At 40.9% G+C, this 144179-nt stretch overlaps 1 protein-coding gene across 3 annotated transcripts; it reads left to right on the forward strand.

Annotated features, from left to right (window-relative positions):
• Positions 1–18038: 18038 nt before the first annotated feature.
• On the forward strand, positions 18039–112574 carry LOC108935194 (adhesion G protein-coupled receptor L2-like). 3 transcript variants are annotated; one of them, XM_029250215.1, is made up of 22 exons: positions 18039–18270; positions 40598–40783; positions 63484–63697; positions 70151–70260; positions 76906–77706; positions 85915–86208; positions 86654–86757; positions 87792–87977; positions 89149–89187; positions 92579–92762; positions 95028–95150; positions 95272–95477; positions 96706–96879; positions 97274–97483; positions 98134–98354; positions 98686–98752; positions 101506–101597; positions 104185–104353; positions 104741–104869; positions 105293–105389; positions 107581–107709; positions 110753–112574. In XM_029250215.1, exons 2-22 carry the CDS (start codon positions 40708–40710, stop codon positions 111499–111501), a joined length of 4374 nt encoding a protein of 1457 aa, XP_029106048.1. In that variant the 5' UTR covers positions 18039–18270; positions 40598–40707; the 3' UTR covers positions 111502–112574. The 3 variants fall into 3 exon arrangements, with proteins under 3 accessions (XP_029106048.1, XP_018609115.1, XP_018609117.1); XM_018753599.2 differs by lacking the exon at positions 107581–107709; XM_018753601.2 differs by lacking the exons at positions 89149–89187; positions 107581–107709.
• The last annotated feature ends 31605 nt before the right edge of the window (positions 112575–144179 follow it).

Here is a 144179-nt window from a genome sequence, read left to right on the forward strand (position 1 = left end):
ACATAAATAGCTCTGGTTACACTTTCGTAAGTTTCTCAGCTGCCTGTCATTGAAGATACAAGTTGTGGCATTTTGAGGAGAAATTCCGGATGCGTAGTTACAGCCGCTTACTTTCTTTTCCCAGTGGCCTACTGGTGGCAAGATTGTGTGTACATAAGATTTGTTCTTTGAGAATTGGAACATTGATGGCATTGAGTGATGCCAGCTTTTCAGAAATGAATCTTCTGAGAGAAGCCATACATAAAAACCTTTTTAAATAAATAAGTAAGCAAATAAATACTTAAAATTAACTTGCACTCTCACAATCTTGAATTCCCTGCAAAGTAATATAAAAGTTATCAAGGACACCTGCATAACCCCCAGTACTGTTTACTCTACCTTATAAAATTCATCCTTTAGTTTGATGGCCAAAAGAGATACTAGTGTACTGCAATGTCAAAACTTCTCTTTCACATTTTTACATGGTCATTTTTAAGGTTTTTCTGTTTAGCTACAGATAACTTTAAAATGTACTTATCTGTAACTCTTTTCTATTTATGTTGGTGAAGCATTTAATTTTAAAAACATGCCTTTATGTCTTTAGGAGGTTCTTTCAAATCGTAACCATAATAAATGCATTGTTTGGTTGAAAATTGCAAACAGATTTACCCATTTATTAAAAACCATTCATCACAAACCGGAAAAGGAAGGATGCAAGCCACACACACTAGCATCTCTTTGTAGTGTCTATGAAGGGACCATTATTCGTCCAGTCGCAATGAAAAATTAGAAACAGACAGAACCATATATGTATCATACTGACCGGGTTAATTGAATCAAATCTGAATATTGGTGTTCTTTTTAGTGCAGCATTAGCTGGGAGGAAATAGTCCGAAGACAGTCCCGACATAAAGTTGTTTGCAGTAGAGCAACAGATATTGTCCACTGTAATGTCACTGTGCTTGTTAGTGAACATGAACTGTAAAATACTGTGAGAAACTTGAAATTCTGCCCTGTTCTCACTCTTCTGCCAGAGACTGACATTTACTGACCATAGGAACTATGGACCAAAATGCGGTCGCTAAAATGTCTCAGAACAAATAATACTCAGCCATCGAAACCTATGGCTGTTATTGTGACCTCCTCCAGAGGATAATAGTAAATGATGTCAAAGACAGACAGTAATTTTTTATGAAATACCGTATGAAAGAATTAAATACAATGTCAAGTACTTTTTTTCCAGTAGGTACTAAAAATATATAGTGCATTGTGTTACGTTGTATTGTCAGTGACCCTCTTGCAGAATAAAGGAAGAATGATGAAAGGGAGATGAAGACTATGAGAAGATCATGAAAACTGTGATGGTGACATATTAAGAATGGCAGTATTTTCCTGCAGACTACTTGTAAGTGGCATATTGGCCAAACTAGGTTGTATGTGCAGAACACTTACTCCTTGATGTATGCGTTGACAAGAGAGAATCGATATAGCTGACAAAAAAACTTCAATTACATTTCTTGGTGGAAAACATCTGGACCAAGCACATGTAAACCCAAAGTGTTTTTGCAGACACTTTTCTTATGTGGATAAATTCATACATAAACTATTCATTTGAATTATGCACTATTTTGCACTATCACCAGTATTTCAGAATTAGTTATTTTCTTTGAATAGCCACATTTAAGAGTAGGACACAGAATACTGTAGTGAACTCAACAGTTCCTCTGGCATATGGATTATATGTATTTAGTGTGTTTCTGTCACGTGACAATGCAAATCTGACATAAACAGTAATGTCTTCCTTTGATTCTCAAATGTATTTTAAAATAATTTCATCCACTTGTGCTGCAATATAAAATTAAAATTTTAATGGGCTACATGTTCTTATTATGCTAAATATTCATAACGTTTCAAACTTAAAGACCTTGAAAATAATAGCATGGTCCTTGAAAAAGTCCTGGAAAGCGATTGAATTTCATTTAACAAAAGCCTGTTTTAATCCTGGTAACTGGAATAAAAAAATAAAAAAATAATATTTAAAAAAAATCACTCAGTACAATAGCCATACACCACAAGAACATCTTCAGAAAGCTGAATAATTGCAAAGGACTGAAATAAGAGACATAAATGTGCATGAATGAGAACTGAGAGAAAGTGAAGGAATCAATAGCACAAGGACGACCTCCATTTGGTAGAACATCAGGCCTGTCTGTTACATTATTATTATTATTATTATTATTATTATTATTATTGTGTTGTGTCACCAACACGCTCGTGCAACTGGACTTTTGTTATTCTGCTGTATGTCTTACTGGAGCCGTTGAGGTTAAATACCTCACTCAGAGGACTTGCTGTACACCGGGCTATTTGGGAGCAAAACCACTCCACTCCCTGCTCTTCCTAGCAGCAAAAAAAGGGCTGCAATCTGAACGATTTCATACTGGTAGCAAATTTCGCGCACAGTGGCTGACGTCTCAGCATCCTTCGCCGTTTGTCGGGTGATCAGCCGGCCCGTTTACTCCAGTGTAATTTCCATGCTTGCAGCCGCTCTGTCCGTAATGCCTCCTTGCTTGACCTTTCGATTTTGACAGATCCCCTGTCTCGTTTCGCTATAATACAAAACCGCCTTGAGTGTGCAGTTTTTTTTCTCAGTATTTTTAAGCGAATGCCCACTCATGCATGGCAATCCCCTTACCCCTGCCAGAGTGAGCATCCGGTGCCGTCCCTGTGTCGTATCATTTGTGTCATGATACAAGTGACAGTGTTGACTAAGGGTAACATCCTTCACAAGACTGGAAATGAGAAAGTGAGAAACCAGATCTTGCTCTGGGTAGTGCTCCTTAAAGTAGATTGTTGTCAGTGCCAAATCAATTCATAGGATACAATGTATCAAATATGGAAAGCGTACATATTCTTCATTACTGTTTCCTACATAATAGTATTAAACCAAAGCACATTCACAGAGTTTCGTGTCTATGTCGCTTTCTGTGTTTTGTTTCTCTGTTCTCCACATCGCTGTTGTCTTTTTTCTTTTCTTTGACAGCAGTAAAATACTGTTATGCGAACACTTGTTTTATGCATTGTGCATTAAAATTCCTATTACAGAAAGCGTTACAAAACACAAAATGGTTTTCATTGACATGAAAATGACATGAAATGCATCACATAGTCAAACCCCTATGGGGTCATGGCATTCCAGATTAAATATTAAATTACATGTTTTTAGTTGTAGGCGTCCATACACCACATTGGATGTGGGCCTTTTAGAAAACAAGAACTTTGCATGGGGCACCTTTAACTGAATAAAAGCAGAAAATCAGGGCCAGGCAGGAGTGGAGATAAGACATAATGAACAGCAGATTCTGCCCACTGAATAAGGTATTATACAGGCTGCTTTTCCTACAGTTAACCAGCTTCATATGTGGCCAGGGCAGCCATCAGGAGTGAAGACAAGTTTGGGTCAGTAGCCCAGAAGAAGCCTCATGCGGCTGAACTGCACTGGAGGGACAATTGGGCTGGGGGTGGGACTCTTCGTTAATAGTTCCCCTAATTCAATATGCAGTATGCGCTCAATGCATGGCTGAAACATAAGGTCTTAAACATAAAGTGAATTTCTTGTCATATTTTTATTGCTTTTATTATCTAAAAGGTTGTTGGTTTTGTCATTCTGCTGAAGCAAAGCTACCTATGTGAAGATTATCGTGCCAAATGATGGCAAATGTTTTCCATTTCGAGAGGATCCTTCAGATTTTTCCTTAAACACCCGATTTCTACAAATCATTTACTTTGACAAATAATTGAAAAGTAAATTTTTTTCCTAATTGTGTGGGGTTTGCCTGCATGGGAGGAATGGGCAGATGGCCTTGGGCACCATAAGTTTCTTTCTTCTTCTGTGACTACGTCCTTCTCCTTTGTTCCCCTCAGAATGTTTGGCACACTTCTTTTAATCGTGCATTATTGTCATTATTACTCATGTCGCTTTTTGCATGTCTCTGTGTTTTTGGCAGTATTTTTGTTAGGCACTTTGAAGCAACCTGTTCAGAGATTACGGTTCAGACTCAATTGAATTTTATTGAATGATCTGTATGCATTTAAATAACTGTCATAATGACGTATTGCACTTATCGAAGAAGTTGGTATTCTAATTTGAGGTTTCCTTATGCCACTTGGGGATGCAGACTTTTAAAATACAGCCTTGACTAGTGATCAGTATTTGAACTAATATGCACGGTTTATACTAAGTCTCAATGGGACTCTGTGTTTTTACAATCACAGTGCTTTAAACTCACTATAAAAATAACTACAGGAGTACATACCCATGGTGACACTTAATTAAATTTGCATATAACACAGCACTCATTCATTTCTTAAATGATAAAGAAACTGAACAAGGTCCTGAGCTATATGAGTGTTAATTGCTATAATTAGTGTCTTGACTCAGAAATATTAAAAACAATGGAACTGTTAAAAAATCACCCGTGCCCCCATCTCATGTTAATAAAGTATAGTACGCAGTTTCATGGGAATGTAAATGTACTGCTGTATGATTATAATGAATATGCATAATGCAGTCTTTAGACATAATATTTAAAGAGGTCTGTAAATTGCATTGTCCACTCACTTGTTTCAGTTATAGAGAAACAGATGAGAAAAGGTCGATAGCACTGATTCTCAATAGACATCTTCATCTGACCTGCTTGCTTTTCATTTGAAACATCTCCATGGCTGACTTTTAACCTTAACCCAATAACACACAAAGACAACGGTAAACTTTCAACTAGTGTGGAAGTTACTGAAATCATGGGTATCATTTGTATTTGAAATAGCAGATCGCACAGAAATGATAAACCTCTCGTCTAGTTTATTATCTCTGTCCCTCTGATTGTTTGAAGCCACCTTGCTGTTGAGTTTGATGTTTATGGTCTAGCAGATTATGGCCCTGTTATTGCTGACAGGTTCATGAAGTGGACAATGGGATAAGCAGTGATAAGCACGTGGCCGAACATCAGGTGACGAGTGGTTATGGATTTGGATTTGTGATTGGAAGTTTGCAAGTTTCTGAAGGGTTACTTGTTTGACTTTACAAAATATCCAGCTATAAATGTTGCCATAAATTTCTTGAATGCTGCAACTGAAATGTGACTGTGGTATGTGACATGGCACCAATGGGAGGGACAGGATGGTCAAAACACACAAGTACATGAGAGGGTTGTTAGTAATTCTCTATTTAACCTTCTTTGCGCATAGTAGGAGCTGTCTGGAGATGAGATCCAAAGTACTGCTCATTCCGGACTTCTAACCCGGGCACGCCATCATCTAGTTCTTCCTCACTCCCTGAAGGACCTATACCCTCAAGTTCCTTCCTAAGTGTTTCTTCACTAACCCCACCAAAAAAAGTTCACATTCCCCTGTCTTGTCTTATTCACCGACCATAGGAAAATGCTATAGTGACATCTTCAAGGCTAGCACTGGTGCCTCTCGTCTCCTGAGCTGTGGATTTGGACATGAGTTCTAATCTAGTTCAGTTGGTGTGGAGTTTTTATGTTATCCCCATGTTAGTGTGGGTTTCCTCCCACCATCCAAACAAATGTGCTTGAAGTTGATTGGTCACTCCAAATTATCCTTGGTGTGTGAATGTGTGAGAGTTTGCGTTACCTTACTGTGCTGTACAAATGAGAAGAAACTCGTAAGTAGCTTTGTGTAGTTCATCTAGCATTGTAGGACACCTTGGAGAAAACCATTTACAAATTAGGAACAATAGTTAGTAGATTTAAATTCACACATTTATTCATTTAGCAGACACTTCTGACTAGCTGTTAATAATTTAAAATTTTTCATAGTTTGTCCTGTAGAAAGGATTTAAGGAGGTTAAACAGTTGAGTTCAGGCTGCAGAGTTTGTTGTGGCCTGGGATTTCATTGGCTGAGAACTCCAACTTTTGCTGAAAGTTGAAGATTGACCAATGTGCCGGGAAGACAGCATCTCACCTTAAGTGGGATTTTTTTCCCGTGCAATCCTCACAAAAATTGAGGCCCGAGATGTCGAGCTGGAGAACTGAACACCTTTGAGATTCATATCATCCAGTCATGCCACGTTCCCTGTCAGACGACCCTGGTGTCAGCAGGTGAGAGATGAACCTTTCACCTTCCAACGTTGCACATGGCAGGTGCTGATATGAAACTGTTTGAAAATAATCTCGTTTTGCAGCTCCATGATCTGGAAGGAATCTCAGAAAGAAAAGTTTCCAGTTTTTCTCTTTGGCACCAATAAGCAGACATACTGTTGTGTTTTTAAGTCATGCTTAGTAGCTTACTGAGTAAAGACTATTTATGTTCACTCTTTAAGTGCATTATTTTACAGACAAAGCACATCGGTTTCTCTTTACTTTTATGTCATTTTAATATTTGAAAGGTCTGCAATGCTAGAATCTCACTGGTTGAATTTCTCGTTTTGTTTTGGACATAACTAGCAGATTTCTTGTGATTCTCATGCTACTTTGAGCCATTCAGCATTATTTATGGAAAAATGTATTGGAAGACAGTATTGTGCCTAACAGAGGGTGTTTAAAATACACAGTTTTGAGATCAGATTCTTTTAATTTCCAAGTTCCTTTAATTTTCTTTGTCATATGTTTTCAAAGAAAGTCAAGCCACAATTCCAGTTTGAAAAATTTGGCAGTTGTGAGTTATTTGCAGAGATTTTTCTTTATTTCTGTATGTATTAGAAAACATTTTCCAACTTTTGTTCTATGATTTTTGCCAAGTTGTCGTGGGATTTTGGAGAACAAGAACACAGTTGTCACAAGTGTCAAAGTTCCAGTACACTTTCTTTTGGCAGTTTAGCCTGATATATTTTTAGTCATGACAGAAATGACAGGTCTATCATGTACACAAAATTAATTATAATGATAAAAGTATATTAATCTTTCATCCTCTCTATTAAAAGCTTTATATATACAGGTGGATTCCACTTCTGTCTCAAGTATTTTAGAGTCCCTATATATGTATATCCATGTATATACTGCACTGTCACATAACGTATCAGGACAGAGTCTGAATATTGCAAATTTAAGTCTCAAGACAAGTACTTTGGGGAAGGTGCTTAAGCAGCATTAAACCATTAACACATCCAGCTCTAATCATGGGTAAAATTGTACGTTGTTTTTAATAAATGTCAGATCTATCTATCTATCTATCTATCTATCTATCTATCTATCTATCTATCTATCGCATGCCCTCTGAAACTGAACAATAGCAAACCCATCTCATTTTAATTCTGTAACTGTAACTGAGAGTGGTGGGACTTTCTCTGGTTACTGTTATGGTTATTATGCATTCATACAGGGAATTTATTCTGAACTTACTATTATTATCATATTCTGTTTGATAAAATATGGACTTCTTTCCCAGTTATGAAAATTGTGGAAGGGCAGGTATTTCATTTAGGCACATATAACATTTGTGGCAGATATAACATTTCATCCACTGGGAGTATTATTTTAGTGGTGAAGTATTGCATTTATGGATAGTTGTTACTTTTGTGGTTTGCACAGCTTCGCGTATGGTCTGTGCACAACAATTCCTTTTCTTTCACAAAATGTGCTTTATTTACTTTAAAAACTGTTGTAAACGATGCCTGTCAGCTTTGAGTACTGTAGCTGTATAAAAGTGGAATAACACTTAGTCTGTGAAGGAAAGGCTCCATCGTGTAACACGTCTGTAAGTTCCAACATTTATGTAATGACATGTGAAAGTGCACTAAAACCAAGCTGTTCCATGTTTACTTTTCGAGAATGTTATTTTATTTCGCTTTTATGGAATCAGATGGACAAAGCAAAGAAAAGGGGAAATAAAAAGTCAACAAATCTGTAACCGAAGTTTGTCATGTGGTGTGCGTATTGGAGGGGCAGCAGAAAAGGACATTTCTTCAGTTACTTCTTGTGCACTTCAGTATTCATAGGTGGGGAAAAAAAGAAGGAAAAGGCTTTTGTATTTTTTTGCTAAGAAAATCTTTTATTTGTTATATCCATTCTTTTGTGTTGGTAACCATGAACTGTAAATCAATTTACTTAAAGTCAGAGTGGCAAAGCTGTACTCAGCAGCCCAGTCAGCTGTCCCCATAATCCAATATTCCCTATTGCTGTTGTCATGGTACTTTTAATGCCCAAGCAGCGGGGATCACTTTTGTGGGGAAAATCATCATCTTTTTCATTTTAGGCTCAAAACCATTTAGAGGCTGCTCACTCGATGTCTATCTGAGTTTACGTGGAATAACCAGTAGACGGTATTATTAAGCTGTATTTAAATGAGCTTTGTTATACGTACTAACAGTGGAAAAAGTATTCAAAAAGCTCTAAAAGGACAGTTAATCAAAAGCTGAATTATGAAAGTTATCATTTTCAACATGGATAGTACAATAACAGAACACTTTATTGCCCATAAAATTTGTGTTAAATGGTCTTTAGTGCATTGCTTTACACAACATAAGAATAAAAAAATTAATACGTTCATAGCTTGAGATCTCATGCGTGTCTTTGTTGGACTATGCCTCATAATGTTTAACCTTTTATTCATTTTGTAATTTACAGTAATCCATTTCATTAGTCTTACAATTATAGCCATGCTATTATAAACATCAGGGCATGCTATAAATATCAGAATAGCAGCAAAGATGTATTTTCTTTTATTTCTGAATCTCTTTTGTTGCTATAACAGGTCCACAAGTAAGTCAATGTAACGGCACAAAGTGGTACCGCTTAAGTGACTCGGGAAAGCATCCCTTTGTAAAGCTGTGCTGAGCTGTGAGGATATGCAGGTTCATGTGCAGTGATGACCTGGGTCTCATGACTTGTGTACCGCAGCAGATCCATTGTTTTAGCTTAAGAAGCCCTGCTTCCAGCAGACTGCCGTCAACAAGGTTGGGGTTCTACTGCGAAAGCAGCACAGAGGGCTGAAAATGCTTTCTTTTATTTCCAGAGGGAGCTTAATTAATGGCATAACATCACACACACACATTTTCAGAACCGCTTGTCCCACACGGGGTCATGGGGAACCGGAGCCTACCCGGTAACACAGGGCATAAGGCCGGAGGGGGAGGGGACACACCGAGGACGGGACGCCAGCCCATCGCAAGGCACCCCAAGCGGGACTCGAACCCCAGATTCACCAGAGAGCAGGACTGTGATCCAACCCACTGCGCCACTGCACCCCCTTGGTGTAACATCACACCCACATTTGTTGGTCTTACATTATAGAAATTGAACCATAAGAATTTGTCCAAATAAAAAACATATAGGTTAACAGGTCTTTGGAAATAAACACCAAGGCCTGCTTTACATAAAACTCAAATGTAGTGGATTGTTGGAACATTAAATTTCATCAATAGATATCATTAGACAGCTGCTTATTCCTCATTTTTTTCAACTGAAAGAAGTTTGGATTTAGAAACAACAATTTTGAGTGAATAATTAATAACAGTCACTGGTTAAGAGGTGGGGTGGGGTGTGGTGGCACAGTGGGTTTGGCCTGTACCTGCTCTCTGGCAGGTCTAGAGTTCAAGTCCTGCTTGGGGTGCCTTGCGACAGACTGGCGTCCCATCCTGGGTGTCCCCTCCCACTCCAGCCCTGCACCCTGTGTTGCCGGGTTAGGCTCCAGCTCGCCGCAACCCTGCTGAGGACAAGCGGTTTCAGACAGTGTGTGTGAGTCACTGGTTAAATTGTTATTTTCGCCAGTAAAAGCTTTGGAAAGTGTTTGACATTTAAGGACTAATGGTGACTAAGGGTTAAAATGTAAATCTCTGAAATTCATTTGCTCACTGAAAGACCCTTTGTATTTACCTTTGCAACAGACATGTTTAGGAATAGAAATGTCTACATGCTTTACCAGCATTTTGATCAGAAGCTATGAACACACAGTTGCTGCAGTATAAATTAAGTCTTAGACTTTAATACTAGAGGAAGACATTCAAAAGCATAAATATAGTCCATGGTTAGGCAATTACAATTCATCTGCCAAATCACCATTTTCTTTTGTGACTCACACAGAACTGCCATTTTTGCATATAATAAAGCTCGGTGATCATTCTAAACTCTTTGGTTTCCTAAAAATAAGACATGTTTCAAAGTCTGTGCTGCTGCATCCTACATAGCAGAATGAGTTATCTTTCCTATATAAATGTGATTTGCCCATACAACTTCTCAACTAAGTTGTATCACTGGAAAAACCCTAGAAACTAGTTCACAGTGGTTCGAATTTTCATCCTCTGTGGGGGGTCAACTTTATACCTAATCTTTCCAATGCTTATCAGAACCCCCGTTGACGATGAAAATTACAAGCATGGCAAGGGGTCTTTTTCCTGGGTTTGAATGATACACCCATAATAGGATGTAGTACAGGCAAATTATATTTATACAGGAAATATTAAACATTTTGTTACATTGAAACAAAGGAAATCGATTTTCAGCGACAATCCACAATAAACAAAAATTTTAACCACGATCAAGTGCTTTCAAGCACCAAAATGTTCATAGCTTTGCTTTAATCTGTTTTTTTATTATTATTTGTTAGCTTCATTTTTACAAATTGGTTAATTCATTTTGTATTTTCACCAATGTCAGTGCTTTTCCACTGCAGACTAGTTTTATACAGGCACCCCACCAAGAATGTCAGAATATGAAAATATGGCAGAATATAAAATAACGTTTGGCTCCCTGAACTCCTGTCTCTCTGCAGAAATTTGCTTGTTTTAATTATCCGAGTCAAGATTTGGGTTTTATGATCCATACAATATTGCACACTTTTCATGTTTAGTTGTCTAAAAATCTGGTTTAGCTGGGCATCCAATACCAAATCTGATTGGTCGTTAAGAGGTGGGGGGGAGAAGAGGATAATTAGAAAAAAAACCAAGTGTTAGCAATATGAAAACAAAATAGTTCAAGGCTCAGATATGCCTTCAGCACGTCTTTATTTATTGGCATGCAGTCCATGATGGTGGCATGATTTAAAAGAGAAGTTTTCAACTTATACTACTTATATTTATTACACACACACACATTTTCTGAACCGCTTGTCCCATACGGGGTCGCAGGGAACCGGAGCCTAACCCGGCAACACAGGGCGTAAGGCCGGAGGGGGAGGGGACGCACCCAGGACGGGACGCCAGTCCGTCGTAAGGCACCCCAAGCGGGACTCGAACCCCAGACCCACCGGAGAGCAGGATCCGGTCCAACCCACTGCGCCACCACACCCCCTTCTTATATTTATTACTTTTACTCAAAACTACAGACTGAGACTTGGGTATGCGATCGGTGTCCTAGGCATGTCTAACTTACACACTTCAGTCTTGTTCATATTCGGTCAGATATCGTTAATGCTTCCACGTTCCGCTACTGTTTTTCAGACATTTAGAGGACCCAAAGTTTTCCGAAGCTTTCCCACCATCAGTTCAAATAATTTAAACTGTCTGTGCATAAAGACAAATAATATATCTTTAAAAGCTTGAAATGTGTGGCAACATCATTACTAACTATGACATCAAACGGCTAACACGTTACTGTGTTTCGTCAGAATAAGGACTTGTAGATATATAGTATTTCAGTTTTTTTTTAAATCAAGCAACTCAGTTTCCCAAGTAACTCAGCCAGACAACTGGCTATAAAAAAAAGGAAAAAATGACAGCTGAATATGACTAATGTGGAGTGAAAAGGAACAACGAAATACAATTTGGGAAATTTTGGAACGAAAATATACCCAATGGACAACAACCTTCTTTTGTGAAACCTCACCTTTGAAGCAGAGGGCATGAACACATCATTCTTGCTATCCATTCTTGCTGCTTTTCACTTCCTAAAATTATTAAGAATGATTGCCGCATACCTCTTGAAGAACTGGGACAAAAGAACCATTTACTCCACTGGCCCCTGAGAACAAAAATGCCTGTTCTCTTCTGCTGTTGTATTCATCTGTGATGCTCATTGCCAAGATGTACATGTCTAATCAGCCAAACTATCATATTGAATTGGAAAGATTTCTTTCACATTCGTTTGGCCTGCAAAATAGTCCCACGGATAACATTGTTTGTGCCATGTAATTTTCCCAAAATATGTTTACTTGGAAACTGAGTTTATCTGTCTGTGCAGCAGTAAAACTTGTCTTTGATTTGGAGATCAGTAAGCCAGAGGCTAAACACTATAAAAAAAAAGACATATATGTGTAATTCTGTATATAATATTCAACATTAAAACACGCCATGCAAGATTTCTTACAAGGTTTCTTTAGAAGTGTTCAAATGCAAAATATTTCTAGCTAGGTACTACTACTGGTCTGTAGACTTATTGTTCTTCTTCTTCTTCTTATTATTATTATTATTATTTTTTTATTATTATTTATTTATTTATTTTTTTTAAATAAATACTTGCTGTGTTTGAGGTGGAATTTATACTGGGTACAACTCATGGGAACGAGAAGTATAGTTGGGTAAGTGTGTCTTTCCAGTCACTGATTATCAAATCCTTAGCGCTGCGGAGAACACAGCCAGGCCTAACAATGATTATAAAAAAAGAACTGTTCCAAATTAATAATTCAAGGTTGTCAGTTTCTGCTATCATGCAATTTTGATTTTAGTCCTGTTCTTGTTCTCAAAAATGAATAACCTCTTCCCTTAACAGAGAAGATCACAAGGGGATTACACCGGTGTTACAGCTGTGTCACAGTCTCCTTGTTTAGATAAAGAAACACGTCTGTCGTGTTTGTCCGTACACGGTCGTCCGCGCTTGAAATTCAGCCCGCTGTTTGGTAAACCCTGTTATTCCAGTCCTGTTTGTGACCGTTCACTTGAGGCTCAGCGCCGCATGACCTGCCCGCACGCACAAGGAGAGCGTGCACCTAAATCTCGACATGACACGAGCGCGCAGAAAAAAAGGCTACAGCTGTCCCAAGAGGTCGCTGTCCATATGACCTCTGACCTCTCCAGGTATTCCCACTGTGTAACTTCTTTGTGTCCTTCCTCTGCCAATCTAGCCACACAGTGTGTGTCACACATAAGATCTTTGTGCTGTCCATCAATGTCCCTGATAGCTACCGGTTACCCCGATGCAATCCTCAGAAAACACGAGGGAAAAGAGAGGTAACCGGAGACTACTGGTAAATAATATTATTATTATTATTATTATCTGAAAAATATTGTTAAAAAAAATCAAAACACTGTCGACGATAAGAGGGGGTAATGGAGTCGAATAGGCATCCCGTTCAATCCTATAAAATCAATTACCTCCCAGCCTGAGGCCTCCCCTCGACAAGATCTGGCCGCCTCGCTCCCCTTCTTCTCGATGGTTTTGACTCCTCTCCCGGTCTCGCTGTACTGAAACAGGCTCCCAGACCTCTGAAGGACAGCAGAATCATTCTGACATTTAGATGCAAACTAAACATGCACTCATCAAGGCCAAGAGAGTAGTAACGAAGACATGCGCCTACATTGCTTTTTACGAGTGCTGTGTTCAACAGTAAATGTCAGCACTGCTCTGCAGGTTCTGATGGGGAATTGTTTGCGCTGGTTTCATATGCCTTTCACTGTTAAATGTTCACATATTAATTATAACGGCAATGTCGTATCTACATTTCATTAGGGATTATTAAGGTCTTTATGAGCTTTCACACCGTTACGTAAAATTAAAAGTTGCATAACTATCACAACTGTGGCCAAACAAATAACAAATATATCAGCTAAAGTTAGGTAAACGATGATTAATATAATTTAAAAAAAAAAAAAAAAAAAAAAAAAAAAAACATTGTAGCTGCATATCTTAAGGATTTGTTTAAAAAAGAAACAAATGGAAATAATGACAGATAGCTTATTCTGTTATGGCTGAGCTAAAGCATTTGCACTTTTGATTGTTTCAGAATTTTCATCAAGCAATTCATTTAAAAAAGGATAGTGTAAGAGTGGAAATTCAGAAAGTTCACTGAAATTGCTCGCTAAATAATAGCGTTATTTATTTTTGACAGTATAGTAAATGTAATTGTATGCAGCACTGGACATTTAAGCAAAAAAATAGGTTAATTAGAACACAATGGAAAGGTGATTTAAAAACAGAAAATTCCTGGGTAATAATTTTAACTAGCCTTGTTTACAAGCTCAACATTGTAAGATGTCTTTAGTACATGTAGCAGATATCAGTTAAATACATTTTAAAAATGATAATAAAATAAAAAGTTTGTCATTGCGGGGAAAATAAGTAAGAAATAAATTACAAGAGACCTGATATTATATGCTTTGCTTTTCTTTAACTCCGCATAACATCCATGCTGTAGTCACCTTTGAATATTGTGCTTCTCATGTGTTTACAAGTTGTCTGAGTTGTCAAACCCTGCTAAGAGTGGCCTCATTAGTTTCAGTTGGAAGTGCCCTCAGAGCAACAGCTCAATAAAGTAAACTGTTTTGCCCTTGCCCTTATTCACCTCTTTACCAATTAAATGTAAATAATATAAAGTGTACTTACTAATATATGGCTTTTTTTTTTTCTTTACTTATTACGATACGTCTAAACTATGCGCCTTACTTCTGAACTTAGCAGCTGGCTATTACAGCGTTGTTAAAAACAAAGGATTCCTTCAGGTAGCACACAAGATCATTATTTTGCTTTAACAGCAGCTTAAAGGTTGTGGGTTGTTGATTTATATTCGTTTTAATGCATTTGTTAGCAAAACTGTTTCTATTTTGTACAGGTGGAAACAGAAATACTGAATTTTAATACAATATATGTCTCAGATGTTAGAAGACAAAAACACAGACAGCATTTTTCAAAGGAAATGGTAAGTGTGAACATTACAGAACCACTGTGATTTAAAAAAAAAAAAAAAAAAAAAATCATTAAACCTGATTATAGGCTCCCAGTATCACTGGGATTTTATTTTAAGAATAGAATAGTAATTTAAAAGTCCACTTTGATAATTATTGGAAGACCGTTAGTGTTTGTAAATAGAAATTACTGATTAAAAAATAGTGTGATATGATGATTTATAAACCACTTCCGGGCACAGTGCATTGTTATAAAATAGTGCACTAAAAAACCCGCTTAACATACAAAATTTACCAGAAATCACAATTCAAGATGATGAGGTGTGATACATGGTGAGAAGTCACAATTTTTTTACTCACTCGGTGTTTACTAGGAGGAGGCAAGGTATGACGCAGGTTCACGAAACATCTCAATATTGCTATCAGCGGCACACAACTCCACGGTTGACCAGCGAGATTTATAGGTCTCTTTGGGTAATTGTCACCTAATTAAACAACTAATTGATTGTACTGGGTAATTAACAACTGAAGTGTATATAAACCAGACACCTTGGAGCCCTCCAGGAAGAAAGCTGCACACCCCTGATCTGCATAACAATGCCGAGAGTGCTCTCCTCCCGGAGAGGAGTGAGAATGTCCAAAGCTGCGCCGAGGCAACGGGCGGATCAGTATTCTGCCCATGCAGAGCTGCTTCGGGCCAATCCGACAGCCGTAAGCCCATCTTGTGGAGGGCACAGGTAGTAAAGGGGAAAAGAGAACTGCCAGAGTCTGTGGTCTGTTAAAATATACATGCAAAATATGTCCACTGTGTGAAATATGTAAATGTAAATGGATCCCAACTGCGTTAACAGGGTGCTCAAACCTCGATTCAGCAAAGTTGCTACCTGAAAGAAATCTCCCCCATGTACATGTATTTCAATCTGCTGCCAGAAACGATAACTCGATGCAACACAAAAATCTTCAAGTTATCAAAAAGAAACAAGACACAACTGTCACAGGACAACTTCCACGTATTTAGATAATGGGTGAAGAGCACAATGACCTAGTTGACTGGGGAAAAAAAAAAAAAAAAATCAGTTAAATCTCTGTTTTTAGATGAAAACAAACCAACTAAAGAGCGGCGTGACCTTAAATACAGATTTGTGTGTATTTAAACCGAAACACTAAAACAGAGGAGAATCCCTGCACAGAGCAGTCATTAAGTTGTTGCTTTCCTCATTTCACTGGATGCATTAACAAAATGCATTTGCCATGTCCATAAAGGGTTCAGTATTTAGAAGAAAAAAAACTGTAGAATTAAAACAACGTTGCAGCATTGCTTTTTGTTGATGTGTTATAGTGCAAAGTCAACCTCTTTCTAATAATGGCAGGAGTAGCAAATTTTAAAAATGCCACATGTCCGTTTAGAAATAATGAAATTAAACAAGTAAATAAACTGATTTTTTTTTTTTCAATTTTGGTGACACTTCCAAAAACATTTAAAGCTCAGTATCTGTGTTAATAATAATACTCTACAATACCTACTCAAGACTGTATCACATAATATGAAAACATTATACACTTGGCACTTCCATATTATGTTTTTCACTCATTGCACATCATGTCTTGATACATAACCTAATACAGTTTTCATGTAAACTCAGACTGCTGAATTAATGTAATATTAGTGTATCTTACAGTTGTGGGGCAACCGAGCCCCATATGCTCAAATTTGGCTTGTCAAGCCTCATTGAGTATTTTAATGTTGTCAAATAAGGAAAATGCTAATTTGAACATTTCAGGGTCATTTTCACAAGTTATAAATACACACACACGCATATGATAAAACTTTTCCATTATTAAACCCAAGTTACATTAAATCACCACAGAAGTTATTCATATTTGAAGGGAAAATGTCAGCCATTGGTGGCCATTTTGGCATCTGTTTTCTCTTAATGTGTAGAAAGGCAGCTCTAGTTTTATGCTAAATAAGGCATCTCAGTTATTTCCCAGTCTTCTCACTTTCACCTGGAGAAGTTAAATCAAATTCACATCCCCTTTTGCAGTCCTCAGTCACATTTCATTGAAGCCAGATGCACACCAGCCAACTTACCTGACAAGGCTTTATTATGGCATATAATAATAATAATAATAATAATAATAATAATAATAATAATAATAACTTAGTTAATGCTTGTGATTTTGTAGCTCGGCATTTTATGCACAGAAGAAAATAGTCACTGTTCCCATTTGTGTTGTGTTTCATTGTTCCCCTTTGCAGTGATTACTCTTGTGTGGATGCACTTCCACTGTGCTTCCTGCCGTGTCTCTGTGCACTGAAGATAAATGAAGATTCCTACCTGGTGAAGACACTCATCTGCCTGTGTCTGTCTGTCTGTCTGTCTGTCTGTCTGTCTGTCTGTCTGTCAGTGCCCAGCTGCTCTATCCAGGCTTTGCTTTCCTCCCACTTTTATTTATTAAGTGAAACTGGGGGCAACCACCCCACCCCACCCCACCCCCCTTTTTTTTTCTCACTCTTGCGCTGGTGAAATAATGGGCCCTCAGTCATTGGCGGAGCACGCGGGACTGCCCACTGTGAAAAGCAAGGGGACTCAACTTTCAAATCCCCAAAAGCAAGGCGTGCAGCCCAGCACAAATGACCCACTGCACGTCCACTTTGCATTCGTGCTCAGTCTCCCTTGGCAAGGCACCGCGCGCGCCGAAAAAGCGCCCCTGACTGATTGTACGTGTGCGCGGCAGCGTGTTTTCGGTGGGGTGGGTGCAGGCGCTGGGAGCTCACTGCTCCCGATCCGTGCGCTGCCGGCCGATCCGTGCCGCGTTTTGGCGCTAGCCCGTTCAAAGGCGCCTCGAGCGGAGGCAGCGAGCGCACAACTCACGGCGCTGCCTCGGCTGGACGGGATCCGCCGTGTCCGAGTGCTGCTCCTGACCGCGCGGGCAGGACCCTGTGCAGGCGGAGACGCTGCGCGGCCGCGTCGGAGACTTCGCCCACCTGCTCCGAGACCACCGGTGGAGACGCGCGTTCGTCTCCTCGCGCGTCCATCCCGTCCCTGTGCCTCCGTGCCGTGACTCGCGTCCTCTCCGCTCTCCTTTGCTTGGACCCGTGGTGGACGATGGGGGATGCGCGAGTGGGTCGCCACTAACGAAGCAGGAGGACTGTCGGCTACTTTCGACCGAGCAGCGCGCTCCCACCCTCCTTCCCCCACCCCCAGCTCTCCCCCCCCCCACCCCCTCCCGCCCTCGGGCCATGGAGAAGTGCGTCTGGTCCGCGGCGCGCGCAGCATCAGCTGCCCGGTAGAGGAGCGCGAGCGCAAGTCTCACACAGCGGGGAGCACGTACTGAACGGGTTCGCGCGCCGCCTTTGTGTCGTCCCCCCTCACCCCTGCAGCCGCTCGCTAAGCCGCGGAGCACTTTGCCGTCGCGAGCTCGCGCGGGCTCCCTCCGCGTGCACTCATTGTGTGACTGAATCAGACACTCCACGGGTCCCTTTTTCCTCAAACAGGTACGTACCCGCGCGGGAGCATCAGCGCCCGGCGCGCCTCGAGCCGCCTGCGTGCCTTCGAACTCCGCATCGCTTTGCTTTCTCTCTCTTATCCTGTCCTCTTGAGTGTTTTTAAATCACTTCTCAACTGAAAGAAAGTCGGGTAACTTGCGTAAAAGTGTTTTATTTCTTACAAACTTGAAATTGTTTTTGTAGTTTTCATTTGTGCAGAGAACAGTTACTCGGGTTTATTTATTATATTCAGGAGCGTTTAAGGATGCCAAATGAAATAACTGCAGGTGGTATTAAAATGAACGGTGTTTTCGAGAATTCGGCCCATTAATGACTGGTGGTGGTGGTACTATAAATAGTGGAGGGACAGTTTAACCGAAACGGGCAGATGTGACTTTGTGTGTGAGGATGTTGGATGAATGTGACCCGTATGGGTGTCACTCATAAAGCGCGCACACACATGATCCATAACACGGTCCGTTTGGATAAACTCTGCGTGTGTGTCGCTGAGACGTGAAAGGGGACAGTGGGCGTGTGTGTGTGTCAGTGCCTGTTTGAATTTGTGCTCATTGGTGTGTGTTTGAAGTAGAAAGTTTCTCATCCAGAAAAACTCGAAGTGAGAGCGGCAGAGAGCGCGTTCCTAAATGAAGGGAGCATGATGCGAATTTTCACGAAGAATATATAAACTTAAGAATGAGGGACGAGCTTAGTTGGGTTTCGCTTAAAGAACTGGGAGCTTTTTTTTTTTTTAATGTGGAAATGTGAGAAAAGAGAAAAACTGACATGCCGTCGCCGGGTCTCGAGCCGTTCGTTGGCCGTTGGAATTGGACCATACACCGGCGCCGCGCGTGCATTATTTAGAGGCGTGCGTGTCCTCGCGGCGGCCATATGCCGAGTCTCCGGAGAGACGCAGAGAGAGAGAGAGGCAGGGGGTGCGCGATGTCGACTGGCTGCGCGACTTGAGTGGCACGACGCCCGACGCGGAGAGGCAGCGCGCGCTTCCTTCGCGCCTCTTCCACGAAGTCCGCCGCGAGGGACTCGCAAATAGCCGATAGGAGCCGCGGTCCGCTGAGGCAGCGACGCCTCAGAACCAGAACCCTGCTGCTTCTTTTTGAGCACGAACTCTTTGCCCGACGAAAAAGTCGGACTCATGTCTGCTTGTCCGCCCTCCCTGGTTTCTGTTCGACCATAGCTATTTTCAGAGCTGCGTCGTCGCCTGCGTCGTCGTCGTACGTCCACAATTCTTCCCTCATCTTTAATTATTGAGGGCTTAATTCGGAGCTGCATGATTTTGTTGAGAGAAGCAGTTTACGTTTCAAGTCAAAATCGCAGTAAAAAGAAAGATCCTAAATCCAGATGGCTTCATTTGAAATCCCTTTGATTTGAAAGTAAATGAGTAGTGAAAAGAATCTGACCTTTTAATATTTGTACAAAAAAAGTTGTGCACTGGCCAGTGCCTTGTTGTTGTCGTGTCCCGTGGTTAATGCACCCAAGCAGCACTTTTGCATGCTATTAAACATGATGGATCATTTGTGAAGCGAGAAACCACAGCGGGTACCAAGCTGTAAATTAGGTCACAATAGTAATATTTTTGATAATGCAAAGGAAAAGATCTCGCTTAGCCATCTTAGGTGGCCTTCGAACCGGCGGTAGAGCCCATCCGGAGCGAAGGCAAAGCGGAGAGGCGGCCACGGCATCGCAATCCGCAACAGGGCCCGGTGCGGCCCTCTGAGGCACGCAGCATCCGTGACCGAGTGCCGTCCCCTCACCGCTCCGCCGGTGTGTTCGAACGCGCTTGCACTTCGCTTCCTCCTGAGAAACACGAAATCTTGCTGGGAGCAAATTATAGTAGCAAGTGCGAGATGTTGGTGCGCCTAGGAAGCATGCGGGATCGTGTCTGGTGTTTTAATGCCCTTATTTAGCTCAACCAGATAAAACCGTCAGTAAATCCAAATTTTAGGAGGACTGCGCAGGCGGCACAAACCGTTTTCGAATTTCGTTGCCATGTGTTGCCTTGTACTCTGTGCATCCCTGAGGAAAAAAACGGTGTTTCGAGCACCTCGCTATTTCACATCTCGTGGCATTCAGATTTTCCAAATTTTAAAATTGCATATGTTTTTTTTCCAGCCCCAAACATAGAAAACAACACGATGAGGCAACACTTGGTTCGCCATTGAGGGGAAGCGTTTATGAGATGCTTTCGCAAAATTACACAGTAACATTTGATATATTTCTGTACCATTAGAAATAACATCCTTGTTGATTTATTTTCATTTTGTGGTAAACAGAAAATATTTTGTACTGCGCTTGCTGTCTGTGGAGGTGGGGGGGGGAGGAATTCAGCCTGGAAAATGACAAGAACTCCGTTGTTTGATTTCCTCGGCCACTCCGTGATTCCTTCCTTTTGTTCTGCCTTCCTTAAAACGAGGTGCCATCTCACATAATTCCACACAAATTATTTGAATTAATGCAAGTGAATTCTTGCCGTTTGAAGGGAACCATTAGCATATCAAAGTAGTTGGAGTTCTATAGAGAACTTCGGGCCCAGCCTCCATTTGTTTTGCTGACGAAAGGCCTGGTATATGAAGTGGTTAAAAAAAAAGGGCAGTGGGGGTGGGGTGGCGAGCCTCTGGACTGAATACTCGCATTTTTCCTCAACTTCTGTATTAAAACATGAGGTCTCTCATTAACTACATTAGCATAATTAATTTTCAGAAATGGTCTCAGAGAGCCTATTAGGACAAAGAGCGGAATTCTTGGCCTCTCGGTTGGCGTCTGAGGAATTGGTAACTAATTCCCTCAGAACGTGCTAGTTGCCGGTCGGACTTTGATAGCCTGGGTGGTGAGCCTTAGCATACACATCTCCTCTTCCAGACTGTCATCATGTCGTGATGGAGAATACCAAGTACTTCTTGTTGTGGCAGTTGCGCCATTTTCATTTACAAAGCAGGTTTACCATATGGGGGATTAAGGGCGCTTATCTTTGAGTCTGCTGCATCTATCTGAGATGACTCTTGCTTTTTGGTATTTCTGCTCTTAAACTGAAACAAGTTCTCGTTATTACGGCCGTATACAGCAGAACGAAAAAATAGCGAAAAGACACACCGTTGGTGTACCAGTTGTGGTTGTTTATCTGCAAGAAAGAAGACTGTCGGCCTGTCTTTTAATTTCCACCCACGGATCATTAGTGCAATCCCAGCAAGTGTGGATTTGCGGACCTTGCTGATAAAATGATTTTAATACTCCAGCAGAAGACAGATGGCTGTCAGGGTCAATTTAGTTCTTTTGATGATGTGCATTCGAAATATTTTGAGGACACAAATGATTTTTTTTTTTTTTAAATTTATTCATTTTTTTTAGATTTGGAATTAAATCTTCTACTTTTTCCTTAGTCTTTACAATAAAAATTAGTTTTGATTTTTAAAAAAAATGATAAAATGACATGTTTGAAATAATGTGAAATTGTTTAAAATTGGGGGAAAAAAACACTTGGACACTATACTCTAGATATTTAAAAAGGGAAAGGTTGAAGCAAAGGATTAGTTGCATTAGATTTTTACATTCATTGATATTATGTACAGGCTTATAGTTTCTCTCAAACATAAGGGGCTCCCAGACACAGGGGAGGCGTTCAGGAACTTACATTTATCATTGTCCTCGCTTGCTCTCGTGCGGGTGTTAATTGCCATTATTACGCATTTAGGTGGCTTGCGGTTGACATTTGTTCGCCAGCTTATTGTAAACAAGCAAGTTGAATGGAATCAGTGTTCCGATGCAGTTGAGTCTGAATACTTGGAGAGAGACACAAGGAGTGTGAAGATAGCTACAGCACTCAGTCATGGTAGTGTGACTGGACCGGTTTGCACATCCCAAAAAAAAAAAAAATAACGGAAAAGGGAAGGCACAATACTGGTAATGACAGGGTGTTTAGGGATTGGCACAGTTAAATAAATTGCTAATATAGTTTCTATGTCCGAATGATGTAGTCACATATTTTCATGTCCTGTCTTGTAAGGAGCCTCACTGTGCCCATTGCTGCCAAAGGGAACAAAGGGAACAAACACAGCCATTAACATTATTGTGGAAAACTTAATGCACTGGCCTAATAATCCTAAAATGGACCAGTGAGAGAACTATCGGTGTTTGAAAAACATTGGGTGACCTGTGGTTTTTTTTTTTTTTTTTTTTTCTCTGAGTCAAATAATGAAACACTGCTACTTGCACAAGGCATTTGATAATAGGGAGATGCCCCTTACTGGATGGATAAATTAAACACCGTTTTTAAAATTCACTGAACTTAATTATTAGTGACATTAATTGACCGCATCATTTCTCAGTGGCTCTGATGAAAGCAAGCTAATTTCAGGTTTTTAAGATAATTTTTTTTAATAACAAAATTGTATGTAATAAAATTACCTGAATTTATGTTAATCCGGAATAGAACTGAGCAAGGCCATAATGTTAACAATTACTATTGCAGTCTATCTTCTGTTTTAATTTTATCAATATTAAATTCTTGTCATTCAATAATGTAAAAGTACATGTATGTGGCACGCAATCAGAAATCCAGAAAAAAATTTGTAGTGCTCTCCTATGATTTTCATCAAGTATTCTCATTACCTCCTGTATCAAATTAGTCCTTTAAGTTTAATATTTAATATAACATACATTTTGCTGTGTTAAATTAATAAAACACATTGAGTTTAGACTGGACTTTGAAAAAAATTTTTTTAGTTGTAGGAGCCAAGAAATGGAATGATCTGTATTGTTTTTCTAGTTATTTTTATAAATGTTAATACTTTAGATGCGTTTTATTAGGATTTTTTAAAGAAAACAATAATTGCAAGACTGTTGATTCATAGAATAGAAAATGGTCAAATCTTTCACAGTTCAGTCACAGCTTGTGAGCATACACTGGATGTTAAAATGGAAATTAAAACCTTTTTAGTCTTCAAGACCTCCACCTTAACAGTTACACAATAGCACCCCCTGTATTTCCACTTTTTTTGAAAATTTCCATATTTTGAGGCCTGGTATCAGAATTTTTCAATTAAATTTTCTTCCCTCTAAAAATAAGTACCTCCATTAATCTAGTGGTGCCCTTTGGCTTAATGTAGTAAAATTGCACTGTATTCCTGTCTTTTTTGTGTTACTGAAAGTTTTAAAACGTCATGCATTTTGCACAAATACTAGCTGTAGCCAAACTCGTGTGTATGTATTTTTCTTTAATATGCTCTTCTTAATATGTAATGATACAGGTAAAAAAAAAAAAAAAGAAAAGAAAAAAAGCTACTTTTTTTCTGTTCCTGCAGACATGTTCACACATCTCTGTTCACTGGTCGTGAGAAAGGGACATGACTTATCGGCTTATCTGAGGCTGTGGTTGGGGAAAATACTTTATTTCAGTGTCGCAGAAGTGAGCCTTTGAGGCAAGTCTTAAAATAAACACGAGTTATTGCATGCCAGCCTTAGCCGCGGAGGGCTGGGATGGTGGGGGGGCCGGAGATGGCTGGCTGGGAATGTAGATCCGTATGCAGGAGGAATGCCATGTCGCGGCTGTACACCGGCAAAGCGCGGCTCGTCTCGCTGTACCGTTACCGCTTTAACAAGACAGGCCTTAAATTTAGCAACAATGCAAGGAGATGTCCTGCCAGAATTTGCCCTCGAAAAGCACCACTGTCCTTGACTGAAAACACTGAAACCACAGGCAAGTAAAAACAATTTAACCTTTGCAAATGGTTAAATGAAATAGTCACGGAGTAAGAAAAAAAAAAACCAAAATTCACAAAAAGACTCTCAAATTATTAATGCTTTGTGATAAAGTCAACAAAACAGATTGGAAATTATGCACAAGAAACATGAAAGTTTAAAATTCTCAAGCTGCAGAATTTTGGGATCAAAGGAAAGAAGTGAAATACACTTTTTTTTTTTTTATCCTTTATAGCAGATTTTACAGTGGTTAGTTAGTCTTTGATGGATTTAGCCATATTGCACGGTTTAGATTACACAAACAGGTGATTCATATTATATTACTTTTCAGGAAGGTACTCTGCAAGTAACGTGTAGTTCCGTCTTCTGCTCACTGATGGCGGGACACTGGATGTTGTTCTTGTGGAACATTTTGGATTCAAAAAGCACTTGGAGCGAATAACTGCCTTATATCGAAGGAAAACAATGGTAATCTTGTTCCTTATTACGGCTTGTCTGGGCACAATGCCTCCTATGTGGTTTCCCATTTCGAATACATTTCTTTGTGCACAGCACAGATACGTTTTTTCCTGTTTCCAAAGTGTCAGGGTTGGATTCACTACTTTGAAACAGGTAACCTAGTTCCGGGAAAGCATGTTAAAATAATATGAGGAATTTAACATTAGAATGTAGGGTACACTACATTTCAGTAAGGTCAGCGGGACATGTGGGGTTTAGGCAAAAGAGACTCATTTCCTGGGTCCTAACTAAACTTGATTTTCATGTTTTCATTCAGGACTGATAGTAAGACTGACAAACACTTTCTGTCATCTTTTTAATTACTTATAATGGGGAACACATTCTTTCTGTAAACCAGCCATTATTTTCTGATGGTCATTAAGGCAATGAGTTATGTGCTTTAAAAAAAGTGCAGCGTTTTAATTGCATGAGCATCGCTTTCAAGGGTATCTACTGAAGGTATTTTCAGTTATAATGGCTATTGAAATCTCAGATTTTTCTTTTGATATCCCTGTGGTTAGTTCTCATTTGCAGTGGTGTAGATGCACAGATTTGCGTATGAAATTGCTCGTTCGATGCGAAACTGAAAATGAATGGCATCTTTTGTTTTAGAACCACGCATTTTTTATTTTAGTTGTCAGTGAACAGTTTGAATTTACCACAAGTTTGTTTTGTTTTGAAATGTATGCATTTTATGGCATTTCATGTAGTATATTTCAAGCTAATTGGTACATCAGTGTACAAAATATTACCACCGGGGACAATGTTTATAGAAAACAATATTTTTGTACTGTTGTAAGAAGCATGGCTGTGAAATGCATAAAAATCCTGCGGAGTGCTGTAGCAGTACGGTTATTAAACACCACACAACTTGCATTAAAGCAAGAAGTGGTCCGCATCTCAAGCACAACTGTGTATCAGAGCATTTTAGCTTGATCAGTGAAAACACAGTTAAAAAAGAATAAAAAAAAGCTTGTATAAACTAGGGAATAGTACAAAATGCACCATAAGTAAAGCCATTTAACAACACACCATGCAAATTGTGTTGAAAGAAGAGGCCTTCTGTAGGTCAGGAGCAATATTGTAAATTCTTGAGAACAACATCAGAGACACAGTGTACTTTTGGGTAAATTTAGACCTAATAAGCCTAGACAGCTTCTGAATTTATTCCTCTTCAAGGAAGGACCCTAGTGCAAGGTAGCAGTAGCAGGGGGAAAAAAATCTTGGCAGGGATAAATCTCTGGAGGAGGTGTGCTGTAAGGGAGAATCCATGCGTCTTGGACCGGTGGCCAATCCAGGAGTTTCGGTCGGCTGCAGCAAGGACCACCACGTAGGTGGCAACATGTGGTCAGGGGGAGCGAAACGGGAAAGCGTTCGAAATTAGCCGCACAGCACGGCTTTTATTACACTGTCGTGGGGGTGCAGCCGAGTGCAAACTTCATGTTTAGCAATATGCTGTTTCATTCATAGGAATTAGTCATTGGAGAGAGACTGACATGAAACTCCCTGGCTGCGAGCCGCTTTCACAAGACCCCTGGGCGCTCGGATACTCCGAAGGCAGCTGGATATACGACTCCTCGTCTGCTTTACGTCTTTGGCTCCGCATGGGGTAACTGGAGCTCAAGTATGCCTGACACTTTGAGGGGCGTGCCGTTTAAGGAAAACATGGGGAAATGCTTTAAGCGCTCACGTGATTTTCGAAGCCGTCCTCTCACAGAAGCGGACCCGCATTCGGTACCGCAATGTGGCTCTTCCGCTTGGAGAAGAGGGTCGCTCGCAGGCTTGATCATATGTCGATTGGTGTGGGTGCAGGGGGCACGGGGAGCGGGTACATAGGGGAGACCCCCCCCCCCCACTTCTAGAGCCCTGTTTCTCCTCCCCGCTGCTGAGAACGTGTTAAATTATCGCCCTTCCGAAAAAATTCTGACCAGCTAGAATATTAATGCGATCGTAATATTGTTTTTCTCCAGAAACCTGAGAAACGAAGCCTACGCCCATGCATGTCTGCATGTAGGACAACGGCATAATGTTCCTGCTGTAGCCTTTCCTTATCAGAATTACGTTCCAGTCCATAGGCAGGGCTGTGTGCAGCTGGCTTCTGGTCACGTTATAAATAACGATTGTTTGTAGGAAAGCTGTTAGTCCAAGCTATTAAGCCAGCAATTTCACACGCACTGCTCCACTAAATATGCAGTTGCCTAAATGGGAAAACTTTAGGCGGTGTGTGAAGCCATCAATTGTAGGAACCTGTAAAATGCAGCGTTTGACACACATCTGGGGAATTGTGGGAAATCCAGCGGGTAGGACAAAGATGTATTCATGCAGGCATTCCTGCAGACCAACGTGATGAATTGGTGCATCTGTGAGTTTCATCTCGAACACCATGGCAGCCAGTGAGACAGCAGCTAATGTCGCTGCACCTGCTGTTGTCTCCGGGAGAGCTTCCCCTTCCTCTCCTCGGTGGAACCGAGTATCGCTTTGCTGTTCCTCGCACGCCAGCAGCCACGGGCCGCGCTCGGGTCATGCCGACAGCTCGAACGCTTTCCGCTGGAAATTGCTGGGAAAAATGTCACTCCGAACAGACATTAGAGCCGGATCTCTGCCCTTGGCTAAACATCCTTGCCCTCAAACTTAGCCTCGGTGCAAAGCCGGGCTGTACGAGGCAACACCGGACAAAACCGACAATCACGGCCGTAAAACACATTAAGAACGGCGGTCGGTGCACGATGAGCGTGAAGGTTTTGCGTGCATTGATTGTAGAATTAATGCCGTCTGTCAGAACGTGATCTCAAACTCGTTAGGCGTGATAAATTCTGCTTTAAAAAAACTGTCATTCAAGAGAGTGACTCGCAGGGTTGTCGTGGTAAAATAGATTAAGAACAAACAACAAGCTGTAAACAAAAGGGTAGTTACGGAATCAGCAGTAACGCAAAAGCAAATAAGCGTCAAGTTGTTAAACAATGCTATAAAAACACCGAAGCGCAATGGCGAATGTGCTGTGGTTGCACACAGGTATAATGCAAGTCCAATAAATCAATTTCCACATGAGCAAAATATCCTGCAGTTATAAAGATTGGCAAAGAGTACAGCTTGTATGGAAGAAAGCACCCAAGTCTGGCAGGACAGCATACCGTTTAAAGGCCAGGTCACATTTAAACTCGCCAGACAAAGGTTTACCAAACAAGCGCTATCGGCCTTGAGAAAATGTACAGTAGAGCAGGTGACCGGTGAGTGTTTTTACACAGGAGGCTGGTGACCGTAAATGGGCACTTGGCACTTGGCACTTGTCTGTTTTTCGAATTTTAGTGTTCTTTTTTCCTCTAAAAGACACGCATCCAAATAAAGATGCAGTTCCTTCAAGCTTAGAGAAGTATGGAATGAGAGAGAAGCATATTCTAGTGTACTTAGCAATAAATTGTTATCACATCCTGTACCTGGGGGTGCAACAAGATGGCAGTCTTTAGAAATGATGACAGTCTTGGCTTTTGATGCTGGCCACACTGAGAAAAGAGAAATATATAATTTTGGCCTTCTGAAAATGGGTCAGTGCAGGATGTTTTGAAGGGATGTCTAAGTGTACAAATCATTTAGTCTGATACATGAGCGCTTGGGGCACTTGTCTGTTCTGTTTATGAAATTATATTTATTTGTTGCGCTATTTTCACAAATGCATAGAGGAAAGTTTTGATTTTCATGGTGGTCTGTGGGAGAAGAAAAAGGTTTATTGTAAGCAAGAGTATATTTCTGAGAATAATAAAATAAGTCCATTTTATTATGAAGATCAGCACGGCCAGATAGTGCGGAGTCTGTGAACTGCTCCATATTGAATTAGAGTGGGGTCAATCACAGCATCCCACTCACTCTTTATTTGTTGAGCCTTGGAGGGCCATAAGACTTTGCAGGTCAAAGTTGGTCAAAATTAAACTTGGCACAAAAGGGATCAGGTGAAATTGCTTTGCCACCAGACATGGTTTTTTTATTTATTTTTTTTTTTTTTGCCTCCTTGTGGTTTCCAACTGAAATGACAGAAAGGTAAGATGATCATGTGACTGGGTCTTACGGAGGTACGATTTCCCACTGTGTCCCCGTAAAATGAAAGGCAATGTAACAGGAAAATAATTATTTGTTCTTTTTCCTGTTTTGTTCCTGATACAATATGTGAAGCAGCTTATTCTTTTACCAGTTCTTACAGCTGTTGGCCAGTATCTTGTGCAGTTTGGCCCACTTCTCAAGGTTAAAGCTGGCGCTCACCCCCATGCCGCACTGGATAGTCTTAAGGTGTAGAAAGAAAGGGAGTTCAAGCCAAGTGACTCGGTTTAATATCTCTTTCACATTATGTTTTGGCTCACAAGTACATTTTGTGTTCTGTAAACTGGAGAAACTGCGTGACGTTGTTAATTATTTTTTTTTCCAGGGAATACAAACGCCTGTTCCTGGGCTCACCTTAGTGCTAACTGGATGAGTGCTTCGTGAAAATGGATGGATGGAAAACGTTTTTACTTTATCAGCCTTTCAGAGAGTCCTCTGCCTGGTTAAAATAAATCCCGAGAGATTTCATTGTCTGAGACGAACGTAAGTCGTTTTACCGATGCCATTTAGCGAAAGGGTACAATGTGAGTGGCAAAATATTTTAACCTTTTGTGTGTTAAGCTAAAGTATAGTAGCGCAAGGAAGTTTAAAAAAATAGTACTTTCATCACATAGCACCTTGAGATCATTATGGCTCAAGTTGGGCCCATCTGAATGATACTCGTGCAACGCCTGTAGAGACAAGAGATGAAGCCGGTCTGTGCAAAGTGGGGCAGCCGTTCCACTCGTTTTTTTAAGTTTGCCCGACCTCGTATAACCGCATGCAGAATTTTCCGTTTTTTTCTCCTCGTTCGCGTTTGAAAATTCTTGGAAGGCGATGCCTCGCTTTATGTTGAACGGACTCCAGCGAAGACAGCTTCGAGGAGTTTCCAAGAATGAGCAGCATGTAAGCATTTGCGTTAGTGGCGCGGGATTTATAATGGTGCCCAATGTGTGCTGCTCGCGTCCCGCAGAAATCGGCATCGCCGCTTCATTGTAATACGCGGTATAATATCGCTGACTGCTCTAAATCATGGCAGTTTGCCACTTGCTTACTTTCACTGACCCGAATTTCAGGCTGTCACATTGGAACTTGTTCACATTTTTGCTCAAAAATATATAGCTTGTTAGAGATACTGTAAAATAGAAAATATGTCCCTTTAAAAGTTTTGACACCATGATGTGTGTATGCCGTAAATGCTTTTCTGTTTGCTGTTGGATAACGAAATTTGTTTTGCGTAGTTTGCAAGAGAAATTGGATCATGATTCCTCTTTTGTGGAACGGCCCAACTTCTTCCAGTCGTATAAATAAAATAGTTTTTTGTGTCGTTATGTAATTTTGTATGCATGATTATGTCAGTATCTGACAGTGAGAAATATCACGAGTTGAGAGAATATTACTTGCACGTGTCCAAACCATCAATGACTTTAGCTGAGCCACGCTACTGTGTTATCAGGGCTGGCCTGCATTCATTTGTACGTCTCTTCTCATTATTTCTCAAAGAGCGTAGTGAGGATATTAGCAGATGTAAATTCAATTCGGCTTCGAGAGCGAGCGAAACAAATGGAAATCTTTGCTTAACGCTGCCTTCTTGTACACCTGGAAGATATGAGCTGAACTGAAATGTCATCAGTTTGTATTGCATGGGATCAACCTTTGTCATTTTCTTGGTAAATTCCTTTCATTTTTATAATACTGTGGATGATAAAATATTCAGCAATAAAATACTATGTTTCTTAAATAAAATTTCCTAAAAAACAAGATTAATAAGACAGGAGTCCTTGAAGAATCATGATTATATAAATATTAAAAATCCATATTAAAGTTGTAATCATATAAAAGTGAAATAAACGTAACTTTATAGGATTTTTTAGAAGATAATATGAGCACATATTAAGTAACTCAGGTTCTTTTTTGTTTTTCAATAGACTGAGATGCATCCAAGCGATCATAAAGTGTTCTAAAGTAGTACCCAGGTTCTACTACTTAGGGGAAAAAAAAAGCAGAACATCTTCTTTAATTCAATAAGCAAACACTTCCCCATTTTGAATGCCCTTGAGGAGGAACTGTGCACTCTTCCTGGATTTATCAAGTTTTGTGTGATGCATCTGGTCGCACGGAAATGCGTCTCCAAGTAACCTGCTGCTTTCACGAGGAATTACTTTACAGTCTTGTCTTCACTCTATACCACACTACTTTTGTGTCTCAGTGTAAGAATCCTCTAAAGTACATTGACAGTAAGTTCTTGTCTGAAGTCTTACATTTTCACTCCATTTCCAATGCAGTAACGATAACTTTCTTGCATTGTTAATTATTAGTCATTAATTATGATGGATGTTCCTGATTTTATTACCATCTTACTGATTTTGTCAATTTGCTTTTTGCTAATCATTCATGATTTACATTTCACACACACACACACACACACACTGACTGAAGCTGCTTGTCCCAAGGGGGGTTGCGGCGAGCCGGGGCCTAACCCGGCAACACAGGGTGCAGGGCTGGAGGGGGAGGGGACACACCCAGGACGGGACGCCAGTCCATCACAAGACACCCCAAGCGGGACTGGAACCCCGGACCCACCAGAGAGCAGGACCCGGCCAAACCCGCTGCACCACCACGCCCCCTACTTATACTTCATTGTTATGTTATTTCGATAGTTTATATTGTACAATGTCTATAAGTGATTATGTAGGATAAGTTCTAGACACGAGTTAAGGATCCAAGAATAGTTGTATTTTTTGGTGAAGCACAGGAAGCAGTTTAATTTGCTGTTGGGTTATGAGCAGTAGTTAAGCAGGAACAACCATGTTAATGAATTTCAGAATTTTCTGATTAGGAAAATGCAAACGTTACACCCAATTAGATGTGTTACAGCTACGGTTTTTTTAATACAGGACAGTACATTTGATGTTATTAATGTCATTGTGTTTGTTTATTCATAGCTCATATTTGTAAAGGGACTTGGTGGCACAGGGGGTTAAGCCAGTGCTTTACGGTTCCTGAGCTGTGTGGTGGGTGTGGGATTTCTGTGTCTCTCCCTGTATTTGCAACCCCCCCCCCCCATCCATCCATCCATGTTTATAACAGAATTGTCCATAGCTGTGGTCCACGTAGCAGAGTGTCAGGGCTACTGGACCGAGCTGCAGGCAGGCGACTCACATGTGCGACGGCCCACAGATGTGCAAAACGTGTGGAGACAGTTTTCCGCTGATGCCGTGTTGCTATGTTGCTCTTTTGATCCCTGTGCATAAAGTGTTTGAGTGCTTTATGACTCTTTTCAATAAATGCGGGCAGAACTGTGCTCGAAAGCGAGGATACGAGCACCAGAAAAGGCATGGAGCCGGTTGCATCTTTCTGAGTTTTTAACACATTAATGGTTCTACATAAATAAGGGAGCTGTCTTTGTAAAGTCGTTTTTTGCATATTATTTTAATTGACTAAATGAAACGCTGTAAATCAACGACCATAAATAATGATTTCCGTCCTCCTTTGCGATGAGATTTAAATAATGCGGAAAGAAAGCGACGTTTCTGTTAGTAAAGTGAAACAAAAAATGGATTTATTGACACTCTAAAAACTTTAGTTTGACAACTTGCCAGTTTATGAATAATGCAGATCAAGAACCGTTAAATGGTTTGAGCTGTATTGTGTACACAAGGAGACAAAGAAGGAGAATAATAAGCACTGTCCTTAGCAATATTTATTACATGTGTGAATTGAATTCCCACGCACAGGGAAAGGTTCAGCTATAGCTCTGTCTTACGGGAGCGTCACCTGTAGGCAGTGTCCAAACGCGGCGTCCCTGAGAACGTGAGCTACACTTAAAAGCACTTGGAGGAGTTTCTCTCAGAGAGCCTGTGTCTCAGTAGCTCCTCAGTTAAGCAGACGTGGTGAGAAAAGAGCTGCTTTTCTCCGCCCTAAAAGTGGAATAAGTCTGTGGCCAGTCCTTTCTTGCACATGGTGTTTTTGGTAAATGAGTGTACAGAAGCGGTTTGCCGTTTCCTTTTCCCACACATGTCCTTGGGTGGCAGACTCGGGCATGACTTGGGCATAGCATGCACATCCGTCGATGCGCACTGAGCCGGGTTCGAAGCTGTGCCTGAAGGAACCGCTCGGGCACTGTGAGGCACCAGCATTATTGATAGGCTTTAACAGAATAGCATTTTATTTCTGCAGAAATTATCACTGAACACATCAAGTCTATGCCATTAAATCAAGTTTTGCAAATAAATAATAGGATTCCCGTTGTAAGATTTAGTACTGGCTATACTTCAGTCGAGGGGAGGCGTGAAAGTTGTAATGTGATTATTCCTTGCTTATATGAATAATTTGCAAGCAATACATTAATATTTCAGATATTTATTATCCACTTTTACTAGTGGAAAAAATGTGAATCCAGCTTTCTTCATATTTTATTGTGGATTCAGTTCTGGAATTACAGTATTTTTCCACCGCTTTAGTCTTAGAAGTAAGGTACGAGTGTGAAGTTGAGCATTTAAATTATTGACACATTTTTCAAAACCGTCCGTTTGCATCGAAAGGGTCCGCATTATCCGTGAAAACGCTCCCTCATTGTTGGACGGCTCTCCTTACGCAAATATCTGTAATTACTTTGCGACAGAAGTGATGTCGAAGGCTGTCGTGATCGTGTCGGCCTCCTTACGTTCGCGCTAAGAGCGGCTGAACTTGACTGATTTGCTGCCCATGTGTACGTCTCCGTGCCTCCCATTTCAGGGCACGAGTCCAGCGGGAGCGCGGCTCTGGGGACGAGCAAGGCCGGCGTGCGTATCTGAGACGCGCGGCGCTGACGGGCCCGCGAAGCCGCATCCCTCCTCAGCATGGGAGTTTCTCACAAATGTATTGAAAGCAAATTAAATTTGTAACCTTGTAACATTTTTGTGGTTTTGATCATTTTCTTAATGCCAGGATTTCTTTATTTCACACTGTCTGCCAGCTCTCGGTGACGAGTGCAATGAAAATCTAGCGTGCTGTTACATTATACTGGTCGTTATCGTCAACTGATGTCAGCTCATAGTCACAACACGAAGTGTCCAACTTTACGTGTATTTAGAAACGGTATACGCTGCTCAAGGTGAACGAAGTACAGCTCACCTGACTTCCTGTACATCTGAAAGGAAAAAAAAAAAAAAACCTTGCTTTTAATGGAATGAAATACGAGAAGCCGTATACTGCTTTTAATGATTGTTTGGACAGCTTTGATGTACTCTGCCTGTTTGCTAATCGCTTGAAAATGTGTAATGTTTCAGTTGGTTTTGGCCTGTCTCAAGTACTGTTCACAATGGACTAGAATTACCGGGGGTGCACAGAGTTTTCGCTGAGAGTGGTAATTTGGATGATATTGGCAGTCTCCCACACTTGGATCAATACTCTCAAAAACCACACAGGGTCTAAAGATTTTGTTCTGATGCTCCTCGGAGAATTAAAGCAGAGCCTACTGAAGCACCAAATTATTTTTGATTTGCACTGTACAGAAATATCTAATGTGTGGATAATTAACAAATCACAGTGCATTTCTTGGCCAGGAAAGCGCGCTTTGCGTGCCAGCAAAAATCTCCTGTTCTCGCTAGACTGAGATGAAAGTGCATTCTTTCTTGTCCATTTGATATATTATAAGTCATTCTTTTTAAAAACTGTTGTGTAACCATCAATCGTGCCATGTGTAAACAAAGAGCGGCAGCGTACCACTTGCCTGCTTTCGTGGCCCATATTAGGGAGCCAGCGAGAACCCGCTAAGATGATAGCGGTTAATCGGTCACATCGGCCGGCACCACGAGCGCCGAGAGGCGGCGCGGGGCGGACGGAGGACCGTCGGCGCCCTCCTGTTGCCGGCCCGGAGCCGGGCGCAAGGCAGGGCGTTCTCTCGCTGCGGCTCCCTCCCTTGCGAGCAGCCCGTGAAGGTCACGAAATAAGACGAGGAGCGAGACGGCTGGGGACGCGGGCCCGCTCGCTGTCCTTGCCTATATCGTGTCGGTCCCGGTGGAGCGCCTCCGCCTGATTGCCACGTGCGACGCTTCCCCACTCTGTCGGTAACTGTTTCATCCCATGGCGTCGGCTAATTTTACACTTCAGCCGAGGCTACGCAGAGAGAGAGAGAGAGAGAGAGGGAGAGAGAGAGAGAGGGACGTGGGGGGTGTGGGGGGTAAGTTTCATGAATAAAAGCCTCAAGAAAGCACCCCAGGTTGTGGTATGACAGTGCATGCAACTGCTTAGTGGAGATATATGGCCAGCGTGCTTTAATGCGATGCTCACGGTACAAATGAAGACACTAAAGCTATTCGGGCAACTTTCCCACTGTGCTCTATAGATACGCCGTTTGCGCTTTCCTGACCTTACCATTTCCCTTTGTAACACTTATCGTCATTGTACTTTTAGAAATGCTTTTTTTGAAGTTAATTAATGGTTTCTATATCAGGACTTGGTGTGTGTGTGTGTGTGTGTATTTTTTTTAAGTTCTTCTGTGAAGTGTGTGCCTTTTAGATTTTATTTTCACACAAGTTAATTATGCATGGTTTTTTGTGTCTTTGATTTGAAAAAGAACTGAATGGTTCTTGCTTTATAGTGAAATGTGGTTTGAGTGACATGAGTTCCTCCGCTTAGCTCCTCTCATCTTGTGTCTTTCACTTCCTTCAGTTGGCATTAAGTGGACCTGATTCGTGGCCCTTCCCTTCCCTTCCCTTCCCTTCCCTTCCCATCCCATCCCTTCTCTTCTCTTCTCTTCTCTTCTCTTCTCTTCTCTTTTGAGAAGAAACAAAAAGATTATCCATTCTTTCTACACTATATACCTTCACAACTACTCATGAATTCATTTATCTTATTTCTACAATTACTTGCCCTCTGTTCTTACTGTTTTTAGTCAGGAAAAAGCATTTTAAGTCAGTATTAGAGACACAACCAAAGTGTAGCTCATGTATTAAGTCCATGTATGCCCATTTAAGTCTCTTTTAAGGCTAAGCCTTTGTACTCTCCATCTGTTGAATATTATGTGCAAATATATTGCTCTAGTTCAAGCATTCTTGTACTTTTTTGGTAAATCCATGCTTAGTGCCTCACATGACACTGAAGATTATGAAAAGTGGAAATATTTTAGTTATTTTTCTTATAAACTTTTTAGAAACTACATGCAGGTTCCCTCTGCCTGTGCAAAGAAGTGAAATGCTTTTTATTTTCCCTTCTCAGTAGAATGTCAGTTCAGGAGACATTTTATGTGGTTTACATTAATTTACATTAATTTTGCTCGTTTACATCTCTTCTTAAACTCCATTAAATGTTGGCTATTAGCATCGTCATATAGTAAAAACTTTTCATATCTCATATGGTCTTGAAGATAACTTTGGCTTTTCTGTATGTGAAGTGCTGTTGCTATGCTTACTGTCATGTGTTACTATGGTAACACCACACTGCATGGAACTTTGAAGATTGTCTTTCTGTTGCAGTGATTTCTTCTTTGTATTGTGATTGTCGATTGACCAGGATTTAAGGAAATTGTTTATCTGTGAAAAATAGACTTGATGTTTTACTCTCTATTGTGTAGTAATTTTTTTGGTTGATACTGGCTGTGTCTGGAATTGTTTCCTAACTGTTTTGCTGTTCTGCTGTTCCAATACAAGAGTCTTTCTGAACCCTTTAATTTTATTGCAGATTTAGATGACATGTGACATTAACATACTCCTTGTTTTTAATTTTGAGAATCGCTCAAATGACACAATTGAAATGTGTGGTATAAATGTACCAATCATAAAAATGGCTTCTGGGGCAGTATTTATAAGACATGGTAGAGAGCTGCTAGCGTAGTGGTTAGCATCACTGCCTTTGGCTCTAAAGGTTGCAAGTTTAATCCCCACCTCTAGGTGTAGTACCCTTGAGTAAGGTGCTTCCCCTAAATAGCGCCGGTAAAATTACGCTGCTGTATAAATGGGTAAATAATTGTAACCTTAACATTGTGAGTCGCTTTGAAGAAAAGCACGAGCTAAATGAAAAAATGTGACATACTGATTCTCTCTCAGTTTTTAACTTGGCTAAATGCCCTCTAAAGTGAAGGAATCAACCAGTAGTGATTGACAGCACCATGGATTAAGTACCGTATCTTTTTTTTGCCAATTTTTATCTCTTTAGAAAGGACATATAGCGTGCATTTGTGATTGAACACGGGCCCGAAGGTCACAACTTCTGAAGTCACATGCGCATTTGGCTGCGTAAATGAAACCTCGTGTTTGACGGCCAGATACAGGATGACGCGAGGTGTACGTACTGGGGATACTAACAGGCAAACTAATTGGCTGCCATCAGAGTTGAGAGACTTAAATTAGCATCGAGGGTGAATTCCTTCATGCCAGAAAACTCTGCATGTTTGTTTGAACATTTTCGTGTTGAAAATGAGTTAAATCAGAATCTCAAACAGCGCTTTTGGGCATGTACACTGATTATCTGCAGCATAGCAGGCATTGCTGTCAAAATCAATATTTCAGTACTTTATCTAATTGAAACTCAATATTTACTTCGGGTAAATAGTTTACTTAACTTGAAAGAGTTTTTCATCCAGCGCTGCCTCATAGGTTGTAAAAGCCGCTGTGTTGCGTGTGTGTTTTTATATGTGTTCTTTTACCCAAAGGTGAAGCGTGCTCTGTAACCAGTTTATTGCCTGGCACCCCGCAGGAAGGCTTTCCAAGGGAATCGCACCGCATTGCAGTCAGCAGCCGTTTATTCGCCCGATTTTATTGTTATTACGTCTGTCTCATTGTTATTGGCCGCAACACTGCTACTTGTTGGATGCAGATTTGAATTTGATGAGTGTGTGCTGATTTAGTGTGCCGCAGCTCGCGAACGATTTGACAGTTCTGCAGATAATTTTAGTGGACCGTCGAGAGTTTTGCAGCGCTTCCATCACCCACAACAGGCCCGTTCAGCGGTAAAGGTTCAAAAAGGAAAAGTATAAAATTACACCCAAGGTAAGGCGTTGCTTAACGATTCCTCGTCAGGTTCGAGTACAACCCGAATACAGTCGGACTTCAAATGCAAGATTGCATTTTCTACAGTTTCACATGATTGCAGCCCAGAGAGAGGGCGGCCAGATGTTCGATAATGACGCGTCTGTCAGACCCGCGCAAAGCCTCTTTTAACTTAATCGACTACACCCAAAGTCCAAATCCATTAAAGAAAACAATTTAAAGATGATCATCAGTGCTTCCTGTTGCCAGTTAAAGAAAAGAAGTCTCCAGCTGAGAAGGGAGACCTTACGGTGTTTAATGAGGAGAATGGGAGAGCCAGGCAGACGGCCCCCGTCTTCGCCTTTGCCATCCTAAACGATCAGCATGTTAACACTCTCAGCATGATACAAAAGATACCAACGCTTATAACTGTTATCATTGATTAGCAGAACACCCATCTTCATGTGCCGGGGATTTTTTTTTTACTCAAAGGGATTGTCGTTGTGTTGACTTACCAGCTGGAAGTATTTAGGCCCTGTCTAACTGGATATATGTGAGACGTCTATCTGGTGCTAAATTACCACTACAGGGTCAACCGAAATGAATGTGGAAAAGCAAAATGCGAGTCGAGTCAGAAGAAACAGATGCTGTGATTTATTTATTTATTTATTTATTTATTTATTCCTCCTCCTTATACCTGATAATGGAGTCGAGGGGAGGGGGAAAAAGTGAAGTTATAATAATATTGATAAAAGCACTGGGTGTTTTGAAGCCTGTCCTCCTCTGCTTTATATCATTTCAGGCTGCCGTCCCTTATGTTCTGCTGTTGTCTAGGAGGGGGGACGCGCGTGTACCCGCAGGGACCGAGGCTCTCGGGCTGCACTACAAGCACGATGGCCTCCGAGGTTTTGTAGTTCTCATCAAATGCAGATCCGACGATAAAGGTTTTGGTGGGAGCCTCTCCCGCTGTCAGGTGAATGCAAATAGCAAACCTTTGCTCCCCTCCTTTTATTCCCGATTATTCCCATTTATTCCTGCTCGCATTTCTCCGTGCTCCGAAGGTGCGGCACGTCATCTTCTAAAGGCGTCTTATTTTTAGCTTGGTTTTCAGTCTCTTTCATGTTTTTTTTCGACCCGCCTTACTAGGGGAATGAGTTTACAAGTCGTTCCTTTCCTTTTTTTTCCCCTTTTTCTTCTTCTTCTTGTAGGCGAGCTTTCCGAAACGCGTTTCTTTGCTTTCTTCAGGAGCTGGCAAAGCAGCAAAGCGTGGTTTTTGAAATGGACTTTTGAGAAAAGCACACAAACCCTAGTTAATTTCCAGTCACTTCCGGTCTCATTTTGCCATATTCCAGTTGTCCTCTTTTTACCCTCTGTAACTGTAAACCTCAAGTGAGACAACGCAATCTGAGATTAATTTTTTATATTGGATTCAGTTTATTTATTGTAGTAGGTTTAATTGTATCTTTTTATGCAAACGTTAAGGTTGCAGACATTATGCAAATTATTGTTGTGGTGTTTGAACATTAAATGTGATGGAGTCCGTTCCTTATCCAGAACATCTGTGTATTTACTAGTGATAAAATCATTGTTTTCCTGTAAAGGCCTTTAAAAATTGGACCGCCACCTTATTAATTCATATCAGGGTACTTCATATGTATTCATATTGTTTCAAATTGTAAAGCCAATGACAGTTTGCTTTTAGTACAATTTGCATAATAGAAAATGGAAAATGGAAAAATAGAGAGGTGAACTGCCACACTAAGGAAGTTATTTGTTTCATTTTTCCCCCCTGCAACAGGCCTTTTTTCAGCATTTGACAGATGCTAATAAGTCTCTGTGACGGATTTATGGAAGGAATTTTCTCAGGTGTTGTCTTTGACACTAACCTTTAATGCAGACAAATCAGCCTGAGTTCTTTGACTTCCCTCGAGTTAAAGATGAGGCAGAGGGGTGGAGGGAAGGGAAAAAATAAAAACACAGAAATGTCTTTAATGGCGTCCTGTGTGACTCGTTGCCTGAGTAATTGTGCTTTCCCGCACGGACGTGATAATAGCACACAGGAGGAAAGGGTGGGCACGGCCGTCAGTGTAAACATGCAGACAAAGCAGAGGAGGGTAAAGACGGTACACCTGCATGCACAGGTGAAGAGCGCGTTTCAGAGAGCCGTGGCCGGCTGCCTCTGCGCTCGGTGGGCAGCTGGGGGGTGGGGGCGGGGGAGCAACAGGCACGGAAGGCAGGAATGCGTGGTGTGAGAGGCGTCGGTGGGGGAGATGGCACAGGAATTTTGTTCGTCTCAAGAAGTCCTTTTGTCTGCTTCCTTGTTTTTGTCTTTCTGACATCTTTGAAGCCTTATAATGGCTTGCGTTTTTGTTTCAGTCAAGGCATTTCTTTCTCCAAGGATTATCTGGTTTTATCATCACTGAGCGCTATAATTGCAAAAAAAAAAGCAAAAAAAAAAAAAAGAACTTTAAGAGGCTGGAAACTACTTATTAATGACAAAGCTGGAAGAAAACAGAGAAGAGACACATAATAAGAAATGAGCACATTCATGTCATGTTGTAGCAGATCATTATGCACAATGGTATATTTATTGTATTTACTCATTTAGCTGACACTTTTCTCCCTAGCAACTTACAGTGTGGGCTTTGTGTACTAAGCTGCTTACAATGATTTACCCATTTATAGGGTAGGTAGGGTAAGTGTCAACAAGTCCTACTCAGCTTATAGAGACCACTTGTATGTTTTTTTTGATAAGGGAGATAAGGGAGAGCACAGAAGTGGTTTATCGTTGCCATCCACACATGTCTTTGTTACAAACACGGGAAGAACGCACAAACTCCACACACCCCGTGCAGGATTTAAACCTACAAACAAACGAGCAACCCAGGAGCTGTGAGGCATCGCATTTACCTGCTGCATCACTGCACTTCTTACCCAATTTATTCATCACCTTAATTTTTACTGGATTAATTCAGAGTAAGTACCTCGAGCAAGGCTTCGGCAGTAGGAGAGGGGATTAAAACCTGGATCTTTGTGTTACACTATGCCGCCTGCTGCCCCGTATTATCATATATTGTCATGTGCATGAATCGCTCTTTTGGTGTTCTCTCCAGGTAGAAGAGCAATGAGGAAGAATTGTGAATGACAAATCAGTGAGGTCACCACGCTGGGTCTTTACAACAACAGTCATTAACAACGTTCGGAGGCCTCCAGGCAAACTGCGATGGCAGGCTCTCTCTGGAAACGTTCTCCCTTCCTCTGGTTGATGTTCACCCTGGCCCTTGTACAGTGCTCAAAAGGTAGGTCACTTCCCAGAATGTATACTCTTGTCTCTTATCACGGATTGATGAAATCAAGTGTTTTTTTTTATTTTTTTAAGTTTTCTTACAGCAAATGGGGTCTCAGTGCAAATTTTGGTAATTACATGGTGTTGATGTAGAATGTGCACCAATTAAAATCTGGTTTACCATCATGTTTCACGAAGTCCATCAATGCTCAGCAATACAGCACAGGTATGTGCCACTTTACGACGTTTCGGGCAGCGATGGACCGTATATACAACGGTGGTCCCATAAAGATATAATAGACTGAAAAATTCCTATCAAAGCGCGACATCATAGCCGTCGTATGGGTAGTAACACAATGCATCGCTCACATGTTTTAAGTGTGTTTTGTAAACAAACCAACTGCGCTGCCAGACATATGAAAGTATGTCTGATTTATGTACAGTACATAATACATGATAATGATAATAAACAACTCTGTTACCGGTTTATGTATTTACCGTACAGTAGTTTTTATTTTAGAGCATACTCTTTCTACTTAAAGTTCCGTAATGTAAGACGGTACTGTACACTCCATGGTGTTCGCTCAGTGACGAAGTCGAACTGAGACTGGTTTCACGGAACGTAACCCCGTTGTTAAGTGGCGCATACCTGTATTGACGAAGTCTTATAAAGAATGAATTTAGCCAGTCCAAATGATAACTTGTTGATAGGTTGCATTCAAATTTGGCTCAATTCGTCTATCATTTTTTTCTACAGTAACTGCGTAATTGAGTCGTCGCAGAAAATTTTTTTTTCCAATTGGAATGATGCTGACAAACATTTGGTTTCGAATAAGACACTAGCAACAAAAATGTGCACATCATATGTACTCATGGGTAAAAGGTTCGGTAATGCAGTCGTTTTAAAACGGAGCAAAACTACAAAGAGTTTCTTTGTTCGTTCGTTTGTTCATTCATTCACCCATTCGCCCATTATCAAGAACCATTTGTCCAATGCATGCAAATGATGTCCCTGAACCTACCATGGAAGCACAGGATGTGAGGTAGGGTACACCATTCATTGACACACACACACACACACACACACACACACGCACACACAGTGCGGCCAGTTTCGGGTCGCCTGAAACACGTGTCTTTGGACTGTGGGAAGAAACCAGAGCACCCAGCAGAAACCCACATAAACACAGAGCAAAATGACCATGCAAACGCTGCACACGCAGAGTTAAGTTTGAAACCGCGGGTGAACTCAAAGCTCAGGAGCTGTGAGGCACCAGTGCTATTCGCTGTGTGACAGTGGCGCCCATTTAAAGTTTGCGTTGTTTAATTTGTCACAGGAGTAGGTCCATCAGGCAAGTTTAAATTAAAAAAGTTTTCTAATCTAATTTACATGTCGAGGAATATTGACATGCTCTATTGAAAACAAAAGCACGCTGTGGAAAAACAGCTCCAACACCGAAGCTTCATTCACCTGTTATATAATTACTCGGGTCATATTTTTGGTACCCACTGTTTGTGCTCGGGTATTTCATGATTTAGTAGCTCGTACAAAAACCTACTGCAGAGCATTTCATCATGCAGTCATTATGCAGTTTTTGTGTAGGTCAGCACAACTCATTGCAAACTTGAGGCTGTCATGCAATTTTAAGTACGAAAAGGCATCTCGGTGCGGCTTTCTGCAAAACGACAAATAAGACCTGGCCGCATTCGCGGGTTTCCATTAGCTACTTTTACATTTTTCAAAGAAAGGAAAGCGTGCGTCTCCCTTTAATGCCCTTTAAGAACGCTTGAATATCTAATCAAACTCTTGAGTAAATGTTCTTTGTTTTCTTCTAATGTCTCATGAGCAGATTGTTCGGCGGGGCAGACAACTCATTTGCGTTTGACGGAAACCTACGCGCGAACCGCAGCGGCCGAGGTTCCGTTCCGACCAAGGCAAATAACAGGATTCGAGTGCCTAACAAGTCCTCGTTATCCAGCGCGGTGCTCATCTCTGTTGATTAGCGCTGCTTCGCAGCTCTAATGAGCTTTGCGGACAGCACCTTTCGGACGGACGAAACATTCATATTAACGCAACACCTTACGCCGCGGAGGTCGGCATTCCGGTCGATAGAAAGTTTGCGGACGCGACGCGGTCCTTCCCGACCCGAGCGGGCCGAGGCCGTCGATCCGTCCTCGTCTCCGTCCCCCGTAAAACTCAAAAAAGGAGTAAACAACAAGTGGGCCAGTAATGAATCGGTTGATTAATCGCACCATTAATGTCACTAAGTGACAGGCCATGCTGCGGCGGGCATTGCTGCGGCTCACGGCGAAACGATCGGCCTATTGAATCGTTTTCAAAACGGGCGTGCGGCTCTGCCTGCTGAAGTGAAGAAAGTGGATTAGGAAGCAAAAGGCTTTTACAAGCCCATTAAGTCTATTCCGTAGCTACTTTCCATTTTAAAAGGTACCGTGTCTGGGTCTTAGCAAACATAATGCTAAAAAGATTTCATTGCACCAAAACATCAATTTAAGGATTGATTACTCAACTTGCTTCAACTTGCATGGGTGGAAGACTTGAATTACGCCCTTGATATAACTTTTTTTATTTTTGTGAGTAAATACGTGCAGTTACAAACCAGGTTTTTGATCTCATTATTGTATCCACCGTAACATTAGCAAGAAATAAACAAGGGTGTTTCCTCCAGGGCCGCAATCCCACGGGAGTTTTAAGTCTGCCAAAACAGCTACGGCTCCTGTGATCACAGTAGTTTCTAAGAGAAGAGCAAGTCGTTTTGAACACACATGCCTCTGAGGACCGGACTAATCTTGAGTGGATTCATTAGACGGTAAATTGTGATTTGCAAAAAAAAACGGAGCGGGGGGGTGGTGGCGGGTACTTCTAAACAATCTTTGCACCTGGTGTCATTCAGTGTGAATATGCAGTGCGTTTGCTTGCATATATGTATATGCGTTTAGCCCGAATGAATAACACTTACATGCACGTGTTCTGGACTCGCTGTCTGTCCTGTTAAGAGCTGCTTGTGCACTTTTGAGTTCTCTTTGAAAAAGAGATCAAATTAGTTTTCCTTTTTTTTTTTTTCTTTTTTCCAGTGGAACAAATATTTACTGTCATTTCTCCATATTGTCAATACTCGTTTTATTTATTTCTTTTTTTCGTTATCCTCTGTCATGGTGCCACATGGAATATGTTTAGACTGAATTTTATCACTTGGTCTCCCAAATATTCATCTTTTCCAAACAGCTGCATATGCGGCGTATGTTTCTTTTTAATTTCGTTTGTGTTTACTGTAATCATGGCATACTTTTTGTTGCCATCTCTTTAATTCACTGTTGAAAAGGTTTAATTAAAATCATATATAAAAAAATCACATTTCGCATGATGCATTTGGCAGACGTTCAGACCGTAAAATACATAAAATATGCTCATAATATGCTTATAACATGAATTTCATTGTAATCTTCTATTCAAGGAAATGGTATCAGGTTTTAAAGCGGTTTACTAGGCTATAAACTCTGATTATTTTTCTACAGTTGTATATACGATTGCTCTAAAATGTGAAGATATTGCCACAGCGTGTAATATGAATATCTGTTTGTGTGTGTTAGTTTGCTTTTGCTGCTGAGACATTATTTCTATAACAGCATGCAGTGAACAGGAAGTTTACAATAATTAAAACCCCACAACCATATGATGGCTGTTTTTATGTTCCTGTTATGCAAACATATAAAACATTATCTGTTTTCATTTGACGTCCATAGTCATTATGTTATTGTGCTGAAATGTGATAATTTGGGAGGTATGTGTCAGCAGCTCAGCATTAGAGCAGGGTTGTTTAGATGTTGAGCTTTAAAGCATTCTTCCACATGCGGTTTGCAGATTAGAAAGAGACCTTGTAAGGGCAGAATCTGCGCGCACAACCGGCGTACAAGTTCAACACGAGCTTTTACGCGAACGTCTCCTGCTTCAGAAACGTCGCCTGAGCAGCTTAAGTCAACATTCAGGCTACATTTAATGAATAAATGATTAAGACTTATTTAATATTTGGAAACAACTCCCCATAAATCACCTTCGAGAAGGCCGTCTTCGAATTCATCTGTCAACATCACCATCGTCGCCGTTGCCGCCGCCGCCGCCATCATTTTTGCGCAGTATTATGGAAGAATACAAATCGTTTTCTTCATTTTCTTCCCGTTGGTTGGGTTTTGTGGCCAGCTGCTTGCCCGAGTATTTGTGGCAGACTGAAATTTGCCTTTACATGGAGATTAGTGTGTTGGGGGCAGGCTGGGAGGACCGACATGCTACTTCAATCTCTCATCAAATGCCATTCCTCAGAGATAAGCAGATAAGGTGATAATAAACTGAAAACACGCAGCTGCAAGGTGTGACTGCAGACTGTGCCCCTACCCTGCCAAGTTTTTCTAATCACTGTTATGATTTGCAAAAAAAAGGGGGAAAAAAGATTGGGATTTAGGCGGATTAAAGACCATCAGGGCTGACTCCTTATTTGTGTTTGGAGACTTGGGTGACTCTGTAATGCATGACAAGCATGAATGGGGTCCTTTTGAAGCATGTGTGCCCTTACCAAAAACATTAAATCATTAAAAAAATGGAAAAAAGTCAAAATGTAAGATTCATTAGTATTTGTGTTGTCATGGCTTGAAAATAAGGAACACATTGGTTTGAGAAACATGATGGTTTGTGTTCCAGACGTGGTTGGCTCGGGACTGGCATATTTTAAATTGTGGTTTCTCCAACTGAGGAGCTTCGAACCACAGTTTTTAAACAACAATGTATTCCGGAAAAAAAAGGCATGATGTAATTAACCACTTTGCTTTCTTATACTTGCTCTTTGAAAAATGACTTTGTATTTCCAAGCAAAGCTTGGATTTCTACAATGACTAACAGCAAAAGCTGTATGTTTGTCATTTGTATACCTTTGCATCCAATTTCAGAATCCGCTTTGTCCTGAGCAGGGTTGCAATGATCCGGAGCCTATCCCAGAAGCGTTGGGCTCAAGGCTGAGGTACACGCTGGATGGGATGCAAGTTCATCACAGGGTAGCCACACACACACACACACACACACATACACAGAGCAATTTAGCATCAGCAGTCCTACTGAACTGCATTTCTTTTGACTGTGGGAGGAAACCCGCACAGAACATACAGACTGCACACATAGTGAGTGGGGATTTAGTACACATTGCCTCGCGCCACCCAGACACGGTGAGGCGGCAGCACTACTCACGTACCACCGTGCCACTCTGGCATACTTTTCATTGGCTTTAATTAATGGTAACCCGTGATGTGAATTTACATTTATTTAGCAGACACTTTTCCCCAAAGCAACTGCCAATGAACTCTACGTAGTGTTATGAGCCCGCACACCTTATTCACTGCGGTGACTTACACTGCTAGATACACTACTTACACTGGGTCACTCATCCATATACCATAACTACATGTAACTGCGTTACTCCATTAACTTGGTGAGTTAGACACACGGACTGTCTCAAACATAGCATAGTGTTTGCAAGCATTGCAGTATTGACTCGATTATTAGAGATGAAATTATCAGTCAAGATATGCTATAGAACGTTATGATGTCGAGCGACGCGTTACATTTCTTGTGTTTTACAGTTGCAGCTTTCTTCTGGCAACTCCTCGTTTGATGATAGTGTATTTATAGGCAGTATTAAAAGTGTTGCTCGCAGTAAATAGTTCTTATGTTCAGAATAAAAACAGCCGATATACATCTTTACTCTTCATGAGACACCTCAACTTCCAGTAACCTTGGGCGGAAAAACATGGTAATAATGTCTGGCATTTATTGTACCTTTGGCACGATAGTGAAGATGTATTAGCTGGGAATGGGGCATCACGTCTGTCCATTAAGTGCTGCTGCTTTTGCTGTGTTTTATCGGTTCATAAGCAATGCAAAGGTATCGCCTTATTGTGCACAGTGCCCTTTTTCTTGGATTTCTCCTGCTGCAGACAGTAATTTACTCAGACTTTCAGAGCTTGCTGTTGACAGCTGTGTGAACACTTTGAGTTCTTAACTTAATGTTCCCGAGTTTTAGAAAAAGTGCAGCATATCAAGGTTATTGCTGCGTAGGGTCATTATGCATTCGGAGCATGAAGGACCGCTCCTTGTCTGCGCACGTTGCCTCTGGTGAAGTTCAGCAGCGAGGACATGCTGGATTTAAGCATTGTACACGTTTCGCAGTTCAGCAGTTCACTTGAGCATATCTGGGTTTTTCCGTGTTTCGCGGTGCCCCCGGTGAGAGCGGCCTTGTTCGTCCGCCCGTTCGGCTGCTTTAATGTAAACGCTCGTGTGCCACCGCGGCCTTCGATTGCTAAGACGTTCGCTGGATGTGACTCGCGGACGCGCCACGGGGGGTCAGGGGTCACGCCGAAGAGGCTTCCTGTTTGCTGTCATAATATTTTGGAATTTTAAGCTGATTAGGTAGCGCAGGATTAAGGTCGTCGAGGCAGCGGCATTAATTTCACATGACTGCTGGTTTGGCAAGGCCTATTAGAGGAGTACCGATAGCTGACTTGACCCCAAAACCCTCACAATAGAATAAATTATATTGGCTGCATTCTATAGTGAGAGGTCTGTGACCTCGAAGGAGAAAGAGAAAAAACAAAAAAAAAAACTTATGTGAGATTATTTTTTTATCACAATAAGGAAGCCTTGTTGTGTACATGAGCTTAATTATCCATTGGAATAACACCACCTCTGCTGGAGATGTGACATTTTCCCGCTTTTTTTCCATTCTGCTTCTAACATTCAGTGCTTCATTAGCACTGTGCACTTTGTTTAGAAATTAAAGTAATGTTGTTTCATTCAGCAGAAAATATTTTCCAGAGTGAGGACAGATACACGTTTTATTAACTCTAAATGAAGAATTTTTTTTTTTGTTTGTTTCCATTGAACTGCATGTTTCCTTTTTTCTTGGAAATCAAATTGAAATGTGCTTTTTGATGAGGCGTACTGTGAAAAGCACAAGGATAATTTTTGTGTTTAATATGGCTTTGGCTGGTGAAAAAAATAACACTGTGCTACACTGCAATGCAGAAACCAGATTGATCATGCCTGTTTTTAAGGAGAAGCAAAGGTTAAAAAAAAAAAAAAAAAACGAAAAGACTAAATATCCAGTGTGTAACTGTCTACTAGTGTTTTACTTTTTGACACACTAATAGCAAGGGATCTGTTTTCGTATCGATTTATCGTTTGTATTATTTCTTCCCACTGGAAAAACATCTGAAGTAATTACGATAATACTCGTAACTGAACAATGCTTGTATTTTCTTATGAATTTAATAAATACATGAGTATTTCTTTTAAAATGTACTGATTTTAAAATAACCCCTTGTTTGCCTGTTCTGTTATACTTATTGATTGGTGATCTGCCTGTCTCTTTTCATACATTAACGTTTGCTTTGTAACTGAAGGCATTACTTCTTTTCGACACGAAAATGGTATAAATAAATTCTTGATATTGCGGCTGTTTTCTGACTGCGGTGCGGAAAGTTCTCGCGAATTGGGTTCCGTTATAATATTTCTTCTACGTTTGTTAACGTGAGTCTGAACAATTCATTGACCCTTGTTGACTCGTGTAACCGACAAGGAACTGCCGCTAAATTAATACGCGCACCAGGCAAGAATATTTTTTATTTTGTGGCCTTCTCGGAGAAAAGAGGGTAAAATAAAAGCATCGGCGACCACTAAAAGCACAGCTTTGTCATTTTGACATCCTTCGTGAAGCACCTCCGGAGATATTCACACGGTGCTGCAAACAGTTTCCCACATTGAGCGGCGCGGCAGTTGACAGTTGGTGTATGAACGCTCCCGCCGTGATATACAGTCACAACAGGACGCGTAATGGCGCACGGGAGCTGCTCCCACTCCTTCGCCACCAGCTCTACTTGGCCCATTATTATGCAGTAGACTGAATCAAATTTCGCTAAGGAAATTTTGGAAGATTAGAGGAAAGAGATATTACAATACATCAAAAGCACTCATCACTCCATATGGTTAATTGATAACAAGTATTTTCCACACAGCCCACAGAGAGAAAACACAAGATGTGTAGAATGTCACTACATGCGTCGGAATGCCAGGCACTTTCTCCTCTTTTTAATCACTCTGTTTGCTTACAACTTACAAGGCCGGCCGGAAAATTGATGTAATGAAAGGTTTTAATATATGTTCAAACATTTATTTGATTTAAAAGATATTTCAATATCCAGACGGTCGGGCAAGGAATTTAATCATTTTAAACTTAATAAAAACACGAGAGGGCCAATATATGAGTGCAGTTTCATTAACGGCCAGCTTGTAGGGCTCTTCCTTTAAAAGGATGAAAAAACAGTGCGGTAATGTGCCGTATATTACATAAAGATGAGCTCAGCTACAGAAATAGAATGAATAACAGTGGCATTTTAAAGATCAAGTTTTCATTCTAAGAAAATGGAAGCGATGTAATATTAGCCTTCCTGAGGTCCTGTGCTTCCCCTTTGCTTTCATCCGTGATTTAGAGTAAATTGTATTTCCTGAGTACGGTTCGGTAAACTAACTGTGCTGAGAAAATTCACATAAAACGCAAAGGATTTAAGAGAGCCAACCAAACGGACTCCCCGGGTCCACTAATTAATTTTATTATTTCCATCCAAGACTGGAGTCCCTGGCATTATTTCCTGGTGATATACAAGCACACATTGCAATTGCGTTTATAAATCGCGAACTGGAAATATGTTCGAGGCGCTACAACTTTGACAGTTTAATTCCATTCAGCCGGCCTGCCTGAACTTTGTTTGTTGGCCCGGAAAGCTAAAATCCAGAGTATGTTACCTCCCTTTTGATCAGGAGAGCACGAGCACGAGATCCGGCTCAGAGTCCCCACCCCCCCCGTCTAGTTTGTTAGCTTTAGTTTATTTTCAGGATGATTCCGGAAATGTGCTTGACAGCGTACTCCAGTAAGCTGCGAGTAATTTTTAATCTCATCTGACTGAAGGAACTGACCTCTGCATGAGTCATCTGACCTCTGCATGCTGTGCTGTGTCAGGGGCTTGCAGTGGAAGCACTAGTGATACTCTTAGGTCCAGCTCACTGTAAACAATTTCCAAGCAAACAATCATTAGGGTGTGTGTGTGTGTGTGTGTGTGTGTGTGTGTGTGTGTGTGTGTGTGTGCGCGCGTGTGTGTGTGTGTGTGTATTATTCCAAGTGGATTACATGTGCAGGGAGTGTCATGGCATGAACCTTATTAGCACACCATTTCTTGCAGTCGTGATCAATGCAATTCCAGGCCCAGTCAGTCGTTTACTTGTGATTACAGTAAATAATTTAAAGAAATTTATACTTGCTGGCTGAAGTTCTTTTTGTGGGAAGAAAACAATTTAAGAAGGAAAAACATTCTTTCTTGCTGTGTATGTTGGTGAAGAGAGGTAAATAAAAAAAAAAAAAAAAGAAAAATAAAAACACTTTGAATTTGCAATAGATGGGCTGACATTCAGACAGGAACTCAGAGAGGAGACTGACAGCACAGCCAAATGCAACCGCCAAGGGTTCAAGAGTGATTCATTCCTCAGAATATTGAGCAGCAATTCCTGCTATATTCCATTACAGCAGCACAGCGATTGTGTGACTGTTGTCAGTTGTACGCTGTGACTCCCAGCCCCTCATTCCACACTGCCTTTGTCGCTGGAGACAAAAGGAGATAGTCATTTCCCATTCTCCCCATTCTCTCATCGGTCATTTTTATACTGGTTGAAAAAAGGCTGCATTCGTAAACTCAGCGGATCATTTGTTGGTTCAGCATCCAGACTTTTCACCTGAAGGTTGTAGGTTGAAACCCTGAAAGGGGTGCAGCTTCAGCAATGGGTATTACATGGAAAGTTATTAATACAGGTGGTCCCTGACTCACGATGGGGTTGTCTTCCACTAAACCCATCGTAAGTCAAAAATATCGTAAGTCGAAAATGCATTTAATACACCTACCCCAGCGAACATCGTAGCCTAGCATACGCGCGATGGCCGTTACGGGCTTGCCGCCTTCATGCTGGGCATTTATCTTGAGTTTCTCCTGAAGAGTAATTGCCCTCCGCTTCTTCTTCCCACCGGTAGCAGGAACCGCAGATGGGCGTTTCTGTGACATTATGGATGCACAAAACACAAGGTGGATACAGGGGGATGGATATCTGTACAGTGACCGCGCGACAGACCGGGAGATGCGGATCGCTGCCGCTACCCAGCATCGCGAGAGAGTATCGCTCCGTATATCACTTGCATGGGGGAAAAAAAAATAAAAATTCAAAATTCGAAGTAACGGTTTCTACTGAATGACCAGCTCACCGTCGTAAAGTTGAAAAATCGTAAGTCGAGGAGCATCTGCATCCATATAGAAGTCATGTCAGAATTTTAAGCTGTGGAACAGTAAGAGTTGTGAAGCACGTTTACTCTCTACAATATACAATTGTGCTAATGGGTTACCTCGAACTACACTATACTTCCAGCACAAGTCAGCCATCAGTATCTATTATGATGATCATTTTTTTCTTTCACGTATGATATTTGCACATCCGACAGTCTTTATAAGCTTACGGAGAAATTTAGTTTCACTTAGCTCTGCTTTCATTGAGCTTCTGGCACGGTCTGCAGGAGTGCAAGATCTGTTGTTCCGCTGAACAACAAACAAACAATAAATTGCTTACACAGAGCCGTCCACAGCGTTGAATCAACAGCGGCTTGTCGCCCGAGTCTCGTCCTCACCAAGGTGTCGTCCACTGTGCTTTATAGCTTTATTCCGCGTACGGTTATGTAAGCGAGGTATTCAGCGTGTGCTTCGGTGCCATCAAGGACATCTTTGCTGGGCTTTGTGGCTTCAAGTCTTTAGCCAAAAAAGCCTGAATGCTTCGAAAATGCACACCTAGGGTAAGGGACTCCGCTCTCATTCTTGGGAAAAAGAAAGAAGCAGCAAGAGAAAAAATTGCCTGCAAGATAGTTTGTATGAAAAAAAAAAAAGCATTTATTTATTTCGCAGCTCTACTACCGCTGGCCCACGTGGAATTTTATTCAGATATTAAATGAAGAGGATAATTTTTTATTGTGGGGATAAAAGGACTGCATCTATTTGCAAGGTTTTTTCCTGTTTGTATCCTTGCTTCTCTTGCCAGTCGCGGCACTGGAAAACAGCAGCTGAGGAACGGCAAGGTCAGCATGCTAGCTCAAGTCAAAGAACTCTGTGCGGCTCCGTGATATAATGTGTTTCTCTGGAATGTTCTCCCGATTTGTTTTTTTTTTACCCCCCCCTTCATCCACTCTTGCCATATACTAGACAAATTGGGGGGAAACAAGATTGTACCTTTATCAAGATTTTGTGCAAAGACAGAATCAGAATAGGCCTAAGGGAACGTTGCGCTCAGATACTGTTTCCTTGGTTCCTACCCTCCATGTGAATGAAATGTGTTTGCACCTGTTACATATATCAGTTTTAAACATCTCTACTTGCAGTCAGTGATTTCCCAGTAACACTTCTGCCTTTAATTAAGAGTCAAAGACAACTCATCAGACTGTGGTGATATTATCACCTATTACCTTAAGGCTGTCTGGCCCTCTACTTTGTAATATCGGCTGACACAACTATAAAGAACATCTAAGGCATAACTCGGTAACATTAAAACAGTTCAATAAACTTACTTAGGGTGTCTTTCTGCCGACTCTTTCGGCTGTATTGACAGCATTTTCATTTGCTGTCCTGTTAAAAATCACTATGATTATGTACACGCGTTGCATGTCAGCATATTTATCAAAATAGTTTTATTTCTGTGCAGTAAATTCCAGATAATGCATTTTTATTAGTCTCTGCATATGGGCATTTTCACAATGTGCCATTTTGGTTACAATTCAAGCGATTGTGAAAAGTAGGTGGTGAACACGGCCCATTTTTTCGGTGGACAAAATACTGGGAAAAGTGTTTTCGCATCAGCTACGTAGCTCTTTTGTCCTGGCCTTGTGTTATGCGCTGCTGCACATTTGCCTTGGGTACAGTCAGTTTGAGAATTGCAGCCCTTCCATGCATTGCAGCTCTGCGGAGCACATAAAACACACACCTTTTCCTGAGCCTGGGCCTAGATGTGTTCATTCAGTTCACAGGCTTGCTCTTTTGTGGTTTTTAGCGACTATAGTGAAATATTCACACACACACACACACACAGTCTGAAGCCACTTATCCCAGCTGGGGGTCGCGGCAAGCCGGAGCCTAACCCGGCAACACAGGGCGCAAGGCTGAAGGGAGAGGGGACACACCCAGGATGGGATGCCGGTCTGTCGCAGGGCACCCCAAGCAGGACTCGACCCCCAGACCCACCAGAGAGCAGGCACAGGCCAAACCCACTGCACCCCCTTAGTGAAATACTGTGTATCGCTATATCTGTAAGTTTCAGTTTGCTGTTACTCTCTTTTATGCTTTACTTTAGGTGTATGTGCTATTTTTTTAATTACATACAAATGAACAAAACAAATTAGCAAATCAGCAAAACTTGCAATACTGTTTTAATGTGTTTAAACAGTGAAAAAATAAATACTGAGAAAAAAAAATGAAACATCTAGGCATGAAACCTTCAGTTAACATTTTTGATTTCGATCTTTTCAAGTATAAATATTTCTTGCGTTTTTGATTGCCTGTGAAGTTGTTTGTACCCTAAATCATGTAAATGTGCGTGCCATTGTAATACTGGAAATAGTGCTGATCTGACTGAAGATTTTGATCAAAGGGTTTTAGTCTTCTGAACAAACTGCCTTTTCAAGTCAAAGGTTTGGTAAACGGTAGAACGCCATTTTGAGCGATAGCTAAAGAATTTAAGACATTGGTCTACAATAATTTGACATATGAAGCATCTGGAATGCTCTATAATATTCTTTTTTTTATATTTTTAGGGGCTCTAGTGATGGCAAATGCCAGAAAAACCCAAAGAAAAATCAAAAGGCACGAAAGACAGTTCCATCAGCAGGAGAGCGGTATTCTGAACCCGTACGCGGTCGGGTTCACAACCTGTTGAATGAAACTGAAAAGTCAAGTTTTTACTTTCTTGGACACAGGGTGTTTAGTCAAAACTTAGACATAAAAAGTAAGTTGAGGTACATTCCTTAGGCATGTCTTAAATAAAGTGATACCTTGAGTTTAGCTTGTACAGGTTAACTGGAACTGCCAGTGTTCTGGAATGGAAGTGACAGCTTGATAAATTAGCTGCTGTGAAGGCAGCGCCATTGACCACTCCAGTTTACCACATGAAATTCTTCAGCTGAACAACTTTTTACACGCCAGGGGCACTGGGGCAGGGGGAGAGGAGCTGCCAGGGCCAAACTCTTTCTTCTGAGGTGCCTTTCTTCTCTAACATTTGCTGTCCTGGTTATTGTTTCAAGCTACAGCATATTGTTAGTCTTTTGTTTTGCCATGTTTTGCTCAGCCTCCTTTCACTCAGTGTAAATTGCACGTTGTGTAAATATGGACTTAATCTCAGTTGCTTTCATTTTTCTACCCAAAACTTTTCCGCTGTGATCCAAAACAAACACGTGCTTTCATAATTACCCCTTCTTAATCGTACTTTCATTTTTTAATGCCATGTATGCCGCAGCGCGAGAACATGCGAACTTTTTTTGTACCTCTGCACGCATTTCGGGAGTAAAAAGGTGCCTGAAATCCATGCTGATGTCAATAACCATTTCTGAAAGCGTTTGGAAGCATTAATGTTAATATATTTTTTTCTTGTTATGATTACATGATGTCTTTATGCACATATTCTGTTCGGCGTCTTTTAATTCCAACTTCATTATTCAGAGGAGATGTAATCTCTTCCCACAAGCCCTCTGTTAGTCAGCGGCGTGTTAAATTGAAGGTACAGTGTGCATCCAAGAGGCTAATTCCACACTGATGAACAGGGAGTGCAGTGATGTCATTGAGGGCCCCGTGAGGAGCGCCCCCAGGACCACACCTGAGCTGAAATGGGACTCCTCTATGGTTGCTAATGAGAAGCCGTGCAGCTGGGACACCTCGCCGCTTTTCCAAAGACTGCCGCTTGATTTCTCCCTTCAGTTCAATTTGATCTCGTAGCAGTATGCAAAACAGCTAAGTGATTGTTGTGCAGCCGATCCCAGCGTAGTCCGTTCAAAGGTGCTTCAGGAAGGAAACTTCTATACGTGACCCGCCTGCCAATTTGTGCCAACACGTATTCCATATGTGAGACATCTACATGCTAAAAAGTGCTCTTTTACATTAAAAAAAAAAAAATCATACTGGTAACATCTTTTGCATATGCTAGAGGAAATGCTCGAGTAATGCAAAGTACAAATATTCATGTTGTTAACTCGCTTTTAAGGAGCAAAAAAGTTTAGTTGAAGCGTGCCATTTTAATTATTTAGTTGCATATAAGAAAGAAATGTTATATATTTTAAAGGAAGAACATGCTGTGCTTGCAACGTTGAAAATTCAAGATTTTAACATCCTTCGAAGTCCTTTGAATCTGAATATTCTTTTGGATTTACTCCCCCCCCCTCCCCCCTTCTCTCCGCTCATGCATAAGAGAACCCTCCAGTGGTGTCGATTTTGCATGCATTCTTTGGAAGGTACCCTGATCCCATGTCAGTGGTCCAAGGGGCTGCTCAGATCCCTTCTATGATTTTTACATCTTCCCAAGCGCTGGAAACTTCAAACTAATTGCATTCGGGAGTAAAGCCGCGCTTTAACGGGAGGCGAGCGCAATATGAAACCTGCAGGGGATGCGGAGAAAGGTTTCGGCTTCGGCGTCTTTAATAGTCAGAGTCTGACTCTTGTGTGTTATTGTGTTTATTTTAGAATTAGTGTTCAAATCTGGCCACTTGATCACAGCCAGCAACAAACGCACAATGTCCCCTTGCAGTGAAATTCTCACTTTATGAGAGCGAGGGACACAACATTTTTGCCGTGTGTGTGTGTGTGTGTTTTTGAATGAACATTTCATTTCAATTTCCACAAAGTTGGCGATCCAGCATATTTTATCAGTGTAAGTGGATATGTTGTGCTGTACGTTATTTTGTACGAGATAAAGCGTAAAGAAGTGTATGTTGTTCTAAGAAAGAGATGTTTTCGTTTTATTCTTTCATGTGGTGGGTGGCCTCAGCAGCAGATTCGACGCCATTGTGTTTTTATCTTCAAACGAGCAATCGCGCAATATCTGAAACACTTGGAACAAATGTTTTCCATCTGTCTGATGGTTGAAATAACACTTTGAAAATCCCATTTGAAAACACCCTTGCAGTGTGTAGCATAACTTAGAAGTGTATGTGTGTCTGCTTTCCTTTTTTTCGGAGCATATCAATCTTGGTAACTAACCAATTTTTTTCGTTCCCGCGCTGCAAGTTGAACTGAATGAAATATCTGCCGAGCATATGAATAAGTGATACTGCAGGATTTAGAGGTTGTTAAATTAAATACGGCCTTAACTTTAAAAGGAAATATTCAATACGTGTTTTTACTTTAAATTCTTTTAAATATGCTTTTCTTCCCGATAAAAAAATTTTTCAGTGTAGAAGTGACGGATAATTACGTTGGGGCACACATCCTGTGAATTTGGTGTCATTCTGCAAGCCTGCAGTGTGTATTCCGTGCATTTATTGAAGGACTTTTGATAAAATTAGACAAGTGTACTAATTGCCCTGCCTTGTAGCAGTCTACTTTTTAATAAGAGGAGGTAGGAAAAATAGGGAATCATTTCAGTTCAGCTTTTCTATGACAAAACGGAAATCTTTTGTAAGCACCGAGTTTGACTTCTTTTCCAAAAAGGAATAAGACGCATTCACTTAATTATATACCTGAGCGATTCATATTCTAAATTACTGAAAATAGACTCTGTTTAATTGCCAAAATGGCAGCACCTTGTGGTATTTTATTTTCTCAGGCAAGTTATGCTTTCAAATATGCCTTTGATTCCCCCCCCCATTACTGTGAAAATCTTACTTCTGAAAACAACACGCTCTTTCAGGATATCATCGGATTATAGCATCGGCGCCGTGGGAAGAATCTCGACTTGAAGGTTCATTTTGCTTCCTTAAAACGTCTAACACACTCACTATGTGACTGTGTAAAACAAACCCTCGAAGCCTCAAGCTGTGTCTCCTGCAGTTTCAATCTTCTTCCACAGGCCGCACGCTTCCATTCATAAATCCCCTCCCCCCCTTTGTCGACATAGAGCGCCGCATAAAGGGGGTCGACCGAGGGTACGGCGGCTCATTTACAAACAGCCGTTTGCTGTTGTCAGAACAAAGGCAAGTCAAAGGCGTAATAATGCAGGGTGACAAGCGTCGCGAGTGTCTGCGCCCCCACTTTACACCCTTGCTTCTTTCGCCTCTATGCTAAACGGCCTGGTTTTAGACAAGGATCACCGAGGAGGCACATCTGTGCCGTGGTCTCAGCGGACGCGGCTTACGTGGCTAGACGAGCCTTTCTATTTCAGTTAAATGGACGATCATGCTGATCTGGTTATCTCGCGGCCCTCTCGCCCGGGCTTCAGAAATCACATTCCATGTAAAACTGCAAGCGATTTATATGAAATTTACACTTTCTGTGCTGGAATTTTCCCTTTTTTCATCCCGGCTTAGTCTCGTGGTCTTCTAGCCGGTCCCCCCTTTCTTCCAGGAGGTTCAGCAAGCGGCAAGCAGCAAGCACCCTTTCAAGTCACGGTCCTGCCAGCGGATGGCTACTTTACACACTGCAGGGTTGCTAAGTTAACGCCGCGGCCCGCAGTGAGAACATAAATATTTTGAATGAACGCCTGTACTTGAGAGCCAATCAGAAGCCCTCTATAAATCATATTCAAACTGCAAATTAAATAGCACAGAAAAGAGGTCATTTTAACACACATTAGGCTTTTTTATACGGAAACATTAAGTGACAGATATCAAGTAAGGTCAATGGCTTTAAATCCTTGTGGATTTTGAAAGATTACTTTCATCATGTATTAATAATCATAAATGACTACTGCTTTTCAGCTGGAGTGATGGGATTTCTGGGAAACATGCCTACCAATGTAACACTTCATTTACCAGCAACCTGTAAGACGCGCAGATGACTTTGAAAAACAAGTCAAATGCAGACCGAAGACGCTTCATTTTTTTCTAAATAAGCATGCTTTGTAGCTAGAGCAGTTAATTTGTACGTTTGCCTATCGCGTGCTGGCAGATTAATATGCTCTCACTAAAATTTTGAGGTGAAAATGAGAATTGAACTTTGCATTGCAGTCAAATTTACAGCGAAGCGAAACAGGGATGCTGGAACAAAGCATTTGCTCCCGCTTGTCAACAGAACGTTCATCGTTTGGGCATTCCAATTAAACACACGATTCACAGGATCTTCTCCTGCATTTACAAAAATGCCATCTAGGACTTGACAGGGCTCATGAGTTAATGATGTGGAAAGCAGAGGCAAAAATGTGTACGTCTTGCAACAGCTAAGTAGTATCAAGGGTATCCAACCTTTCGAGAGGGAAACATGACAAAGAACACAAAGGTGGTAATGATTCGCGTAACGCAGTAGTGAGAATATTTACACATAGCTTCGGGAAACAAAGTAGTGCGAGCTGGAATGTTACTCCATCAGAGTTTGTTGAACTTGTCACAAGAAATCACCATTTGTTCATAATGGTTCCGCTTGACAAAAGCATCAGATTTCTAAGAAAAGCAAGTATGTTCTGCGAAGGGAATACGAAGGGTGAGTTTCGGGCTCTTGTTGCCTCTGTGAATTGCCACATGCACGAAGCCTCCGCTGTTTCATAAAATCTTCATTCGCAGTCTTGGCTTATTTTTGATGTGCCTCTGGAACTTGAGTGTGATCATTACAAAATTTCATCAAGGGAAATATCTCACTCATCACACTTTTTCAGCCGCACTGGAGATCACTCGCAAATAGAAAATGCCCTTGTCCAGACTTGAAATACTGCATTCGTGCTGCGCCACGCAAGGCTGTGACGCAACCGAAGGGCGAATGACAAGGAAACTTAATTTCATTTCAGCCACCGATTCCAGGCACAGTTCGACCGAAATATATTCCGGTGCCACATCATACTCTAGTAAAATATCAGAGTTGTAACAAATACTCTGTTTGCATTTTACAGTTATGAGCAGATGTCAACGGGGCGGTTAATTAACCGCGGTCTTAATTGCAGTTTTAAGTACACAATGTTTTTGTTAATATCATTTTTTCGAGGTGGTATGGCCGGGCACTGGGGCCGTGGGGCAGTGGGAGACCTCACGCTTCACCTGGGCCATTGGTTCAGCAACAGATGGGGCTTCAAACTCTCCCGTCTGCTACTTTGCGTGTTCTCCCTCTGTTTGCATGGGTTTCCCCTGGGTGCTCTGGTTTCCTCCTACAGTCCAAAGACATGTTTCAGGTGAATCTGTTGGCTCTGATTTGCTGATAATGCGTGAACGGGTACGTGCAATTGCCCTGCGTCGGACTGACGTTCCGTCAAGGGTGTACCCCGCCTCGTGCTGTATGCTTCAGCGATCGACTGTGGACCACCCTGACCCTACGCTGAACAAGTGGTTGCCGATAATAAACGAATGGATGAATGGTTTGTTTCAATACACAGCAGATGCTTCCCTTCTAAGCAGCTTTTGGCCCTTTGTAACTCTGGACAGATTCAGGTTAAGAATCTTTCTCGTGCACCCAAAGGCAGATGTGAAACAACCCACAATAGTGTCCCTCTGGGGATTTTTACCAGCAGTGTCCAGCTCACCAGTCCATGTCTTTGACCATTATACTACCTTCTGTCCATAAACACCTCTGCACACTGCACAATTTATCATAGTGAAAGGTGAAGCAGCGGCCTATCGGACCATAACAGCTGTTTCACTTTTCAGGGCTTCGGCGACTGCGGTAAAACCGCGCTCCCTATACCTTTGCTCTCCTAATGCACCCACAGGAAGCACGGTGATCGAGCCCTAATTTCAGTGGCCTCTATGGAAGTACACAGCTATTATTTACAGGGGATTACCAGTTAATCACAATCTGACGAGAGAGAGAGAAAGCAGGTCCCTGTGCGAAACGTAAACTGCACTAGCATTGTTTTGCTCGGCAGAGCTTATTACGGGGTACCTGCATGCCTGAGAGGAATAGAAAAGCTACTCTTCACATGCTAACCAGAATACCTGATAAGGTATGGAGTCAACAAGGCCAGCATTGGGTTCTAACAAATTACAATGCTGCAGCCCAGGTTTCCATGGAGATCGAATTGAGTATTCCAAACACTCGGGAGTACTGAGTCCGATGCCATAATATAATCAGTATGCAATAAATACATGTAGATGTGTATTTCATATACCAAATTGCAGCGCACTCCGTGTGCTTCATATAATTTTTTATTAATGCCTTTTTTTATTTTACCATTTTAACATTGATGGTTTGAGCAAAATTGTACACGCCACTGCTCTTTCAGGCTGACATGGGATGACGAAGAGGGCCGTGGAAGATGGATAACTTCATAACTTAAAAACACCTATGAAGAGCATGTGACCTTTCAGCCGTACCGTTCTCGTTCTGGACATCTCCTCACATTTGACAGCAGTTATGACCAAGTAACTGAGGTTCCGCTGCCTCAGCTACGGGATTGTTGGTGGGACATGCTTACAGGCACGGCAAGGAAGAGATTCCCCGTTTCACATGACCGTTAACGTGCGGTGAACTCGAACTTTGCCCCGAGGAAGCACCTGTCATGCTCTTCTCCCTTTTTTGTCCAGGGTAAATTCTTCAGCAGCTCTTTTTTACCTTGTGTCTGTAAAAATAGCCCTTGGACTGGAAGGCGTTTTGCCGAGGTGTTATTGTCGTGTTGGGATGCCCAGGGAGGGTGACAGTGTTAAAGTGAGCATTGGAGTGTGGTAATACATACAGAGAGCGGAGCAGCTCCGAGCAAAGCAAATCAGCTGACAAAGCGCTTCGCTCTCGGGCAAAGTCCAGACCGGCCCCGCCGCGGCTTGCTTCTCAGTCTCAGACGGCCGCCGTAAAGGCCCGCGTGCTTGCAGCGCTGCCCGCAGGTGTGTTCTGAACACGTTGGGATACTTCCTCGCGTATATGGACCGTAGAGTCCCAAGCTGGAGTGCGGATACGATGAATGCGTTGATAGGTTTATGACAGACTTCACAGGGTTCTTTGCCGTTGCTTTCAGACAGACACATGCAGGATGTAGGAACGCGAAAATGTGACATACAATAGCATGTCCGCACCTGCCTGCTCTCAGATCCAGCAGAGTGTCTTTCAAGTGTGCTCATGGTTTTAATTTATTACCTTATCGTTACAGAATAGATCTATCTATCTATCTATCTATCTATCTATCTGTCTGTCTGTCTGTCTGTCTGTCTCGCACCAACATTGTTACAAAGCACTTTTGAAGATTCTCCACATGGAATACATCTTTGATCGCCATGTGTGCCTTTCCTAAAGAGAAATTGGTGCAGATGTACCGGAGACTCACTCGCAGATGTTTTGCGAGATAGTTCCTGTGAAAGTGTCCAGATGGGCTCTCTCCCCAGTATTGATTTCCTACTGTCATTCAGAGCCCTTGTCCGGAGAGATCACCCAACACTCGTGTGAAACAGTAGTTCCGCCGCAGGCTTAATCAATCAAAAGGTCTCTGTTCTTTACCAGTGAGTCACAGCTTTGTGATGTATGAACTGAATAGATCGGCCATTGAAGAATACCAATGAGGCCGCCATACATCGCATCTTGCCGGTGTTCGTTTACTCATCCTCGCGATCCACATACACTGAAGTGTTTCGTTTAGTCTTGCGAGAACTAAGGCAGAAAATAATATTGTGTTCAAGGAGCGAGCACGATTAGATGCCGGCATAACGTACTCGGAGTGTCGTTGAGCTCCTTGCGCCGGTTCTTCCCGCCCCTACACGGCGCTTTCTTTCACCCGGCGCCTTTGGTCTGCCTCACCCTGGCGCCCCGTGCGCGACACTTTGCCTTCGAGTACGTCTCCCATGATCGCTTTCACTTGCTTTATTTCTCTAAGTACAAACAGACCTTCTTGGTTGCCGAAGGCTTAGGCTAATTGGCAAGAATGGCCAGTAAAGAAGAGGATCACACAGTTTTATCAAATGGCACTATTTCAAAACAAATTAAATTATGTAAAAGAATAATGACCTTTTTAAAAATGCAACAAACCAAAGTCATTATGGGAACGCAGCAGTGTATAAGACGCCCGCGATTATCAACATATTTCCGATTGTTATCTGAAGCCATTTCTGCAGCCCGTCTTTGTTCTTGCCTCTTAGAAAAGTTAATAAGTGCAAACAAAAACAAAGTACATCTTACAGGAAATTGTTTTCCTCTAATGACTTTGTCTTTTTAATAATAATTTGCAACAAGGGAATATATAAATGTATCCCTCAGCAATCCCGTTTGCCTTAGTCGACCTTTTTAGAGCACGCAGCACGGCCGGGTTACTGGTCGTTGATACTCTGTTTTACATTTTAATGGCAAAGTATTTGAATTGAAATACGGCACCTGAAATCATCTCACTTACCTGTCATATGACTTTTAACCCATAAAATAATACTGATGAGATTTTTGTAAATTCAGTTTCTTTACAGGCACCCGAATCGCATTTAATTCGGCCGTGGTTTCAGAAACACATGGCGCACAGAATTTTTATAGCCTGGTCTGTGGTACTATTGTACTCTTTTCCTCTGGACACTCCACTGTCTGCGCTGATGTGAAGCAACATGACAGGTGTATGAGCCGTGTGCAGAAGTGGATATGTGTTCAATATATGCTGTCGGGGGGCAGAGCTCCTGTAGCTCTGAATGCGGCTGCTCCGCCGCCCGAGAGTTATCTGGTGTATAAATCCTGTTTTTTGGAAAGCTTTGAAGGACATAGGAAGTTTAAAGTTCAAGTTAAGAACACATGTTTATATGTGCATGTGCATATAGATGTATAGATATAGAGTAGATATAATAATATGATGAAAAAGGTAGGCCATGGTGCGAAAAGACGGCGAGGGAAGTCACGGACGGTTAAGTGGTTTCGCTCGGAGCGGCCGCTGCGCAGTCCGTCTGTGGAAGTGGACACGTCAAAGATGGACACTTTGGCCATGGAGCCGGCCGGTCGCCGCGCCTGCGCGTGCCGCCCGGTACAGGGTGATGTGTGCGTGACCGTCAGGGCATCTGTAGAAATGTAAGGGTAGAAGGAAAGGCCCCAGGTGCGGACGTGTGCGAGGAGCCGTGCTGCCATGCGTGCTGTAATATAAGCCCGTGTTCTTGACCACAGCGCTTTGCGTGCCACTTTAGAGGTCACTCAATTTCATTTTTGAGTATGTCCTTATTTTTTTTCTCCACGACGGTTTGTTAGCATGACTGCTGATCATTTAACTCGCGTTCAAAGCATTTCAGAGCAAATGTGTCTTATTACCGATAAATGTTTCAGCATCTGCGTGGTCCTTTCCGACCTCAGCTGCTGAATTCAAAAGGAGTTTTTTATTTGTGTAATTATTGCATATTTGTACCCGAAAAGGAGATCGAAATGCCTTGAGCTAAACGGGAGGACTGCTCTAAAGCAGTTGTTTTTCCATCCACGTTTGTGCATTTATTTATTTTATTTTATTTTATTTTATTTTATTTTTTGAAGGCTGATGTTTTCCTGTGCTTCTTGTGAAGATCGGTCTCGCTTGTCCTGCAGGGTTTAGCCGCGCAGCCTTGCCATTCGGTCTGGTGAGGAGAGAGCTGTCCTGCGAGGGTTACCCCATTGACCTGCGCTGCCCTGGAAGTGACGTCATCATGATTGAGACGGCCAACTACGGCAGGACGGACGACAAGATCTGTGATGCCGATCCCTTCCAGATGGAAAACATTAACTGCTACCTCCCAGATGCCTACAAAATTATATCACAAAGGTAGGAGAGCTCGAGTGCATCTTGTGTGTGGCCGAACGCCTTCACCAGACTTACCAGACAGACTTATTCGCCCTATCCCGACAAGCGATCCACGTCATCGCACTGGGAAAACTAACTTTAAATGGTTAGCATCGCATTAATTATCTCGTAGCTGTATGAGAGCAACCATTTGCTTTCTGTATTTTAAATTCGAAAGAACAAATTTCCCTTTATGCTCAGCTTCAAAAAGCCGGCACTGCCCTTCTTGTTTGTTAAAACGGCTACAGTACGCTCTTTTAACTTAGATATACGGTTGATATATTTAAACAGAGGATTCTGTTTGGTATTGCAGATGCGTTAAAACCATTCCTATAAACATCAGGCAGGATATTTCTTCGAGTAAATCTTCTGCACTGTTGTGTGAGGAGAATGTGAAAATGGTACGGCTTCCACAGTGATTCTAAAAATTATGCTGTCATCAAGAAAAATGACCGATTCTAAATCGGGTTTTTCAAACAACACACACGTAAACACACGCACGCATATAATTAATTTAATTATTCTGTACTTTTTGTACTAATTACATGTACTTTTAATTTCTGAATTATTAATGCCGGTATGGCTGTATGGAGTTAGTGTGAAGGTAACAGTTATGTTTGCTCCACTGAGGAACTGAAAAGCTGAAATTTTACTGCAGCGTGAGCGTGCCGTGCGTCACCGCATTCCATCGAGGCGAGCTTTGTTAGTTCACTTTGAAGGTTCCCAATAAAAGTGGATGTCTTCCCAAGACAAAAAAAGAAAGTGAACGATATAAGGTTGTCAAGAACTCTGCATCCCTGGGGAAATTTAAATTAAGTAAGCAGAGCCTCTGTAGTGGGTGTGTTCGCAGTGTTACCATGTAAATGCCATCTGACGAGAAGATGAGAGCTGACTCATTCTGTGCCCGGTCGGTCGGTCGGTCGGTCGGTGCGTCCCCACCAGAGTGTCCATGTGCACACCATACACACACAGCACCCTTTGTTTCGCTTCGCATCGCTGTCTTACCGGACAGCTTTCACACAGCCCGCGCTGGCTGTCACATTCGTACGCCAACTCATCAGTCAACAAACACATTTGTCTCAGTGTCATAGGTGGAAGCATTTTTGGAAGAACCGCATTTAGGTTTATTGTCTCTGCTGTCCCCTAGGTCCCGCCCACTAAAAAAAAAAAAAACTGGCAAATGCATATTGCGGTTCCCAGCGTGCAAATGGTAGGAGCAGAAATCCTTGATTCGTGAATCCCTCATTGAACCATTGCAATGATTCTGATGAGGGTCATGTATTTTTGATACTAAATAAATGATTAAGAAAAGCTGCTATTGGTGTTCCCCTGCAATCTGATCAGGCAGCACGTTGATAAATGAGTGTGATTTTAAAATAGCATGCCCGAAGCATTGTTTTCCTATTCTGACAAAGCACAATATATCAGTATTGATAATTGGGATTTATTACACAATGCCCAAAGATGCTTGCCTGTGTAATAATATTTTTTAAGTCCTGACATTTATAAGTGTAAATCTGCACCACTAATTAAATAAGAAACTTCTTTCACAAACCTTCCTTATCTTTACTAATTGTGGTGTAACTGCAGTGACTCTTACACTGTACTCATGTTAATTAGGATTGATATTAAAGGATGTTTGTTTTAATTCAGCAAGCAGGTAAAATTCATTTTCTCTTTAAATGTTATAAAACTGTTCTCCCTCTGCATATATTGTGAAGACAGAAACGCTCACATCCCCAACCACCTTTCTCTTTCCAATTACTTACATACCTAATGGTTTATAGATAGAGGAACTGGGGAAGATATTGAATCTAATATTGTTAGATATTTCAGCAGTTAATACATTGAAATCTATTTTATGAATAAATAGGTTTGCAAACAAGCTGTAACGAAACAAAGCATACTATAAAAGGCATTTTTTTTTATGGCAGAAAATGACTGTTTATTTAATGTTCTATTTAGAAAATGGCATTTGAAATGCATGCTCTGGAAATCCAGCTGTTGTTTTTGTCCACTCTAGAGGACACGTATTTTTATTTCTCAAACTTTGCATGCCGCAACTGAGCCCTAGTACACCTTATACATGACAGTATGTGCCGTTAAATAACACTGCATGTTTGTTGGTGTGGCTTGAACAGTTCTCTAGAAATCACAGGAATTGCATATAGCCAAAAACTTTTTCCCCTCCCTGGGTCTCAGGAGGATATGCTGATGATGGGCTGCTAGTCATCCAGAGAATCATTCACCCTCGCACATTCACAGCCCCATTACCGCATAAGTTATCCGTAGTAACCTACGAGCTCAGAAAGTAAAGTGCCGCCGTCGTTATCCGCGTAACCCGTCCATCTGTTCGGTTCGTCGCTGAAATGTTATCGCCCATTTTCAGGTACGCCTAAACCGCGAGGCACGCGTTAAATCTTTTCGGCCCATCCGTGCTTCCGTTTTCCATTTTTCTTCTCCTGGATGGATGAGAAGCTATAGCCTGAGTTATTTAGTCATATGTTTATGCTTGCTTAATTCATCGTCTAACTACAAACCATAATGTAAATGCCAGGAGAATATGACTTTTTGATTTATGTGCCATGCGGAATGTATGGAAACCATTCGCCGCACCCTTTAATAGAACATATGGCAGGGGGGGAGAAGTGATGTGATAGCAAGGGAGAATTGGAGAATATTACTGTATCATGGAAAAAAAAACGCTGGGTACCTAAACAGCCTGTCATTTTCAGCCATACAATGTGACGGGCTCTTGTACGGTATGTACATACAATCCCGTCAGCCGTGATTCCCCGTTTATTTCCAAGAAATACCGCGCAGAGGTAACGTGTCCCGTGTCTTTCCCATTGAATAATGCTTTTTCTTCCACTATTTATATCAGTGACAGAAGTGCTTGCGTGTCTCTCTAAGGACTTTCTTTGTTTATGCCTGATGGCGCACAGACTTGTACCTCCCTGCTCTACATATGGTGTTAGTATATATTTAAAGCACTCCCGATTAACATTTCATAAGTCATGATTAGCTCAGGTTCCAAAACAAGGACTCGCCATGAATTAAATAGCAGTGCGCATGAGCTGAGCTTTTTTTCCATGCTGCTCTTGCTTTAGTCACTGCACCGGAGCGCAGGCGCACTCACGGACACTCGCACACCTACGCGTACAAAGGACAGCAAATAAATAAATGCGGGGTTTTTAAGATTCTCTCCGCTTTCTCTGGAATTTACATTAATATGCCTGCCTGCCTGTTGACAAAAGGTTTTTCGTATAATACTTCGCAGGACATAGTGGTAGCCCCCTCTGCTTTCGGCGGCTTCTATCGTGTGTACATTAAATTTAGATGTTCGCTTTAATGTATGAAATATAATCATTGGAAAACACCTTTCTAAAAGTCTCAAAGTGCACCATTGGCGAGATGCATGTGAAATTAACCTTTGCTTCGCTGCTTCTGCTACGCGCTGAAGTTTGAGGGATGTAGCAGAAATGGCCTCAAACCACATCAGTGTTTCATCTTAAATGAAGTTGGAGGGGTCAAACTGAGTTTAACACACACAAATCCGATAGAGATTCAAAGCTGCAGTGCCATAAAACAAACCCCTTTCTCTGGTCTGCTGCTTCATGCTGCCGCACTGTGTTGTTGTACCCTTTTGTTTCCCTGCCCTTACCTTTCACTCCCGAACCCTGTACCCATGACCCCCTTTACAGCTGCACACAGGACCGTCTCTTCTCCCTTCTTATGACACTTTTCTTTGGTAGCTTTCTTTAAAATGAAAAATAAGTATAACTCTTTTCCGTGTAAACTCTGCTTTCTTGTTAGCTGACACTTTGTCCGAGGTCACTTACAATATTAGATTTGCGCACTAACTGACTTACGGTTATTTACTCAGTTATGTAGCTGGGTAGTTTTTACTGGAGCAAGTCTAGGAAAGTATGCTAGAGTACTGTAGGAGGAGGTGGGATTCAAACCCAGGACTTTCCAGTACAAAGCGACAGCTCAGTCTGCTGCCCCTGTACGCTACATGTGTCAAATGTTATATAGTTAAACATAACTGCAGTTATTAGTTCAAATTTTATTTGAAATGAATGGGTAAGAGGTGGTGTGGTAGCTAGAGCCGCTGCCTTGTATTCGGGGACTAGGGCTGAATCCTGTCGCTGCTGTAGTACCCTTGAGCAAGGGACTTGCTCTGAATTGACACATGGGAAAAAAAAATTACCCAGCTCTATAAATCGGTGAGCGGGTGGTGCGGTGGCGCAGTGGGTTGAACCGGGTCCTGCTCTCCGGTGGGTCTGGGGTTCGAGTCCCGCTTGGGGTGCCTTGCGATGGACTGGCGTCCTGTTCTGGGTGTGTCCCCTCCCCCTCTAGCCTTATGTCCTGTGTTGCCAGGTTAGGCTCTGGCTCCCCATGACTCTGTATGGGACAAGTGATTCAGACTGTGTGTGTAAATTGGTGAAGAATTCAAAGGAGCATAACTTTGTAAGTCACTTTGAAGAAAAGCATCACCTAAATAAATGAATGAAGTTAAGAGCAATGTTCAGATTGAACAGAGCTGCATTTTAATATATTGGGACCCCTGATTTGGGCAAAATTTGCATAGTGTCCTTAGTCATTAAATATTCACATAAAGGCAATGTTCTGCTGATAGGCTACACCCTGGAAAGGACACACACACACACACACACACATTCAAAAAAGGCAATGTAGTATCCTCAGTAAATCCAAAACATACCACTTGACAGCAGAAGGAACCCAGAGCGTCCGGAGGAAACCCATTCGAACACGCGGAAAACACAGACCGAACCAGGTTCGATGAAATATTTTTCGCAGTCTCAGATGAACTATATACAGAATATACAGAAAATTTGACACACCTCTAGTCTGTAAGTCGGTTTTTAGTATCCTGTTGAATGTTGTCACAAACAAGGTGACATGTCAGTAGACACCAAAGTAGCGTTCACTTAATCCAGTGAAAAATTATCATAAATTGTCTGTCTCTTTGGTTCATTTGAGCTTCATAATAAACCATCTTATATCGATCAAAATTTATCACTGTTAAAGCTTCAAATGCTTGTAGTGTTAAGAACATCAGTAATGTTAATATCTGTGATTCTTTTTTGCATTATTATGCATTAAAATTATTAGTCACTATCACTGGAGCACAGTTTTGTGTTAGAGTCACCTGCATCTAAGGATAATCGCACAAGTTCGGTATGAGAGCATTTACAGCTACTAGCAATGCTGCAAATACTCTAGAACCAGCAATCTCAGTCAAATAATTTCAGATGAAGTGTTTTGTTTTGTCACAGTTGTTCTGTTAGTGTGTATTTCTAGTTATGAGGGCCTTTTTCTGTTAAAAATTGCCCAGTGATTATGCTAATTCAGTGCTTATTTCATTTCCTAAAGCAAAGTTCACATGAAACATAGTTGCGATACAAAATTCATTAAAAGTTATGCCTTTTGTCTCTTCTCTGTAGATGTTTATGAGCGAATTTTCCTTTGAAATGGCTGCAATCTGACAAACAAAATTAAATTGTGACGCAGATCAAGTTAACAGCTTGTACATAACCACAGTTCATAATTAAATCAGAAATGCCTTTAACAATAATGATTTACTTCACTGTCTGCTGATTGTCTTACAAATGACTCTCTTCACCAGTAAATGACAAACTGCTATATTTTGGCTTTCGTAGGCTATGATGAATTGCACAACCTTTGTTTTAATCTTCTGACATATTCATTGCTGATCTATTTTTTCCACTTTGCTTTCATAGTAACAGACATCTGTCTTCTTGTGTCTCATCAATTGCTGTGATTAGAGAAAGGAGGACAGATATGGATCCAAATGTATCTTGCCTCTCTTGTGGTAAAAATAGGCACACTCAGAAGTAAACACAAACAGGTTCTTATTTAATAAACTTTTGCCCCCTGTTTTTGGCGCGAGGTCATCGAGGAAAAAATTGCCCTGCACTTATCGGCGATCGCACAGGATTTTTTCTTTTTTTTTTTTTTTTTTTTCCTGCTGTTTGTCTGTGAAGTACCATCAAGTCATTATGCAAAGCAGAAAGTTCCCATTTCAGAACTAATCTTGTCAATAGTTGCTCTTCACTCTGCCTCACACGCAGCATTCCCCTTGTAAAAGTAAAAATCCGTGATAACTTTAAGCAGGAGCCGCACAGAAGAAGGCAAAGCTCTATTCCTCTCTGGCCTTTTAAAACCATTCATCTTTCTCACCTCCCCCCCCTTTGTGTGCTACCATTGCTTAGTTTACAGGTATTGACAAATTTTATATCAATTAACTTAGCTGCATTATTGATTATGGCTAGCCAGGTATGGAAAAACAAATTGCCGTTCTTCCAAAGTGGTGTTAACTTTGAAAGTAAAGTTGGCATAGAGACTAACAGCCACCCTTTGTTTGTCTTGCTTTGTCTTGTCTTCCAGGTGCAACAATCGAACACAGTGTGTTGTAATTACTGGATCAGACGTCTTCCCTGATCCCTGTCCTGGGACTTACAAATACTTAGAGGTCCAGTATGAGTGTGTTCCCTACAGTAAGTATAGAATTTCATAGGAGCATCTACATTATCTTGTAGCGGATGAGATTTATATCAGGAATTGCTGCCTGTCACATTCCCACCCGATTGCAGTCGTATGTTTTTTACATCCCTGGAATAAAGACCAAAGCTCAGGTAGTCGATCTTTATCAAACCTCTTGCACGAGGAACATTTTAATTCTGCTGCAGTATTGGAACATTGAAGTGTGAAAATCTTTCATGAAGTGCAAGTGCTGTATCACTGCCAAATATTCGAAAGAAACATGAAATGTTAAAAAGTAGCTGGATAAAAAAATCAGTTTTTGCCCCTCCATCTTCACTCAGTGTTCCGACATGACTGATTTTGAATTCTGACTGACTGGGTGAACATTATGCTTATTTCTGCTATCAGTGGCCAGAGAAAAGTTGTCAGCAGGTAGCGCAGTGGTTGTACACATGCATTTGTAACCTGCAAATTACCAGTTCAAGTCCTTCACGCTGCCACTACTCCCATACCATTATGCAAGGTACTTCCTCTGAATTGCACAAATGCTCAGGTTTGGATAAAGGTGCTGGATAAGGAATTACTTATTATTTATTTTTAGTCACTAATGTATGATTTATAAAGATTAAAATGTTCTTAGTTCTTCATATTGTATTCATCCATTGTAAAGGGTAGAAAAATGCGTTTACCCTTTTTCTCTTTTGCCAGATTGCGAACAGGTAAAAGGCATAAATAATGAATAAAAAAGGTTCAGTCTTCGGTGGGGTGCTAGGATGTTTACGTGGGCATCTCCGTTCCTCTCTCGCACTTAGCATGGATACACTTACGATAAACAGACTCGGATCTGGATTTTTTCTGATTAAACCGTACCGCTCAAGTAACCTAACCCTAAGCGGTACTTTGGTATTTTTGACACTTAATCATGCAGGCCAGTTTACGTAGTATGTTCCAGTCCATTTTTACATCTGTTCCGAGTGTAGAGGTCACATCCACAGTCCTGGAAATCACATCCATAATGACGTCACTGGGTCTGCAAGTGATATTGAAATGTGTAATAAAGGCTTCAAAAGGAACATCTTAAACCACAACTGAAAAGTACGGTTTAATGACCACCAAATTTCAGAAACCCTTAGTCAACATTGTAACTATAAACAATGTGGGAAAAAAACGAGCAAATTTATTACTATTTTACTATTATTATATGATATTCAGAACTGTTAATTTCATTGGATGGTGTGTAATGCTCATGAAGAAAATGTCCCTGTGATGCCTTTGACTGTTTCTTTTTAAAAGGATCATCTTGCAAAATAATAAACTGGGCCAAAAGATACATACAAAATAATTAAATAATTCTGTTGCTAAGTATAACAGTTTTCTCAAGATAATTTTGCTTCTACATGCAAATAAATAGAAGCAGGGAATTTTTGAGACTGTATTATACTGTATATACCATCCTGTCGGCATTTAAATTGTTCAGTGCATGCACACGCAATTTAACCACACAGCTTAATTCCTGAAGCATATCAGTATGATTAGAATAAACTTTAGTGTCTAAACACAAACATTTTTTTCTTTTTGCTTTGCCAGAATATTACAGTTTATGGCCAAAAACTATACAATTAATAAAAACTGTAACGCGTGTCATGTAATTGCAACCGGCCATCCATGCATTCCTCCTAAAGGATATAGCAATATAATTACCATATTTACCATCTGAAAATTCAGAATAATTTCCAAATTTTATGTTTGAGTCAAACTGAAATTTAGTAATAGAAGTGGATACAATTAATAGCATAACAGACACTGATATTTTCTTGCATGTTTTGGATATGCAGTGCATAAAGTGTTAGATTACTTGTCTCCCTCTATTTGTACATTTATACTATTTAAAAAAGCATTTTCTTAAATTTTAGTGTGATTAATAATTTTATCAAATTAATAAAATAGTTAAATATGATATTTTTAAATTCAGTATATTTTCTAAGAAGAATAAAATCTTTTCATCCTTAATTAAAAACATCACACACATTTTGTTTATTTTACACTGAGTATTTTATATATTATAAATTCATTTAGCTTAATTATACTGTTGAAATCCATTACGTGGTACTAATTGTTCACACTTGGAATCATTTCATGTATTTTTTACATACAATGGTAATATTAGAAAAACTGAAAGTAATGAATTATGACTTTTTTACCATTTAACATTTTTTCATTCCAATAATTTATTTTGCAGGGACCCTTGAAAGAGTGGCATGACAATGGTCAAAAGAAGTAAAATAGCTAATAAAAATAAAATAAATTGTGAAATCTCAAATAATGAGAACTCAATGCCCTTAATGATCACTTAACTCTTATTTGTCACTCATGTCTTATCACTTAGTGGTGGTAAAAATATATACTCATATGTCCTAAATGTATCAGTGTCACATTTACAGGTTACAAGGTTATTCAGTATTTATTAGTTCCCTGTTGCCTCTGTGCTTCCTGACTACAGCAGAGCTTCGTCGTATTTAATTAGCCTATTTTTAATTAATCTGTAGCAATCTGTCTATCTTTGTCCGCCAGTGATTACCATCTGCAGTTACCTCATTACTATGTGTTGATTTTCTCTCTGAGAGTGAAAAACTGTCAGGATAAGACTGCCACTGAAAATAAACAGGAAAGATTTTATGTTTCCCTCCCAAAATCTCTTGTAAAGCAATACTAGTAAAATACATGTTTCGACTTCTTAAAAAAAAATTTCAGTTTTATTTTCATAGTAGTATTTACGTGTGTGTGTGTGTGTGTGTGTGTGTGTGTGTGTAAACCTTGCTCTGTTTGCCCCTTTGATTAAATTTATTTAGGCAAAAGAAGCAGAGGTGTCATATCGGTCTGTTCATAATTAAATGACGGAACTTCATGAATAACAAGCACGCCTAACAGCCGTCGCACGTTGTTTCAAGGCCTCGTGTCCCACGACACGCGCCCCTTAACTGTCACTTCCTACGTTTCTCGGCAAAACGGAGAGACAAATGAAATGCTGCCCCACCATGTCCGATGACAGGGCCGTTCCCATGAATGAAAATTCCGTTCCGATTATCAAAGGGGGGAAATATGATCATTTCAGCGCGGCGCAGCAGACTTCTTATTCTGCAGAACAGTTTCTAAAAGTTGCTTCCACATTTCGAGAGGAGAACAAAGCGTCCCCTCCGCACGTCCACGTAATGAAGCAGGTGTCAAATGGCTTCTGAAAACGCCCGCTCCGGTGTGCTGTAATGAGGAAATGTTGGCTCTTGGAAGAACAATTTTCTATAGAATGGTGTCTCATTACTTACACACACAGTTGTGTATGTGTGTCTGTATAAAGGTGTGCACTTTGTCTGTGTGAAAATTTGCTGCTGGAAGAAAGAATGTAGACCTGCGGGAGAGACGAACATTTCGATTTAATCACCCGAGTCAATACATTTATCCACCCTGGATAAAGCACCCCAGAGGGGAAAATAAGGGAAAATTATTTTCAAGATAGTACATGTGTGAGTACAAAGAGTAAACTGAGGGCTGAACTTAAATAAATATATTTTAGTTTGCCGCTGAAATAATTTTGTGAGTTTCTATATATAATATATATATATTCTTTTACTTTTTTCTCTGTTTTGTTCAGGTTGTCCTTCTCTGGGCCTTGGTAGAAATTGATGTTGATTGATCAATTTATTATTCTATAAATGTTTCTCTCATTCTTTCTTTCCTGTTTACTTTTCGCAGGAGCCTTTTTTTCAAGCCCTGACTGTTGTGTGTCTCTTGTGTCTAGAACTGCTGACTGATTACGTGCTTATTTGCCAACATCTAAGGCTTGGAAACAGTTTCTTTTCCTTTACAGGTCCCTTTTTTTTATACGCTCCTCTCGCTGACCATATTTATGATTCTCGATGTGTTGGTTCTGTTTGATTCCTTTGGCAGCCAGACAACAACTCATAATCACATCCTACTGAGCATTACTGTGCATGACAGCGTTATTAAAATTTTTCTCATCTCTGTTAAGCAAACTCAAATGTAATCTAATAAAGTATTTATGTAATACGTATCAAATTCTAATATGGAAAATGACAGCTCGAGCAAGTTTATATGTGTATGAAAATGGACTCTAATCTTGTACGGAGCAAGAGGACTTAAAAGTTCTTCACGTTGAATACTTTTGGATTCATGTAGTGGTCTGCAAGTAACACGAAACTTTGGGCTTCGTGCAATCCAAGTACCCCCTGCCAGAGCATGCAGTGCTGTAAAAGTATTTAAGGGAGACACTCTCAAATCTCTCCAGCACTGGCCTGTTAATGTGAAATGTCCATACCGGAAAATTATATGGTTATAGCTCCAGAAACAATTTGTATGAAATACGATATACTGGTTAGTAACCAGAACACAAGCATATATTTATTTTGACTTATTACAACTTCATCAGAGCTGCTCCTTCATTCCTGTACGCAAAGTGCTGTAAAGACCTTGCCTGTGAGGTGAACATATACACACTTCTTGACTTGCTTCCATTCCTTGGTAGGAATATACTGTATGTGGTTTGTGGGCCTATTTATGATCCTCTATTAATTCATTTTTTTTCAGCTGCCGCACATGAGCTTAGGAGTTGGCGCAGTTTGCGAGAGCTGATACACAGGGCTGATCAGACCTCGCCCATGATCATACAAACACCGAAGGGCTTCAGGAATCGGTGAAACGCAACTCAGAAAGCATGTTTTATATAAGCATCTGTAAACAACAGTCTAGATCATGTTATTAAAAGCTGACAGTTCATTTCCTTCACTGCAGCCGGCTTTTTGTCAGCGACAGAGAAATTGTTACGGACAAAATTGGAACAGAAATGAAGTTTAATAGATGGCATTAAGGCGTATATACACTTCTGCTAAAACCATAAAGTCAGTCAGATAAAGCAGTTATATATATTTTTATAGATACACGATGGCCAGTATGTAACCAACTGGAGAGAGGAAAGTAGTTTTCATCGCTGGGTACTGTTGGTAACAGGGCACTAATATTAGCCAATGTTGGCAATAGTTGTATTGCACTTTGTCGCTCAAAAGTCATATTTCTATCCAGTGGTATTACAGGGTGGGCTATTTCATCTCAACCTCAATATGGTATTGTTCTCATACCCAGATTGTGTGTTTGGCTGTGAGAAAGGCAGTACAATGTTGCCCATTGGGATAATATTGACAAACCATACTGGAGAAAAAAAAACCCAGAAATTGCAGATATGTCGATTCGTGTCCCCGTGCTCTTGTAACATTAGCTGCCGTTTTTCAAAGGTCCCAAGCGTTGTCCGTTTAAACCACTCTCCACTTCATAACCTAACCCCTTTTCTCTTCGTGTCAGGAGTTGTCAGCTATATTTGATCACTTTCTTTCTCTTTTTTTCTCTTCCTGAAATAGGTCTACCTTTTTTGTCTGTCTCACATGTGTTATTCTGTGTAATGCTATAGAGATGAATGTTAATTCATGTTAATCTCTTCTTCCCTTGCACCCGTTTCATTCTCTCTTCCAATGCTCAAAATAGAAGTGGAGCAAAAAGGTAAATAACAGACGGAACCCAAACCCTCCTAGCTCCTTGTTTTTGTGACATGCGGTTTCTCAAACCCTCCCGTCCCCACGCCAGTGTCCCAGTCCTTGTAGACTGTAGACAAGGGGAAAAAAAAGAATTTACAACTGTCAAAGCCAGTTAACTGTAACAGTGCAAGTGAAATTATTATTTTAAAAAAATCAGATAAGGCACTTGCAGCTTAAAGAAGTAAGTGGGGTGTAGTGACTGACGTCCGGAGGGATTCATCTTCCATACCCCTGGGCACATGCTCTTGTTAAAACAGTCTCTTGCTCTCTCTCTCTCTCTCTCTCTCTCTCTCTCTCTCTCTCTCCCTCTCCCCCTATCCATGGCATGTCTTGGTGAAAGGGCTTGTCTTCTTTCTTATACTCTACTTCTCCTCCTGCCACTTACCCCCATGCCACAACTTAATGCTTACCACTTACAAGTTTGTTTTTTATTTCTTTTATTTCTTGAGCTTAATTCAGATGTTCGGCTTTTAATACCCAGGCTTTTACTTTATTACTTGATTTTGTGTTGGATTTGGTATTGATTTGTTATTGCTCTGTTGTGTTTATTTTGTTGTAAAATATTTCGTTTTGCGCCACTGAGACATGATTCACAAACACGAAGGCTGGTACATGAGAAACGCACACTTAAAGGCAGATGTGAAATCCTTCTCCCTTTTAGATCGCACACTCTACCACGTGTCTGTGGTGCAATGCATTTGTCATTTTTGTTCTTGGTTTTGGGTTTTCTTTACGTTCGTCTTATGTACTCTAGATTATCTTTCTGTGCTTTCTATTCTATTCAGGCAAACTTTGTTGTTTTGGCCGATAAAAATGTCACAATATTCAGCACTTTTCCTTACTATTTATGCGGCTTTCAGTGAAGAACAATGAGCTCCCTATATTGTTTTTGTAGCAGTTGTTGTAGCACACTTACCCCTGAAATGTGTTTTTCCCCCAAAATTATTCTCTTAAAAGAAAACTTCACAAATATAAAAATCCAAAGGGTTTAAGCATTTTTCATTATTTTGTCTTTCATTTTGTTTACTTAAACCTCTTTGTTTTATTCTTTCCCATTGCTAGTTTTTCTTTGCCCAGGAACGCTGAAAGCCATAGGAGACCCGTCCTTTCTTTTTGAGACGGAACAGCAAGCAGGGGCCTGGTGTAAGGACCCCCTGCAAGCAGGCGACAAAGTCTACTTCATGCCGTGGACCCCGTACCGCACCGACACTTTGCTTGAATACGCCTCACTGGAGGACTTTCAGAACTCCCGCCAGACCACTACATACAAGCTCCCCCACCGGGTGGACGGCACCGGCTTTGTGGTATATGACGGCGCCGTCTTTTTCAACAAAGAGCGGACACGCAACATCGTCAAGTTCGACCTGAGGACTAGGATAAAGAGCGGGGAGGCCATCATCAACAACGCCAACTACCACGATACCTCGCCCTACAAGTGGGGCGGCAAGACAGACATCGATCTGTCCGTAGACGAGAACGGTCTGTGGGTGATCTATGCCACCGAACAGAACAACGGTATGATTGTTCTCAGCCAGCTGAATCCATACACCCTTCGGTTCGACGCCACCTGGGAGACGAGCTACGACAAGCGCTCGGCCTCCAACGCCTTCATGGTCTGCGGCATCCTCTTTGTGGTGAGGTCCACGTACGAAGACAACGACAGCGAAGTGAGCAAAAGCCTGATCGATTACACGTACAACACCAAGAAGAACCAGGGGGAGTTTGTGGATATTCCCTTTCCCAACCAGTATCAGTACATTGCTGCTGTGGATTACAACCCCCGAGATAACCAGCTGTACGTGTGGAATAATTTTTTTATGCTGAGGTATAATCTGGAGTTCGGACCACCTGACCCCGCACAAGGTAAGCAGCACGATAAATTGTTTTATCTTTGTCTTCGTGTGCTGGTAAAGCATGCTTGGACACTGGAGCCTGAAATAGAGCGTCCACATTCCTGCGGTATTCTACAGCCTGGGTGCTGGATGTCACAGATGACCGCTTTTTAATTTGGAATTCAATATGTGTTAGATAGTGTAAAGGTGTAAAGGAAGCTCTGCGAATGTGCTGAGCGCTTTCAGAGCGAAGGAGAACAGCCCTGAAAGTAAACAGAATCACAGTCCCGTTTATTGCATCATGACGGATTACTGCATTAGAATCACCGCAGGTTCAGCAATCTGGCCCCCCACCCCCACCCCCACCCCCACCCCCACCCCGCCTCTCCAGCGCCGGTAACTTCACTCCTAGCGAAGACCTCATTAGCTGAGCCGTACCTGTCCGCATAGGTGACGCTCGGGCCTCGCCTCAACGGCAAATCACTCCCCTGCTCTTTAGAATGTAAACTAGTTTGCACTCAGACCTCGGGATTTGTGAGTCTGGTTGTGTCCTGGGGTAGAAATGCCAGACTACAAAGCCCAAAGAGATCAATCGCAAGAGACATGTCAGAGCGAGTCAGTTTTCAAGTCTGCTTTCAGGAGGTGAAATGGAGCACAGCACTCCTCAGGACAGGCTTTGTGTTTGTATCGCTATTATAGTCCTTTCTCACAGCTAACCTTAGCCCAGACCCCTGGCAGCATGCTGTTGGCCTTGCCAAGGCGAAATTCAAATACTGTATCATATTGCGGCACGGCTCACGCACGCGCGCATGTTGATGTTATGGGTTTGCTGTCTATTAGCGCTCTAAACCCATGATTTCGGACGGGGATTAGCTGCTGCGCTGGCGCCAGAACTTGTGTCACCTCGGCCCATCGTGATGCATGTGGCAGATGTGCTGGACGTCTCCTTCGCGAGTCAAACGGGGAACCGCTGCCAAACGCAGGCCGCAGCGGAATTGTTTCCCCTGGAAATGTCTCTCGTCGCCGAAAGGAACGGATCGGAATGCAGGCACGCTTTGCGTACATTAATGTCTTTTTCAGAATAATGAATACTTGTGTTGGGTCAAGTGTTTTCCCTCTGACAGAAAGTGGACTTTGTTAGGACCTAATCCGTCACGTGTGTCATCGGCGGAGGACGGCTCTCTGCTTCAAACGACATCTCGGATTCGTGTTGACGGCATGCTCAGGTTCTTGTACCGTTTTACCGTTTTTTCCCATCGGTAAAACGATTCTTCGGAGCGTGTGGGAATAAGGATCAAACAAACCGCACGATACGATGTAAATAGCTAGAGGTGGTGCCATACTGGCTGCCTTATAATGCCTCAGTTGAGCACAGATTAACAACTACAATATACAGTATGTGCATTTTAACATATGTCAGAGACCAAGTACTTTTGATCTTCTCTGCAAGCAGAAGGCTCAGAGACTATACTGAAATTTTGATTGTAAACTGAATTTTTATTGGTTTCAGGTGTTATTTTGAATACTTTTAGGTAAAATGCACAGTATCACTGTTATTCGCACTAAAAAAGAAAGCAGCTCTGTGTCTCTCAGATGTTAAAAGTGATTAACTATGGAAAATGTGAGCTTTGTGTTGCATTTTCAGCAACATGGAAAAACAGTAGGAATGCTCAAATGTAACTGCAGTGTGTGTTTATTAAGGACACATCTGAGTGAATCAGGTTCATCAGGTAACCAAACATGGAGTGGGAGAGGCTGGACCTCCGCTGGCTTCCATTCCACCTATACCGAACACAAAAACACAACTCTATGTAGTCAAGGGGGGGAGCGGTGGGGCAGTGAGTTGGGCTGGGTCCTGCTCTCCGGTGGGTCTGGGGTTCGAGTCCCGCTTGGGGTGCCTTGTGATGGATTGGCGTTCCATCCTGAGTGTGTCCCCTCCCCCTCCAGCCTTACGCCCTGTGTTGCCGGGTTAGGCTCCAGCTCCCCGCGACCCCGCATGGGACAAGCAGTTCAGACAGTGTGTGTGTGTGTGTGTGTGTGTGTGTGTGTGTGTATACGTGTATGTAGTCAAGTTAATCAGATAGCAGGAAATGGCTTTTCAGGCCTAAAAGAAGGGAAGGAAATATTCTGATCTGTCTAACAGCACAAACATAAACTAGTGTTAGAATTCTAACAATTTAAATTCTCAAACATCTCTCCCCCTAGCTGTCAAAGTCCAGTCCTTTGTGGGAACTCCTTAAATGGCCCATTGGCCACATCTGGTACTTGTTTCTTGTTAAGGAGCTCTTTTCAGGTGTGGCTCTGCGTTTCAGAAACAGGCGTGGCCGAGCTGCAGCCTGCCACATAAGGATTTAAACATTTTGCATAAATGCACACGCACAGAAAAAGGAACAAGTTAATCAGAAGGCACACTGACTTGTAAAATGCTGTATAGTCTGAGCATGGGAAAAGTGTATTCGTTTAAGAACACCCTGTTGTAGTGTATTTGCCTTTTATACTGTACGTGCCACTGGATTCATTGAGGCCTCGTCATCATGTAATAAAAGATCACTTTTCCATAGCCAGTGGCGGCGTACTAAAGAAGGTTGTACAGAAAATATATTTTGAATTATTGAAGTAAAACGGTAATTATTTCATTGATATAGTTTTATGGTAAAGCTAGATTCCTGAAATCACCAAAATAATGAGTTCAGCGCCATATTGCAACGGTTGGTGTTTTTCGTGGCTAAAGGTATTTGTTTTCTTGGTTTTTTGGTTTTCAAGATCACCGAGTAGGAACTCGGAGTTGAGTAAAAATACTATAATAATTTCTTTTTTAAAAAAAAAATCAGATTCATGTCTATTTACTGACCATTAATCGTGAGCGCTTTCCAAAGTGCTTGTGAATTGTTCTTGTGGAAAAAGTGAGACCAAGTATCTGCAAAACAGCCCAAGAGGTTTTACATGGGAAGGTTCAGCAGAGAATGGAAAGTACATCATCATCAGCCCTTATGGTTTCATTCAGAGATGCCACAAAAATAACAAGAAGCGTGTCTGTGAATGTATAGCTAAATGCCAAAGATCAAAACCTTGTAGTGGCATTGTAAAAGGCCTTCTGGGAAACACAGATATCGCCTTATTTCGAAAAACACTGCAATTACAGGAACCGCTGACTGGCAGGAACCTTTCAAAATTGCAGAACATAGACCATTCATTTTAAAAAGAAACACTTGCACTGATCTAAAATAGAGACAAGCAGAACCATACGATAATTTTCAAAGAGGCAAGCGAAACTGAGAAAGTCATTTATTTCCAGAGTCTGAGCAGGTAATGAAACGTATATTGTTGAAATTACAATAGTGAGGTGACGCTGTATGGAGCTTGGAACTGATCAGATGCCCTGAAGTCCTGATACAGTAAAGTTTATCTTTCCCTGCTGATCTGTGTCTGCCTTAATGTGCTTTCAGTAGACGCCAAACCATTCAAACAAAAGCTTTGTGTGAAAATTTCTCAATTTTCCTTACCTCGTCCTGGTCAGGGTCACGGTGGTTCAGAGCCTATCCTGGAATCAATAGCCGCAAGGCCGGGGCTTTGCGTACACCCTAGACGGGATACCGGTCCATGACAGGCTTTGCATGAAAACAACTAATGAAATAATAGCCATGTATAAGGTAATGGTAAAATAAATGAATGAATTACTCCTCCTTGCAAAGCTCTTACTTATGCAGGGTGAAGTAATTTGTAATTTGACTCGATTACGATAAATTCATTTTATTGTTATGTGTCGTGAATTTAACGACTTCACATTGTGTACAAAATATGAAACTTGATCGATTTTATTAAAAATGTGATGAAAATCACAAAATCGTGTTTTTCTTGCTGTGCTGGGAAGAAGCAGCTTTTTACAAATGCTTTTGAAGAGCTGCCAAAATGTGGCAAGATCTTTTTTTCTTTTTTTTTTTAATAACAGATACGCTGCTTTGAAAACTGGCCAGAGAAGTACATCTACTTTCATCTTAGCCCTGGGACTATTTTTTTAAACTTTGTGTCTTGCAATCTAATCAGACAGACGGTTCAGGCGTTGACCTGTAACCCGTAACCTGTAGCTCGGAGATCGCACTTCGTGGAAGAGCTGCGTTCGCCAACAAACGGCGGGCCGTCGCAACGCTAATTCCAGATCTTAATTAATACGCCTCCTGAAGGCATTGTCAGCTTTGCTCAAGTAACTTAGTGTTTGGATGCTTTTTAGATTCGGGGGTTGTCTGTCCTGTTGTCAGTTTGATAAGCGGAGCAGAATTAGAGGAACATTACGAAGAAGAGGAGACATGCATCACGCACTGCTAGAACAACAGCTCCAGCGGTCGCACGCTCTCGATAATTGTTGGGAATGTTAATCGTGCCTCTCCCTCACATTCCGTTCTTGGTTTAAATAGAATCGAGCATTAATGAATTCTGAATTATTTTTATTTTTCCCTCCCAGATCCGCTTGCGTCTTCGCTGTAAAGTGGCGTAATAGCACGAAGCGCAGACAGCTGATCTCTCAATTACTGCGGCACCCGCGTGATGACAAGGACAGATTGAGCCGAGGCCCGCGCCGTTTATTACCTGAGCATTAAGTCGGTGTCTTGTCTTTCTTGCAAGTTTGCCCGGGGGGGTAAGTGTGAAGGTAAATGTGTTTTCTTCAGTTGAAACATCGAGTTTGCGAGGAACCCGGTCTCTGTTCTTCACGCGCTGTTTGTGAAGGGAGCCACATAGAGACATCGCCGAAAAGTACGCAGCAGATGCCACACCAAATAATTTCTCCCGCATTTATTTGCTTATCTGTTTAATTGCACCTTTCGAGTACAACCTTAAATCTAAAGCCTCGGGCCTTAAACACTTGTGTCGGAGTAACTGCGGTAGCTGCAGTGTATGAAGACTGCTGGGTATACGCACAGCTCGACACGTTTCTGAGCTGTCCTGAATATGCACACATGCATACATTAGTGTGAAATCTAAAAACTGTGATCTGAGCACATGCTGCACAGGTTTCCAGTGCCATTTCTTATATTCAGCGCTTGTAAAAGCAAAGCTTTTATTTCAGAACAGCTGGATCATCGATGCCCTTCTGCCTCAAATAATACTGAATAATTTAAATTATTGCAAGAATGTATTATTTCAGATTACCTTTTGAATCCTGCCTGTTTCTGTACTGACCTACTTTAGCGATGATGCCTAGGGAATTTTTTTTAGCGTAAGGCTTTCCTTCATCCCCGTGTAGAAAATAGTGCGAGTGTTTGCGGATACAATCGAAGATATGACTGTTTCCAGTGGTAGTAGAGGCTGTGTACCTTTAATCAATAGCCCTACTTTTTTCGATTTTTTTGTGTTATCAGGGTCTCCTTTAAAACTAATCTGGAAGAATGTAATTTATATAATGCCTAGTTTTGTGTAAAGGCTCGACCATGCTTTACATATTACGTGTAGCTGAAATATTATATATAATTAAGCATTGCGTCAACTTTCGGGGGCATTTTTGATAAAATTAAGATTAAGCGCCTCATAAGTGCATAGATCAGCCTCATTGAAGGAAGATTTAGTTAAAAGAAATTCAACTTATAGCCTGTAAGGCATGTTCTTGTGGCAGACTAAAGAGATCCTACTTTTAGCACACCTATTCAGGCATGACCACAAGTCAGCATCAGTATTTGTTACTTGTTAGTTTTATTAGCCTTGACAGGCAGCATTATTCCCCGCTTCCTGGAGTGAAGAAAATTACTCATGTTATATATTCAGAGATGGCTTTTAACAGCTTTTTTGGTGCTGTGTTCAAGGGCATCAGAGTGGTGAAAATAGCATATAGTCCCAGTCAAGGCTCAAAGTGGCCAAATGTAAATCGTCTCTTTGTATTGTTTGATCTCTCTGTGTGATCTCCGTGCAGTTTTTGGTGTCATAGTTGATTTATTAATTGTAAATGCGGTTCATAATATTATGTTTATTCTATGCAGCATTAAAAGCAGAACATTGAAGCCATAAAAACAGGTAAATCATGGTGTGCACATTAAGACTTGAATGATGTCCTCTTAAGCTGCATCTCTGCACTGCTTGAGTTCACAACGTAGACATTTCGCCATGAAGGAATAGTCTGGTTAAATCATGTTTTTTCTCTTCAGTATAGTATATTGATAATGTAGAATGTGAAAAATAACAATGTCATCTGAACCAATTAAGAATATGATCCATAACATCAAAAACAAAGCTGATGTAATTAATTGTATTTATGATTAATTGACGTAATTTATAGTTGAGTATGTGGCTCTGCTCTTCCCCTTAAAAGGTAATTAATTATGAGAAACTGTTGCACAGCTCATCAAGGAATCTGGGTGTTGTCGGAGGCTTTTCGGCGACAGCGACGGTCAGGTGTCGGGCGTACGTGTCAAAAAAACCGAAGCCGACGCATCCGCCTTGACTGGAGCCCCCCAGCCCTCAAAAATAGATTGTACCCCAGAGAAAGCCGCTCCGCAGACAAGGCAGCCCCCACAGGGAGCAGAGTGAGATGTCAACGACGGCCTATTGAGACTAATTCGCAGCAGAGACAACAACCGGCTTCAGAAAGATGCCTGCCTCCTCATTCTCTCTGTGCTGAAATGTTGTGTCAACACCGAGGGGGTATTACAGAGCCGGTGCACGACTCAAACCATTCCTGTCAGCTAGTCACATTACCAGTTGACGGAAACAAGTATTTTAGTATTTTCCCTGCTGTCAACTTGTGACCTATAGGCCTTAATAGCCTCTCTATTAGCTGTTTCTGGAGCTGGTCCTCATGTCTTCTAAAACAGAGGGGTGTTTGTTTTCCCGGAGACCCTCTTCGGCTGCAACGCGCCAGTTACGGGGTCACGCTCGCCTTGTCGTGGCGGCACAGCTGCCGACGTGTTTCGTGGCGGCATTCGTGAAAGGCTCTGTCCCGTTCCTCAAAGAATAGATGGTAAACAGTGGCACCGAAATTGCCCTGTCACTTCAGGCAAAAAGAGCGCGATGCCTTTCATGATGGAATGTGGGTACCCTTAAATTAACGCTGGGCTCCTGCGTTCCCCGAAGAACGACTGCTTTGCAGAACACGCACCTCATTTTGCAGCGATGTCCTTATCGCGCTGATTGGCCGATGGCACGGGGGGGGAGGAAATCGAAACGTGGAGACACTTGTTTATTTTCCATGCGCGCACGGGGCCGTATCAAAGACCCAGGGAGGCTATGCGGGGAGCCGAAAAGGCCTGTGAATTTCCTCCGTTCTCTTTTTGATGTAAAGCAGCAAGACGGATAAACGTGTCCGAAAATAAATCTTCTTAGAATACGTTACAAATCTGATACAGACATTTCATTTCCCTCCTTTTTTTTTCTCCCCGAACAAAAGAGAAAACCTTAATCAAAAACAGTTGACTCCTGGTTTACTTGACTGGAACGCAACCTCGAAGAAGCTGATATCAAACGCAAGCTGGTAAATCAGCAAAAATGTAACGGGTAGATTCTGTACAACGTTTCTGTGTGCCTGCACACACTCACAGGCCAGGCTCTTTTTTTTCTTCTTTTTTTTATTCGGTTATACCATTCGGTCTTCCTTATTGCTATAAGTTGTGGCACCGGGAGATATTTATCTCTTTGCCTGCGATATGTATTGTTTTTGTAGCCGGCATCACATTAGTTGCTTTTTGCTTGCTTTAGAGAAAAGAAAGAGATGGAAAAGGGGTCCGGAAAGGAAAACAGGAGCAGGATACGTCTTTCTTTGTTGAGATTTAATCAGGCATGCAGTGAAATCTCTGAAGCAAGAATGACGGCCAAGCAGGAAGATGCCACTGTAATTATTTTCTTGTCAGGTGCAAACTATAGGTCTGGAAGCAAATATTGTTTGGGAGATTTTCACAAACATCTTTTTCTGCACTTTGGTATAACATTTCATTGTGAATTTTTATAATCCATTGCTGTTGTATTTGATAGGTCTAGTTCCAATTCTCAGATGATTGATACTCAATATTCTCCCAAATGATCGTGGCAATGTAGACACACACATATATTGAAAATATCGCCTTGTAAATGCACACATTATTTGTGTCTTTTATTTATAACCCCATCAGTATAAATACTTCCATCAGGCCTAGCTGTTATTCTTTCCTGTATTCCACTGTTTAGTAATACATATCATCCATGCCTGACTTAACGTTTGCACTGTAGGAAAAGGGGAACATGGCAGGTAACGGCAAACTTTACTTTCCTGGTTCTGTTGAAGCTCCGACCATCCCGGGGGCATCCATCACGCCCGAGCCTCCGAAAACAACGACCACCATGGCCACGACGACGAATCAGAGGGCTTCAGGGAACAACTCCAGCACGGTGAACCCAGTTGAGGGCAACAGGGGCCCCAAACCACCCCCAGAGGTTCCCGAAACGACCGCACCCCCGTCCCCAGACTCCTTCCCGTTACCGGAGCGATTCTGCGAGAGCACGGTGAAGAGGGGCATATCGTGGCCTCAGACCCAGAGAGGAATCCTGCTGGAGCGACCGTGTCCCAAGGGAACCAGAGGTTAGCCATATGTTCCCCTTCTGCTTCGTCTCTGCTGTCCAGCTGCACCATGGTGGAAAGAAGTCATTGTTATAATTTTACTGAAAGATTGCCATCTGTATCTGAAGTTTACTTGTTAGTTTACCTTGCTTTACTGATAGGTCCAAAAGCTTTTTTTTTTTTTTCATTGTTACAACTCAAACGGAACCGGTCAGATATTGCTTTTGAAAATTTCCAGTCTGATAAGCTACCAATAGCTGTAGAAGTAAAAGGATTTGCAAATAACTTTTCTTTTTTCTCCCATTTGTTATAATGACGAGTTGTGTACGTGACAAGGTCGTGCCTTACGATAGGACGTATGCTCTTTACAAAGAATTTATAGGTGTCTATACTCCCCAGCTACTGCCAAATGTGTTTACCCACAAAAGTCCAGCAAACCCATTCTTATTGACCTTTTTTCTTGAAGGCACTGCCTCTTACCTTTGTGTGCTTTCGACGGGGACCTGGAACCCGAAGGGGCCCGACCTCAGCAACTGTACGTCCCACTGGGTGAATCAGGTCGCCCAGAAGGTTTGTTCAAACTATCTCCGCATTTTAAGCCACGCGCAGCAGTGTGTCTCTTACTGCTGCTTATCATTCAGTAATCATAAAATAAACCTGTGGGTCAGTCTGTTTGTAGAAATTTCATTATCCTGGTGCTTGTGATTATGCAGTGGGTGAATTTTATGAAATGTACCTTAAAGAAGCTTGACATTGTTATTGGTGAAATTTAAATATTTGTCTTTTGGCAAGCAGGGAACTTGTGATGTTCACTCACTGCGATGGGTAGGTAAAAATAATGACAGATAACATTATGAGAGATGGCTTGATAACTTATAAGTTTTTGAATTAAGCATAGTCGAAAAAGTGTTTTTAGCAGATCAGTGTAAGATCCCATTAAGGCTGAGACTCATTGAATTTTACTGAGCAGATTTATCTTTGCTGAAAAACACCCAGCATGAATCCTTTACAAGACAGGGAGGGCACTTCACACACTTAACCACATATTAATGGGGTTTTTCCAGTATTATTACTGATTATTACATATTACTAGTTTCTCATGGGCAATACTGGTTTACAGTTTCAACGAGAAAACAAGGCTAAATGCAGAAATTGAGTCAGAATGCTTAGTTAATTAACAAGTGTGCTATTCATATCAGACTGTATAAGAGAAATATCTTTGCATTTTATTTGGGTTCAATATATCAGTGTTCAGTCTGTATGACCATGCAGTAAAACCTTCTTCTGAGCTCCATATTGCATATACACTTCTGATAACAGTCCAAGGTCTTGACTCCTTGGTAATGGTTTGAAAGGATGAAGCCGTGCATTTTGTCAGACACTTTTATACATTGCTCATTTCCACCATCAGCGTGTGCACTTCTTTATGAAAGTAGCTTTAAAATTTTTCTGCTTACTTTGTCTTATTGCAAAGTTTATCAGCTTCAGTAAGTCACTCGCACTAAGTAATATTTCCTTGTAGCATGGACATTAATGAGCAAGTGGAACTCCTTTAGACGGAGGTAATACCCTTAACCATGCTGAGATGATTGATTTCATTGTAGATCAGGAGTGGAGAAAATGCCGCTAACCTGGCAAATGAGCTGGCAAAGCACACCAAAGGGCCCATCTTCGCCGGAGATGTGAGTTCATCAGTGAGACTGATGGAGCAGCTGGTCGACATCTTGGACGCTCAGCTGCAGGAGCTGAGGCCCAGCGAGAAGGACTCGGCAGGGCGGAGCTTTAACAAGGTATTTATGCTCCCGCATCCCAGAGAGGCTGCCATTGCCACATCCATCCCCCTTATTACATGCTCCACGTTACTTAGCTTGGTCAATACATCTTGCCATCCTTCTGCTAGGTCTTAATTAAACTTTCAAAATCTCATTAAAGAAAAAGATTTTCAGATTGACGAGATATTATGTCCTGAATCAATCACAACATCGCAGAAGCTGCTCATCCAGAGTTGAGAGAAATGATGACCTATCTCATATATGTGTTTTTTGAAGAATGGAATATGACACTGTGATTCCATATCAAAGCAGCGTGTGCATTTTTACATTCCATTTTAAAAGTGCATTTTATTATTGAAAACTGTCAGGAAGAGATTTTTCGTCTTGGCAGTTGAATGAAATTGTCCTCAAGTTGACACATCGCCTGCGATTATTGTAGAGCAATTCTCAAATCTCTGCCCAACTTTTAAAAAAACCACACTCTCAAACACTTCAAACTAAAGTACATGAAAGCACCAAGATGACACATCTTTTGTCAAAAAGCAGATGACGGGCTCCGTTAGAATTGTTAATATTTCATTTTAGTTTCCATTCTTGCTGTTAGTAAGACATTTAACAGTCAGCCAACTTAATTTGATTGACTGTCATTGCTGTGCGGCACCTCAGCAGAATGCAAAATTGCCATTTTGATAATCCACCAAGTGGATTAATTAATTCAATAAATGATGCTGGATGACTGCGAGGTATTTTTTGGAATTGTTATGTCATGTGTGACTGCATCTTCCCTTTGCTTACCAACAGAGCATAATGTGACTCACACGGCCACGCAGCCACATGTGAAGAATTATTTAGATGACTGTCTTCATCACTTGTTTATGTAACCATCGCCTGTGTTGACACAGTGCTTCAGGTTGTTCGTTCCCCTTAAGCACTTGAATGCTGTCGGCCCTGACGCTTAACAAATGCACGTTTTTCATACGTGTGGAGGAAGGATCATATACAAGGTGCAAGGTCATGTTATAGAGTTCTTTTCCAGTATACACTGTGTGTATGTGTGTGTGTGAATATATATATATATATATATATCTATATCTATACATATATGTATAGGACTTGGCCACTTGTTCTTGAGCTCCTGCACTTGCTAATGTGAATGTCAATGTTTTCTTTTTCCTTCTAATGAAAAAAGCTTCAAAAACGAGAAAGGACATGCAGGGCGTACATGAAGGTATCTCGGCTACGCTCCCGTGTCCCCTTGGTCTCTCTGCCCCCATCCCCTCTCCTTGCCTTCTTGCTCAGCATGTGTCCTTTTGTGTTGTCGTGTTGTTGTGTCTCTCCTCTCGCTCCGCTTCATGTGTTTTGCGGGGAAGTCCCAGGCCAGAAATGTAGTGGTTTACTGACACACAGCAAAAGGTGATCAAAGAAGAGTTGTCATCAAGCACTGTTGCTAAAATGTTATGCAAATTTGTAGCATTTGAACTTATAACTTTTTTGCTGCGCTCAGTAGCTATTGATTTTACATATTGTAAATTATATGACCTTTTTTGTTGTTCACTTTCATATCTTTGGTGTGCTGTAGTATTTTATGCTGGAAGTTGAAGATGTAGTCAAATTAGATTTTGCCGAAATATGTCGAATTTTCAGTACTCTGTGTACTAAATAAACACGTTAGACACCGGAGCACCGTGTTACATTGTGCTGTGGAAATAGACGTTTGTCTCTGCGGAGCTTGTTCATGTCATGTCGTCCTCAGTCGTTCATGCTTTTTTGTTTTTCTTTTTGGTATTTCCTTCTGATCAAATCCCTCATCGTGAAGAAATGCTGTGATGTGCAGCGTGCGGAGAAATGTGGCGCAGCCTAGAGATGCCACAAAATTCTGTTAATATTTAAGAACTTGAGCACGTTTTCAAAAGACAAATGAAGATACATTATATACGTAGCTGTTCATCTGTGCAACGCACAAGAAACATGATTTTGTCTTTTCAGCCAAAACTGCAGGTGGGGATAGATTAATTTGCATTCAAGTTTTCTGGCCTCCATTTGGGACCATTTAGACTATTCCCTCCACCATTATAGTCTAAAAGCCTTCTATTCCACATACAGGTTATGTTCCTCCTGCATCCAAGGTCAGGATTTGTCTGAGCAGCCTGGTTAATCTTAACCTGAGTTTGTAGCAATTTTCTCATTTTTGTATGAATACAAAGAAAAATGTGCGCTCGTTCCATTTAAATAATTTTCACTATTTAAAATGAATGGTGCACGGACAAAAGTGTCACCTAAAAATGAATTTACCAGAACAAACGCTATTTTTACGCATTACAATTATAAAACCCGACATATAATACACACACACATATTTTCTGAACCGCTCGTCCCATACGGGGTCACGGGGAACCGGAGCCTACCCGGTAACACAGGGCGTAAGGCCGGAGGGGGAGGGGACACACCCAGGACGGGACGCCAGTCCGTCGCAAGGCACCCCAAGCGGGACTCAAACCCCAGACCCACCGGAGAGCAGGACCCGGTCCAACCCACTGCGCCACTGCGTCCCCCGATACCGACATATAATATTTGTCTCAAAATTTTTATTTTTACTTTGATTTTTAATGTAGTTTGTTCGTTCGTTCCTTCGTTAACTTCCTGTCCAGTGCAGGATTGTGAAAGTCCAGAGCCCATTTCAGAAACATAGTGTGTAAGACAGGGTACGTCTGGAACGGAGACATTTTAACACTTTGGCTTACCGTTATATGATAGTACACAAGATCACTGCCTAGGTCTTTCACTCTGGAAAGCATTGTAGCCATTATGCCATTGAAGTTGCTGTGTAGCGTTGCTCGGAAGATTATGGCTTTATGCTAGTCTAAGGGTATTCATGTTATTAGAGCGGTTTATATTTAAATAATTGAGTTCATAGTTAAATATTTATAGCTCATTTATAAAAGCTAGTGTTAAGAGGGGGCAGGTAACATAGTGGTCAGAGCTGTCACCTTGCAATGAGAGGACCCGTCTTTTAATCCCTGCTGCTGCTGTAGTGCCCTTCATGGAGGTACTTAACCTGAACTAAAACAGTAAAAATTGCCCGGAGTTTTGTGTCAGTAGGTAAATAATAATATTAAGTATGACATTGCTATAAGCTGAAGGAAAACAATGAGATTGGCAGCACTGAGGGACAAAAACCCTTTAGGGTTTGAAACACAAAGTGTCTATGTTTGTCCCAAAATGTCTGATACAAGCCATTGTGCAGAATAAAATATCCGTTGTGAAAGTAAAATGATAGAGGAAGGTGGAAAATGCCATTGTACTGAATAATGAGCCCGTATTTAAACGTTGTATATTTTCATGAACTGTTATAGAGGATTTTTGTGCTCCAGGACTGTTGTATGAGGCCTGAGTGTTACAGTTTTGCGTTTCTGCATTTTGCAGTCAACAAAGGAGGAATTTTGGAGATGAATACTTACATAACCATATCACTTATCACTTGCTGTGACTACAAGCAAAAGCAGGACAGCCTGTTCCCCACTCATTTTCTAGTTTTTGTGTGATGGGAGTGATCATTTCATCACAAAGTTTCAGTAATGCTTATTTACATTTTTTACTTAACTTCTTAAACTGAGAAGATGGAATTATTTTGATTGGAAAAATACAAACTGTAAATTTGTAAAGAACTGCTTAATGTAGCCACCCAAATTATGGTGCTTGTTAATTAATTTTAGTATTAATAATGGTGTTCTAAAATCCAGTTCACACGGGGTTTCTAATACACTCGCACTCACCCGCTCACTTTCGTTAACCGCTTGTCCTGGTCAGAGTAGCAGATTACATAGGTCCAGAGCCTATCCTGAGCTTGGGGAGGTACTGGCAGTTTAGCGTCACCAGTTCAACTGAACCGCATGTTTTGGAATGCTGGGAGGAAACCAGAGCACCCAGAGGAAACCCACACAGACATACAGAGAACTTGCAAGCTCCACAGGCTAAGCGGGGTTTAAACCTACACCCAAACAACCCCGGTGGCGTGAGGTAACTGTAGTACCCATTGCAACACCGTGCTGCTTGGTTTTTAATAGAGTTTGTTATAAATAGGCAACAACTGAGAATTATGCATACAGTACACTTACATTTACACACACGCATACACACACTGGCTGAAGCCACTTGTCCCAAGCAGGGTCGCGGCAACATTTGCTTTTCTATACATCATGGGTAATGCTTTAGGTGATCTATCTGGTTGTGAAAAACTGTCAACGTGTGCAAATAAAAACGGGGCTCATAATTATATGGAGGGAGTTTGGATACCAGATTTTTTTGTCTCCTTTTTCATTCATGTCTGTTTGTAAACCTTTCCAAATATGCTTACAAAATTTGTTACGAAAATCGTACTGGTTCACTTTACTGACTGCCCAGTCTTGTTGGTATCACGTCTTTGGCTACCGGCAGTGTTTCTCAGCTGACACGCTGCATGTCCAACCCAGCCTTTTTTTTAATCATTTCTTTTCTTCCCCAAAATTTTTTTCTTTTCTTTTCTTTCCGTTTTGGTCCCACACCAGCTGCATGCTGCTGAAAGTGCCAGACGGCAGCGAGGTCTGTGGCTCTGACGCTTTGTTTTGTTTTGGTGGTCACAGGCTATCGTGGACACGGTCGACAACCTGCTCCGACCCGAGGCCTTGAAGTCCTGGGAGGACATGAACGCCACGGAACAGACTCACGCCGCAACCATGTTGCTGGACACCTTGGAGGAGGGGGCCTTTGTCCTAGCTGACAACCTGATGGAGCCAGCCATTGTCAAAGTGCCTGCGGAGAATATAGGTGAGCGTTCCCTTTCCCTTTCGACTATTAAGAAGCTTCATTACATGTCATGTCAAAGTTGAATTACTTCTTTTACATGTGCTATCTGGACTTGGAAAAAAAAAAATCAAATTATTCTTTGGGTGTCAAACCAGTCATTAAGCAATGTTTTGTTGGAATTATATATAATTAATATATATATATATATATAAAATAAGGGGGTGCGGTGGCGCAGTGGGTTGGACCACAGTCCTGCTCTCCGGTGGGTCTGGGGTTCAAGTCCCGCTTGGGGTGCCTTGCGACGGACTGGCGTCCCGTCCTGAGTGTGTCCCCTTCCCCCTCCGGCCTTACGCCCTGTGTTACCGGGTAGGCTCCGGTCCCCCGTGACCCCGTATGGGACAAGCGGTTCTGAAAATGTGTGTGTGTGTATATATAAAATAATGAGTATTTATGCCTAGATTTCTTAACAATAAATCTAAAAAGCAGCAAAATCTAGAAGGTAAAAAATGTTCATGCACTTGATGTTATTGACTTAACGTGCACATTTAGTAGTTAATTTATTCCCATTTAGTCACCTAGCACACATTTGTTGTCCAAAGCAGTTTACCCCAGCTGCAGTCTCATTCTGCATTTGGCCACCTGTGTGCTTTACCGCAGCAAGTGATGTACCTTTCTAAAGGTTTCAGCAGAAGCTGCTCTTATGGTCTATTTACGAGCGAAGCTGTTTAATTTTTTCACTTCACTGCGGGTGTATCTGGATGTTTACTTTTTCCGCTGCTCTGGTGTTTGAACAGTTTAGGGATGTTAAAGTAGGTTCTTAAGGCAGACTTAAATGTTTACTGATTCTTGGCACAACCTTGTGCGTTCTTCAGATTTCAATAGAACATAAAGTGTTGCTACGTGTTACGAAACTGCATGAAAGTGCTACATTGTTATATTTATTTTGCCATAGATTGTTTATTTTTATGTTTTATTTTAATGTTGCACTTCCCTCTTCTTTATATTTCTTGAAGAAAATGTTACTGAAGATCCTGGTTACTGTAGTAACCCATCTTATGTTCCACCGTTTCACTCAGCTCTTTGCCAGTGTTTCATGCTTTGCTTAGATCTCGGCTAAAACTGGTGCAGACGAATGCGCTGTGAAACAGTGCGCAAAGGCAGGTTATGAGAATTAATTTCATTTTTACATTTTCAATTCAGAAAGCTGGGCTTAACTTCAAGGGAACTTAAGCCTGGCAGTGAGCTTGCTGCCACCTTAATCCACCTTTCCAGAACAGCATCGCGGCTTGTTGTGCAAAAAAAAAAGTGATTTGGGACTAAACGACACCTTGTCTGTATCTGTCACCACCAATCGGTGCGAGAAAGCGAAGCGTGCTGTTTGAGGGCCGATGTGCGGTCACTTCTTACCCCCACTCATTGAGGACACGGACACACACACACACACACACACACACACACACTATCTGAACCGCTTGTCCCATATGGGGTCGCGGGGAGCCAGAGCCTAACCCGCAACACAGGACATAGGGGACGCACCCAGGACAGGACGCCAGTCTGTCGCAAGGCACCCCAAGCGGGACTTGAACCCCAGACCCACCAGAGAGCAGGACCCCCATCCAACCCACTGCGCCACCGCACCCCCCCCTCATTGAGGACATCAGAGAAAATTTAGCTTGCCGTTGGCATAGCAGGGAAAACTGCACTTTATTAGACTTTCAAAGATTTGTTTAATAAACCCAGAGTTACTTGAATCCACAGGGAATGGTCCATAAAAGGCTGGTTTTATTTTTGATGTTGTAATGTTTGCCATTTGTGATGTGTCATTACTTTCAGCTTTAAGGAGCTGCTATACAACAGGACAGATTGTCTTCTTGAGCTTTTTTTCCATAACTATAGGGTTAGAAGGTTGCATTTTAGGCAGTGATTCATCTACCATTTGTAAACTTGTTTATGTGTGTTATTTGTTTTAAATTGACCATCCTGAGTTTGAACAGGAAACAGTGTTTCCTGCGACTTATGTTTTTCATTTTTATTTCACCACACTCTTTTTGCTGGTTGTACATGTGGAGGTGCTGGAATTGTTTTTTATTCATTTTCTTCCTGTACTTGGAATTCCGTTATATGAAGAGATTTTGAAAATATGTGTTTGCATAAGCTCTGTGAAAGATATTCTGAGAGCAAGACACCCCCTTATACCGCCTTGTAATTTCCCTTGTAAAATGCTCCGTAACATGTCTGCTTCATCCTCTCTCATTTCCGGCTGCCATCCGACGCCGCCAAATCCAGTCCTGGATGTGTACGTCTTAAGTACTGATGGCCAGGTCCAGGATTTCAGATTTCCCCAGTCCAGTAAGAGTGGTGTCTCCATCCAGCTTTCTGCCAAAACTGTCAAATACAACAGTAAAAATGGTAAGCCAGAGACACAAGAAACATGGTAGGTTTTACACAGAAGCTTCCTGGGTGACAGCAATGTGGCTGTTAAAGCGTCACTGCATTTATACTTGTCTCTCTTGTTCTTTCTTCTCCACAGGAATTGCCAAACTGGTGTTTGTCCTTTACAAGCGCCTAGGACAGTTTCTAAGCACAGAAAATGCCACCATTAAATTTGGCAACGACGTTAACGGGCGGAACCATTCGGTTGCTGTGAACTCCGACATTATTGCAGCCTCTATCAACAAAGAGTCGAGTCGCGTGTTTGTCAGCAACCCGGTGATTTTCACTCTGGAGCACATCGACGTGAGTGCCTACGTGTTTAAGAAGGGCTCGTAATGTTAGCGGGAGGGCACAGCAGATAGTAAAGGACAGATAGAATCTCCTCGCTAGATTTAGGTCACAGCTGAGTTACTTTAAGCTGACAAGCTTAAAATTAAATAAGTCTGCAACGGCAGTTAATAGAACTTTAGTAAATTCTGTAATCAACATTAGAATGTAAATGATGCCATTTTCTTGTATAGCGGAAAATTAGCTTGTAGATTAGCCACACGCTGCTGGATGGAAATCACTCGGAGACCGGTTATGTTCTGTCTTTCAAAGTTGTAGAGAGGAATCCCATTGGGATCTGACTTGACTCTGTTCTTTATCAAGGAAATTGTGTCGTAGTGAAGAGTTGCCATGCAACAATTATGTCAGGCTTAAAGAGGCCCGCATAATTGATGATGCTGTCTTAGATACTGCTTGTCCATAACACAGCACAAATTAAAAGCATGAAGAATAAACTACATGTTAATATTAAAACTGACATCCCATCCAGGGTGTAGCACCCCAGAGACTTGCGCCCAATGCTTTCGGGATAGGCTCCGGTCCACTGCGACCCTGCCTTGGGCAAGCAGTTATTGAAATCAGATGGATGGTTGTAAAATATTCATAGTTTTGTCTTTTTAAAAAAATCTTCCCATGTAAACTGTATGAAATACACACACACACGCACACTTTCTGAACCGCTTGTCCCATACGGGGTCGCGGGGAACCGGAGCCTAACCCGGCAACACAGGGCGTAAGGCCGGAGGGGGAGGGGACACACCCAGGACGGGACACCAGTCCGTCGCAAGGCACCCCAAACGGGACTCGAACCCCAGACCCACCGGAGAGCAGGACTGTGGTCCATCCCATTGCGCCACCACACCCCCTCCTGTCTGAAATATTTAAATAAAAACGTGAAGCGGACCATTCCTCTGCAAAAGTTATGCCCTGTTGTAAAAATTGCAGTTGACCCATTGAATGGTGCTGTTAGCAGCTGCAACCACATTAAAAAATTCCATTTATGGCCACAAATATTGATGTGGTTTTTGCTATTTGCTGTAATTTTTTGCTGTACAATTGCCAATGACTAATTTCCCTTATACTGTAATGACCACTGTCACAGTGAGTTTGTGGCTATTATATTCATGAGTTTTAATTTGATTGTTCTATTTTTACCTGCCATGCTATTTTGAAATGTAATTATGTTACATATTTTGATTCTCAGACGGAAAATTATTTCAATTCGAACTGCTCCTTCTGGAACTACTCGGAGAGGAGCATGATGGGCTACTGGTCTACCCAAGGCTGCAAGCTCTTAGCTGCCAATAAGACCCACACCACCTGCTCCTGCAGCCATCTCACCAACTTTGCCATTCTCATGGCTCACCGCGAAGTCATCGTGAGTAAACCTCCTGCTGTCGTTTGCCTCTCATCAGGTTGCATTGTCTCGCTGGCTTCTCTAAGCAGTGAGAACAACAGCGGCATAGAAGCACAGCTTTCAGTGGGATCTCTTGGGGAGCCAGAACAAGTGGTGTGATATTGCTGAAGCCCGGAGTCTAGCTCTGAATTCCGGAAAGATACCGCATGGCCTGCGATCCCAGCAGACGTTAATTGCTCTTCGCTAATGGCCCTGCCCTGTGATTGATGGCCTTTGAGCCTTCCTTTCCGCTTGTCACCTAAAATTGTAATTTTCCACCCGCCACCTGTTGCACTTGATATATGAGGACAACTGCACTCCTCGATTTGTATGGACGGAGCGGCGCTTTTATTTTTCCTGTACTGCATTTCCGCAGGACAGAGATGGAATGCACGAGCTGCTCCTCACCATCATCACCCGGGTGGGAATCGCCGTATCCCTGCTCTGCCTGGCCATCAGCACCATCACGTTCTGCTTCTTCCGGGGCCTACAGAGTGACCGCAATACCATCCACAAGAACCTCTGCATCAACCTCTTTATTGCCGAGTTAATTTTCTTAATAGGGATCGACATGACGGAACTGAAGGTAGGCCCTGATATATCGGTGCTAGATATCGTAGTTCTGAATGTTCTAGTATTTTTCATTGGTTCCCCTGCAACAAATCAGACATAGAGTTTCAATCAGTAAGAGTTTCAATCAGTAAGAGTTTAAACGAAATCTGAATGCCATTAACAAAAGTTCTTCTCCCCTAGTACGATTAGGGTCTGGTTCAGCCAAATATTTGGGAAAAAAATCAGTCACCAGAGCTGTGCACAGCAAGACTGCTATCAGGGCTTTTCAGATGGCTTCAACTTGCCAGGGACTCAAATCACACAGGGTACATAAAGTCTTGAGCAAATTTTGCATCTTACTGAAACAGCGGAACATAATTGGCATTGTTCTGCTGTGGAGAGGGGGGTGGTAACTTGTTTAGGGAGTCTCAGCTGGCTGCCACAAAAGCACCCCTTATAGACCTGTCAGGCACCTGCAGGTTGCTGGTTGGGTTGCTGGTTGCAAGTAATGAGAGATGAGATGCTCACAGAGTGTAGTAAAGAGCACACACCATGCTTTAAAGGCATCCGGTGACTGTGAGAGGTCGTTGCAGAAACACAACTGGAAACTAATAACATTAGGGTGAAAATCTGGGGGGAAAACAGTATGTTTCTGTGAATATATTTTTTCTCTCTCTACTGCAGATCGGCTGTTCAATCATTGCTGGGATTTTGCATTTCTTCTTCTTGGCTGCATTTGCCTGGATGTGTCTTGAAGGTGTCCAGCTTTATCTCATGCTGGTGGAAGTTTTTGAAAGTGAATATTCTCGAAAAAAGTACTACTATATTTCGGGCTACCTTGTACCCGCCATAGTAGTAGGGATCTCAGCGGCCGTTGACTACAGGAGTTACGGAACTAAAAAGGCGTAAGTGTTTATGCCTTGTGTATTCAGATTTGTGAACCTTAAGAAAAGTTAAATGACTGCTGTTAATAGCTGATGATTCAATTGATTAGTGCACAATAATATGCTATTTTGGCTCATGCGTTGGACGTTTAATGTAATGTTGGTAATGGGTTTGACTAATAGTGTAATTTGTCATTATTTTGTTTTGTGAGGCTGTATAGTGATTTATTATGTCTAGTACATGAACAGATTGTTAGAGAAACTTGGAATTGAAATGCATCTACCTTTTTTTTTTTCTTTTTTTTTTCTTTTTTTTAAATGGCCATGTTTGTTACTTTGTCTTTCACTGTAGTTGTTGGCTGAGAGCAGATAATCACTTCATCTGGAGCTTCATTGGACCGGTCACATTCATCATCATGGTAAGTCTCCCTAGGAACAGATGAGCATTGCTCGCAGGCAGTTTAATACATCTTAATACACAGCGACAGATGCAGTTCCAGCTATTGTTCTAATGAGAAACACAGTAAGATTATAACATTGTTCTTCCACAGCGCTGCTTGAGCGCAATTGTGGCCTGGCGCCTGTAGATTGTGCTCATGGCCGCTGTATGTTAGAGAGTGTAGTAGTCGGAGACATCGTAAACAAGGAACTCTTCTAAATTCAGCGCGTTGTGATGGTGCGTTGATCAATTATTTATCAGACTAGTAAATCCCAAGGACTTAAAAGGTTCAAGCAAGGATTTAAGGCCTGTTCAAACAAATATACACATGTGAAAGAAATGTATTAATTTTTTGTGACTTTGATTTCATTTTAGTAATTATACCGTGCATTTGTATGATTTGCAGATATTGTGACTGAAGACAGTAACAATTAATTAGTTAATCTTTGTTACTTTTGTTATGGCAGAATTGCCAGACATTATTGATAAACCTTGACATTGTTTTTGATTAATTCATATGGATTGATATGAATGATTTACTAATAAGTAACTGTTACAGAACTGGTATCATATTTAAAAGAAGTGGAGTGGGATTAAATCACTGTTTCAAGGATGTGTGGCTTACATGATCTGAAAGTGTCGAAAATTGAAATGTCAAAATTTTCCAAAAGCATTGTGTTGCTTGTAACAGTGTTGTTCATTCATCGTAATAAACATTTATGTAAAATACATTTAATATAGGAACATTTCAAAAACATGAAATTTTCAGAGAAAATTTATTTCTCAGACATCTTCAGTAGATAACCAGACTTTCAGGAAGCCAGTGCAGCAGATGATTTTGGTTGGATGTCACTTTCAGAAAACTGACATTTCCAAAGCACTAGATGAGAAAATTGTGCGTATACAGTACTTTAGCTAGGACTTAATATATACAGAAAAGGTTTCCTGGACCTATTGACCTCTCCAAGAAACTCTCTTTTCTGTCGGAATCACCTGCAAATGGACGAATATGCCGTGAAGGAGATAAACACTGTTTCAGAGAACCTGCTTCAAGTCAAGTAAGATATTACTGATTCGTTAAAAGCTCCTACAAGGAACAAGAGTTCATGAAACATTTTTGCACCTGATAACATGCGGCCCACCTTTCTTTGATTCCGGCATATTTGTTCAGTGAAAATCATAAATAACGAAAAAGCGATGAAGAGTAGGACACCATTACTGTGCTTAAAATGCTTGAACGCAAGTTTGGATCACAGCACATCGCAGGCTGTCCTCATCATGCAGACATCTCCATCTGTACCTTTAATATTGCATCTGGTTCATCTGGAGTTCAGCATGTGCACTCACTCGGAAGCTCTTACTCTGGCCTCTGCATGGTAATAGCGAGCCGTCGCGCAGGCACGGGTAGCACGGAAGCTTTTTCACAAGGTAACAGAAGCCCAAGGGAAGACGCTGGGGGCGGCATGGTGGGGGGATGCTGTTTGTCTAGGTTACTTTAGAGTAATGTTTCACTTCCTCTGTCCCATCAGATCTGTGTCTTCACTGTGGGCTGTGTGAAATGCATTTCGAGCCGCGAGGCTCATACAGACACGATTGGCTGATGGCTGGAAAAGAAAACTCGACATCGCTGTAATCTGTGATCTAAAAGCCCCGCTCTGCTGGTTTTCCCTTCCGTATTTTAGCGATCTTATTGGGCTATACCACTGCTGAACTGACTCTTAGCAAAGGGGGGGAGGTTTGTGCTCTGAACCACACAGCTGTAGCGTATTGCACTTGCTCTATAGTACAGAATGCACATTTATTTTTTGCAAAAAAGCCGATTCTTTCTACCTCTGGTGATCATTTGACATGATTAATCTTTTACTTTCTCATGGAAGACAAAATAAGATAGGATGACATGGGTGGTTGACAGGTATCTTAATGCAAGTAGATGTAAAAATAAGAGACAATACAGATTGATCTGGCTCTTTCTGACTGACATCGTTCATATTTTTCCTTCTGTAGTTCACACTCTGCCTATTTGCAAAAGCAGTCAAAGCGTATTTCCAGTGTCAGCACACTGTTGCTAAGGACTGCCGCTCTACCATGCTTTTGTATGCTCAGCCAGTTCCGTGGGTCCCGGGTTTGCTGCAGGAACTAGCCGACTTTCTTACTTAATAAGTTGCACAGTGATTAATGTTTAGCTGGTTATGGATTTTTTAAAAGAAGGTAATGGCTTGACCGGCCAAAGTAAATGCTTTGACATGCAGAAGTTACTGACCTTGCCTTAAATAAGCTTGCTGAAGATTGAATATGGTATTCATACAAGTAAGCCAAATTGATATAAATCCTGTTCAACTCCCAAAGGAAAAGGGCTTCTGCCGAACAAATTCCTGTATTCTTTCAGATGTTTTTTTAAGTATGATCTCAGACTGTTTGTGTATAATATTATTATTTTGGATTTCTTTTCTTTTTCATAGAGCTCTGCTTCAGTAGCTATGTTTTAATTTATTTTATTTGCTCCGGATTAACATTTTCATATTCCTCTTGATATACAATGACATTACGTTTGGCGCCAGTCTGCTTGTCTGAGTCTTGTAGGAGATGGATATTGTATATTACATTAGTCGCTTAGACTAAGAAGCTTTAAAGGCAGCCCTTTAAATCAATATAAAGATGACAATTAACAGCTTCCCGCTTTAATTCGTGCATTAATGACAACATATTAACGCTGCCATTATTCTATTTTGACAGCTAAATCTCATCTTCCTGGTGATTACCATGTATAAAATGGTGAAGCACTCTTCCTCACTGAAACCAGACTCCAGCAGGTTAGAGAACATCAAGTAAGTGGGGTCGTTGTGGTCACATGATAATTTTGAGCTCTTGCATGTTGGCTGTACATGACATGAAATCATCATTAATGCGATTACAAAGCATCTGTTTTAACATCCCTGGTATCTCCTCTATCCTATTTGCAGCTGGATAACTTAAAACTACTTTGATTAAGTACAGCATTTTTAGTTGCCAGGATTTTTTGCTTTTTTCTTGACTGACTCTAAAAGAGTCTGCAAAATGAAAGCATTAGAGTAAATAAAATTAAATTCTCAGGAAACTAACAGTATTTAAATTATTAGATAATTCAAAGGAATTCAACTGATCTTCATTTACTGTAATTGTGAGTTAAAGTTGATATGAATAACACTTTTGTTTGAGCTTGTTATGTGTTTTACAAACTTGTTTGAATATTTAAATTCTTAGATGAAACCACATGTATAAAGGACTTAAGGTCTGAGTGATATGTTAAATATCATTTTGTGAAATGAAAGCTTAAAAAAACATTGATCAATAGTTTTTCTCTTTAACTTTGTTTTGCAGTTGTATACAGTGAATAGTATAGTAGTATAATTGAATATTCAAGGTGAAAACACTTTTGCACTGCACATTGGAAATATTTATACTTACGACTTGTACGGTGGGGGCAAGTATAGATGTGTGAAGTGTTGTTATGTGATGGGAGACATGTTATCACTGTCAAAGTTAACTGTTCCCAGATAAAAAGAGAAAAGTATTGGCAGCCCCTTTCATATTTCTATTTCTAAAAGTACTGTGTACAATACAAACTAGATTAATAGGGCAAACTAACTTATGTGTTTCAGTGCTCATTCACTGTTTAAATGTGAGGTTTTCATTTCTGTTCATATTGTTGTATGTTCGGAAAGATGCATTCATGAACATTTTTTCTCATCAGTTCTTGTTTACAAAAATGTAACGTGGATGTGATATGTGTGTTTGCTATAGAAACATCAACCACATCTGTTAACAGATATTATTTGTTCTAAATAATGATACATGTTCTAAAATGATACATTATTTATTCGAAATAATGATACATAATAAGCAAATTAACTTCGGTATAAGAGGGGTTTTGCAGAATTTCGAGATCGCTACAGTAGATGTACAGCAACATGGCTATTAAGGGACTTAACTTGCAACTAAAATGTCGCAGATGGAAGTCCCATGAGGGACACTTCTCACACACATTTTAAAAAGTCAGTTAATCCAAATTGCTCCGGTGACCGTTTCCAGCCTTTTGCAATTAACAGGGAAAATGTCACTTGGGAAGAAGAGAAAGTAGCTCTTTACATGGTAGCTTCAGAGAGCGATGTGAGATGGCTCACTTCACAGGGCTCCTACACCCAGGAGAGGCACCATGCCTCATGTATGACTTGAGGTCTTCCCGACATCTGGAATCCCCGAGAAAGGGCTGAGCAGTGCATGCTGCGTATGCAGATGGAGCTAATCTGTAGCATCTTTCTTTTCCTTTCCTTTTCTCTTTATGCCTTCTCAACCACACCAGTAATTACCGTGTTTGTGACGGCTACTATAGTACCGATTTGCCTGGGTAAGCTTCTGCCTTACATCAGTATTCCATTCTTTTATCCTGGATTCCAAAACAATTTAATGTTCCTGTTGTGATGGAGTGATTAAATCATACTTAGTCCTAAAATTATATTTACAGAAAACTGAAACGTTGGCACCTTTTTTTAATCAAATTATTAAGCAGCAAATAATTTGAGTAATTAAATCAATGAGAAATTACATATTTGGTTTTATTAGCATTGGGATCTTAATTAAGTTCATTTCTCATTTTCTAGTATTGTTTATTTATTTTATTCGGACGTCTAACCGCAGTTTGTTCCTCTAATTTGTGTTTCTCTTTCCTACTTATCATGCTTTCTAGCTATGAAGATAATAAGTCATTTATCAAGTAAGAGCATTAGTGAGAAATTTTATTTTTCAGTCGGGTGTCTGCTTTTCTTCATCGTGTTCTTCCTGTTGTCTCTTTTCTTTTAATATTTGATTCCAGTATATACTTCCATCTGCCAGAAATAAACATGTTTTCATTTCAGTTTACCACTGGGCATCTCTTTAAAGATGCTTGAAGTCTTCCTTGGGTCCTCAGAGTTTCCCTTTATTTCATTTTTTGTTTATTTTCAGCCCAGATATGTACTGGCTGGAATGACTATCAGTGAGAAATTGTTTCACATTTGTTCCCATTCATATACTGTCATGTTGATGCTGCATGCAGTGATGTATTCCATCAGTTCACAGTCACATGTTAAAAACAACACACAGTATCTTTCAGAAATACTGACGGTATCTGTATTTAATTTCTCAAGGTTTCCAGTCTTGCAGTGACATGGTGCCTTCAGACGTTTAAACTGGGCGTGTCATGAATGTTGCAAATACGGTCCTAGTGATGTGTCTCAGTAGATGGCAACCTGGTTAACTCTTCTAGCTGGAGAAGTATTTTCCCACCCCAGCAAGTTGTTTTACATTTTTGTTTCACATTATTTTTAGAGATCTTCATCGCTGGTAGAGCACCGTATTTTTATCCTGTTGGGAAGACACTTACTTTTTCCATTTCAGATCTTGGGTCCTTGGCGCTTTTGCATTGCTTTGCCTGCTGGGATTGACTTGGTCGTTCGGGTTATTCTTCATGAATGAGTCTTCCATAGTGATGGCTTATCTCTTCACTATTTTCAACACCTTGCAAGGCATGTTCATCTTTATCTTCCACTGCCTCTTGCAGAAAAAGGTGAGTATGCCAGAGAAAGGGTACAGAGAATGTGTTTTCTTCCAGGTTATACATGTTCACATGCTGGGGAAAGTAAACATGAAGCCCCCTGTGTACCAAGAGTAGTGCACCACAGAACCCAGAATTTCAACATAATGAATCAATATTTACAGTTAATGTTGAAGAAGCTTCCAATGTCATCGTTGAGGTAAAAGTAATTTTTGTAATTGCACATCTTGGTTAGTATCACAGTGAGTTGACAAAGTATTTACAGGAGCAGGTGCATTTTGATATTTTGCATAATATGCATTTATCTTTGTTTTCAGACAGCGGAATGGTGCAGAACATGGAGCGTGTCTCCACGGAGACGCCGAGATGCTAATTGTCTCCATTATTTACCTTGTACAGGTCCGTAAAGAGTACAGTAAATGCCTGCGTCAGTCTTACTGCTGCGGAGGACTGCCAGCTGAGAGCTCCCACAGCTCGGCAAAGACGTCGACCTCGAGAACAAGCACCCGCTACTCCTCTGCCACGCAGGTACCAGGAAACGGTGCTGCTCTTTTCCAGTGGCCCGTCTTGGCGAAATTAAAAGGGTAGAAATGGATTGTGCTCTTAATGCAATAAAGTGCAAAAAAACAGTACACTAATTCACTGCAGAGCTGTCTAAAATTGGCAGGTCATTCAGAGTTGTGCATTCGTGCCTGCAGATTCATGGACCGTCAGCCATTCTGGGCAGTCCCATGGAAACGAGCAGAAATGCGGCGTATCTGGCACTGCCTTGCCCTGCCGATTTTCTGTGGCTGTGTTTTTCTCATACTTTTTGTTCTTGCTGTGTACCCTGTGGTGCTTTTGAATGCCACGACCACAGCCACTTGTACTCTACATCATTCTTGTTAATTGGGTCAGTTAAAGGAGAGCGTAGGAACAGCCTAACGGCATCTCTTAATCTTTATTGAGCAGAGCCGCATCAGAAGAATGTGGAACGACACAGTCAGAAAGCAGTCAGAGTCCTCATTCATGTCAACTGACATCAACAGCAGCTCCACTCTTAACCAAGGTAAGCTGTAGATTTTATTTCCGAATTTTAGTTTTGGAAACAACGCATCCTTTTAGGCGGTGCCGAGACATTAAAATATGTTTCTTATTTAAAGTCGTAATGATTCCTTTTCAAGACCTAAATATTTACATGGTTATGCTGTAATAATTCTTCCTTGAAACAGAAATGAAACCTTTGAGGTTTGTTACACTCGGGTGCTGTCTCAGAGCAAAGGAAAAGAAAATAATAAAGCACTGAAAAATGATGCATGCACACAGTTCATGGGTCAGTTCAGCAAAAGCAGAGAACGGCGGCAAACTCAAGGAAAACTGAAGTTTAAAAGCCTTGTTTACATGGCATGAAACACACATCAGTCAGCCAGCATCCAATGAGAAACATCAGTCACAATTCATAGGGATGTTTTTTTTTAAAATGCCTCATTTAATATTTAGCATGTGTGTGAATATGCTCATGAGAAGATGATGTTAAACTCTCAGTGACCCCAGCGGGCTGCTCAGCGGTACTCCACTTTACTGTGGTGAAAATGCACTGAAATGGTGTGCAAAGTAAGCAATCGGACAGAAGTCACAAGGAAGTGGATGAAATGATTTCCCCTTTCCCAGTGTTTTTTTTTTTTCTTTTTGTATTCCAAGTAATAAAAATAAAATTGGCTTTTAATGCACATGTATCTACACACTTCTCTCAAAAAATATTAGGCACCAGCAACATAGTATGGCCAAAGTAAATATCTGAATTTTTTTGTCATTGGCTTCTTGCGTTGAAACAAATTTCTTTCATTATGGAATTGGTGCGGCTCCATCAGAATGTAGGCTCGTGATCTGGCATTCAGCAGAGACAGCCCTAGAGTCCAGCAGACATTGAGCATGGTTAAATACCTCAGGGCAGCAATAATAAAAAGGCTGAATGTAAAAGAGGCGAGATAAATGTGTTTTATATGGCTGATTAGCATGTAAACGAATTGCTGTGTCGAGGCGTGTTTGCAAGGCCCCGCAGTGAGGGCAGCCAGCTGCTGGTCTGCAAACAGCATTTCTCTAACGGGCGATGGCATTTTGTTAAACCCTACTTCATAATTAAGTAAAACCTGGCCAACTGCTGCCTAACTCGCTCGCTCGCTCGCTCACTCACTCGTTCACTGTAGAAGGCCGCTTACGCTAAGGCAGGTCTTGGTGATCCGGAGCCTATCCTGGAAGCACGGGGCTGCCAGGTTTGACGGGGTACACCCTGGGCGGACCGCCAGCCAATCACAGGGCAGTTACACTGACACATTCACTCAGACATACAGAAAGTGCAATTTAGAGTGACAAATTCACATGAAATGCATATCTGTGGACCTTGGGAGCAAACCAATGAAAATATAGAGAGAATATACAAACTCAACAAAGAATGCAGCAGGGGGGACCAGCACTAAGGGTACAGACCTGTAATCCAAAGGTAGTTGGTTTAAATCTCAGTGTCATTGCTTCTGCTGAAACTGTTAAATCTGTTCTGTTAAGCCTGGGACTTAACTTGAACTGCTTCTGTAAAATATCCAGCTATTTAGTGGGTAAAATCTACGGAGGACAAGTTGCTTTTCTGCAAAAATAATCATGAAGTAGCCTTGCAATCAACAAAATCTCATCCTGCGTGTACCCTGCCTCACTCCCTGTGCATCTAGGATAGACTTTGGACCACCACGATGCCACCTTGGTCAAGCAGTTATTGATAAAGAGTGAATAAATTAATAATAAGGTATTTAATCAAGTTCATTTGTCAGTGGCCTGCTCCATGGACTCCAGAAGACAATGAGAAAAGTGGTTTAAAAAACTCATGTTCAGCAACAAGGCAGTGGTAAAAAAAAGAAGACAGAGTATAAAGATCTCTCATAGCAATTAGCTGAACGAGTCGATGTTATGTGGGTTAATGCAGCTTAGCTCATCTCAAATAACATCTCCCCAGATAATGTCTTTCTTATCAATGTGTCGGCTCAAAGCAAATAACACTCCAGAGTTTGTAAACGCGTAATTGTTCTGGTTAGAATGTAGACGGAGAAAAACACACATTTATTTACCGACGTCAGGGAGGGCTCTACTAAAGGTGAAGAATACCATTGGAAATGTCCCGCGTGTTTAGGGCAATAAAGGCTCGTGATGGAATCTTACTGCACAGATGTCATAAATGTGTTTTTCTCTCTGTGTCTGTGTCGCTGTTTCAGGGATGACTGGCAATTACCTACTAACAAACCCTCTTCTTCGGCCACACGGCACTAACAACCCCTATAACACCCTGCTCGCCGAAACAATCGTCTGTAGCACTCCAGCCGCTCCGGGGTTTGCCTCCTCAGGTCTGCACACTTACCTCTTTGAGAAAGGCTCGCTTTTAATATTCTCCAGCCACCTTCCTTTTCATTGCTACCCTTCGTGACCTTATAGTACCATCGCATCGAGAATAGAGTGCAAGGCAGCATCACTTCTCCCTTTTCACTGTCTCCACTTTTCCATCAATCTGTGCGTGCGGAGTCGTGGGTAAGCACGCAGACTTGCCACCTGAAGGTTGTCTGCCCAAGCCCTAAAAGAGGGCCTCGCCTCTGTAGTTAACCTGAACTGCTCGAGTAAAACATCTCGCTGTAAAAAAAAAAAAAAACAAAAGAAAACTGCCAGTTAAGCAAGAAAGGAATCACATGTCGATATCGAGTCAGCTTTGCAAGCACTTTACGAGAGTTCACCTCCATAGCGGACAACCGAGCTGTTTTTACACGTTCTCTGCTCAAACAGGATCGGTGATTCGGGGAAGATCCATCACGTAAACGTTCCAACACAACGTTCTTTCTGCTGATGGATCTGTTAAGGGCATTTTATGTTTTTTATATTATTTACAGGATAATGGGTAAAAAGATGCCTGCGTGCATATTGCCGCTAAAGATTATAAATGATAGACATTATTTGCTCTGTGGGGCATGCCTACTGCATCTTTTTTTTATACTACAGCTTAAACAAAACTTAATGCGTTTTTAATAGATTCAGTTTGTTTTAAAATGAGCCACGGTAAGAAAAGACAAGTTGCCCAACGAAGTTTTACTGTTACGTACAACAATACATTCAGATACACTGGAATAAAATATCATCACAGTTAGTTATATCCCTTCACGTTTCTGATGGGTGATTTGGCAAGTACTTACTTTTCATTGCACATATCTATTTTAGGAAATAAAGGAAAATTGCTCATTGATATCATTAGTACATGTTTTTCCCAAGGTTAATGCACCATTAATATTAGAATGGCAACAATATAATATGGTTGACTTTTTCAGAATTTAACAAAAATGTGAGTAAAATTATTCAGCAGTGTAACTGTCAAGATACTTTATGCAATAGTGGTGCACAATACAGACACAGTATATGTTAAGAACACGGTACAGTTTATGATCATAGTTGCAGTCTTCTTGTAATGCAATTCTTTAAAGGCACACACACACACAGGCACACACACACACACACACGTTTTCAGAACCGCTTGTCCCATACGGGGTCGCGGGGACCCGGAGCCTACCCGGTAACACAGGGCGTAAGGCCGGAGGGGGAGGGGACACACCCAGGACGGGACGCCAGTCCGTCGCAAGGCACCCCTAAGCGGGACTCGAACCCCAGACCCACTGGAGAGCAGGACCCCCTCTTTAAAGGCATACATGTACAAATTATCTGTAGAATAAAACATAATGATTTTTTAAAACGTGAAAGTGTGGCATATGATATTTATTCCTGAATATTATTTTTGCGATCTGTTATTTTCAGTGTGATTTACAGTACTAGACAGCAGGCTTAACCGAGGCTCTAAAATGGGAACAACGGCACAGTTAGAGCAAACAATTGAATTTCTCTTCATAAAATCTTCGTTTGCTGTAGCCATCTCTCAAAATCCCAGCCGTCTTCTGAAAGTGCCCACTTTCTTTCAGTTTCTCTCACATCTGTCCCTCGTCTCGTTGACTTCACCTTTCCACATGAGGGTTATTTTATGGCTGAGAAAAACAAATGACCCCATGATCTTTTTTCTTCTTTTCTTTACTGCTTCCTATTTGTTTTTCCCAATTCTGATGTCTGTTTTTACTTTTGTCTTTCATCAACTGTGAAATACCTTATCTCTGTGACAGCATGTCACCATAATATAGGCCTCAGTGTGTTTATATGTGTGTGTAAATCTCCACTTCATATCTGTTACGTGAATTTTTTTTTCCGTTTGTCTGGACTGAGTAGACCGGCCAATAGATGTCTGCTCGTCCGTTTTCCCCTCTCCGCAGCGATTGGGAGGGGAAAAAAAAACAATCTGATGAGCTGCGCTTTACAGAAAATTGTAACATGGCTGAATGCTTGCTGTTGTTTGTCCCAGGGTTAGACTTGTCATAGCCAGAGATAAGAGGAAGAGGGACTGTCAACGTGACTGATGCCAAGTTTCAGGGCTGTGGGCAGACTTTTTTTTTAATTCTACGGCCAGTGCCTACAAGGTAGAACTTGTGAGAGCAGTCACATGCCATACCCACTCGATTAAAAAGAGGAAGGACGTGTGCCGCTTCTGATTTCTGGCAAAGGCTGTGAATGTTGTGTCATGTTCTGACTAAGCTGCTGAATTTTTTTTTGGTCCTTTCAGCAATAAAACATCATGTTACAATAAATCGTTTTTATTTTCTTTTGTACATCAGCTACTCTTAGGCCAGGTAGCCTGAGCAGACAGACATGATGTGAGTTGTCCAAAGTGAGTCATCCCACCTGCTGTCCGTAGTCATGTCAGATAGTGCTTGTGGGCCCCTGTCGTGAGAAAGGTGGCTGTCCGTGTTGACCATGACTCTTTTCTGTATCCATTGAGAGTGCCCCGCTTTTATTTTTTGCCCCACATGGTGCCCAAAGCGGTTGTTAGAAGTTCTGTAAGTGTGGTAGATGGAACATTTGTGGCTGCACATTCGTATGGTTCGATGTACTGTGTGTACAGTATGTGATGTTCGTGTAGCCTGTATATCTCTTACCATTTCTAATGCTGTTTGGGACAAAGATCTAACTTTTCCATATCAAGTGATGTGTGAAAAGACAAATTGCCATTAGTATTGGCCGGAGGTGGATCGGGCTTTCAAGATGGAAACTGAAATCTTGTCAACTGTTATTACGTTAAAATTCACCAAAATTTAGAGTGCCCTGACAGTCAAGAAATGTAAGAAAATTAAACGTTTTCTGAGTTCCGCACTTTTTTTTTTTTTTTTTAAACCTTTTTTGAAAACTTAGGTTCAGTTGTTGTAATTTATTTCACTTTGTGTCCTGAACAGTATTAAAGCTTTTTTGTTTCCTTTTTAAGGCAAATAATTTAACTGATACAGGTTCTCCTCACATGTGTTTCCGTTGCAGGACATTCACTGAACAATACCAGGGATACGAGCACGATGGACACACTGCCCCTAAATGGTAACTTTAACAACAGCTATTCCCTTCGCAATGGTGACTATAGCGACAATGTGCAGGGGATTGACTGTGGACTCAGCTTGGATGATGCTGCCTTTGAGAAGATGATCATCTCCAAGCTGGTGCACAACAATCTCAGGGCTTGCGGCAAGAACCAAAATGCGGAGGCCCCGCCAGCCAAACTAGTTCTGGGCGGGGCCGGTGATGATGACGCCATTCTGGATGACGGCGCGTCGCTGGTGCACGGGGACAACATTGGCCTGGAGCTCTTGCACAAGGAGCTGGAGGCCCCTCTCCTCCCGCAGCGGACTCACTCCCTCCTGTACCACCCGCAGAAGGCGGTCAAGACAGAGAGTGCCGAGAGCTACGTGGCGCAGCTCGCTGCCAAGGCAGAGGACGGCCTGCACTCCCCCAACAGGGACTCCCTGTACACCAGCATGCCGAACCTCACGGACTCTCCCTGCCCTGAGAGCGGCCCTAGCGTTGAGGAGGACCTCTCGCCGTCCAAGGAGGGTGAGAATGAGGATGCTTATTACAAAAGCATGCCAAACATCGGGGATGGACTACAGCCTCAGGTTTACTACCACATTAGTAGCGGCAGTAGCAACGGATACATCATTCCCATCAATAGCGAGAACTGCATCCCTGAAGGAGATGTTAGGGAAGGACAAATGCAGTTGGTTACAAGTCTTTAAACACATTTAATGGAATGTCATCTCAACCAACGATGCCCTGGAAGACATGCCGTAAATGGCGTCGGGCAAAGCTTTGCGTTTCTTAAAATGACTCCGTTACACATGCCGAATACAAACATTTTCCCCCTGAAAGACTAGCGAGTGACATATTTAAACGTGCTGAGAACTAGACGAAGAGAAATGCTGGCCCAGAACTCTTAGGGCAGTCCTGCTGGGCAGAGGTTGTACATACATCTGCATCATCCTTGTGAAAGGCAGTTTTGTATTAAATACAAAGGCGAGCTTCAGGACCAGGATTGGACCTACAGCAATGGGTTTGTTCCAATATTCTGGAGAACTTTAGACATCAGGAATTCTGATCCCAGAGCATAGTCATTCCCATGACAATGAAGATTTGAGAATATAACCACTAGCAATCAAGCCGCAGGCCTTATATTTTCTCAGTTGTACAATGAAATGTTGTCAAGAGTAATGGCTGACAAAAAAATATATATTTTGTTGTATTGCTAGTGTAAAATGAACTTGGTGACAACCGTAAATGTAATTTTAATTGAAATTTTAACAATTTGAAGAAACTATTGTGTAAAGGTTGCACATGTTATAGAACGTGTTTATTCTTCTTACACTTCATTAACTGTAGTAAAATATATATAAAAACAGCAAAGAGGTCAAGGTCATCTATTACTCATTTTCCCACTTGTGAACAGTGTTTACGCTCACATAAATTATGAATTTTGTCCATAAAAACCGATAAAGTTTGTATGTCATATTGCCAAAAAATGTATATATATATACATATATATATAATGATTTAAAGGAAATGATCGCCCCCTTTTCATCCACTAAATCGAGCCTTGCAAGCTATAGAGCTGGATGGTAATGTAGCTTATTTTGCCAGAATTACTTGATAGAAATATTAAATTAAGGCACTTAAAGCTAACTTTTTGACATCAACTTGATTTTCATCCAGTTGTTTGCATTTGGCAATTATTTATAGATTTTAAAGGTTGAAAAGGGGGGTCGGATTTATTTCTGCACTGTTATGTTTACTTCATTCTTTTGTATAATTAAAGAGCCTGTTACTAGAAAATGATGCAAATTCAACACTTGTTTAATATTAAATAAATGTGAGGTTCTTCAAATTTTCAAATTCTTGCTAAATGTTTGTTTGCCTTTTTATGAAGAGAAAATGTACTTTGCAAAGAAAATAGACAAACGGCATCATTGTGCCATTGTTTTAAATGCTTGTTTTTAGGGAACCATTGATTTCACTCGACTACGATTGCATTCAGTAAGCTCTTGTCTGCTGGCCATGACTGTGTGTCTAAATATTTCTCACTCCGAGAATTTACAGCAATTCGTTAAAGGCTTTTAGAGAAAAGCTGAGTTTCAGCAGATGTGTCTGCTCTGGTGACAGTTTTACAGTCATGTCTACATACATTTGAAAGCCTTTACCACATTTCACTGAGCTGACACTTCTTAGGGAGACACTTTTTTTTTCTGAAGTGATTTGGATAGCTTACAGTTTAATTATTTTTACTGCTGCATTATGGAAGTACCATTAGGTGTTAAGTGTGCGACGGCAATCAAATTCACACTGGTTACCCTCAGATTCCTTAAATTCTCTTAATTATCTTAGACGAAGTATCACATTCAGTGCATTTTTCTTACATTGGTACCTTATTTCAGGAACTTGTAGCCTGAAATAAGGCTGCTCCAAAACGTGTTTAAAAACCTTTTAACATACTCTAAGTAGAGCACTTTGTCTAGGGAAAACCAAAAATGTGAAACCAAAAAAGCTGAAGTTCTTGCATACATAAGCTGTTTCCACTGACCTTCTTTAGGAAACGTGTGGACACGTTCTGAACTGTAAGACAGATTTATTTATGAGCTTTATCAACATTTGAGCTACATGGTGTTATAGTGGGTGTAGCGCTGGTGCCTCACAACGCCTGTGCTGTGGCTTCAGGCATGGGTTCACATTTTGCTCAGTCGAGAGGCTGCATGTTCTCCCTGTGTCTGCATGGGTTTCCGACAGATGCTCTGGTTTCCTCCCACAGCCCAAAGAGCTGCATTGGTGCCGCGAAATTCCCTGTAGTGTGCGAATGGGTGAGTGTGTGTGTGTGTGTGTGTGTGTGTATGTGTGTTTGTGGCTACCCTGCGATGGAGTGGTGTCCCATCCAGGGTGAAACCCCCCTCTCAGCCTTGCAACCAATGATTCTGGAAAAGGTTATGAGTACGTGTGAGTGAATGTGAGTGTGTGCGTGTGATCGCCCTGTGATGGATGACCACCACAACCAGGCTGTACTCTGTGTCTCTGGAAAAGCGGTTGCTGATAATATATGAATTTATCAGTATTCTGCAAGTCATGGCCCAGGTTCCAGTGGGGTCTTGCTCAGGGGCAGTATGTGAAAACCGTGTTGTTATCAGCCTGTCTCCTGGTAAAACAAGGTTGTTACAGGAAACTAAAGCTGCTCTCAGCGGGACCAGTTGTCATTTAAAAAGGCAGTGCACTGGGGAGTTGTTATTGCTCATCCCTGTAATTGTTATCTAATGCATGTATGCATGCCCTGCTCTCTCTCATAGCCCAACAAGATAAGTGCATAATAATGCATTATAAAGGATGTGGGACGGTAGCAAACGTAGATAAGAAGGGCTGAAGGAAGAACCCAAAACCCAGTAGATTTGAAATCAGACGGATGTAGAGTGAAGCTCAAGAAATGGATGCTTTCATCTTTTTGAAAAACATTCCAATTCAGTGTAAAAACAAAGGCTTGGCAACAGTGTCTGGTTGCATCTCATATTCATTGTTCTGCCAGTCCATTTAAAAGAATCGTTGTCTACTGATAATGCAACCTAGTGAAGTGTCCCTTACGAAGGGGTGAAAAATTATGTCGGCTTTTGTTGATTGAGAAGGTAATGAAGTTAATTCCTCCTTACGGAGATAGAAGAACGTCACTTAAAGCGGAATGGTTCACTTGAGAATCGGAATATCATACTGAAATGATTATTCTTTGGATATTATTCGATCCAGAGTGACTGACTTTCATCTTAATAATCATACAATAAAACATGAAACAAACCATCTAAAGGAAAAAGAAAACCTCAAGACCATTTTTATTTTCTACATCAAGAAACTGTGACAGCGGTACTTTTCCCAATACCAGCTTTTCATACTGGAGGCCAGAAGCAATGCTAATAATTATTTGGTCCGAGCACGTTTCCTTTTCCTTGAACCCTCCACCCCCAAGCCCACCAGAAATGTTATCCCTCTACAAATGTTAAATCGACTCCTCCTCACCTCCTGCTGCTGTCTGCATACCTGAAGTCACCATCGTAACCCCCGCGGAGGCCAGGATTGAAGATCACTTTATGTTCTTCATAAAGTGCTAATACGTTTTTGGATCAGCTATCGCTGCCAAACAGCGATTTCTGCTTCGACTCTCTGGTCATGCGTGTGGCCTTCTCAGCGTCCAAGAGCCACGGTAACTCCCTTTCGAGCAGCAGGGGAGGCTCAGTCTTCGTCAAACATTGATTTAGAAGTAGGCCACGAGCCGTGGGGCCCCGAGCTTTGCCGTTCTTGGAGAGGAAGACGGCTTCTTCTCGCTCGCAGAGAGAGGCCGACTTCTCATTGGCCTTTACGGAACAGCAGAAAAACACGCGGCACAATGCGTTCAAATGTTTTTTTTTTTTTAACTTCTTCCTAGGCGCCGTGACCGAGAACGAGGAGCTTAACAGAAATACAGTCGTGCATGTTAGCAATGCACTCTATTACCGCTGCATTCTTGCAGCAGCAGCAGCAGCTTTGTGTGTGCCAGTTAATATTTGCGCGCTAACAAGCCAAATGCAAACCGATAGCTAGTAGGGTTCCCACTTAACCGGTAGTCAAATATAGACAGAAAAAAATCTGTAACTGGCAAGAACAATCAATCTCTCCTTGAGTGCTCGATGGAAACACACAATTTACATATAGATTAAGAAGACTGACAGAATCCATTGTTAGCAACAATTGTTAAGCAATTGTTCGGGACCAGCTGGGGGCCTCGCTGCAACCTTAGGAACTCGGCGAGAACCTTCGGGGGGCGATTTTCTATTCCTGCGCCGCACGCTTTAAAGGTGGAACCACTCAGTGGCACAGAAAGGCTGTCTGCAGAATTTGCCTGCAAGCAAATCAAAATAACACACTTGTGCTCATCAGAGATGTTCCCTGGAAGGACTGCAAAACACTGTCGGGGAAAGAGAAAGAAATCAGTTAGGTGCTTTTAATTTTCCAGGGGTAAATGTACCCTGGCAGCTGGCAAAGCAGTTTTAGGGAGCGTGGCGGAATGCCTTTAAACAGGAAGAGGGAGAAGAAGAGCAGTGCAAATAATAAAAATAAATTACAATCAGCAATTGCTTTTATTTTCGTTTTGGCCAACGCGAGGCCTTTGAAAGCTCGCCTGGTGGTCATGGAGCAGACAGACTCAAACCAGATGTGCTCGTGGCGTATAATTATTAGTATGAAAAGTGTGGGCTGCAGTGCAAAGTTCCCCAGTGTTCCTGCCACCAAGTGCACAGACTGCTCAGAGCCTTTGTGCCGTCGCACCCTCTGTCATTTTAATCCCCGATGAGTTACAATCGCAGCAAACGTGAAGGCCAAATGGAGGACGCTAATAGGCCGGACGTTGATCTTCACAGCGATAACCCTGGAATATAAATCGAAGGTCTTGAAAGTATGAGAATGATGACTGTTAAAACCACACTTTAACTAACATCTGACAGAATGCTTTTATTGTACCACGAGTCCTTTTCTGCTCCAAGTACGGTTCTTTGCTCTAAACCACCTCCGCCCGACATGTCTGCGAATGTTTTGCTCTCAGAAAGGACAGTTTGACACTGCATTTGCATGTAAACATTCTCGGCGTAATCCCAGAATCGATCCTTCGAACGGACCCTGTCCGGTGCGGGGAGATCAACTTCAATGAGGATTTTAAATAAATTTGCAGCGCTGCAGAAATCGGACCCTCCGCCGCCGATCGTATCGTATCGGCGAATGCTGGTTTTCAAGTTGAGGATGCAGAAGAAAAGAAGCCGTACGAAGGAATGTAACGCGCGCAAGCTTTGAAAACGCTCGGTTCCAATAAACAGAGAGAGATTAAATGAAAGAAAAAAAAAATCAGATAGAGCAAATTGGTATATTGAACATGAAATGCTGGAGCGTAGCTACCTTCAAACACCCAGCTACGAAGCACAGAAAGAACTTAGAATGACATGTTCACATTCCTGATGTGTTGTTGTCAGTTGAGATACTGAACCTTTTAATGGCACAAATTGAGTAGCAAAGGGTCAACAGGAGAGGCGAGTAATGGCGGGTTTGATTCCCCGCGTCGCCGTGCCCCGATGTGAATGGATGAAGGCCAGAGGCCAAACACAGCAATCCCGCTCTTGTCAGCTGAAAAACAGGTCTCTGTTTCTGTTCAATAATACGCAGCACCCTACCTCTTCCTGCAATATCGTCTTGTGCGGTAATCTGTTTTGTAAATAGAACTTGTATTAAACCTCGAGATGCACTCATACGGTCACATTTTTTGTTTTAAAGGTCTATTTCTCCATTCATATCTGCCTTTTAACACGGCCAAAGGCGCTTTTTGCCTTTGCCTTTATCTCAGTTCAATATACTGTCAAACGCAAAACAAGAAGCTCAAAATTAGGATCCGAACATAAATAGTCAAAATTCAATGATTTTGTGTTTCATGTTTCTCAGGGCAATACCACATGTGTACTGCATCTCACCGCATGTCGCTCATCACCAACTTTCAATCCACTCTTCCTGCTCTTGCATTTAAATGTGTTTGCTCATTCGTTAACTTATTTATTGCTCTGCATGTTTCGTTTGCTAATTTATTTCTCTACCTATTTCTCTTTTTTCTCTACTGATATGGGTTACTTTACATGTGTATGTAAGTGAATTACCCTCTGAGATCAAGTTTCATTCATTCATTCTTATAGCAGTTTCCTTCCTTCTTCCTTCTTCACTACAATATTGTCCATACAATACAATACAATACAATACTGTTATATATAATGCACATGAAGGGTTGTATGAAAATTCTGTTTCTTAACAGCATACATCTCTTTGAGATGTATGTCGCTTTGGAGAAAAGCGTCTGCTAAACGAATAAATGATATTGTAAATGTCAACAGAAAAGAAGTATTATTCATAAGCCTTTTGGTATAGCTGTTAACATATATACCTATTCATCATTAATAAAATGAAGTGTGCTTTCTGTTAATTCTGTAACTGTGATCACACTGAAAAAAATGTATCACTCCAATGGAATTCTGCATCCTACATCCTATCATTTCAATTCCATTCTCAAACACAGCTGAAAATTTCAAACGGTGGTGAATGAACAGACAGCTTCTTAATTCATGGAGCTACAATGACTTTTATGACATTTTGAAATGCAGCCTGTTGCTTGGTTAAAAAGACCAAATTAACTTAGGAGAAAAAAAACACATTTAAGTTGATTTTGAACTAAGAATAAATATGTTCAAATTCTGACATTTCTATAAAGGTAAGTTGAAAAGTGTCTGCAATAATCCCTTTTTCAAATGAATAGACTATTGCAAGTACTTCTTTGACTTATCCTTGTATTTAAATCATAGTGGAAAAGCATCCAAGGTCAAGCAAAAAAATGGTTCTTTGGAAAAAAAATATAATAATATAATAGAAATATTTCGCTGAGATGTATGTCACTTTGGACAAAAGCGTCTGCTAAATCAATAAATGTAAATGTAACTGTATATACCATATACCACATACCACACCCTTCTTTGTAGTGTAGCTCTGATATCAGTTAAAAGTGAGTCTCACATCTGAAAAATGAAAACTATAGCAGGAATTAAGGACTACAATTAATATGTTTCAGTTTATTTGAAGTTAACGTATTAAGAAAACCTAAAATGAATTTATAAAGACTAGTCGATTAGAATCTTATTATATAGTTAAAAGTTGCATTTCATATACGGTCATGATGGAATTATCTGAAATTCACAGATTTTGTATTTAATTCAGGGGGGTGCGGTGGCGCAGTGGGTTGGACCACAGTCCTGCTGTCCGGTGGGTCTGGGGTTCAAGTCCCGCTTGGGGTGCCTTGCGACGGACTGGCGTCCCGTCCTGGGTGTGTTCCCTCCTCCTCTGGCCTTACGCCCCTGTGTTCCCGGGTAGGCTCCGGTTCCCCGTGACCCCGTATGGGACAAGCGGTTCTGAAAATGTGTGTGTGTGTGTGTGTATTTAATTCAGCTCACTGATTTCAAGTACAGGCTTTTGTGGTTTAGTTGGATGGATTTGTGAAGTATTGCTTAAAAATGAGCTAAAGAGGGTTTAAAAGGATTTCTATGCTTTTAAACTATATATGATTTCATTGTTGTAGAACAACAGACTGAATCTGAATGTAACAAAGTTTGGGTGTTTTTCTTATCTTTGTAGAAACCTATTAAGTGCAGTTTTAAGATGGATAATATTAATTTTGATGCTTATAAAGAGCTGTTTCCTGATTATATCGGTGTTGTAGATGTTAATGCAAAAACAAATCAAATCCATATCTCAAGCACAGCTGGTGGTGTCATTGCATTGTAATTTGGGGCCTTTGTTGTGTAATGTAGCATTTGAATCGTGCTGTGAGTTCGTACGTGTGCGTTATTTACTGTTTTTTTTTTTTTTTTTTTTTAAGAAAATGTTATGCTCTGTAAGATGTGTAAGAATTACTGATGACTGAAGACTTCAACTTCTGCACTAGTTACCTTGTTCCTCTTTTTGCAAAAGGATGAAAATGGGGTAAAAGTTTTGTCACCAGTTTATGCAAAACTACTTCCAGACCTATTTAGTTACTTGTAACTGACATTAATAGCTGTGAATCAATAATCGGTACATTATATGAAATTTCCGGGACATTTACATTGCTTTGATACCTCCTTTCATACCTTTGATATGTTGTTACCTGTGCAGTGCAGTATTAAAACAAAACCATCAACGGATATTCTCCTTGATATCAACAAGACCTGGTCATTTGCTATACCCCAACAAACTGCTATGCTCCTCCACCTCTGCCTGTTTGGTGACCCACACTCAAGAGTTCCAAAGTCAACAGCACACAAAGGTTTTCAATTCTGGCTCCGATGTGATTGAGGGACCTCGCCCTGTCACTCAGAACTGCTGAATCTCTCTCTACATTCAAGAAAGGTCTCAAAATGTACCTCTCTCGGACTCACTTCTCCTATGATCTCGTAAGTGCATGATAAATGTGTGCTTACTGTACATTTAATAATTTTTTAATGACAATTTGTTTAATAAATTGTTTAAGAAAAGTCTTTATTCAGCTATGCGTGTCAGATGTATACTGGTTCATATGTGGAATGTGACAAACTGAATGTACTCAAGAATCACGTGTCTGCATCCAAATGTCTCCTTCTGTCGATGCAACGCACTCTTTGTATTGTTCCCTGAGATGTATGTTGCTTCGTAGAAAAGCATCTGCTAAATGAATAAGTGTAAGTGAAATATGTGATACCCAAAAGCACAATGAATTATGTTTCACAATCATAACCTTATGCATATACTATGAAAGCTACCAGGTCATAACATTTATTTTATATATAGAATGCCAGGCCTAATTTCTACAATCCAGTTCTGAACCCTTACTTCTGAAAGTGTGTGCTGAACTGCAGACTGCATTTTGAGCCAGTGCTGTTTCCCCCATCATATTGTTTCCTTTATCTGTCTGGTTAAATGGCATTTCTTTGAAGCTCTGATGAATTTCTCTGAGCTACTGCTGGAGACGCTAAAGGACAGTGCCGTCGCAGTGCCTGGCCATGCACCTCACTGTACCCCACTGTGGAGACAAGTGTTCCTCTACGTGCACTTCAAATGGCTCTGTGTCTGCGCAGTTTTTCAGTTCCATTAGCCGGGGGCTCAAAATAAAGGTCTTGTACAGGTCTCAGAGCCATAGCCGGTATGATCCCCACTCACATGTAGCTGCTCAAAAAAAACCCAAGTCACAGTCTGCAAGATCCTGAGGACAAAGCAATAAAAAGTAAAAGTACACCCACTCTGCTGTGAAATGTTACATTTAAAATGTGGTGTTGGTCTGATGGCAATTTTGGGTTAAAAAGAGGAACATTTGGTAAATGTTAAAAAAAATCTGTGTCTCATTTCAACAAATTACTGGATTTTTCCATCAGTAGGTCAGTACTGTGATCATATTCAAATAATGGCTAATAAACACAATAAAACAACTGTTTCTTAAAATGTATGAGGACAACAGGTGTTACTCTTTCTATATATAAAGATGTTAAGAGTCTTAGCTGATCTAAAACAGAGTGAAAGTAAATAAACACTCCTGTCTCCACGGGTAGAACTCAGATGCCATCTGACAAGGAAATCTGGATGAAGAACTCCATGACATCCCTGTAGCTTGTTAAAGCCACAGACAAATCTGTATTATAATAATTAAATTAGACAGAAACAATTAGATCACAAAGTCAGCTGGCAGGTTGCTGGAAATGTGGGAATTTGGAAGTGCTGAAGGATCATTTGACTTCATTTGGCAAGCGGGCCAGATTCACCCTGCTGGTGGGAATGTCCCTATTCCAATATCATTTATAGCCCACCGTGGAAATGAAAAGTACCATATGTTCGGAGCCCTTGCAAAGCTGCCCCGTAAGGAGGGAAAACAATTAAAGCACTGCTTCTAGAATGGTCAAGTGAGATGTATCGCTGACGCAGCTTTCATAAGGCGGTGTAGTTGTTTTACCCAGTAAAAATAGAACAGCTGAAAGTTGCAATTATGGAGACCAAGCAAGTGAGGACACGTGACCTAATTATATTCTCAAAATCTGGAGGTCGTTTTTGTATTTTTATGGGTGTGCATCATAGTGTAGAGGTGTATGTCTCTGAGTAATATAAATGTATACAGTGGAAAAAAGTGATTACATTATATAGCATATAAAGAAGGTGTTTGATCCCCAAAAATTTATAAAATGAGAGACCCATGCACCGAACTGTCAAATGTCCTAATAAATAATGAAAAACTTATGCAAATCAGTATGCAATACATGCCATATATTGTAGTATGTAAACAGATATGGCATATAAATTATTAATTTACAATTTAGACACTTCACGTAAACATTTTTTACATTTTCTATTAGTTTGTTTATTTTTAGTCACTGGCTCAAAATCACAGAAGTAGACGAAAGGTCCGTGTAACCACGCGGAGGCCAGAAAGGTACTGTGTATGTCTGAACATACATTGGAAGAGCAAAAAAAAAAGAAAAAAAACAAAAACCCTGGAACACCATGGTTTGTATTACACGCCGTGATAATTGTGAGCTCTTTGTTGAGGCAAAGAGCTGTGGGGAGGATGCTGGAACAGCCTGATCTCACAGTATTGATCGAGCTTCAATATCAAATTCATTTTAACAGGCTCCAGTGTTAAATCATGGTGCACCTTTATAGATCATAGCTGGATACCATTAAAATATCCTTAGACTTATTAGCAAAAAATCAAACAGCCCAAATTCTTCTGAGCATTAGAAAAAGTGAAGAAAATCGTGGAGCTGGCAGAAATGAATGTGACACCATAAGCAGTGAAATCATGCGCTGTCCAGCATTATTACAATTTATTACTATTTGTTGATAGGAATGACAACAGCAATTTCCTTGAGCACTGGTTCCAGTGACAGGGCAGCCTGTTCTGCATATAAATACCAGTAAATTACCACTGTAATACCACTGAACAAGGACTTACACTTTCACTTCTCTGTATTCTTTGTACACACATATAGATAGTTTATGTTTATTAATTAATTAATTTATTTTTTTATTTATTTATGTTTCTGTTGTATATTTTGCGAATACAATTTGTATATATACTGTGTTTTAACGTAACTTATGACATACTCTCAATACCGCATTTTCTGGAGCTGCACTACAGATTTTCACTCTTCTCTACATGTTATGTTGATGACGATGTGACAATAAAGCTTGACTTGACTTGACTTGAGGATTGCTCCAGTAAAATTAGCCAACATGGTTAAATAATTCCAAGTAGCTTAACATTGTAAGTTGCTTTGGAGAAAAACATCAGCAAAGTGAATAAAAGTATAAAAGGAGCACATTGCCATCTTTGTTCTAATAATTTAATTGTTCAAACACCTCTGTAAATCACATCACATGAATATGGCTTATGGGTGCGTACAAACACAAAGAGGGTCAGCACAGTTACCTTTGACCTCTGTAAAAACCAGGAGGGTGAATTATGGGTAATGGAGTCTTTTTCAACATTATGAAAGGACTGTTTGGTTGTTAGAACAACAATGGCAGAAGTGAAAATGTAAAGCCTGTTTTGTAATAAGTTTATTAATGATTAATTAAGCAGTTTGAATTGTTTTACTGTGAAAATATGAGGAATATTGTCTTGTAATATTTCAGAATTTAACACTTAAGAAATGAGGTTAAGTGATGTTATGGAACAGACTGGCCGGGCTTAGAGCTAATTAAGCCAAGCCAGTTTATTCCAGTTTGGTTCGAGTTCAACATTTTCAGAGTGTACTGTTTTAGAAGGTTTATCAGTCCAGTAGTCATTTTTTTTGTCGTTCTGTGGATCAAAGGGCATTTTTGGAGTGGATATATTAATTTTTCATTATGCTCCCTGTCCAAACACTGCTCTGTCTTTGTAAGTATTGTCTTTTTTGTAACACTCCATGACTCACCATTTACACTGGTTCAGGAGCATCAGTGAATTTTTTTTCTTTTAAATATCCCAAAAAGTGTAGTGTTTTTTTTTTTTTCTTTTTCTTAACCTGTTTGGTCTAAGTGCTGCCTTTAGTCAGACCTTTCATAGCTCCAGTGCTCCTCATGGTGTATTCCTGCAAGGAATCTCTCCATCAGGCCTAATTAACTGGGAGCGCCATTCTAACCAAAAGCAATATGCATGTTGATACGGCTGGAGCAGGACTGGAAGCCACTGTCCTAGTCAGTACACAAAAGAACCTGATGAAAGAAAACCAAGAGTAAAGGCACAACAAAAAGTAAATGTGAGTGAATGGAAGCAGTGCTGTGCTTTTGCTTCCTGATCACTGAGCTCTGGGATTTATTCATCTGGTTTTCTGTACTTAGCTTGTTCTTTTATTGTGGGTAATCCATGTCAGAATTTTCATTTGGATTTGGATTTTGTTTCACTTAAGTACGTGGCCTCACTCATGACTGGTTATTATATATGAACGTGAAGAAAATACATCTGATTTTCCGGTAGTGATGCATAGATTTTCTATTACAAATCAAGACTTTTTAGAGGAGATACTGTGTCATTTGAAAGTAGTACAGATTCCTTTTGTTCAACAACTTTGGCACTCAAGTGTGTTCCGGACAACTGCATTCTGATAGCAGTTAGACCTTTGGTTTGTTTACGTTTATTTATTTAGCAGATGCTTTTCTCCAAAGTGACTTCCAGTGAACTCTATGTAGTGTTATGAGCCCACACACCTTATTCACCGCAGTGACTTACACTGCTAGATACACTACTTACAATGGGTCACTCATCCATACATCAGTGGAACACACTCTCTCTCTCTCTCTGTCACTCACACACTCTGGGGGAAGCTGAACAGCATGTCTTTGGACTGTGGGAGGAAACCAGAGCACCCAGAGGAAACCCACACAGACACAGGGAGAACATGCGAACTCCACACAGACTGAGCAGGGATCAAACCCATGTCCTCTCGCACCACCCAAGCGCTGTAAGACAGCAACGTTACTCACTGTGCCACCACGCTGCCCACCGTGCTGTGTTTGGAACATGAACGTTGCCGGCTGAGGCTCTGGGAGGGTCTTACTGTAGTACCCTTAAGCCAGACACTTAACCAGGATTGTTCAAGTGACATACAAGTGTATAAGTGGGTCAAATTGTTAGTTATTTAAATAGCAATACTGCAGATCCAGTCTAAAGTTTGATAATAAGACTAAATAAAAATGATGGAAGGCAGAATGAACTTTGGATTATAGAGGCCCCTGCATTAAGACTATTAATAGAAAGAAAAATACTCAAGCACACTCTCTGCATGAAGGAGACTAAAGATTTTGTCATTGCAGCTACCGTCTGTTGCCATGGGAAGTCAAAGAGATCCCACAGGAAACTGTGCTCAGAAGAATTTCAAGGAGACGTGAAAGGGGCTCACACAAATGTACCTTGGGGAGTTAAGTTCTTTTCCTTTTTCCAGCTACTTTTTTAAAATTGTTGCCCTTACCATTGAGAGCCATGTGTTCTTGATCAGCGACACTTGTCTTCCGTGCTCAGGGTAAACTTACAGGTCAAAAGCACCCAGTGCCATCTGCTAAATAGTAATTTACATCCACTTTTACCTGATCAGAGTGTAGGAAGTTGTTAATTCAATTTATTTAAAACGGATTTAATTATAGGCCGTATTACCGGTAGGCAAGTAAACACTCTGCCAGTCCTTACATTTTACATAAAGAGATATGATATTTGGTCATAAAATTTATTGTTGTGGGAGTAAATACAGATGCGAACTGACAGATTCACCTTACATTCATTCATTTAGTTTTCTCCAAAGTGACTTACAATGTTACTGCACTTGCATTTATTTATCCATTTTTATAGCTAGATAATTTTACTAGAGCAGCTTAGGATAAATACTTTGCTCAAGAGTATTACAGCCAGAGGTAGCATTTGAACCTGCAACCTTTGGGTTCAAAGGAAGCTTTGACCACTGTCAAAATTGATGTTTATTGCACACCTTGATTAATTAAATGTTAAAATTGTTCATGCTGCTAGTAGTTTGAAAAAGATTCCCACTGTTACTGCATGCAGTTTTATGCTTCCTGAAATGGCAAAAAAAAAAAAAAAAAAAAAAAAATTCAGTAAACTGAGTTAACAGGCAATATTGTATCCCCATTCAAGCAGATCAGAAAACAATTACATGATTACGGTTTTAATTGTATTTAGGCTGAATTAAGTAGTAATAGACAATCCTTTTATACAAAATTATGTGAAGTACAGCCCATAATTGTATAAGCATTAATGCAATAATTAAAAGTTATAGACAACTAATGAACCAACAACTAGATTAGTGAAATTAGTTTATTCTTTTTTTCTTTTTTGCTCTTATCACAAATCCTGTTTCCTCCGGAAAAGCATTCTTTGGAACAGCTTGAAACACTTTAGACTTTTAACACAATGCACAGTATTACTGTTATAATGAACCTTTGCTCAGTCTTGTCTTTTCTTCAGACTCATTGAGATGAATTATTTAGGCACAATTTTACTTTATTATAAATTTTGCAGGGTTGCCGGGTTTCTTGCAATAAGTCAGTTTCGTTCCACGCTCGCTCTGGTGAGTCCACAGGAAAGCGGCTCGACTCCCTTTGCATGTAAAGAGCGCCGCCGCGACCATGAGAGGAGAATGAATTGGCCCTTGCTCCTGGAATTTCGCTGAGATGGGATGGACAGACTGCTAGCAGCAGGGGGACACAGGTTGTAAGCGCAGATGTGTGGTGCGGCATGAAGAGGATGAGTTTTGTAGGTGTGTAAGAGCCATGGGTTCAGGACACAGTCTGCCAGCATCAGCTTTGTATTCAACTTTGCGCTCCATTCATATTCCTAATTTGGACCTTCAGAGGCCATGGGTTTAAAAAACAGCATATGTTTCCCAGGCTGCAATGTCAGTCTAACTTTTGTTATTTTCTTTCTCACATGCCACAGCAACAGTGGGCTCATGCATAATGCAAGAGGAAAATGCACAAAAAAAAGAGAAAATTACCATACAGTTTGGGCATGTGTTTTCAATTAAGCAAATGCAACATTAAAACACGAGGCCTGTCAAACATCACCAAATGGACAAGTGTTATCGTCCTGCTTATGCCGCACATTGTTCTCGTTTGGTGCGTTAATTTATGCTTTGCGCTAATTGTTCTCCGTGCACATTGTGTACATAAAGTACACTATTTGTATGCATTGCATCACCAAAATGTAGGCACCAACACAATGCACAATTTACATATTACGTATCACACACATTAATACAGCTGGTGTTTTCTCGGAAGAGTTGAGGTAAAGTACGCTGCCAAAGGAAAGGGAAGCAACGTGTTAGCCGGACTGCAGAACTACACATTTCATTTACAAATATTGAGTCGAAATTGCCATTGACTCACAGGCAAAAATTTGGATGACAGTCTATGGCTTCACCTATGTTGCTTTGGTTTTTGCATAAAGTAAACAAGCTTTGAAAGATGGCAAGATCTGTTCAGAATACGTCTGGGTGGTTCTATGGGATAATCCGGGATGGTGTTGAATGGACCTCTTGTACACACTGTAGAAAAGGCCACAGTGATGCCGTGCCCTCTGCCAAAGATCATCCATGGAGTCAAGCAGTGGTTAGTTCTGTTTCTCATGGAGAATGAACAATACTGCGGGTATTAGTTGAGAGCGGTTGGCGTTGCTCTCAAGCTGCCTGTTTTGAGGCATTGCCTAATTTTAACAGGGTTTTGCATGGGAAAGAGTGCAGTTTTGTTTCCATGCTGTTGACGGTGAATAGATGGGGTCGGGTGGGGCAGGGGGAGATTTAGGGCAGCCCATCAAAGACTCCTTTCTTTTGTGTTGCACAATTCCTTGGTTTTGCAAAAGCGGATAGTTAGCATCCAGTGGCGGGCACCTTGAATGATCGTAATGAGTCTTGGTGTCATGCAGAGCATGATAACAATGTCCATCTTTTTGACTAACAACTATGTCCTGATTTGTGTGTGTGTGTGTGTGTGTGTGTGTGTGTGTGTGTGTGTGTGTTCTTGGTGCACTTTCCTAAATGTCATATTAATCAATCACTGATATATACAGGCCCTTTTCACATTTTTTTGTACTACAGAGTGCATTCAATTTTTCTATTCTTTATTCCTAAGAATACGAATCCCATAGTTTACAATTAGATTCTATTCTGTATATTAGCCAATAGTCAAGTCTTGATCACCTGGTGAGCGAAAGCTAACTATTTACAGCTGTTCTGATAGTCGTCTGTATTTAACTGGGATTCTGTCCTCAGTGTGCATTGGTTGCCAGAAATACAAATCTCAGTAGTACAGCAGGTTCCCTTCCAAGGTCACATACTGACGTTACATAGAGCCTCTAAAAGGCTATTTCTCCAATAAAAATGCTCCACACACCTAGCAACTTTAAATGGGTGCTGATGGCTCCCCGGGGTTGAAATACAAAAAAGGCTAACATTTTACGGTGTACATTAATACAAATACACATTTATAATATACAGCATGACTAACAGTAAGGTTAACCCCTGATTACTTGCTCTGAAACTAATGTGCAACTTTGCTACACAGGACACATTAATTAGGATTGCACTCTGAGGCCATTGTGTTATTCTTAGACCCATTGTCCGCATTATAAATATCATTGTCTGGGAACAGCAGCGGAAGAGTCAATACCCAGAAAAAGGAGAAGACTCATGATTCTCAATGATTGGCATTTATTCATATCACATCTCTCTATTTCCAATAAATGTGAACCTCCGGCTCTGCAGGAAAACGTTCCATAAGGTCAGACAATTTTGGATTCCACTCGTATTGAGACAGATTAATAAAAACTTGATTAGTATTGAATCTTTTTCATTAACTTGAAATTCTGTCAACACGACCCAGGCCTTCCATTTTTACAGATGCTCTCCTGCTCAGTAAATTCTGCTCACTCATTGTGAGTTCCACGTTCCTCCATGTCGGCACCCTCCTGCCCCAGAGGACTTCACTGCAATGCATCGTGTTTGAGGACATGGTCATTAAGGAAACAATAACAAGTCTGATTCAGCCTTTGTAAAAGCCATTTTTGGTTTATGTTGAATGGTCAGCGAACAATTTAATTAAATGTAAAGAAATAAGATCCTGCCTTGCAGTGTCCTTTTAGTGCTTCAACAAGGAGAAAAGTTTGTTTTAAAAAAAAAAAAAAAAAAAAACCTAGCTTGTGGGTCCTGGGGATTTCATTTCGATCTGCTGACTTGCAGTTCTTTGCAGAGAGGGGAAAAAGCTTCTGCGTTGCACGACTCATTACTCCATTTATTTCTTTTTCATGATGTAAAAAATGAATGATGTCCTCTCACCAAAACGTTATAAAAACATCAGTATGAATTTGTGAATGACTGCAGAGGGTTTGTCCCACCTGAGTTGGTCCAGTGTTCAATTAGCTACTTTTTTGAAATGGAGTGCCACTCCGGTTGGGGTTTCAATTTTGGCTCAGAGCTACAGGATTGCAAGCTTAAATTTGCCCCCTGTGTGGCACTTGCACACCCCTAACCCCCCATAGGGATACACCAGTTCCCTCCCACAATTCGCTGAAATGTTCAGGTGAGTTAGAGGCTGCGATTTCCATTATAGTGCATGCATGTGAATGTCCTGCAGTGATTTTGCATTTTGCCCCGCAGTGTCCTCCATGTTATGCTTGTGCTCCTTAATATGGCTGGTCTATGACTGACAATGGAGAATAAAGCAATTGTTTTATTTGAATGGATCTTAAGCAAGCAGAAAATGGCACAAACATCCAGAGGTACAAAGGCATGAGCTCAGTATGTTTCAACATTCTGGGAGGTCCCCCACCCCGTGGTAATGTAATAGGAATGAATTTGTTTTGTAATAAGAATTGGATTTGTGGCTTATGGTTCTTTTTTTCCCCATATCCCTTCAAAAGTTACAATAGAAAGCATTCTTCGTAACTGAGTAATACAGCTGAGGCAAACTTGCGGCATTAGCATACTCGCCTGCCTCGTTGCTGCACAGCTTTTATGGTGAGATGTGGTATGGCGCTCATTAATGTAATTAATGCCAGCAAAACTTTCATGAGCGCTGTTCACTTAAGATAAAAAAGACAGGGAAAAAACTCTGAAGCAATCCTTCTTCTACAGGAAGCAGAACATCTGGTTTTCATTGACCTAATTATTCCTGTAATGAGATGCTTATTTCACAACTTGCATTGCATGCATGAGCAGGTAAAGTCTATGCAAAACAAATTTGTGGCAAAATTAATGAGTGAAACATCTTGTAGGTGGTAAATATTAAGTAATTTGGGAAAAGATTAGCCAGATTCCGTGTAGGATTGGTTCAGGGACAGAACGGTTCATTTCTTTTATGTTGGCTGGATATCTGGGGAAATTTTGATAACTGGATTTATTTCTGATTTAATTTTGTGAATTATATAAGGTGTACGTGAAGGACATGTACTTTCTGATCATCCTCAATGCCAACAACAGAATACTATCCTATTGACAATAATGGATCATTGAACCACTATTTCTTCAGAGTTCCTATATCGGAATCATATTACTTCTTTATTTCTTTTCAATTGGTCTCTGCCACTTACAGTGAGTTGTGATGATCATTTTGTTTGCAGCACGAAGGGTATTCTCCAGCTGCTCTACACTCACTGAAGGATCTCTTCTCAGTGTTATGGCATCAGATTTTATTTCAGGCAGCATGACAAAGTATCGTACAAGAACTTTCTATGTTTGAGTTGAGGGAGATGCAACAGAAAGGCCAAATATGATTGCGGTACAGCTAATTAATTTAAATCTTTAAAATAAATCCCATAGAATGAGTCTGAGATTTACGGGTTGAAGTTACGGCATTTTTAAAGTGCTGACAGATGCCTGAATAAACGTCTCAGATGCCCTCTGCTCCTCCGACCGTGTTGAGAAATCTGCAGTGACAAATGAGCAAGTCCCTGGGCACAAAAAAAGATTTTTTTTTCCCTCTTGCAGAAAGTGACATTAATGTAATGGGCATTTTCATTCCCAACACTAATGAGCCCAGTTACACTGTGCATTGTTTTAATAGGCACCTTGTGTTGTTCTCTGAAAATAACACAGCCAGGGAAAGTGTTGAATAGGATAGTCTGAGCTGATTATTTTCTTTTTAAAATCTTGGTCTTTTTCCAGAGAACTTAATTTTCAAAGTGCAATTAGATATATATGCAAAATAATATGCAAAATAATTTTCTGTCTGTAGCCTGCTACATCATTATACTTAGGTTCATCATTAAGGACACATTTTTACAGTGATAGCTTGTTCACTTTACTTTGGTTGTCCTGCCTGAGTCATTGATTTTTTTTTTAAACACACTATGTATATCATTACCATGTATGTGAAAAGTACACTATTGAACAACTTTTCACCAAAACATGAGCACCACAGCACAGCCTTTGGTATCTGCAGATTATACACACAATTACATCTTATTTTCATAGATTTGCCTTGTGTACTTGCTTTAAATGCTTTTGCTGTTTAAAATGTGTACTTCAACCATTTCTCGGTGAAACAAAATGTTAAAGACCTGACAGTGCTTAGTCAAGCATGTTGATTAATTATGTTTAATTAATAAAATAAGGGTTATTAGCAGTCATGGAAAATGTTGCCAACTAGAAGAAACACAGTAATTATTTCTGGAAATCAAATAATGAATGATAAATCCTAGAACAAATTTTATGCTCTCCAGTGTAAAAAGTTTCAGTGGTTTTCACTTGTTGCTTTCTGTCCTTTAGCTGCAGAAACCTTGCATGCCTTTGACGTTGTAACCCCACAAAAGAAGTAGTACTTAATGGTATACTGGCAGGAACACCGCACTAAATAGTCAGCATATTTAAATATCATGCAAAAGGAAACACTCTAATATCAGTCAAATCATTTAAACTACTGATGTATAGTGGACAGTAGCCCTTTGCTTGCTGGGCTGCACAAGCAACTGAACATCAACATGGGCTTGTGTGGTTAAGGCCACAATACTGTATGCATAAATGTCATGAAAAGAAATCCTTTAATTAAGCCTGGATACAATATGCATAAATCATTCATTCCTGTCGGTGTTGTTCCACATGTAGTTCAAGTCCTAGTGTGATCAGAGAGAGCAGTGGCTACTAATCGATCACCTCTGTTCCTCAGAGATGAGCAATGTCAGACTCACTTTAGATTTGGCTTGTAGTATTGACGTTTTCCCTCTTCACCTCTTTCCCCAACAAGTGCCCATCTTTCTCAAGGTTTTATTATCTTACCAAGAGATCATCTAGGTTTTTCTAGAATTGGGCATAGATTTTGTCTACAGAAACACTTCTGGTTAATATCACCAGCAACTGTATGTGGCCAGATGAGCAGTAAGTTTTGAATGTAGAGGGCTATCTAGAGCAAATTTCTGGCCCAGCATTAAGATTTGTACTGGCTGCAATCATACTTACACCATGGCTACTTCTTATACCAGAATGCTTGACTACCTGGGATGGGCACCACAGGAAAAAGCAATTTTCTGTCCCTCATTATAGTAAGAAGAGGTTTGCAGGTCTCATAGGTCCCATTTAATTTGCATAGATCAATTTCAGTGTTTAAATGGCAGAAACAGGAAATGCGGTTAAGTGCTCTGTTTGCTGGCTTTGAATGCCTGAGGATAAAGAGCGGAAAGTCTGACTTGGAAGGTACATCCGAGGCAGAGAATGACCACATCTTTAACTGGACTTAAGGAGTTGTTCTTTTTCGAATTTCCTAGATATTTATAATAGATGTAGAAATATAGATTAGCCCTCTTTCTTAATTAATTCAACAATTATGCAACACATTTTTCTGTTATCTTGGCTTCACCTACAGCGACACTAATTGCTTTATGTTTCATGTAAAAATTAGGACATTTTCATAGTGCAGTTTGATTTATCAAATCATGGGTATTCTACGATAATTAAGATAATTATAGAGTATAATTAATGCTTGTAACTTGACACTGAATATCACAGGGTAGGCATTACAGTACAAATTTAATTTCAAATAACATTTCTATGGACAGCAGTAAGGTCAGAGGCTGTAAGGTGCAACTGGAGAGAGTAGGAGGACTGATCAATATCAAAAGTCCACTTGTCAAGGAGATTAAAAATTAAAAAAAATAAGTTTTGTATTGCCATAGTTTCCTAGGGCATATCTTTTAAAGTTACATTTAGGCCTGGCTTGGCAGTATTGCTTGGTTTTTGACTTACGGTTCATTGTAATAAAATCAGATGGATGCAGCTGTAATGTATTGTAAATGCATCACTGATCTTTCCCTTAATTTTTGAATAAGCTTTAAGACAATTTTTATTCCACTGCTAGTTTTATGCTTTCTATTAAGTATTTACAATTAAAACATTTTCATGAATCCGTGATTACATTTTGCTCACAGGTTCATTTAACAGTTTTGTTGCTGTTGCTTTTATCCAAAGCTGCTAGGGTTTTCTTTTTAAGCCCAGCTACTCTTGTACCTTCTGCCCACGTCTACCAAAACACTGTGTGTGATGTGCACACAGTAGCACAATGCAGTGTGCGCAGTGGAAATAACATTTCAATAACTTAGTTTTCCTCATTGCACCAGAAAGCACGCTTTCAGTGTGACACCTACACTGATTATGCTGAAAAAGACTGGAGGCTACAGATTCCAGCCATGAGCCCAACTTCAAAGAGACTCTGTTTCAATTAAGCTTGTGTGTCTTCATTTTCCAGAATCAATCAAGTTCTCATTACGCAGAGAGCCACAAAGCAGCAGTAGGCAATGAGGCTCCAGCAAATGGCTGCCTGGTCCACTGGAAATGTTCGGCTCCATTTAAATAAAAAAAAAAAGAATAAAAAAACAAACACAAAGGCAATAATGTATGGTATCTGTAGGTATTGGCCCCCTCGTTCTCCACCCCACAAAAATATCTTTTGCTTTGAAAGGATTTCATTGCGAAGTGTCTGTCTCCAGTAGTTAACCAGTACCGCCGTTGGCCAACTTTGCAGCTGTTCAACATTTCTGTCTCGGTGAAAGAGCGTCGGCTGCTTTCTGCCAAACCTGTCAGTGAGAGCGCGTTTCAGACACAATTTTATGTGAGCGGGATGCAGTATCTGTCAGGTGCGTCTTCCCTCTCGCCTGCCCATCTCCACACTGCTCTCTCAGCCATGCATCCATCACTGTTTTCAAGCCACTTTTTTTTTTTTTTTTTTTTGATGCTGCTTTCTTTGGTTTGTGTGCAAAGCTGCGATTTTGTGACTGGTAATGTGGGAATACTGCTGTGATAGGAAGGAAAATGGAAGCAAAAGGTCATCAGAAAACATTGAAGGAAAACAGTGAAAACCTGAGAGAATTTTTATTTTTTTTTAAAACTTTGTTATGACTTTAAAATGATGGTTAAATGTTATGTGGTGTGATTAACTGCATTTTAAACCCCATTTTTGAAACATTCAGAACTGCACTAAGGATTGTATCATGCTCTTGTCATGGAGGGATTATGTCACGTTTGGATGAAAGCAGATAGCATTCTAGACTTAATGGTTCAAGTCCCAGAAGCAGCCTTCCTTAGTATGCAACCAAACAGGACCAGATAATCAGGCAGACACAAAACAAAATCATGTAATAATGATATAAATTACATCCTGTTTGTGGCTCTATGATGTAATCTTAAACATATAATTCTGAAGGGTCAAATGTATGCTCAACTATTTTCAAAATATTGCAGTTTATATTGTTTTTCTGTGTACTGTTCGATAAAGTCACCCAAATGAGCTTTGGGAGACAATACAGGGGCAATTTATTAAGATTTATGAATATAAAATGTGATTTATTAGTTTTCAATACAGAAAGAAAGACAATTAGCCAGTTGACAGAAAATAAAATAAAATCAAATTGACAAATATACCTAAATGATCTCTGCTTGAATATTGTTGTTACAGGGACATGTCAGAAGTAATATCTGAAATTATCTGGGAGTACAAGAGGAAAGAGGTCCATTATCAAGCTGAAAATAGTCCAATTATAGAATACAAATGCTGCATTTCATAGAGGGATATAATAATCTCCAAAGATCAGGGATCCAGTGGGATTGAAGAAAATAATTAAAAATGGAATGTGATCTAATGAAGACACACACGCAATTTAAACAAACCAGAGATTGGCTAGATGTGCATTTAAACTCGACTCCAAAAATGTAATGAGGGTGGTTGTCAGAACAGGGAATTGCAAGTAATAAATTAGTGCAAATGGAAAAACGCGAGCTTTGTGTTCCCAGCGTTAAAAGAAAACAAGCAGCAAAAAATGTAAAAAAAAAAAAAAAAAAAAAAAAAAAAAACACCTCTATATTTCCCAGTACTCAAGAAAATTGTAGAAAATAACATTGACTATACTGCTGTAATGTTATTCCATCTTGTTCAAAATACTTTTTCTCTCATTGTTGCACTGGGGCAATGATCTCTCCACTTTAAATATTAGTTGTTTTCTTTCCAGAAACATAGTAACTGTATTGATCACAATGATTTTCAGTGTATGCCAGGCAATGTTTTCCTTTTCAGTTCATTCTGTTTTTGTGACATATTAACAAACCTGATATTTCCAATAGTTGCCAATATGGGTCCCCATATCGCTGTCATCATGGCTCTGGTGTCTTTACATTCTTGATAACTGATCCCCGCACAATTTTGCATCTTCTGTGAGCTTGAAGAAATTCCGGGAACAAAATCAGATGGCTCCTTTATTGGGTTCCAGAGATATTTACGGAAAACTATCATTTCAGTATATCGATTTGACTTTCCCACTGGGGAAAAGACTTTTAAAAAAAAAAAAAAAACCAACAGCCCAATGCCGACATGTAAAATGAGATGGAAAATGCACATGCAATAGATGAATGAAAGCCTCAAGAATCTTTTCTTTGGGGTTTCTCTTCAAATTACAGGCCATTTCCTTTCATTCGTCAAGATCAGTGTGGGTCACTCAACTTTTATGATGAATGCAAGCAGGGGAGGGTACATATGCCTTTTAAAATGTCAGCACGTGCAGTTCTGATCCTTTCATGTTAGGAATGTCTCAAACATTTGAGTTTCTAAATAGCAACCTTTTACCGGTAGCAAACTCAAAAGTCTGTTTCTACACTGAGCAAAAACAGATAGTAGTGACAGCTATTAAATTGTCTTGTTGGGTTTTTTCATTGATTTGATTATTTTCAGCTAAGGAAGAAACTATGAGAATTTCTGTTACCATACTTTTCCATTAAGTTGGTACAAACAGAAAAGTCAAGTGCCATATATGTCTGAATGTCATTCCCCAGGGCCATGGCTGTTAACATCTGCACTAGCAAAGCTCTGTGTTGGCGGTCTTTCTCATGCTATTGTGTGTAGCCTCAGGGGGATCGCCCTGGGGGACTTTCACCCATTCATTCCCTGCCATAGATCTGCCCACAAGCTGGGAGTTCGAAGGGCATTTTAAAGAGCCCTGAACAGAGTGTAACAAATGTCAGAAATCATGGAAATACTCCTGAAAATGGAAACATAATCAAAGCTGTGGCTCATTTATTATTGTCTTTACAGTCATAACAATTAGACAATCTTCCATATTTTAGGGGATTTCATTTCAGTGACAGTATGTCATTTGTATTCCTTATTTGATTTTAATGAAAGCAAACCATTGAAAGCTTTTTTCTTCCTAGTTTTAAAGCCATTTTATGCTCCCTACTTCATGAACCAATCAAAACAGTTTGCTTTACAGTGTTAAAGTCTGAAATTACTTCTGAAATTGAACTGGAGGTACTAAAGTATCCTTTGGCTCTGTAGTTTTTCCACTTCACTGTCTGTGCAGTAGATTAATAGCTGTGGCCCAAGATTATTTTTGCAACCAGTCAGTAGGTACTCTAAGAACCTGCTGTCTATGGTATAACAGTCATGCTGCTTGAACTTACCAACTTTGTTTTACCTCCAGGAGAGAGACATTTGGATTTCAACTGATAAGATTAAATTCAATCAGCAGTATACAGGAATGGCAAAATACAGTCTAAATCCACATGATGCTTTTTCTTTAGAGCCCAACAGAAAAATAAAAAGAAGACTTTTCTGTATAAGTAACCTTCCTTGCCTTGCTCCTGCCATAAGTCACACTTCATGAACTCATACACTGTACATTGGAATTCTGATGCGTAATTATAGGTCAGCAGAAAGCGAAAACAGAAAATTAATATTGGAGGTTATGTGTTAAACCTTCAGTGTTCCCACTGCTGGCCTATTGAATTCTTTTCTAATCACTAACCTGAAAACAATAATCAAAAAAGAAAAATAAATTTGCACTGTGTTACTGTTGTTATTTTAGTTAGAATTATTTTGGTGTTTAGTATTGTTAGCTGCTTAACATCTAATTAAAAGTATTATCTTTTAGAGTATTTAAACCTGCAACATTGCTTTCACATTAAATCCATGAAGAACACCATGACTGAGTGCAATCTAATGCCTGCTGTTATTTAAAGATGGTGATTACTTCTAGTTGTTCAGTGGGGAAAATAACATTGAAAACACTTATCAGTGGTTATAGTCCTTGGTGAACAATATTCTTATTATTAAAACATAATCAGCATCTTGATAACATTTAACAATGAAGCTCAAAAAAGTTCAGAGAAGTCAACACTTCAGTTCTCTTCTACACTCTACAATTTATGTGGTGTTAAAGGGGAAAAAAAAATCTGTCCATAGGAAAATGTATTTAATTTATGAAGGAATTTTATTGCTTTTGTCTTGTCCTTGCCTACCATTTCATGTTTAGCAGGCAAGTGTGAACTTGAGCAGAAAATACGATGCTCCTCAATCGCCGTTGTGCAGGGATCCCACTATTTGTGTACCACATCTGTCAAAATTCTGTTTTCATTGCTGCAGCTAGGAACCAGATGTGGTCCAAGCAGTGTCCCCAGATCTCTTGCTAGATTTAGTGGCCTTTTGGACCTCCTTGGTGACTTTTTTTAGATGGTGGCTAACAACAAATTTTAGTAGCTTTCTCTGAAAATTGCATTGACTTGGTGCCTTGGTGACAATCTTTCACCTTTTCACTGTGTTGTGCTGATTCTCTCTTCTCTAGGATGGTTTCGGAGACCTGCCTGTAAAAGTAATCAACATTAATGGTGCTGCCACGACAAATCCCTAGAAACAATGTACTTAGGCTTTGCTCAAGAACATTCAGAGAACACATTATATTCCTTTTTGTAATTGATAATTACATAAACAGCTACCAGAATATATTTCAGTGATCCAAAATATGCCATAATGATGTAAAAATGACAGACATGCCAGATAATAGTCAATGATGTATTCAAAATTATAATCTTTCTTTTGAGCCCATGATTAAAACCCACATGAAATCTTTTACTCAAGTTATGCCAACAGCTAATGCTCAGCTCCAAACCTTCCAGACTCTTCCATCTTGCACCTTTAGCTGCTGAACAATAACAAGTTTGGCACACATGCAGTCAGAAGGATGAATGTAGTATAGGCGCATTAAGTCCTCCCCTGAATTCACCGTTTGTAAATGATAAAGGGTAACTGTTCCCTGTACCATTCTGCAGCAGATGAATGTTAAATAATACCTAATGTGAAATGGATCCAACTTCTGCTTCATGTGCAGTCTTCACACCGTTATGACTATGTTTGCCCATATGAAAAATATCTGAACATTTTGGTGGCTGGAAACCTTTTTTTTGGCTGGAGTATCTCTTAGTTAGTGGAGTTACTTAGCCCACACACCTGTTATATTTATTATAAGCCAAACACATTTTACTTTTCATAATGCTTGATGACTTTTCTGTGAAACTGTTTAATTTGCCTGTCAATCACTTTTGCCCCATTAAGACATAATAAAAAGTGGTTTTATGGTTATGATCCTTTAGTTGTGATTAAAGGTTTCAGGTATAAATGTTATAATGTCTTATTTGCAATAGCGAATGCAGTGCTTAATAATTAAATTATTAAAGGTCGTTAAATGAAGAGAATATGGAACAATACACTGGTCTGATTTGCCTGTGGAAGTTGAATCTAATGTTTAATGTGAGATTTTTGTCTTTTGTCGTTTAGTCTTCTCACTATGCTCAATGGTTTTTTTCGGTTCAGTGTAGACAGGCAGCTCACGATTGTCTTGTTTGCTTACTCACCAGCCAACGGATGACTCGTATCAGAGCAAAGGCTCAATATGTCAAATGAACAAGAGAGCAGATGGAATTGCTTGGTCAAGTGAACATTCTGCTTTTCAGTGGATCAGAAGCATTAACGTAAATTACAGTATTTACTGTTCTCAATCTGTCTGAAATATTGCATGATACAGCAGTACATAAAAATACTTCATAAATCACTCTTGAAACTATATTTTAAATCAAAGTGCAATTACCATAACATGTTCATTGTTCTTTAATGTTCTTATTGACCAAGAGTTCATTATTTTTTATTATTTTATTAAAAGAAGAAAGTCTTATAGAGACATGTAATAAGCAATAAAATAAGATACAAAAGGACTGATTCATTCCAAGTTGCAGTGTTTTAGGGTTATCTTACAAAGTGACTGCTTTGATTCTGAAACACCAGGTGGAACTACTTGTTATCCTGCAACTGCCATTTGGTGGTCCCACTTTTGAAAGGTTCAGAATCCACAGGTCCTCAGTTTTAGCTGTAGTTAAGTGGAATGATATGTCTCTTTCCCTCAGAATGCTGAATCCCTTTCAAATTCATCTTTTTTGGATCCACTGTTCTCCTGACTTAATGGTGCCTTGCATTTTTATAACATCAGTGATCACAATCACAGTTGTAATTCCTATTAGAGTCAGTTTCACAGGAAGGTGCTCCTGCAATGTACACGTACACACACATATTACCTGAAACCACTTGTCCCAAGCAGGGTCATGGCAAGCCAGAGCCTAACCCAGCAACACAGGGAGCAAGGCTGGAGGGGAAACACCCAGGACAGGATGCCAGTCCATCACAAGGCACCCCAAGCGGGACTCAAACCCCAGACCCACCAGAGAGCAGGCACAGGCCAAATCCGTTGCGCCACCATGCCCCCATCTGGAATGTACAACAGCAATAAATGATGTTATTGGACAAACAATCTTCTGACAATCCCATCTGCATCTCAACTTCTTCGTTGTGAAATGCACTTTTTTTTACAGGGAGTTGCACGCTGTTTTGGAGAAAAGTATCTGGTAAATTAATAAATGTAAATAATGGCTTCCTCCTCCCACCTCTCAGAGCAGGGATTAAACAAATACAGCATGGCCTTTTGCTGTCCAAGACTGGATTTCCCCACCCCAAGGTTCAATGACAAGACATGGTGGAAGCTGCTGCACAATTCATTCCCTTCTAGAACATTTAAGATCTGCCCATTGACAGCAGTGCCGGGAAGTAGTTGTTTTAGGGCAGATGTGTAATCTAAAGAGTGTTTAGCTGACAACAGAAAATCTGGTGTGAAATCTGCAGTTCTGTCCATGCTGGATAGTTGTCACTTAGGGAGCCACAATGGACTTGAGAGATAGCCCCAGAGGGTAGAAACTGATGAGTGCTGAGATGATGGCATGTTAAGTGGCCTGTCAACGAAGTTGTCTGTCAGGGCAGAAGCATTTGTTACTTGGTCGGCCAGAACCAAGGTGTTAAATTTGATTTTGGCTACAGTTGGCAGCCAGCGTTTCTGGAGGGGCCATGGGGCAAAGGCAAGGAATTACACTATTACAGGCAGACAATGACAATGGACTGAATCACAACCAGATCACTGAAGTTTGTTGGCAAATCACTGCAGCAGTAGTTTACTCAATAGAACTACCAGGTTTTCGATTGTCACGCGTAAAGTTAAACACCAATACTTCAAATACTGTGCAAATATTGTTAAGGAAGACAGAAGAGAGTGGTTCAAGCACAGATCTGAACAGGTCAACCATTAAGTGACTGATAAGCTGGTTGTATTGGACAGAAGACAATGCGGGATCCCCTTCTAAACTAAGGTTAAATCAACAGTGAAAGTTGCAAAGCACTATATAGATGTGACACTTTTTGCAAGACATCTGTTACATCTCTGTACAGGTTTTTCTTGTTTTGTTATTCTTTTCTATGTTTGCATATTTTTAGTTTCCTGTACAGGTCCGTTGTGTACCGTTTGTTGTCATCCCCCTCCATTCTCATCAGTCCTGTTTTCAGTTCCTCCATTCTGGACCAATCACCTCCTGGTGCAATCTTAGAAACCCCACCATTTGCCAAGAAACCCAGACTGTTGTCTCACGGTGCTTGTGTTTGGCTTATTGACTCTGTTGCTTTGTGTGTTTAGTCATTCTTTCTTTGGTTTACTGTTATGATTAGGTATCTATTGACTTTGTGTTGTTGTCTTGTGGAAAGAGTGGACAGGTAAGCATATCGCATGATCTACATCTCCAACCCCGTAAGTTTCAGAAGCCTTTCTAGACACATTAAGGATGAGGCGGGTGCCACCTCCTGTACTTTTAGTTTTTGGTAGACAGAGGAGGTTAGTTAGGGCATCCTAGGTGCTGAAGACCCTTTTGTTTTATTTTGTTTCATAGCATGAGTGGACGGATGGAGTAACCCTGAGCAAGGCCCACCCGAACCTGCTCGCCCCAGACGGGGCACGGGGGAACCGGAGCCTAACCCGGCACACAGGGCGTAAGGCCGGAGGGGGAGGGGACACACCCGGACGGGACACCAGCCCGTCGCAAGGCACCCCAAGTGAGACTCGAACCCCAGACCCACCGCGCCACCGCACCCCCACCATAGCATGGGTAGCCCAGCAATTTGAGACAGTTTAGTTTGGTTTTCTTATGATCTTTTCTTTGGCATCATCTTAGTTCTTTATTTTTTCCCTGGATTTTCTCAGCTGTCCTCACTATCTACTGCAAGGTCTTGCCATCCGAAACATTACAATTACCAAACCAGGCAGTGATGCATCTGCTCAGGATAGTCCCTTTGTAGCATGTGGTGAGGATGGGGGTGGGAGACAGGCCTTTTTCAACCTATGCAGAAAGTAGAGATGCTGCTGGGGTTTCTTGGCTATGGAGCTGGTGTTGAGGGACCAGGTGAAGATCTCTGCCAGGTGAACACCAAGGAATTTGGTGCTCTTTATGATTTTTCACAGAGAAACTGTCGATGTTGAGCAGAGAGTGGTCACTCCGTGCTCTCCTGAAGTCAACAACCATCTCTTTTCTTTGATCCACATTCAGGGACAGGTTATTGGCTCTGCACCAGTCCATTAGTTACTGCATATCACCTGAATATCTGCACTAATTACACACACACACACACACACACACACACACACACACACACACACACACACACACACACACACACACATTTTATGAACCGCTTGTCCCATACGGGGTCGAGGGGAGCCGGAGCCTAGCCCGGCAACACAGGGCATAAGGCTGGAGGGGGAGACACACCCAGGATGGGACACCAGTCTGTCGCAAGGCACCCCAAGTGAGACTCGAACCTAAGACCCACCAGAGAGCAAGACCCGGTCCAACCCACTGCACCACCGCGCCCCCCCACTCTGCACTAATTAGCATAATAAAAAGAACTTGCTCTTTAGCACGTCCTTGTTGTATGTGTGATGTCAATGGCCCATTGTTACTGTTCGTCAGCACTCATCTGATGTTACACCCTGGTCACCACTAGATACCTGGGGTCATAACAACGACACAGACCTTAAAGCATAGTGGTATCTGTGGAATGGTTAGTTTTAACAGCACTTGCTTTGGATGGAAATATTGATAAAACAGATGGTTACACAGTGGTGGTGCAGCGGGCTTGCCCGGATCCTGCTCTCTGGTGGGTCTGGGGTTCAAGTCCTGCTTGGGGTGCCTGGCAATGGACTGGTGTCCCATCCTGGGTGTGTTCCCTATGACCTGTGTTGCCAGGTTAGGCTCCGGTTTGCTGCGACCCCTCTTGGAACAAGCGGTTTCAGCCAGTGTATATATGTATGTGTGAGGTACACAGTGTTCTTTAGTAGCTCAAGCAGTAGTTATATACCTTCAAGATCTGACAACTTATTTTACTTAAGAAGTCTGTTGTGATTAGGCAAAGCAGCTGCTGGATACGAAAGTGTTGATAATGTGTAGGATGAACAGAATGCCATCAGGAGTGGCAATAGGGCCACAATGGCAGGTGTTATTATAGGTGGCTTTGCAGTAGGCAAGTAATATTTGAAAGAGATAAAAAAATCAGAAGAATGATAGTCATGCAGGACATTGCTGGCAACAAGTGGTGCTAGAGTACTGAAGGAAGCTAAGATTATTTTCAAAGACAGCAACAAAGTCAAGGAGAGAGGAGACCTAGCCAGGAGGTGCACAAATGAGAGGATAGACTAGAGGATGGCAGGGTGGGGGATCAGAAAGGAGGATGACAGGAAGAGCACAGTATGTGCAGGATGTTCCAGGGTGAGAGTGGGGAAAAAAACCATATAAGAGGGTGATGGTGAGAGAAGTATAGAGAAAGGGCACCAAAGGTTGGGCTGAAAGATTGCTGGGGCCTGCACTTTGTATGTACAATAGTTCCTTATAGAGCCCAGTTGTTGTTCAGCCTTTTGTGTGGAGGGGCCCTAAACCAGAGGGAGGTCAAAGGGACAGAGCTGTAGGACTGAAAGTGACATGTTGATGGACATCCCTGAGCAGGAAAAAGGATGTGCCGTCTTTGACTTTATTTAGAAAACTGTCCCGGAAATTAATGTTTAAGTAAAGACTTGAACATAAAAATCCTTCTAGCAAATTCAGCAAACATGCATGTAGTGGTTTGCATTGGTTTACAGACTTGGGTATTATGGCTATCCTCAAATAAATAGTTTGCTCCCTTTGTCTTAAGAAGCTTATATATTAATTTCTTCAGATGTATGCCTAAATGTTACATTTCTTCCTGCTTTAGCTTAGCGTCATTTCAACTTTTTATCCACAAAACTAAAGAGTCCATAGACACCACCAGGTGCTTATGTGTATGAAATGCTTAATGCAAACTTGTTCAGTCACGAAATCTTCACTAACATCCCCTGTAGCACCAAGCATAGCAAAGCTGTTGGTCTCTCCTCACTTGTAGGTAAAGGAATGGGGACCGATTTCTTCATACCTTACTGCTGGATGACTCCGATTAGCCCAACTGCTTGGAAGCTGGAGCAAGCCCTGCTAGATGTTGTAGATGCCAGTCGAGTTATTATGAATCAACCTGAGAGTGCTATAGAACTAACTATATCCAAGTAATGGCTGATCTATTTGGTCAAATGGATTGAAATCTGGGCACCAAGAAATAATAATAATAAAAACAATACTTCAAAATCAGCTCAAATAATGCATGTGGCTTTTCCTTAATTGCTTACTCATTCTGACTGTTGCTATGTGTTGTTATGCCCTAATATAATTTCTACAGACAAATTATGACTGGATTTAAGATTTGAAAGTGTCTTAATATACTCATTTTGGAGAATGTATTGTAGGTGTTTTTTGAAGTAGTGTAACAAGTAGAATTTAGTTTATTCCTCAACAAGACATATTAGCTAGACATAAGGCTAATTTTAAGGTATTGGAAGTTGTATTTTTTCTTTGAGCTATTAAATTATAGTGTCTAGTTTTTACTTTGGTTTATGTTTCCAGTGTTAAAGCGTACTGAGTTGCCAAGCTCTCTGCAAGAGACACAATTTTCAACCTGCTGGTTTTCTACCTTAAGGTAAAATGTTCAAAATGCATTTTGCATTTATTTTTACATTTGTTCAAAGCAGAACAAACTGGTAATTATTCCTACAGAGAATGTCAGTCATGTAGAAGCAACTTATCTATCACTGCTGTAGTACATACCCTGTCTGAATGTAGCAGAGATG

The sequence above is a fragment of the Scleropages formosus genome, chromosome 3 (assembly GCF_900964775.1).
Source record: "Scleropages formosus chromosome 3, fSclFor1.1, whole genome shotgun sequence".
In the NCBI taxonomy this organism is placed as follows: domain Eukaryota; kingdom Metazoa; phylum Chordata; class Actinopteri; order Osteoglossiformes; family Osteoglossidae; genus Scleropages; species Scleropages formosus.

Bases quoted from the DNA above. Each gene is read 5' to 3' on its own strand.
- LOC108935194 (XM_029250215.1), top strand. From the start codon at position 40,708: ATGGCAGGCTCTCTCTGGAAACGTTCTCCCTTCCTCTGGTTGATGTTC. The intron at 87,978-89,148 runs GTATTTATGCTC...TAATGAAAAAAG, and splicing joins CAGGGCGGAGCTTTAACAAG to CTTCAAAAACGAGAAAGGAC. The intron at 101,598-104,184 runs GTAAGTGGGGTC...TTTCCATTTCAG, and splicing joins AGCAGGTTAGAGAACATCAA to ATCTTGGGTCCTTGGCGCTT.